The 142,485-nt window shown below is 40.5% G+C and overlaps 5 protein-coding genes and 1 long non-coding RNA gene across 14 annotated transcripts in view; 4 read left to right on the forward strand and 2 right to left on the reverse strand.

Moving 5' to 3' along the window:
* The window catches only part of LOC104633038 (carbonyl reductase [NADPH] 1), an 8,202-nt gene extending 6,067 nt beyond the window's left edge, over window positions 1-2,135 (forward strand). For both annotated transcript variants that reach the window (XM_075771605.1, XM_075771594.1), the window contains exon 4: window positions 870-2,135. In XM_075771605.1, the coding sequence (XP_075627720.1) occupies window positions 870-1,306 (437 nt within the window). In that variant the 3' untranslated portion in view covers window positions 1,307-2,135. The remainder of the gene's footprint in view (window positions 1-869) is intronic.
* A 6,289-nt stretch (window positions 2,136-8,424) lies between these two features.
* On the forward strand, window positions 8,425-57,037 carry DOP1B (DOP1 leucine zipper like protein B). 6 transcript variants are annotated; one of them, XM_075771617.1, is made up of 37 exons: window positions 8,425-8,749; window positions 11,637-11,811; window positions 21,655-21,836; window positions 21,946-22,116; window positions 24,564-24,753; window positions 25,599-25,697; window positions 26,397-26,520; window positions 27,226-27,326; window positions 27,761-27,875; window positions 30,408-30,528; window positions 31,038-31,157; window positions 31,759-31,864; window positions 32,445-32,636; window positions 33,470-34,163; window positions 35,714-35,985; window positions 36,783-36,935; window positions 37,968-38,068; window positions 38,752-38,942; window positions 40,697-42,311; window positions 42,886-42,997; window positions 43,615-43,803; window positions 44,467-44,592; window positions 45,208-45,342; window positions 46,011-46,066; window positions 46,909-47,013; window positions 47,100-47,166; window positions 48,528-48,669; window positions 49,070-49,152; window positions 49,383-49,492; window positions 51,409-51,555; window positions 51,978-52,039; window positions 52,975-53,103; window positions 53,622-53,758; window positions 54,106-54,161; window positions 54,663-54,812; window positions 55,298-55,427; window positions 56,103-57,037. In XM_075771617.1, exons 2-37 carry the CDS (start codon window positions 11,674-11,676, stop codon window positions 56,358-56,360), a joined length of 6,879 nt encoding a protein of 2,292 aa, XP_075627732.1. In that variant the 5' UTR covers window positions 8,425-8,749; window positions 11,637-11,673; the 3' UTR covers window positions 56,361-57,037. The 6 variants fall into 6 exon arrangements, with proteins under 6 accessions (XP_075627732.1, XP_075627750.1, XP_075627740.1 ...); XM_075771635.1 differs by having other exon boundaries at window positions 40,700-42,311; XM_075771625.1 differs by having other exon boundaries at window positions 35,717-35,985.
* On the reverse strand, window positions 56,443-61,507 carry LOC142604552 (uncharacterized). Its single transcript, XR_012838419.1, has 4 exons — window positions 61,383-61,507; window positions 58,728-58,798; window positions 56,950-57,004; window positions 56,443-56,545 (listed from the first exon to the last, which is right to left on the reverse strand). It is a non-coding gene; the product is annotated as an uncharacterized LOC142604552 (long non-coding RNA).
* A 268-nt stretch (window positions 61,508-61,775) lies between these two features.
* On the forward strand, window positions 61,776-88,418 carry MORC3 (MORC family CW-type zinc finger 3). Its single transcript, XM_075771664.1, has 17 exons — window positions 61,776-61,908; window positions 66,654-66,726; window positions 70,369-70,501; window positions 71,604-71,818; window positions 72,106-72,253; window positions 73,800-73,947; window positions 75,190-75,321; window positions 75,601-75,720; window positions 76,155-76,252; window positions 80,014-80,118; window positions 80,229-80,351; window positions 80,468-80,542; window positions 81,376-81,415; window positions 82,705-82,892; window positions 83,454-84,285; window positions 84,768-84,931; window positions 88,121-88,418. Exons 1-17 carry the CDS (start codon window positions 61,870-61,872, stop codon window positions 88,272-88,274), a joined length of 2,787 nt encoding a protein of 928 aa, XP_075627779.1. The 5' UTR covers window positions 61,776-61,869; the 3' UTR covers window positions 88,275-88,418.
* A 3,165-nt stretch (window positions 88,419-91,583) lies between these two features.
* CHAF1B (chromatin assembly factor 1 subunit B) lies at window positions 91,584-111,895 on the forward strand. 3 transcript variants are annotated; one of them, XM_075771681.1, is made up of 14 exons: window positions 91,584-91,669; window positions 92,523-92,653; window positions 96,996-97,128; window positions 97,875-97,992; window positions 99,577-99,680; window positions 101,895-101,991; window positions 103,651-103,735; window positions 104,754-104,847; window positions 105,473-105,542; window positions 105,639-105,730; window positions 107,223-107,385; window positions 108,534-108,956; window positions 110,723-110,814; window positions 111,325-111,895. In XM_075771681.1, the coding sequence occupies exons 2-14, from the start codon at window positions 92,528-92,530 to the stop codon at window positions 111,444-111,446; spliced, it is 1,719 nt and encodes a 572-aa protein (XP_075627796.1). In that variant the 5' UTR covers window positions 91,584-91,669; window positions 92,523-92,527; the 3' UTR covers window positions 111,447-111,895. The 3 variants fall into 3 exon arrangements, with proteins under 3 accessions (XP_075627796.1, XP_075627813.1, XP_075627805.1); XM_075771698.1 differs by having other exon boundaries at window positions 110,726-110,814; window positions 111,325-111,562; XM_075771690.1 differs by having other exon boundaries at window positions 91,660-91,787.
* Window positions 111,896-136,733: 24,838 nt separating this feature from the next.
* CLDN14 (claudin 14) lies at window positions 136,734-141,029 on the reverse strand. Its single transcript, XM_075742924.1, has 2 exons — window positions 139,756-141,029; window positions 136,734-137,895 (listed from the first exon to the last, which is right to left on the reverse strand). Exon 1 carries the CDS (start codon window positions 140,958-140,960, stop codon window positions 140,250-140,252), a length of 711 nt encoding a protein of 236 aa, XP_075599039.1. The 5' UTR covers window positions 140,961-141,029; the 3' UTR covers window positions 136,734-137,895; window positions 139,756-140,249.
* Between the last annotated feature and the right edge of the window lie 1,456 nt (window positions 141,030-142,485).

A 142,485-nucleotide genomic window follows, 5' to 3' on the forward strand; every position in this document is an offset into this window, starting at 1 on the left:
AGAGGAAAGAAGTCAAGTAGATGAGAGAGAAGTTGGGAACTGTTAGTCCTTAGGGAGGAAGGAAAGGCCAGAGTAAATGAATTTTAGGGGCCGGTAGGGGAGAGAATAGACAGTGCCAAAATTGCAATTTAGCCCTTTTGTACTAAGGGTGAAGGACAAGTGTGTTAAGTCATTAACAGAAAAGATGGCTTTTAAGATCTAAATTCTCATGTTCCTTCCCTAGTTCACTGCCTGAATGGCTGTGAACTAGCAAGTGAGACAGAAAGTGTAATATAATTTTGGGGAAGATAAGTGAATTACTGATTCAGCTGACTCATTCCTCTGTACTGAAGAGCTCGGAGATAAATAACATGCTGCAGTTCTGCATGCTGGGATTTGTAAATCTCCAGGTACTCTGTAAACAAGCTCGCAGTCTCGCTGCATTAAGAACTAGATTGCTTTTGTTGAATTCTGTATTATTCTGGCTTTTGAGGTACATTCTTGTGGCACTTTACTCGAGCTGTTGCAGGAGTGAGAATGTTTTCCACCAGAACCTCGAGTATATTTAAAGTCTGGCTGCCATTACTGAGAAAAACACTTCCTACCATAAATATGCCTACAGATTATAACAGGCTGTCTCCTGGAAGCATACCTGAAGTTCAACAGAGAGCTTTTGCAGGTTCACACCTTAAATTGCCCTCTGTAAAGGAATTCACTGGAAACACTTGACATGAACTGATCTTCTAGAAGCTCTGCAAAATAGCCCACACAAAATATTTTACAGATGTTCACCTAAGTACTAAATACATAACTGTAGAGCAAACCCACTTCAGTATCTAGCCTTCTGTAGTGTGTGTAAAAAGTAATTGGTCTTTCTTCTCTTTTACCAGGTAGAGTGGTGAATGTCTCTAGTATGGCAAGTAGCTCAGCTCTAGGAGGCTGCAGCCAAGAGCTACAGCAAAAGTTTCGGAGCGACACAATCACTGAGGATGAGTTGGTGGAACTCATGACCAAATTTGTGGAAGATACCAAGAAAAGCATGCATGAGAAAGAGGGTTGGCCAAATACTGCCTATGGAGTATCCAAAATTGGTGTCACGGTCTTGTCCAAGATCCAAGCGCGGATGTTAAATGAGACGAGAAAAGGTGACCACATCCTTCTCAATGCCTGCTGTCCTGGATGGGTGAGAACAGACATGGCAGGTCCTAAAGCCACTAAATCGCCAGATGAAGGGGCTGAGACCCCAGTTTATTTGGCCCTTTTGCCTTCTGATGCTGATGGTCCTCATGGCCAGTTTCTTAGTAACAAAACTGTTCGAACCTGGTGAGTTTATGTACGTGGGCCCATGCAAGTGGTAGTGTGACCGTTGGATTAGCCTGTGCCCTGGTAGGGGGCATTTTCCCAGAGCAGTCTCCTCTTGTCCACAGCAGCAGCAGGGTGCTTTATCTTTACAATGAGGGTTACAGTTACGGTACTCCTCTGGGATTAAGCCTACACTAGGGTACACTTCCCAGCTGCCTCCATTAGCCTGCTCACAGCACTGACTCTATAGCCTGAAATCTGATTTGGGGGTGTTCCAGCCCAGATGATACAGAGGAATTTGGTGTTGCCCTAATGCAGAGGTGCCTGACCTAGTTTACCTGAATTTACCCCTAATTAAATCATTGCCAGCCATTCTCACACTTTTCTTCCTCCCCCCCCCACCCCGTGACAGATCTCTGATGTGGAGTTGGGATGAGGAAGCAGATGCCTTATGCTAGATTTTTTTTCTAGAGACCATAGTTGCTTCTTGAGGTTGTACAGGTTTTCTTATAAGGGGGAGGAGGTTGTTCTGAGACCTATAGTCTGATCAGTTGGAGGGGAAGCCAGCTAATAAGATATCTCTATACAGCAGTGATTCTGTTCTGGTCTTACTATCGGTACAAAATGGAATTAGGTGCAAATCAGAAAACTTAATCAGTTGATTTAATTGATATATATGTCAATAAATGATTACTTAGGAATTTGTATTCATCCAACTGGCTTATTCTGATACTAAAAAAATTACAATGTTTGAAAATACACTTTCATTTTCTGCAGTTAAGTTTGTAGCTATAATGTATGTTGTTCAGATTATATAAAGATAAAATAAACTACAGAACTGATATAACAAACTATTCCTCAGGACTTCCAGTGCATTTGTTGCATACCTAGAAGTTTCCTTATTAAAAACCTGGATTAAGTGCTTTCCATGTAATAGAGAAAAGGAACTGTAAATGTGACAATACTATTGCAGGATAGGACTGAAATACATAATTATCATGGTAACTGAAACAAGTCATCCAAGCAAAATCACAAGTAGAGGAAGCAGTGGTGTTTTCCCATTATTTTTTTTTAAACGCTGGTTATTACATTTCAAATGCTCAATCTGGAAATGTTGGCACAGTGCTTCAAGCTGTGTGGTGGCAGAGCACAGGGCAGGGCACGCGGGGCAGCCCCAGACTGTGAGGCAGGAGCTAGGTGGAGTTTGGCCGCCCCCAGGCTATAACCCTGCAGCTCTTTCTCCCCCACGTCCTGCCAGCTGCCCCAAAACCCATGGCAGCAGGGGTGCCAGTGCCCTGCCCCAGCTGTCCTGCGGGGCAAGGTGCACACAGGGCAGCAGCCTCTCCCACAGAGCACGGCAGCCTTGTGCTGTGAGAAGCCCACAGAGCTGGAAACAATTGCTTGTAAACCTGTCATCAGTAGTGACAAATCAGTAATGGGCATGGTAATTATTCATCGGGAGTCAGCAGGACAATACCAGAGTGGCTTGGCTGGCTGAGTTTTACATTGGCTTCCCCTGGTACAGTTTGTGTTCAGGGAAGTCTTGGATCAAAAGATGTTGGACATAAATAATATGCGTGGGTTTAGTAATCGCTTATCAGCACAGAACAAAGGTGTGATAATTAGCTAGTCTTTTAAGGATACAGTAGCTATTGTTTTTATGAAGATGGAAGTGTTGCCAAATGAGTCATGCCCCAGAGCTCACTGAAGAGCAGGATGAGTGCTGCCACAAAAGTTCTCATGGTAATCTATTCTCTACGAAGAACAAAATCTGAGGCCTTTAGTTTAAGAGCTACAAAACCCCTGTATAAAGTTTTTAATGGATTTTATGTACTGCCCACAGATTGCCTTTAGTGTGATTGCTCCAGAAGCCATCCAGTTACTATGTTAACTTGACTAACATTCTGATGTGCAACAGAAAGAACAATTGTGTATGGTCCTCTAGTTTCATTAATGGTCTGTCAGCAAAATAACACATGGCTGTTCTGATTTAGTAATAGCTTGTGCACAAGTTTAAGAGATGTAATCCAACAGTGGAGAGTCATACCTAGTACTTGTACTTGAAATGCTGTTCGAGTCATTAAGTTTCAAATGTTGTGTGCCCTTCCGGCTGGCATGTACAAACTTTCCGAACAAACCTTGACCCAGCTTTCATAGGGTTTGTGCAAAGACAGAACTGTAAGAGTCCTCAGTAAGCTGGGTAGTATCCATTGTTAAATACAAATTAGTTTCTAAATATCCCCTGTGCTCTATAAAGCTCCTTCTTAAGTCTAACTTGGGATCTGGGGTTTTTTTACATTCAAGTCAAGCAAATTATAAGTTTGAAAGTTTTGTAAAAGATGTATTTCAAATTCTCATATTAAGCCCTTTCGCAGTGCTTGCTCTTTATTAAACTTACCCTGTTTCAGGGCAAGGAAGCAAAGTGGAAGATGGTAGCCAAGTAGTCATCTTCAGAAATGTCTTTTCTCATGGTGAAATTGATTAGAATATAGTTTTTGCTGACATGAACAGAAAGAAAAACAGAGGACAGATCCTTTCACAATGATTGCAGCTGTGGCAGGGTAGTGGAGGAAGGAGAATCAGCTGTGTGGATGGATACAACCTCAGCTGTAGGAGGCGGGAACAAGAGGCAGAACACACTGGCTGTTCACAGGACCAGCTGGAGTCAGGAAGGGGCTTATGCAGGAGAAGCACATCGCCCTGTGAGAGTGGCAGGAGGAGCGTGTCCTGGGAACAGAACTGGGACTGTGCCGGGCAGGCTGCCAGGGAAGGCTGAGAGCAGAATCAGAGGACAGGCTGTACAGCGTGTGTGGCAGGCTGGATCTTTGGACAGGACTTCCACTGTTCAACCAAAATTTCTTTCTTTTCTTTTTTTTTTTTTTCCCTCCTTAAGCTGCCTCCCACCTTTTCTCCCATGTCCCCCATGCCTGAAGCGTTTTGTTGCTTTCAGATTCTGGCACACTTGCCGAGCGGTTATTGTGTAAAGTTTAAGGGTTAGGAGAGGGATGAAATAGTAATGATCTGTTCTACTGTATAAAACTTATGCATGATTTACTATTTTTCTTTTTACAGTGTGTCACTACCATTTTTACTTTGGAATTTATTAGCCAAAGGAAATGTCTGGCAATGCAGTAGCCGTGGTGACATGTGACAGTAAAGAAATTGGATTCACAATTGTCAGAGCTCAGTGGAGGCAGTTTCTTGGGGATGCAGTAGCTCGCACAGGATGCGGTCAGGCAGCAGTGGCAAAGCTTTGGGAGTGTTAAGCTGTAGCTGCTGCCGCATCAGCTGGATGTAAATGGTGTGCTGGGCCTCTGGGACTTTCTGAAGGAGAAGTTGCAGACACCCCAGCGTGCTGGTTAACAATGCAGCTGTCATTTTCAAAGGCTGTAGTAGGCCAGCTGTTTGTCAGAGCTTTGCTTTGGAAAGCCAGTGATCTAAAGATATGGGGGCAATCAGTAAGGAGACTGGTCTGCTCTAAACCTTTTTGACTTTAAAGGGGATTACAAGCAGGTAATTTCTATCTGGATCCCCTGCAATGCTGATAACTATAGCGTGGACCAGACCTTTGTCCCTGTTACAGTTCCGATGCAGAATAGTGCAGTGTATTTGATTTCCAAAACTGCATCGTAGACATGCCTACAGAGTTTGAGGTCACTTTACCTAAAAAAATGAAGAGAATATACCTAGCTTAACATGTTGTTTCCTTAAATTTTCCATTTAAGTGTTTTCCTATATAAATAATGAAGATGACAAGAACTCATGGGATTCATCTATGTTCTTAGATAATTTTAATTGAACCCATCTCTTACAGTAGTAAAACCCAACATGTAGGCAGTGTCCTGACTTTGAATGCTGTGGCGTTCCTCTCAGTCTAAAATTCTGTCAAGAAAACTTAGATTATATATGCCACCCAGCACTACTTAAAACAAACGCAGAATATAATTCAAACTCCAGTCTCACATTAGTATAGGCATGTTTTTAGCTTTTTAATATCAAATAATGAAAAAAGAGAAGGAACAATAATGATGTTTTACAATGGAAATTCTTCAGGGTTTGTTTTTGTTCTGCAAAGACTTCATTTTGGAGCTGACAATAAAGGAAATTGACAGCTGGACAAAACTCTGGTCTTGGAGGCCAGTTTTCATCGTCTGCAGATCACTTCACCGGGTTAGCTGTTCATAGCACATCTGAATAAACAATTCCCAACTTCACATTTCCCAGTTTGGATTGTTGTCTTATCTTTGGACCCTGGTCACTAGAGTTGTGGTTACTCAGCACTGTAAAAATCTTACCCTGTCCCTGTCTGTCTTCAGGTACCACATACTCAGACATGCTGAGCCGATGGGTATTGCCTGTTTTGTTTGATTGGGGTGATGCAGTATTTAGAGGATATATGGCAGTAGTGGCTCTGCTGGTGTTGTATTTGTGAATGAATTGTTTTAGACTCTGCTAGGGAGATAAAATACTGAAAGTAAGCAACTTGTTAAACTTCCCTCAGTAAATAATAGAAATGCTAGATAATTTCATGGTAGAAATTTCATATTTTAAATTGCAGTGGATATTAAAAAATAAAAAAGAAATCTGATGAGTCTATCTATGATTGCAGTAGACTTTTCCAGTACGAACCAAACAGTTTTATGTTAATGTGAACATTCATTAGATTGAAATGCAGCCTGGCTGTCTCCAGAAGTGGTTACATCACTGTATCTACTACTTAATCCAATCCCAGGGGCCAGCATTTAAATGTGAGTGGTGCTGCTATGGTGCAGACAACAAACTGAGGAAAAGCTGAGAGAGCTGGGTCTGTTTAGCCTGGAGAAGAGAAGACTGAGAGGGGATCTCATCAATGCTTATAAATATCTAAAGGGCGGGTGTCAAGAGGATGGGGCCAGACTCTTCTCTATGGCGCCCAGCGACAGGACAAGGGGCAACAGGCACAAGCTGGAACACAGGAAGTTCCATCTCAACATGAGGAAAAACTTCTTCACTGTGAGGGTGACCGAGCACTGGGACAGGCTGCCCAGAGAGGTTGTGGAGTCTCCTTCTCTGGAGAGATTCAGAACCCTCCCGGGCGCCATCCTGTGCGACTTGCTCTAGGTGATCCTGCTCTAGCAGGGGGGTTGGGCTAGATGATCTCCAGAGGTCCCTTCCAACCCCTACTGTTCTGTGTGATTCTGTAAACTGATACATAGCCTTTCCTGAAAAGAAGTTATGAATAGTTAGTATGAGGGGCGTGCTTTGAATTAGCATAACCTCTAATACAAAAAACCAGCATTTGGAGTTATTTTTCAAATGATTTGCCAACCAGCAGATTTGTAAGCACAAGAGCAGAGGAAGTGGATTGGTCTGGAGGTTGGTTGGGTTTGGTGCATGTTCTGAGCAAAGCTTCCCAGCAGACTGAGCACTTCTGTGGCCTCTCCCCGGAGATGCTCTGGTGCCTGATGACAGCTGACCTGCATGGCGGGAGCCCAGGAGGATCTCTCTCCTCCACCTGACTGCCTGTTTCTTTGAAATTCTAGAAGACCTCTGCCTTGTGGTAGAAATCGTTCAAAATTTAGGTGGAAATTAGAATGAAATTAATATAGTTAGGCACCTGCATACAACTGATGCAGGCAAAGAACACAAATTTGAGAGAAAAAGAACTTCTAAAAAGATAGCAAACCCTCAGAAACTAATTTTAAAATATCCTAAGTAACATGCTCTATTTTAGGACATAAATGTCATGTGTTACGGACATCATAAAAAATACAAGTTCTTGCTCAGGCAGGCACATATTCAGAAGCACTGACCTTCATTTCCAAGAACTAAGCTACAGTACCTTTGAAAGTTACAAAAACCTAAAATTTTGAAATTGAAACTTAAATTGATGGCATTGTAGTTTAGAAAGGTAAGACACGTTGATGTCCTTGGTATGAATGTTATATTCAAATGGTCAAGTCAGTTTATCGTATTAGGAGGGAGCCCCATCTGAATTTGGAACCTGATTGCACGTATGCTCTAATACCACCTCACTTCTGAATATTTGTCTTCTAAAATGATGACAGATCATTAATAAAGCTGTAAATCACTGCAAAATGTTTTAGTGTTTTGTAACACGAATTTCCCACATGTTACGCATTTCTCTGAGGTTACCCAGCCTTTCAGGCATCCACGCTGACCTCAGTGCTGCGGGTGGTTGGAATGTGCGAGAGCCACGTGGGCTGTATGAAGCTTGTGAGCAATTTATATTACTAAAATCTAGCTAGGAAGAGGAAAGGCAGGTGGTCTCAAGGAAATAAAAAGAGGATATGAATGTAAAACTTACTGGAGATCATTGCTGAAACAGTATCCATGATAATCTTAAAAGCCACAGGTTCTATTCTCTCATCTTGAATAACAGAACAGGTTATTTTTCCTTGACCTTTACAGCTACTTTGAACGATCTGCCTGCATATATTAAAAAAAAAAAAAGGGGGGGGGGGGAAGCGCTGAGGTTAAATATGTTTCCACAGTGTATAAATCCTTGTCTGGCAAGATCATGAGATGTATTTTACTTTCCGTGGGTGTTTTGCTAGTTTCTTTTTTTGCCTTAAGCGTACTAAAAATCTAGCGCATGAAGTTTCTTTCAAGCCTTTTGCAAAGAACAGAGGACTTCTTGTATGGAGCTTCAGCCTACTATAAATGTGACAATCGAATCCCCGTGAAAGCTGCCTCTTCAAAATTTGTCAAAAGTCCTTCGTGCCTAAAACCAGCTGGAACAGAAGCAAAAATGTTACACGTGCCTTTCCTGGCTCCGGTGTAATAGAGATGCTGGAACTTACTTTGCTGGAGGAGCAGGTAGCAGCCCTCGTTGTCCAGCTGTGCGCAGGGACACGCATACTTGCATTGCGACGCCCCAGCGTGGGAGTGGGGGGGGGGGAAACACGCGAGGTTGCGGGTCCGCGCAGCCGCCGCCTTGTTTCCAGAGCAGCCGGGGCTGATGCACCAAGCGGAGGGAGCGGCCCGGGTACGACCCGGCGCTTCCCCGGCGGCCCCGCGGCCGCTCCCCGCCGGCAGCACGCTCGGCTGTGGGGCTCGCTACTCCGTGCCGCCAGGGGGCGCTCGGCGCCCGGGCCCGGCCGCCGGGGTGTACCATTTCTCCGCGGGGGGGGTGTCGTAGATGACCTGCTCCGGTAGCGCTTACCGGACACTGGCAGCCTCCCATCGCGGCTCGGCAGCCGGTAAAGACGAGAGCGGCCGCCGCTGGGTGGAGATACCTGGAGTCCTCCTGCCCCGGTGTACGAGCTTCCCCCTGCCCCGCGCTGTATTCAGTGGTGCCGCCCCAGCTGCCGGCTGCGGCGCGGCCCTCGCGGAGCGGGAGGGGTGTGGGTTTTTTTGCTCCCTCCTGTTGCCATAGAGACTGCGGGGTGTCGCCCCACCCTCCCGCGCCGGGCTGGGACACGTCGCCGCCACCTCCGGACCGGGAGGTCTGCGGGGCCTTTCCCAGGTACGGGGGTGGCGGGGAGGAGGGTGCCGCCGCGCCCGGGCTCGGCGGGCGGGCGGGCGTTTGGGGAGGGGCGAGGGGGGAAACGCGCGGGCATCTGGGGTGACCCGCCCGAGGGCCGCTAAGCGCCGGGGACTGCTGGTGGCGCGGCCGAGGGGGGCACCGCAGCTGGCCGCCGGCGGGGAAGCCCGCCCTGTCATCGCCGCTGCCGCAGCCGGCACGGCCTCGGCCGTCCCTGCCCAGCGGGTGAGGCTGCGGCGGAGCCTCGCCGCGGGGCTGCCCGTCCGGGGAGGACGGGGGTCTGTGGGGACCCCGTCCCGTCCCCGCAGGGCGAGCCCTCAGAGGGGCCCCGCTCCCGACGCGGCCGGGCCTGGCGCGGGGCTGCGTGTCCCCCCGCCGCCGGGGCCCTGCCAAGCCGCAGCCGGGCTCTGGAGCGATCAGCAGCCGGCGGCGGGGCGCGGGGTGGGGGTTGCCCGCAGAGGCCCCGCAGGCCGGGGGGGGCAGCGCCCGGTGCCTCGGGATCAGTGGCGAAGCGCCCGCCTCGCTGACCTGTCTGAGCGCAATGCTGGAAGCTGGGGAGTGACTGCTGACGTCTCCACTGACCAAGGAAGTTTGTGACCTGGGGTTTGGGAGACGTGCCTGAAGGTCGCTGGCAAGTGGCTTTAGGTTTGGTTTGTTTTTTTAATCTTCCTGCCTTTGTATAAAAGGACAAATACGATCCTTTGGCCGTATTTAGATTATTGGGTTTTTTTCAGACCTTGCTGACATCTAGCGACATAGGTACATGAACATCAACGCGTGCTAGATCATTAAGTCCATCGCTGCTTTTCTGTGTGGGAATACACTGTTCACCTGTATTTTCACAGCAAAGTCTAAAGTACCTTAAGAACAGAATAAGACAATTTTTCCTCTGGTTCAAGTTTTATTAGTTTTGTGAGTTTTTTCTTGAGTAGTACGTGCTATTTTACCCTTGGAACCTAATTAGATTTTACTTAAATAGACCAAGTTTTAATACTATGAGAATGCTTTAAGTCATGATTTTCATAGAATATTTAGAACATCTTTAAGTGCTATTGGTAAGTTGATTGACTTCTGTTAGATTTTAAGTGGATTCATGTGGGTATACTGCATTTACAAATGAAGAAATTTGATGTGTTCTGTCAGCAAAACGGCTGCCCGATTCTAAATGATCCAGACAAATCTCTTATTTATGAAAGCGGCAGCGCTTTTGACTTGGCAGAGAGCTGCTAGGATGCTTCCCAGCTCGTGTGTTGTCCTAGGGAATGTGAATACAGTCCAGTAATCCAATGATTAAGGTACTTACATGCAATGAGGGAAAATTTCTTGCCTTGCTTGTTTTGGGGCAGTGTCTGTATCAGATTACTCCTAATTTTTACTGACAGTATACTGCAAGTTTGCTACTTGGTTAGGTTTTGTGGGAGGGTTGACATTATTTTTCAGTCCTTGTTGGAGCAAGGATAGCTGTATCCCAGATGAATGTTATACCCTGTAAAGCAGTGGGTTTTTTTTTTTTACTCTTTCTGCTGTGAGAAGCACTGAATACATCCTGGTGAAACCAGAAAATTAAACTTTTACTGTAGCAAAACAAACAAACAAAACCAACCAACCAAACATGACCCTGATGACATTGTGTGAGAATAATTTTATTTTTTTTTAAAATATAGAGGTGGATCTAGGTTGGATGACATAGAGTGGTTGTATCAGGAATGGCTGAATCCTACTATTAGGGAGTGCAAAAGTGGCTTAAACTTGTCTTTAAAATCATTTCTCCTTTGTGGGTGCATCCAGCATTTTTCTGTTTCTGAGTGTTTGCTACCAAAATCTTGATGTAGTTATTGTTGTTTATTAAAGTTAATGGACGATACGCAGTTGTTCCGTTGATTTTTATTTTTTTTTTTTTAAGTGCTGGGATGAGCTACTTTAAAAGAATATAGAAGACTACTTATATTTATTTTTGTGTCCTAACAGTAGGAAAACGAAAGCAGATGTCTTTTAAGAAACACTATAAAATGTTTTGTTACAGGACTGTGCTTTCTTTCTGTCTCAGTGATATAGCACAGATTGACCTAAACTTGGCATTCCTAAACCTAAGCATCTCTCTAGAAGAATGTTTTGATATTAGCTAACAGAACTACTGTCATAGCTAGCATAGGAGCAAAGGTATGATTTTTCAGTGTGTAAAATCCAGTCACACCCATTTCCCATTGTTCTAAAACAGGTGCATTTTGCTTTTTTAATCTAAATGTGTTGCAGACTATGAGAAAATCAGGTCTGAATAACTTATTTTCCTCTGTAAAAAGAGATGTATACTTTTCGGTGATATGAAAGAAGATTTGAATGTATTGACACTTTGGCACAGCAGCTTAGCCTCTGCTTCTGCTGCTCACAAGTTGATGTACAGAGTTCTGAGGGCTCCTTCTGCTGAGGGCTGAGAGGCCCTTTAATGGGATTCCTCTGGAAGGTTGAATTTTGATATGAAATGTTTCACATTCCATGGCTACAGGTAACCTTTCAAAACACTGCAAAGGTGATAAGTTATGAAAACTATTTACTTCTCCCTAACTCTGTCCTTGTTTATAATGGGACTTTATATTCCTTTCTTTTGTTATTGTGTAAAAGATCCACATGCTTGGAAGGAAAAAACATGTTTCATAAATAGGAAAATGTGACTGTAAAACTTCTAAAACAGGCAGTGGAGAGTTGCAGTCATGCCTGTTAAATTATTTTTAACTTTGTGTTGAAACTTGATCAGATGACCTGTTTATTATGATCCGTCAGTGCTTCTGCATATTTATTGTTATCTTATAGTACTTTAGATTTGCCAGAAGTTAAATGCGGGTTATTTTTTTGTAATGTGTGCATGTTTTAGTTTACCAGGAAATTTCACCTTGCTATGAGAACCAAAGATGGATCCAGAAGAGCAGGAGTTATTTGGTGATTACAGATACAGAAATTATTCTTCAGCGATTGAGAAAGCTTTGAGAAACTTTGAATCATCAAGTGAATGGGCGGATCTTATATCTTCCCTTGGCAAACTCAATAAGGTAATGTCACAGGAATATTTTTTCTGTTTGTTTATTATCTTTGTATTGTTACTGACTTTTCTGCAACTTACAATATTTAACAAAATTGAAAATTCACTCAAGCAAAATATTACTTCATAAAGGAGGGGTAATGGAAGCAGCTAATTCAGTATCTTTTATATAAATGTGAGAAATTCTGGTAAAACCAACAGAGGTTTCCTTCAAATGGTATTTATGTCCTTTATACAGCTAAGTTAATTTTGGTTTTGCATCGAAGAAACCCTCAGGATGCTGGTTACTCACTCTAGAGCAGCTAGAAAAAGTCTTTATATAGAACAGGAGGTCACAAGTTTTAGTATAAATTCTGAGTCAAAATTTATATTTAAAGATCAAATTTACTTGACCATGCCCTTCCCTTGTATTTGGGGAAATGATTGATTTGCTGTGGTGGTGTCTTTTGGAATGGCTGAGTATATGAAGAAAGAAAAGGACTTTTATGGGAAAACACCTAGGAAGTGTGCCTTCTCCTCCTGCCCAAGAAACAAGGTGTGTGTTGTTTGCGTCCCACTTGGTCTCTTTTAACGTAAAGCTCTTCCTGAGTATACATGGGGCAAGAGTAGTTACAATCGTTAAGGAAACAGGGGTGGGAGACAACTCCTGCAAAATTCATAAGGAAACATCTGTTGTTATCCAATAGATGCCTCACATGCCTTTGCTGTTGTTGCTAAGCCTTAGTTCTACAGAGTTTTCAAAGGGGAGGAGAATCCATAGAATCATAGAATATCTCAAGTTGGAAGGGACCCATAAGGATCATCAAGTCCAACTCCCTGCTCCTCTCAGGACTACTTAAAAATAAACCATATGACTAAGAGTATTGTCCAGACAGTCCTTGAACAGGCTTGGTGCCATGACCACTTCCCAGGGGAACCTGTTCCAGTGACTGACCACCCTCTCAGTGAAGAACCTTTTCCTAATGTCCAATCTGAACTTCCCCTGACGCAACTTCATTCTATTTCCTCATGTCCTATCACTGGTCACCAGAGAGAGATCAGCACCACCCCGTCTGCTTCCCCCCTTGAGGAAATTGTAGACTGTGATGAGGTGACCCCTCAGCCTTCTGTTCTCCAAGCTGAGCAAACCAAGTGACCTCAGCAGTTCCTCGCAAGTCTTGCCCTCAAGACTTTTCACTGTCTTGGTCATCCTCCTCTGGACACGCTCTAATAGCTTGATGTCCTTCTTACCTTGAGATGCCAAAACTGCATACAGTGCTTGAGGTGGGGCTGCACCAGTGTGGTGTAGAGTGAGACAATCACCTCCCTCGACCAGCTAGCTATGCTGTGCTTGATGCACCCTAGGACATGGTTGGCCCTTTTGGCTGCCAGGGCACACTGTTGACTCATATTCAACTTGCCATCAACTGAAACCCCCAGATCTCTTTCCGTGGGGCTGCTTTCCAGCCTCTCACCCTCCAATTTGTGTGTATAATGAGGATTACCCTGTCCCAGGTGGAGAATCTGGCACTTGCTCTTGTTAAATTTCATACAGTTGGTGACTGCCCAGCTCTCTAGTCTATCCAGATCTCTATAAGGCCTCTCTACCCTTGAGGGAGTCCACAGTTCCTCCTAGTTTAGTATCATCAGCAAACTTACTTAATGTACATTCGATTTCTGCATCCAGATAATTTATTAAAATATTAAAGAGCACTGGCCCTAAAATTGGAGGGGGAACCCCACTGGTGACTGGCCACCAGCCTGATGTAACCCCATTTACTATAACCCTTTGAGCCTGACCCATAAGCCAGTTGCTCACCCAACATATTATGGTTTTGTCTAGCTGTGTGCTGGACAGTTTATCCAGAAGGATACCATGAGAGACGGTATCAAAAGCTTTGCTAAAGTTCAGAAAAAACACATCTGCTGGCTTTCCTTGGTCAACAAGATGGGTGACCTTGACATAAAACGAAATTAAATTGATTATGCAGGACTTTTCTCTCGTGAACCCATGCTGACTATGACCAATGACTGTGTTGTCTCTCAAGTGTTTTTTCAATAACCTCCAGAATAACCTGCGCCATAATTTTACCAGGCAATGAAGTGAGACTGACAGGTTGTAATTACTAAGGTCTTCCTTCTTACCCTTCTTGAAAATTGGGACAACATTTGCCAAATTGAGAGGATTTTTAAGGGCAGCCATGTCCTTTCCTCTTCCAAGGAAAGGAAGCTGGATGTTACTCTGGCAAGAAGAGTTACACATTTCTGCCTTTGCTGTTTCATCGTGATTCCTGTTAAGTCAATAAGGAAAGCTAGAGGCTTTCAGAATGCTTCCCTCAAAAGGGAAAATAAGAAATAATTAGGGTGAGAGATTTCTTACCTGTGGCAAGAGGTAGGCTTTGAACTTTTATCTTGACCTAGATGAACACATGGAACTGATTAACACCTATCTGAATCTCTTATTCAGGTACAGAATTGCCAAAATATGTAGCAGCGTAGTAGAAACCAAGCAAAAAAGCTTTTAGCTTTTACATCAGTCCATCTGCTGTGGTATTTTATGGACTTAATCGTTTTAGGAGCTTAAGAATTGGTACAGCAAATCATCCCCAGTGTTCATCTGCTTCTGTCTGTTATATGAAGATAAGGATGCTATGTTAGGGGAATGTGCTGACAAAAGGAAAGTTGTGAAATAAGATGTCAATAGCTATTCTCTTAATTCCTATGATTACTTGGTCTCTTACATCCTAAAACGTAAATATTGTTGTTGAGTGCTGTTAGTGTTGGGGGGGAGGAGAGGGGTTTCTAACGTAAGAACCTAATTTCTTCTGCAGTCAGTTCTGAGGGTGAATGAATGAGCAGGGAGAGATTGGGTAGGAGGGAGGAGATCAACAGTATCTCAGTGGTGAAAATGTTTTTAAACACTGCACATGGTTTATCCTGGATGTCAATAACTGGTGTGCAGTGATGCCTATTATTAAGCAAAAGGGAAAATGCTGAGAAAGAGGTTAAGTTGAGGAGTTTCAGAAGTACTATTCATGCTTCTAGAGTAGCATGGAAGATCTCTCTTAAGCATGTGTTTCTTGAGGATTTTTATATTGTTGACTTTAATTGTGGGTGTTCTTGCTTATACAGGTGTAATATTTTCTGAGGCTTTTTCCCCTATAGTCAGGCTTCAACAATACTTTGCACTATCGAGTCTCACAAGTTAACACACACGTGCTCTTATTTCAATGGAAGCTCAATGGCGTTACCCTTTCAGTACAAGGTCTGGAGGAAGCAGCACAGGCTCTTCCTACTTATATGTCAGGGGAAAAGGATGGAGGGAGCTGATCCAGATCCATTTGGCCTTGATTGAAACAAGTGATCTTGGAGCTCTTGCTGCTGTTACCCCTGGTGAAAAGAGACAGTTCTGCTACTTCTTTCTTATTACTTAGCTACCAAGGTTAAACTGAAGGTTGTTTTTCAGTGTCTCTGTTGCTTCTGTGGTTCTAACTCATCCCAGTGACTTGTAGAACCAGGGAAGCAACAAAGAAACCAGTTGACTTTAATCTGAATGGTCAGCCAAACGGGTCAGTTTGTAGATCTGGAAAGATTATTTTTTATCACTTAAGGGAGATGAGCCTTATCTAACTTCAGATTAGTTCAGTGTGGACAGCTTCATCTTGAATCACTTTTAGGCAGAGGAATAAGGGGTTTTATTTTTGTTGTTGCTGTTGTTGTGACTCATCTCTTGTTATTTAAAGTAGGCCAGATGAACGCTGTCCTAAAATTGTGTGTGTCCCTCACTGGTTTTATAGGGAGCCTGAGGTGAGTTACTGCAGTTTTGCCTGTGTTTTTTAGCTGACCCAGGCTTCTAAGGTTAGGTAAGGTGATTCTCCCCTGCAGTGTTCTGAACAGAACTGCAGGTGCCAAGTGTGAGCATGAGCGAAGGATGGAGAGAAACTGTTTTCTAGAGTTGGCAGAATTTGCTAACTTATGCTACACCCCAAGTTTGTAAGGGAAAGATTTGAGGGGTTTTAATTTGAATAGTGCAGGTGTTAAGCATCATCATGGTGAAGGAGAAACAGTGGAAAGTAACATTTATAAAAACTTATGTAAGAATATGAATGGTCAGATGCAAACAGGTGGGTAAAACAGGCAGTACATATAGATGTTAATGTTTTAAGGGGGGGCTTCAGCTTTGCCTTGAAACTTACTCGTATTTCACTTGTAAATATCTTTCTGTGCTTTTTCTTCTGTTCAAACTCTAGTTACTGTAAGCTGGTCATTTAGTAGCTGCAGCCTAGACTGCTCCATGCTTCAAGAAATAGGATTATTCTCTTCTCAGTACTGTTCTTGGATGTAGCTTCGAACCATGGTTTTTTGGGGTGTTTTTGCAAATCTGCATATGTTCACTGTTTGGAAAGCGCTGGTTTGTGACTAAGTTTTTCAGATGTTCAGTACAGATTGCTGCATCTAGAATACAGTAATCCTTCCCAATTGTCCTAGTGCTAAAATGTGATTGTGCTATTGCAGATTTTGCCAGATTGTTCCAATGTTGTAAGTGGATACAACTCTGCGAAATCACTTTGATAGAAAAAAATGCTGGAGGGGAGGAGTGTTGTCTCTTTAAACTGAAAAATAGGTGATGTTTCAGCATATGCGGGCTTGTCAGTGAAAAAGGTGCTTTTAACATCATTTTCATATCCAAAATGCTTGTAACTGTCTATACAGAGTACAAACAAGGTATGTATATTATATAAAATACATATAAAAGTATTCATCTAGGGGGAACTTCAGGCAACTAAGAGGCTAAAAATATTATGAAGTTAGGAAAATTCAAGTTGCATAGTTTGCATAAGGGTTTTTAATCCAGAGTATAGGCATATATTTTCTAGAAGTTTTAACTCTGGGTGCAGGTGAACAGTAGATAAGTGACACAGTTTGCAAAATTAAGAACTGAGCAGTAGTAAATATTGGATTCCACAGCCTGCTTTTGTAAGGAAACTATGAACAGAGGTTTTCAGAAAAGTCTCTGAAATTTACTGATTCACAGAAGAGCACCAAATCTCACTAGGTTTTTGGCAAGTGAATATTTAAAGTCCCCTGTTTGTTCATTTAATCCATATATATTAAAACCAACAACAACCAAAACCCAAACAAATACAACAACCAACCTACTAAAAAAACCCCAAAACAGCCTACATCTGTCTGACAAGAATAATGGACAGGACTTTGCCATGCATATTGGCAGAAATACCTCTGTCAACAATTTGTCAGCAGTTTTTGGTTATCGGTGATATGGAACTTGCACAGAAGCTTTGCTAGTGACTGTTGCCACTGAGCCTGGCTGGCATGCCTTTCTGAGCAAGATGTTCATTTATAGTTATTGTTCACCATGAAAACAAAATATTATAACCTTTGAAAAATCAGTTGTTCTAGAGGGATTTATTTTATGCTTACAGCATGGTTGGCTTGCTCAGTGTTGATAGCAATGTTTGCTCTTAAAAAGGGCTTTCAAACAGCTTTTTATCCTTGGACGTCACACAAGTGTGTAAATGCACAGATTATAACTTCTTACAATACTAAGTTTTTGTCTTTAGCCTGCAATTTCAAAGCTGTTGTTGTTTGGTTTGGTTTGTTTTTTTAATTTGACTTTCAATAGCAAATAAGTATGTTACTTCTTGTTTCTCTAGGCTTTTCTTGCTTCAAGAACTTGAAGGTGAATGTGATCTCAGCCAAACAGTCTGTTTGGAGGGGAAGGGGAAAGAGCATAAAACTAATTACAGCTCCACAACTATTGTTTGGTTCAGTAGTAACACTTAATGTTACAGTATGTCTGTTCTTGAGGGGAGAGAAAAGAAGGATCCTTCTGAAATATGGATTTAATGAGCATAGCCATTAATTACACCAGTTGCTTCATATGAGAACTCCGACTGCTACAGCTTTATAACAACTGTTGGCTGAATTACAAACACAACCACCACTTGCCTTCTGTTGAAGGCAAGCCTTGTATCTTTGAGATGAAGGGAAGCTTTGCCTGATAATTGCTTTATGGAACTTCACCACGCCCGATGCACAAATGCAATTTGCAGGACTAGGGATATTTTATACATTTTTTTCTTCCCCTTTTTTAATATAACTCCAGCTCCTAGTTTACAGTTTCCTCACAACCATCTTTGAACTTCATGCTGCCATTTTTATGGAAGCAGGAGTTTTGTTTAGAATGTTATTTACTTATGTGGAAAATGATTCACTGGAAAATGGAATCACAGGCTCTCCTTCTCCCCCTGTTCCTCCCAACCCCTGTTGTCTAAAACAAGAATTATAGTATCTCCTAGTTGAAGATTATCTTATAAATTGATGTACATGCTGCCTTTTTCTGGAATTCTAGTTATGTAAATAAAAATATTTACTTGATTTGCTTGGGTTTTTTATGTCTAGGCAAATTGATCTAACTGATCTCTAGTGGTGCTATAAAGCAGTGCAGAATGACTTAAAGCAGTAACTGTGGAAATGCAAATATTCCTCTGTGTATGTGTGTCTGTTTTGATTTAAGGCACATTTGTACACTGCTGAAAAGAATAGATAGCTTTCCCTTTCTGTCCTTTATAGCTCACATGCAAAGAAACTCTGAGCATGCTTATGCATTAGAAAATGTTTAGTGTGCATAATGTATTCTCTAGTAAGTCATAAAGAAAAAGAATCTGTAAAAAGTTGAAAATGGGACGTGCACGTGGACGCAAGTCATTCCTTTGCATGTTTCATTTTTTCCTGACTTCTAATTAAAGTCTTTATTTTAAAAGCCAGTGGTAGGTCAAACACTTCTTGGTGTTCTGGGATTGTTGATTTCTCATTGATCTGTGAAAACCAAATCCTGGGATGATATGTTAAGCATGGAGTGCTTTCTGGCAGTTCCAGTGACATTTAACACTTCTGCCACTGTAACTGCTCATGAGGAAAGCAGTTGGAGACAAGGAGGAAAAGTAGATCATGGATGGCCTTCAGCCCATATGTAACTAAAGACTGTCAAACTAAGCTCACAAGAATCAAAAGAGTGGATGAATAATAGTGGTCAAAACCTGTGAGCAGAGTTGTCCATCCGCAGTCATTAGTGTTGGATTCTGAATGTGGAAACAATGGTTTGGGATGAGATCTTCATCTGCATAGAGTGCCAATGACACCAGGCATGCTACCACAACATTTAACCACCTGTAAAGCTGAAATTATAACGGCATTTCACTGGTCCTAGATCTCACAGTCAACTGATTCTTTTTTTCAGTTGTAGGAGCTCAGGTTATTTAAAAATCAAGCTTCTTAGCTTTGCCTGTCGGATCACATATTTCCAAATGCTAATTAGTTTCTGTATATTATCATGTCACTCTTATTTCAATGAACAGTTTTAGATCCATCTGCTAATTAATGTCTTTCAACCCTTTTAAAATTCTTTGAGCCCTGCAATTCTGGGGAAGCTGTTAAGAATCTGAACCTTTCAGCAAAGTAGCAGCCAGCCCACCACTCTGCTGGAACGGCTCTTGGTGCAACCACAGTCTTCTAATACGTTGCAGCGTGGTTTAAAATCCCTTGCATCTGCTGGAAGATCGGAGACAACTGTTTATCAGGAACACCCACTCTTGAGAAGAATTGTAGCTTGTGTCCAACTGTGTTTTTCTTCAGCCCAAGTCAAAAAAAAGATTACATGCTTTTGAGAAGGGAGTTTCATCTCAGAATTGTTCTGATGTGATGGGCAGAAACTCTCCTCAGCTGATGTATAAGCATCATCATAAATGTCTTCAAATCTTGCTTCCTGTACAGAGATGTCTTCTGATTCTTTAAGTGAAGCAGTACAGTTGGCACATGTACATGAAGTTAGTCTCACGTGCTGGAATTTGGACATAGGAAGGTTTCAGAGTTACCCAAGAAAAATACTTAAAACTGAATTATCCCCACATATGCGCTATTCAACTCCTAATATGCCTGGAGTATTTTTTCCTCTTCTGACTAAATGTTTTGCTTAGCTATCCCTGATGTTTGGTGAAGGAGCGTCCTTATTTGCTGGTGGAGATCTACTTCACATACTTAGCAAATTAAATAAGCCAAACAAGAAATTTTTATGAAATGGCATTATTTCGGTAATGGAGCAGATTCTCTGTGTAATAAACAATGAATGTTTTCATCTTCTACCTAGTTGATATTTAAATTTTAACTGATAGAATATTAACATGGTATTTGTTCAATCTTAAGATTGAGAGGAAAAATATTTACCACTGGCATATTTTTTGTAATTACCTTCTTTTATATACACAGAGGGTGTGGGCAAATACATACCAACCAATATATACAGAATGTTTCAAAGTCCAGCTTTCCGGCAGTCTTCAAAGTTGTTACAAGTATTAAGGGTTTTAATCTTTAATATTGAAATAATATTACTCATATGTTACATGAGTAAATCTCTCAAAAGTAAAAGGTATAAAAGATAACTTCACAATACAACCTGGTTTGATTTCATATGTAAATATTGCTGTATTCTTGGATTCTAGTTTTTAGTACCTATTAAAATGCAGATCTCGTGTTCATAGTGAGGGAGGGAAGGAAATTAATTAGCTCTAAATGGCATCTGTACTGTATGTGATTCAGAATGGTGTGACGTTTCTATTTACTTGTTACAAGCTCTCAGACCTTTTCTTCTTGAGTAAATTTTATTTACTAGAAGCTCTGTAGTAACAGCTGGTGTCTCAGTTTAGGCAGGGCAGCAAATGGGAGAAATAACGCAGCAGTACTCTCACAGATTCTACCTTCTCATGCCCACTAACTGCAAAGGCTTACACGATAAGTTGCACGCACCTTTGAAAGATGATGAGTTTTATCTCTTCCTCTAACTGCTGATGAGAGTATTCAGCATTCAAGTGAATGCCGAGGTCGTTTCTGAACTGTTTGGGTATGTTTCTTAGAAATGAGCAAGGAAGGGTTAGTTCACTTGTCTGCTGCTTTTTCAAAACCTTTTTTCAGGCCGGATAGAAGGACTTCAAGTTGAAAATAATTACGTAGAATAATACCATGACTTAACCTTTGGGAGAGTCAGGAATTTGCCTAATCCTGAAAACATCCCAAATGTCAATCTGCAGTGAAACATCTGTTTGCCTCAGTAGACAGTGATCAATGGCTAAAGTGCCATTTACTTGCAACGTTTTTTTTTCAATTATCTCTGAACTGAAGAGGTGTACCTATTTATCCTACTGAAATGCATGCATGGTTCAAGGAAAAGAGTAATCTTTCCAAAGAAGCTGCTAGAGTTTGTATTTTCCAGAGACTTGGCCTGTCTGCAATACCTAGTTAACTATTTCCTGTCCTCAAGATCTTTTACTTATACGTCAATACAGTGGGTAAGTTAATAAAGGTTACTGAATGTAGCCACACAGAATTATAAATAACTTCTAAGATTTTTGTTGTCCCATTTAATCAGGCTTGCTTTGGTCAGTAGGTTTTTTGTTTAAATTTCAGCTATACATTAAATGAAAGTTTACAAGGAAAGATAGTTATTTAATTCTTACTTTATTCCCTGTCCTTAAAGCTGAGATGCTGCTCTTGTCACTTCCCTACTTCCCCTGGAGACAGGATAAGGGTACCCTGTCCTTATCCTTGTCCTGTCCTTTGACTTTCCTTTCCAGCCTCTAAGCAAAGACCAAACTTTTCTAGATTGTTCATGACTGATTCCATATGAAAACTCAATTGCAGAGTTCTGCTGTTTCAGTGTAACAAAATGCATTTATGAGAGAAAACTCTTGAATGCATTTAGTTCTTCTCACTGTGCTAATAGGAAACCTTTGACATGCAGTCATCGTTTACATCATCTTTTACATTATATCTATTTATTCTCATCTCCTTTCTTCCACAGGCTCTTCAGAGTAACCTGAAGTATTCTCTATTGCCAAGACGGCTGATCATTAGTAAAAGATTATCTCAGTGTTTGCATCCAGCCCTACCTAGTGGAGTGCATTTAAAGGCACTAGAAACCTATGAAATAATCTTTAAAATTATTGGGACAAAATGGCTTGCCAAGGATTTATTCTTGTACAGGTAAACTTCTCTTTAAAGGCGCATGCATTTCAAAGTCTATTTTAATTATCTGATTTTTTTTTCTTATCTTTTTTATTTCTTTTCTCTTTTCTTTTTTCTTTTTTTAAAGCTCTGGTTTGTTTCCTTTGCTGGCAAATGCAGCAATGTCAGTAAGGCCTGTTCTCCTTGGTTTGTACGAGAAATACTTTCTTCCTCTCCAAAAGTCCCTCCTGCCTGGTCTTCAAGCCTTTGTAATTGGACTGCTGCCTGGATTGGAAGAAGGATCAGAAATTTATGACAGGTGAGAACTAATATTGGTTTAAAAGGAATATACAGTGTGTTGCTTTCCTAGGGAATTCTCCAGAAATTTCTGTCAGCTGTCTGTGTAGAAGGCTTGATAAAAAACCTTCTAAGGGTGGAAGAATGATGAGTCCCTGAAAGGTGCAACCAATAGTGCTAAAGTAGTAAAACCCTTTCCCCTTCTATTTTCATCTCAGGAGGAAAAGAGGAGAGAAGAGGAAAAGGAGGGTTAAAAATAGATGTGCTGAGAGAAAGGAATAAAAATTATTTCTTAAAGCTCCTCTGAACTCCTAAATAATTAACCTGACTCCCCAAACCACTGCTCTGTCGATAATTTCTATTTAAATACTGTAACACGAGAGAGAAGCTGAATTCTTTCCGGTTTTTCTATACCAGATACTTACCCTCAGGTTCTGAAAACACAAGCACGAGACAACTCTTATAAAATCAATTGTAGAAAAAAGTATCTCTGTCACTCTTGGGTGCCCCTGGCAATAATGACAATGGCATTCAGTACAGTGGCATTCAGGATCAGGAAGTGTGCTGAGAAGAGCAGCTCAGCACCCATTTGTGTAGTGGTTTTACTTCAGTTACCACAACTGTTTTGTAAGATCTTACAAGAACTCAACCACTGTAGGTTTCATCCGAATGCTTCTTTGCTTAAGGAGTCACTGAATGTTTCATTGGTAATGTACTTCCTTCTGTATTACCAGTCTGGACGTGTTGGCTGTTTTCTCTGCCCTTTTTGAATCTTAAATAGCTGTGTGTACACTTAAAAAAAAAAAAAAAAAAAGAGTGAGATATGCTAAGCTGCACTGATTACAGTTGATAAGCAAAATACTTCTACATCTAATGCTTCTTTTTAAAAACAAGTATTAAATTGAAGGCTCATTTCAATTGCTGGAGCGGCTAAGAGTAGATTGCATGTGTTCCCAGCTTGGTCAGTAGCATTCAGTTGCCAATTCCAGAGCATCAGATCTATGGACAAGTATATGCCTCTCATACATCTGCTGTAGAAACATGGATTTTAGTATGTGCTTTTTGTCAGGCAGGCTTTTAAGTGTTGGTGTATAGTTTTTTCTTTCTTACAGCACTAGTTGCTGGGGACTTGGGGGGAGAAAGGGGTTCCCTCGGAACTGAATCTCCTGTCTATCTGAAGGCTTTTTAGGGAGACCGAACTTATTTTGAAACTGACTTAATGTGAAGCAGTGAGTTAATGCAGCAGATTAACTTCTAAGATCCAACTACTGGTTTTATTATACCTCATTTCCCTATTCTTGATGACATCATTGTTTTCCTCTTTGCTTTGAACAAACAGGATCACAGACAGGAACTGACTGTATATTTCACTGTGAAAGATTTATGCTAAAACTAATTTAATTTTATATTTTGTGAAATATAAAAATTACCTGAGAAAGTCTTTTTTTAGTTTACTCATTGTAAGGAAGAAAGATGACGAAGATATCTTGTTGGAAGATGTGTTAGATAAATTTTAAATTCAGCTTCATGAGAGACTCGCCACTGAATATTTTCAGAATCTTGAACATTGAGGATTAACACTAATATATCCCCTGCTGTTCCTGAAAGTGGCAGAAGTACTAGCTCAGGTCATGCTTCAGCCTAGACACTATTTTCTTCTTAAGCACACATATATGCGTGAGTTTGCACACACAAAATGGGAAAGAAAAAATGGCTTGAGGGCTACTTTATAAAGAAATGGAAAAGAATATCAGATTTTTGAGGGGAGGGTGTTCCCTCTTCTGTGCTGGACTTCCTCCTCTTTTCTCACTTCTACATTCCTCACATGAGGTTTTAATTCCTACATTATATTAAAATACCAGAGTACTGACAGAGTTGCCAAAGCAGAGAATGTACCTTCAGTCATGGGACCTCCAGTGTGATTGCATTTAAACTAATTTCAGTGTACGGGTCATGTGTGCAATAACTGACAGTGTGTCATTTTATCTCATGTTTTTCTTTGTTCGGTGACTTACAAATTGAGCCCATTGATTTGTAAATACAGATACATAGGATATCTTCCACTTCCCAGACTGAGTAAAATAGGCTTCCAGAGCCTAGCATCATCTTAAATTATTTCCAATTCAGCATTGCACACCTCTCACCATAAATATTTTGCAATCAGAGGTACTCAGGTAATTTGGTCAAATGTTTGCAGGCGATTACTGGAGAAGTTTCCAAAGTATGCATAGAAACTTTGTTTCAGTGAGTGTGCACAGTGACAAAGGATTGAGTGTTTTTGGATTGTTTTTGTACAATCAGATGCTGGCCATCTTCACATGAAAAGGGCAATACTGGCAATACAAAGATGAGGAAATCAAATAAATTATGCCAACTACAATACGAATTCTGTGTATAATTGTCTTTTTATGGTATAAAAACTGAACTAACAAAAATCTGTTTTATTATGGCAAATATATTTCCATACAGAACAGATGCTCTGCTTGTGAAGCTGTCCTTATTGATGGGCCAAGAAGTGTTCTATGGAGCACTCTGGGGCAGTGTCCTGGTCAGCCCATCCATCAGGTTGCCTGCTTCTCTTTTTGTTGTCAGTCATATCAACAGAGAGCTGTCTGGAAAACAGCAGAAGTACATGCTCGGCACTGATTATAAGCTCACAGTAAGTTTATTACACTTCCCATAGAACAGTCTTATCTAGCATAATACCAGCATACTAGCAGATTGTGCCTTCTCTGCATTAAATTAGAATGACATGCTTTAAAAATATTTTGGAGAGAGAGATGGAATTGCTTAATACAGTTGTTTAATGGGAGCATCTTACCTGAAATATAGCAGAGAATCTTCCATACTGGTTTTGGTTAGCCTGCAGAATGCAAGTCTTCTGAAGCTTCTGCAGTTTTTGGTAATTGGTACTGCATACAGCCTTAAAAGACTGACTGGTTCAAATCAGAAGATAAACCTGACATCTTTTCTCTCTGTTCTGAATTTGCATTTGAGGTTGAAGACCAGCTTTTTCTATAATGCAGTATATACAATGTTTAATGTGGATTTATCAAAGTATTTGCAGTCCTGTCTGGAAGACAATTCTGAAATTTAGCATCTCTTTATTTTTTCAGTAAACTGAAAATCTTCAGTAGGTAGTAATTTATGTTAAACTTGCATGATGGAATAACTGTAATGCTAGTTAGAGTACTTTAATATCTGCATTTTGTGAGGCTTCACAATCTGTCTGATAGCTGGTGATGTCACACTGTGGCATTCTGTATTGTTACAAAACCAAGTATTTCATAATTATTAATGATTCTTTTAACAGTATTCCACAAAACTTTTTAAAACTCATTTTGGAGGCAGGAGTTTAATGGCTGAGTAATTCTCCTCTTATTTAAAAATATAGTGTTCACATGTAACCAAGCTTACTTTCTTTCCTTCTTGTGGTTATTAAAAGTGATTGTAGTTTAAATGTTATGAAGTAAAACACTGTTGTGCTTTCTTTTCATTTTGCAGATAAAGTCTTTGTGTGTATCAGTATTGGATTCAAATGTCCTTGTGCAAAGAAACACTCTGGAAGTGATTCTCTTCTTCTTTCCTTTTTATACAGCTTTGGTAAGAGGACTATTTTGGTATTGTCGCATGCGCGCTTTGTGCAGGAAGATGTCTTCCGTGAAACCAGTCCAACTCCTACCTCTGTTATTGCCAAATGTCTGAATTTTGTACCTTCAAAATCAATGAACGCATTTTGCAGTTTTTTGTTCTCCCATCCATCAATTTTAATACTAGAGGAGACTCTTCTGCTTCTCAGACTCCTTACAGCTTCAAATGAAGATGTGCTTTCACAGTGAATACTGTGTGGCATTTGGAATGTGCTTGAAGTAGTCAGGCCTGAGAAACTGCATACGGAAAAAATACCGAGCTCCTCTTCCAAGTAGGATTTCAGCATTTGGAATTTTCTCTTCTAAACTAAGATACTTCTGTTAAAGACTAGGAAAGAAAATATTTCTTGAAACAAGAGCTGTTCCCCATCATTTCCTAACTTACCTAGTAGTATAGTCAGTATTTTGAAAGTAGCAAGTAATTTTAAGGCATAACATAATGAAGTCTTTAGTATTTGTAGCTCAACTGTAGCTCTGTACCTTAAATATGAAAGTGATCACAATTGTGCCAGATTCCCTTTCTTGGGATTTTTAGTATACAAAATATTTTGTTGTTGATGGTTTATTGCCTTTTTTTTTTTTCCCCAAAACATAAACTTATTACCAATTTGACTGGTTTCAGTGTTCATAAACACTGTGTTTTTCATCCTAGGACTGCAACGAAAGCACTATTCTATTGCACAGGACTGATTTAGTCCATATTCTGTCAGCAGCTACACAGACATTGTTGAGGAGAGACATGTCACTCAATAGAAGATTATACGCATGGTTGCTAGGTACTGTACAACATACAGTGATATTCAATATTCTGAATACCTAAAAAAAAAAAAATCAGTGCTTAAAAATGTAATACACTTTTTCAGCAGTTAATGAATGATGATAAAATAGTGTTCTTTAGTTGCCATTTATTAAGTACCTGTTTAACAAAATAAAGCATTCATTTGGGAAAAAAGTCTTCTCTTCAGAGTTGAATTCATTTCACTGTCCTGAATCACAGGGTATCTGGTCCCATCCTCAGCTTATTCTGAAGTGGTTCAGTGGACTGAAAGGAGTGTGGTGCTATTTTAGCCTTGCTCTTCTGGAGGTAATAGTCTGTTAATTCCCATGTGGGCTTAGTTGTCAAGGATGGGCTGTAAGAGAGCTATAGCTTCTCCCCGTCTGCCTCCTTTTAACAGCGTAAGAGGCAACTAAAAGTGACAGGGCAAGAGCTGAAGCCATGTAGTTGCATGAGGGCTGCCCTTCCTGACCCCGTGTCTGGATCTGGGCTTGGTTTTGATTTATGTTCAGTGTAGCACATCTGGATGCCTCAAACTGTGATGTGTGGGCTGTCCTTGGGCAGTATGTGAGCTAGTTTCAAGCAAAGTGATGAAATGACAAAGATTAAAAACACAATGTAATGTTAATATTTGTATAAATGACGTGTGTAATGCTCTGTACTGCAGTGTTTCTCTGTACTCCTGATGTCTCTGTTTATCTTGTAGGCTCTGATATTAAAGGTGGTACTTTTGCTGCAGACTCAACAACTTCTGAAGACCATGCTGTTTATTTCTTTGGAAAATATTCTAAAGATCTTTTGGTTGAGGTTGGTGTTCATTGTATACAGATGATCCTTCTAAATGTTAGTGCAAACTGTGCCTGGAATTCCTCTGGACTTGGTTTGTCCTTTGCTTTCTGTCCCTAAAGATAACATCCTTTTGGTGGTTATATTTTCATCCATCTGAATGCCTGCTGTGCTGTATTTATCCCAATATTGTGTGTGCTTGCAATGCAAATGGAATCTAATGAAACCAAAACGTAGCATCTTTGATGAACTACCTGAATTATTTAAAAATGCTTCTCTGAATAAGATCAGCTCTTGACTACAGATGAGAAGATATCATTGCTTTGTCTACCCTGTATGGAAAATTGAAGTTCAATTGTACTCAGTACTAAACAAAATCAAATTTAGAATTTAGGTCTTAATAAAATGGCAGTCTCTTTTCTACATATAACATGTTGATGTTTTCTTTTTACTAGAGTTTGATTGAAATTTTACATCAGAAATTCCCAGAGTCTGATACAGAGGAACAGCATCAAGCTTATTTGAAACCCTTCCGCATCCTAATCAGTCTCCTTGACAAACCTGAAATAGGTAATGTTGCTTGTCACTTCTGTTACGGCTGCTAACAACTGTTACACCTTGGTGTTCTTCACCTTTGACAGTAGCACTCAAGACAACATCCTGCACAATTCTTCCTAATTCTGGACATGCATGTGTTGCATATTGGTCTGCAGGGGGCTGTGTTCCTTGCCTTGGACCTGGTTCAGAATGGAGCTCTGGAGCAAGCACCCTCTCCAGGTTATGGCTGGCTCTTCCTTGGGCACTCCACTGTGTAGCATGGACGTCTCCTAGGGACGATAACGCTCTTCCATGCCCAGAACTGTGATCTGAGGGGCTGGTTAAAAAGAACCGCTTCTGCCCTAGTCTCAATATGCTGCTCAATTTGTTCCTTGGAGCTTATTCTCTAAAATACTGTCAGGCCTCCTTTTTATTCTGTTTTACAAAGTGGCTTCTATCTGGAAAACCACCGGGACTAGTCTTGCCTGGGTTTCTTTCCAGTGCTTGGTGGTGGTTGTGGACTTTCCGATAGGCTTTCATCGGACTCTCATGACCATGTTGCTTTTCCAGACACTGGCGTCCTGCAGGCAGCTAACCTATGGTGATACTGCTGCCAAAATGGGCAGCACCCCTTACCTGCAGGTGCTCCAGCTACACCTAACCTCTCATGGGTGTGGGGAGGTGGAGGTGCCTCTGTTGGCGCTGCTGGCTTGTGCTGGCCTGATGCTGCCATGGGAGCAATAGTTTGAGACTTCATAACTGAGCTGTGAAGAATTTCCTCCTCTTCCCTGACTGTCACATGTCTCTTCTGTTGTGTACATGACATTGCCAACACCAGAAGGGTGAGGCTCTGCCAGCCCTTATTTTAAAGGGCAAGTTCTCCTTTCTGCATCACAAAATTAAGCTAAAGTAACTTGACAGATTTTTAGGATTTAATAAGATTCTGTAATAACCATGTACAGATAAATCTTTGAAATTATATTCTGTTAATCTGACAGCTACAAGAAGCCTATGGACTGATTAACTGGTATTTGTTAGAAGCTAATAGAGTGACTGACTGTATCCCAAAGTGTTGTTCTAGCTATTATCCTGGGTGGGGCAGTGATGTTATCATTGACCAAGCCTGTGGCCTTAGAATAGAACTCATGTACTGAGACTAAGCAGTCGGTTTTGCAGGCTCTTGTGTTCTGGTAAGCTTATCTTCTTTCATGGATCAGGAAGGTCCTGTTAAGCACATTTCCTCTTAAAGAATTATCAAAGCATGGCCAGGGAAAATGAGGATCCTGTATTGCTTGTCTAACACAAGAATGTTACCTTAGTAGAAGCAGTTGTTAGTCTGTTTATAAGGTAGTGGTGCTAACGTTTCCTTCCACTGGTTTTAGCTGAGTTTTAGCTGATTTTAAAAAAATCTATTGTGATTAAAGCCTCTTATATAACACATTTTTATTTCTTGACAAAAATGCTGCAGAACAGACAGCTGACTAGGGTTGTTACATTATCAATTTCTTGATTAATCTAATTTAGAAAGTAGATGACAGATACTACCCTATTGTATGTTTTATTTGGTTGACAATCAGTGTTAATCTGAACTACAGTAAGGGTTATTTAGCTGAACTGCGTTATTCAGTTCTGGGCAGCTCACAAAATATAACTTCTTGAGCCTTAAGCCAATATGAATTTTACTTCCTTTGAAATGGATTTAGCAATGCAACTTTTTTTTTTTTTAAAGATAGCACACTAAAACATAACAAGAATCTCCAACATTTTCTGCTGCTCTTAGTCACTTTAACTTTTTTTTTCTTTTTAGAATCACTCATTGTAATGCTTTATACACTTTTTTTTTAATAGTTCCATGTATAGGGTGTTGTATTTACTATTTGTTCACCTTCTCTATAGACAGTTTAAGACAAGACAAAGTGCTGACCCTTGAAAATTGGGTGCAGTTGTCAGTACACATCTAAGATAAAATTTCTTCTTAAAACTGTTTATAAATACGCATTTTTAGTATATACGTAGGCATTTCAACTTTTCAATTTGCTGATTTTTCCAGCTTCTGTCCCTCAAAATTTAATCAAGGTTACTATGGTAAACGTGCGTAGGGAAATCTGCTTGTTTTCCTTATGGGTACAGACATGGTGATTATTTTCGGCACATGAACTGCGGGTTTATGGTTATGATTATGTCCGCTTCTAAATGGATAAACTGTAGGTGCCTTACAGAAGTGACTTAAGCGTAGCATAGAACCAGTGCTATGGCTTTCCAAGTATTACTTTAAAACATTCTTAGAATGGACAACAGGTAGTATTTTACTAGAATTAAAAAAAACCAAAACAAAACAAACATCAACGCAAAACAAAAAAAACCCAAACATCCTACATGCTTAATTTTATTTTAACTGGAAAATCTGACATTTTAAAAAGCCACGTAAGCATTTTATTCCTACTTGAGTGCTCATCGTTTTTTTTAGTCTAGCTACCCCTAATTTAAGTCTATACAAGTTTGTAACTGAGCTGCCTAGCAGTCACTTTGGTGCAACTACTGGATTCTTTCTTCCTTCAATTGTAGGGCCGCAGGTTGTTGGGGATCTGTTCCTTGAAGTTACTAGAGCCTTTTATTCCTACTGCAAAGATGCACTTGGTTCCGATCTCAAGCTTAGCTACAATCAAAGTGGCAACATACTTGCAAGGTATAACTACAGGTTTTCAACTATGAACTGAAACTGTATAATTTATTTAAGCTAACTTATTAAGATCTGAACAAGTTAAGGAAGGTTAGATTTTTAACAAAGTGACCTTTCACATAGAAGATGAGTTTTTTCTATGACTTCCCTTTTTCCCCACACAGACTTGATTTCTCTTTGATTAGCAGAGAAGAAAATGAAGTACACTGCATATGAGAGGTGATGATTAAATCCAGCTATATTGGCCAAGAATCAGTCTGGTGACAGAACTCTTAGCCATTTGCTTTTCAAAGTTGAAGGCTCAATTTCTTTCAACTTGAAGAAAGATGCTCAAACTCTCGCTATTCCAGAATGACTTACTCCTTGATTTAAAACAATCAGTGTCTTTTAGCTTGTAGAGAAAATGGGGGGAAAGATTTCAGAACACATCAGCTAATATTGTGATGTGCATGCTCTTAGAATCTTCACTGACATGTTTCTTTTTTTTTCTTTTTTTTTTTTTCCCTTTCTCACAGTGCAATCAAAGAGAACAAAAATGCTTCAGAAATTGTCAAAACAGTCAATTTGTTGATCACATCCTTAAGCACGGATTTTCTTTGGGATTACATGACCAAATGTTTTGAAGATTGTTTCAGGTGTTTATGTTGTCAAACAATAGTGCTGCTTTTAATAATACCTCTTAAAAGCTGTCTATGTAAGATAATAAAGTTTACTGAAGCATTTAAATTCTGGAAGGAACATAATAGATGTTAGAATCAGACAGATGTGTAAGTTGCATCCTAAAATAATTCAAGAATGCAAACAGGTAAACAATTAGATGGAAACTAGCAACCTGAGAACAAAAGAAATTACTTTCAAAATGACAGCTGGAGAAGGAAAAGGTTTGGGAGGGGAGGTGGAGAGGTCTTCCTTGGAAGAACAAGTGTTTTTTCAAGAAAAATAAAGATCCCTGTCTTTTTATCTCTTTCTAAATATAAGAGAGAAGATTGAACTTTGAGCAGTAAGATAATGTATAGAGATTCAATCTGAAAATTAGAAGCACTTTAGCATCCCACATGCTACAGTTTAGGTGGTTTTGACAGAATGTTTTATCCTGCTGTATTAGAAGTCCCATTTTACTTTGCTTCAGAAAGCCTAGCAGTTCAGTATTTTGTACTGGTTTTGATGAAGCTTTTTTATTGTAACAAGAATTTTGGCAGGAAAAAAGCTTACAAAATAATGTTTCTCTCAATCCAGAAACAAATCCACACAGATGAGATATCCTCTTGAGAATATTAGCACTCCTCCTACAATTTCAGAGCTCTGCACACTATTGGTGTTTCTTCTTGACGTGATTCCTTTGGTAAGGCAACCTGAAGTTAACTGCTTCAAAGTCTTAAGAAACTTAAAATCAAATAAGTCATATTGTGATTATCTAAAAATAAAATAGGCAAATTGACTTATGTGTGCGTATCCATGCTACTGCCTGCAAAGCAGAGTTTTATGTGCTGATTTAGATATGGCTACCTGTGCTATTGCCTAGCAAAATAATTTTTTTTTTGTTTTTGCATTTTAAAATATGGTGATTCTATCAAAGGAATGAAAAAGTGTACCTTTTTGCTTCTCGGGTAAATAATTTCCTGGGACTTTTTGGTCTGTTAGCTGGCTGATATGTCGTAAGATTTTTAGGGTGTGATTGATAGAATCATAGAATTGTTTTGGCTGGAAAAGACATTTAAGATCATCAAGTCCAACCATTGACCTAGCACTGCCAAGTCCAATTCACTGTTCATCACGTAGAATGAAGAAAAAACAAATAATACTGAAGAAGTTTGTACAGTTCAACCATTCATGAACTGACTTTATCAGTCATTGATCAGTGTTGCTAGACAGCTGAGTAATATTATGTGATAACTATTTTAAACAATGCTTATTTATTTTAGGAACTCTACTCTGAAGTGCAGACTCAGTATCTTCCACAGATGCTCAGTTATATGGTGCAGTCTCTCCTGGAAAATATGGAAGCATTAGGTTTACCAGAACTCACTCATGCCTTAAAGACCTGTTTTAAGGTGCTTAGCAAAGTGCAAATGCCCCCTTCCTATTTGGACATTGAGACAGGAAGTGGAAATGGGGTAGGTGTTTTTCAACTACTCATAGATGTTTAAAATTCTTGGTGACATAACATTTTAAAATGCTATTTCTCGTAACTTAAACCTAGTTGATAACTGCAGCAATAAAGATTTTTGAAACTTACCTTCTCTGGCCCCTTCTAGATTCCTACCCAATGCCTTGTTATTCTTACTGAGTATTCAGTTCTGACTTGTTTGAATTATTTGTGACAGTGAATGAGTATAGTCTTGTCTGAAACTGGGGCTGTAATCCTGTGATCTTAATGGCTTTGAAAAGGCACTCGGGATCATGCAGTTGCTAAAGATTTGAGTTGCCAAATCAAGCCCAGCTTTACAGCTGGTTAGGTCTGCAAGGCTTTCAATTAATATTTTAGTTTAACACAATGTGGTATTATTTGTGTGCAAGAGACCATGATAGGGAATGAGGAATAGATGGCATAAAGCAGTCACACAAGCGCAGCCTGCCAAACTTTTGCAGTAGAACAAATACATGCATTTGACTAGAAATAATCCAACAGAAGTAATACCATTATAGTGATGAATTGATTTTAAAGAAACATTTCCATTTGCAAAGTATCTGTAGCTATGGATCTGTTGTTGTTTGAGTCAAGGTGTGAGGATTATACAAATGTTCGTTACGTTTTAAATGCAATTGAATTGACTGTTTACAGATAACTATGTCTCATGATTTTGTAAAAGTAATCTGTATCTCAATATTGCAAATACTAGGGGTTTTTTTTTCTGTCATTGCTGTTCCGCAGTGCCTGCCACAGTTCTACGCAGTTTAAAATGATCTACGCAGTGCCACTCTAACCACATTAATGTTTCTGTTTTAGAGCCCAGTGAAAAAGGAAAATGTGGACATAACCTTGGAGACTAAGTCTGTGCTGCAGGAGGAGGATGAGACTCCATTCCCTCCCCTGAAGTCAGAAGACAGTGGCATTGGTCTAAGCGCTTCCTCTCCAGAGCTCTCTCAGCACTTGGGGGTGCCAGCTGTGACCCTTGAGAGAGATGATGTCTGGAAGAAAGGGGGGAGCATTCAGAAGACTTTGTATTGCATCCAAGAGCTGGTTGCCAAGTTCTCCAGTAAATACATTTTTGGGGTGCAATTTCAAGAAACAAGTAATGAAAGCATCTCAGCAATGAATCTGAGTGGAAAAGAGAAAAAAGAGAATGGCTACAGGTTACCTGAAAGTGCTAGCAAGAAAAAGAGCCCATGGGATGCAAAGCAAATCACTGTACCTCAGTTTAAACAAATGCTTTCAGACTTGTTCTCAGTTCGAGGGTCACCGTTCAAGAACAAGAGTTCTAATCCTCTTCCTTCTGACCGCAACTCTGGTAATAAAAAGGAAAAGGAGGAAGAGGAGTGGGACTTCGAACAAGTGATGCTTGTCCTGGGACCCCTTAGAGTTGACTGCAAGGAAGCTTTTGCTGCGGCTTGTCACCTTTTGTTGGATTGTACCACATTCCCAGTCTATCTGTCAGAGGAGGAGATGGAACAGTTGTATCTCTCTCTCTTTCAGGTTCCTGGTAAGAAAAGATTCCTTTACTGGGCAACTTCAGCATTTGAGGATGCAAATAGCAGTGTGAGCTTGGCTATTTGCAAGACAAGTGACCAGGGCCAGTAGTAATGCCTTTTGACAGGGCTGAAGACAAGCTGCATGCAAGTTAAAGACATACCCACATCAGTATGTGTTTTGTGTCTTGCAGTTGAGGGACGATTTTTACCAAGCTTTTTAAATCCACAGTCTTTTGAAAGCTTTCACTACAAATCTTGTAGCTGAAGGGATGAAAAGACCCTTTGACCTAGAGAGCCTTGTGGCATGGTTCAGAATTTTCAGGAAATCCGTCCCCCCCACCCCTTGCCATCCATGTGTGTGTGTCCGTCCTCACCCCTGAAAAAAGGATGTGTTAGAGGAGGATGGGTGTAGATGGAAAACTGGCGCTCTAAACAATAACAGAATCAAAACCAGCTCTTTCTCTAACCCTCAGAAGTCAAAGGAGTCCAATGTAAGCTAACATTTAAAAATAATCTTGTATAAGTGGAGGGCCTGTTTGTTCTGGTATTCAAATTCATTAGCTTTAGCAGGAGTAGTTATTGACCTGAAGGCTAGTTGACAATATATGTTTGTAGTGAATGGAGAGGTGGGAAACTTGGAAAATTGGGTTTTCTCCTCACCTCACTACAAATTTCTGCTGTCTTCCTCAGCAAAGGGATGATATGCCCACCATCTACATGGGTGAGCTGTCTGCCTGACGTGGACGCTTTTGCATATTTGCCGTGCCTTCCATGTGGTCAGCAATGTGGCTGAACTTAGAAGGCTTGTTTTCATAGTAGTGTTTCTTTGGAATATCATCCTAGGATTATAGAAGTTTATTTTCAAAATTCTTTTCAACTGCACACCCTGGAGAATACAGTAAGGTTTAAAGCCAAAAGGAGAGAACCTCTGATAATGAAGGTCTGGGTTGAATGTGATAAAGAAGTTTTCTGATGTGGAGAAGGAAGAGTGGTCATTTTGTTGTGGTAGTAAAGCAGTAAAAACATTTGGGTTTGAAGCCAGAGTTGTGAACTCATACTTCAGACTGTCTCCAGTCAAGTCTTAACAAAACTTTATCTGGTTATTCACTCAGGAGAGGCAAAGATGGCTTGACTTGATGTTAGCCATACCAGTTCCTTGTGTGCTTCATGGTTTCTGAAATGATATGCCTCATGGTACCCAAAAGAGCATCCTTGGATCACCAGACCTCTGTTGTTGTTTTTTTACAATGACAGCTGGAAAACAGCAGCTGTAAAAACTAGTTGTGAATAAACATAAACTGGAAAGCAGAAATCCACTAGTTACTGGGTTACTGGATTACTGAAGTCATGCAAGAGCTTTCTGCTGGGAGAAGTAGGGAAAAGAATGTAACTTGCTTTGAAGCAAGTCCCTTCTGAAGTACCAGATTTGATGATAACATGACAGTTGGATTTGGGCAGTCATTTTTGTTTCTTGGTCCTGTGAGCTTGATTGAAGAATTATTGAAAATATGTCCATAACCTTGAGATTATTCAAAAACTTTTTTCTCACTTATATTCTGAGGAGGTTGTGATGCCAGCTTCCCTCTGTGGCTGAAGTCCTTAATGACAATATGCTGTTGTGTGAATGACTGCTATGTTCAGAATGTGTCCATCTTCACACTGCTGGAGGTGATCAACCATTCCCAGTCACTGGCACTTGTGATAGAAGACAGAATGATGCGGTACAAAGTGTCTGGCCACAACCCCTTCTTTGGAAAGCTACAGATGGTTACCCTTCCTCCCATTGCTCCTGGAGTTCTAAAGATCATCTCAGATAAAACAGATTTCTACCAGGTGTCAATTTTCTTCTTCTTTTTTACTTCCCAACTACACTCTAAGGATGGGGTGGGAAAGCAAATGTTGTTGGCATGGATGTTTGCGGGAAGCATGTTTGTGTTGCAATGACACGTAGCAGTTTTTTGCTTCCACAGGCATTTAAAAGCCATTGCATTCTTCTTTGTGTGCTTCCCAACAGGATGTTCAGAAGTGGCAGGTTATTTTCAAATTGCTAGTTGTTTTTGTGCCCAAATTCTTGGGGGGCAGGTATAGTTGATTTCTGACTTAAAAGGTTTGGTTTCATTAGCTTGAAAGCTACACTTCAGAGAATTTTGATATCACTCTAAGTTTTCAGATAAGAGAAAATGTGAATAATAATGAGAACATCCTGTCCTCCTTGTTTTGACTATACATATTTCAAAGATGCTTTCCTTCTCCTGACCATTTATTGATAGTAGTGTTGGTATGAGGGTTGGTTCCAAGATTTTTTTCTTAATTATTGTTTCCAATGCCTGACACATGTACAGTCTGTTAAGTTTTGACCCAGAAAATAGAAGCAGAAATGCTTTTCTTAACTTCTGGTGCACGTACATTAGAACTACCTGTCCTACTAAGGTAGGAAAGTTGCATTCCTTTAGGTCTGAGTGTATGACCTGAATTCTTGCTCTTTGCTAAACTAAGACAATTTGGAAATCCTTTTTTGGTAATAGAGGGCATTTATGCAATGGAAAGCTTTTAAGTCAGGGAAGAAATGGCTGCTGTTATTATTATTATTATTGTTGTTATTATTATTATTTGTTGATATTTTCCCCTAGAGAGTAGCCTGTGTGCTCTGGAATCAGCTGAACAAAGAGACACGGGAGCATCATATTGCCTGTGTGGAACTGTTCTACAGGCTGCACTGCTTGGCACCATCAGCAAACATCTGTGAAGACATTATCTGTCATGCACTTTTGGATCGTGATAAAGTAAGTTCTGTATACACTGAAGCCCCTTCATCGCTGTAGAGTTGTTCCAGTGCTTCCCAGACTGCTTCCAGTTCCCTTCCACCACACGTCTTCATTCCCATGGTCCCTCTGTCTTCCAAGAGTCTGACAGATGCTGTCCGCGCCTTTACAATTCTCTGGGATTTATTTAGCATAGAACTACTACTAAACTTAATCCCTGTATACAAGCTCTATTAGTCAGTGCTGGAGCTTTTTTAGTTTCAGCCCAAATCATGTAGTATCTAAAAACTTGCAGTTTTTGTCAGTATTTCCAAACTGACCCAGCTACACCAATAACTCTAAAACCACTTTATTTTGTGTTGATTTTGTAAATTTTGAATTCTAACAACAGACTTTATTACCTTGTAATTGTATGTCAACATAATCTTGACCCTGTGTCCACCTTAGTATTTAGTTCTCATAATAAGTAAGTTGTGTTTTAAGGGAGCCAGTTATTAATTATTTTACTTGCCTAGTTTAATGACAGAACAGTTCTTTAATGACTTACAGTATAGTTGTTGGAAGTGCTTTGCACAATAAAACTTAAAACAGCCACCTTCAGTCTTAGGTGTTGTTTTCATATCTTTACTTTTGCAATTTTGAAACTTAAAAGTTTGGAATCTTTTAAAAGCTTTCAAACAAAATTACCAATAATAAACACTACATAATATACCAATGTCTTCCCATTTGTCATCCAACTTTTAAACTCCCTAAAGCCAAGGCAAGACTAAGATGTTTGTACACGAGAGTCCTGAAATACATTTTTGGTATATTGGCATGACTTTTTTTTGCTCCTACAACACTGTGGCTGTTAAGTTTTGTTTGTGCATTCATGGATACGTGGCATTTTGGTTTGGTCTACTGCAAAACAGAAAAATGCTCTAAGACTACCTGAGGAGGCTAGCAGTCATCTAAACAATGACTGTTGTTCTGCTGGAGGTTTAAAAATCACTAAAACTTTACTGGGCAATAAATGCTGCAAAATATATGTATCTGTCTTGTTTCCTTGCAAAGGGGACAAGGCTGGAAGCACTCTTCAGATTCTCTGTGATGTGGCATCTGACCAGAGAGATCCAAGGCAGCAGAGTGACTTCTCACAATCGGTCCTTTGATAGGTATTTTCCACTTCCACTGGTTTAGAGTTACATTTATATATTTAACTATATTGTGCTTTGTTCTGTTCTTTTTTTTCTGAGGTGGGAAAAAGTTCTCTGTAGTGAGAACAAAAAATGAGCAAAAGGAAGATCTACAACTTTCTTGCACGATTACCTTTGCAAAGCACTCTGTGTGCATGGCGTGCTTTCTGGTGTGAAGGAAGTTTCTGTAAAAATAGAAAGAGCTTCATATATGAAGAGTAGCTTGCAGACAAGTTTCTGCATAGCAGACTTTTTTTTTAATCTTGGAGTGGGTTAGATTTTTTTTTTCCGAAAGAAAATAGAACCAGCTACTTGTGAAAAAAAATTAAAAAATTTAGGTTTACTTCCTATTTATGAGATCGTAACCTTTGTATAAAATGAGATAAAACCATTAAGTCTTTCTAAATAAATATGTGAAATAACTTTAAAGTACACTGCTCTTCTAGAGTGTGAGTATCTGTATGGCCTTGCTTCTACAAATGCATGTGTACTTGACCTCAACTCAGGAAAATGTGCATGATCAAGCTATTGTTAGCAGACATGAGCCACTGGGGTGCTTACTTGAACATGCACTGTGTCTGTTCCCTGCCACTATTTTGTTGTTTGCATTAACTTTTTTAGGCATTTCAATTGTACTTCTTCGTTCTGATTTCTCCACTCAGGTCTCTGTTTGTGGTACTGGACAGTCTCAATTGTTCAGATGGCGCAATTGGTGCTGCAGCACAGGGCTGGCTGATCCGTGCTCTTTCACTTAATGATGTTGCACGGATTCTTGAACCAGTCCTGCTGCTGCTGCTTCATCCAAAGACACAGCGCACGTCCATCCACTACATCAAACAGAAAAATTCAGCAGGTAAAACTGTGCTTGGACTGAAACTGTAAGTGCTAACATAGCATTGCATACTCCTGAACACCTACTGAAGGTAGTCTTTGAAGTGCCACGGCATCATAGTACCCTGAGTTGTCTTTTATGAGTTCCATAGATTCCTCTTCATCCAAGTACCTCGAGTGATGCCTAAAACAGAGTTCAGGAGTAAGTCATGCTAGTTGAAGGCCTAATGATCATTTCTATTACGGTGGCTGCACCTACACTGTTGGTTTGGATTGCTCCCTGCTTTGCTCTGGGATCTTGTCCCACACTTCTCATTGCCATTCCCAGACGATCTACACTGCATGTGTGTGCACTGTTCACAGGATCCCTTCTCGAGCAAAACTAGGTCTGCAACCAAATGAAATCCAGGAGCAGTTTGGTGACTATGTCAGTCCAGGAACTGTTCCAGCAGGCAGGATGGACAGGCAAATCTCACTCTCTCCACCCAGTCTTGCCCCAGCACACCATGCACCCTCATACCACGTTTCTTTATTCAGAATACTTTTTGTTAATGATTCCCTCAGCATCATGTTAAAATAATGAAGCAGGTTGTGAGGAACATCTTAGTGTTTAGGGCACACCACACACAAAAAAAATCCCCACCCTAATTCTACTAACTTCTAAAAATTAAAATGTCTTTGTCCAAAGATCCATCTTGATTCAAGAGGACAGCTGAGCCCTTGAGGCATATGTCTTGAGGTATCCCAGAGCTAGGACATAGAAGCAAAGAGAGATGTTTGGAATTGAAGATGACCCCTAGCCACCCACATTTAGGAATGTGGCAGGGTGTCTTTACCTTGACAGGCTAAATTTGACAGCTGGAAGATGTCCCTTTTAAGACCTGTAATGAGAACCACTGTGAACCATGTACAATCTGTATGTCAAATGTAGAACAGACAAGTGTGACAAAGACCTGTGGGGAGCAGCTGAGGAAGACTGAAACAGGTATGGAGCCAGGGTTCGCTCCAAGTGCAGAGTCCTGTGAAGGCTGGGAAGTCTGTTCAGGTTTGGGATTGCTGGGAGTGGTATGGATATGAGACACTCTGCACTATTTGGCCCAAGTAGCCAAGGTGGTTTCCTGGAGCAGAGCAGGAAAACACTGGAGAAGTGTCGAGTAGTTTTGTGTAAAGAAACTTCCGTGTCACCCGTCTGTCTCATTACTGTTAACCTAGCTGTTGGCTTGCCTAATTGTTTTTCTGTCTTGATTGGCACATAGTTAGGTAGCATCCAAAGAGACATGTTAATTAGATGCTATACAGACACAGAGCTAATATATTGCTTCTTTGTTCCACAACATGTAATCAAGGAAAACATCATTAGCTCATAAACTGAAAAAAAAAACCAAAACCAACCACCACAGAATTCCTCTGTTGCAATCCTTCCCATTTTCCTCCTGATCTCAGCAAACGTTTTATGCTCAGGAAGCATAAATAAAAGTTGTCACATCTAGGGAGTCATAGCATAAGAGAAACAGCATGTGCGTTATGTTTTGACCCTATTCTCTTGAGCTTACAGTAGGTTAGGACTGCTCTACCACTTCAAAAAAAAAAAGATAATTCTTGCCTTAACCCAGTTTTTTGTTTAGCTCCACTTGTTACAATTAATAATAGACTAGAGCAGAGTAGCTTTTTAACCTTTTTTCCTCTTATAATGATTTATTCAATATAAAGCATATTGTGTGAAATACACAATTATATGCTCTTTTTGAAAAGAAAAAAAAATAATTTTTTTTTCAGAAGATATACGCGATTGGCTTTGCAAGAAAAAGGCCTCTTTGAAAGAGTCTGGCATCTCTGAGAGCAATTTTGAGGAAAACCTCCCGTTCAGCCAGTTTACTACCGTGGACAGAGAAGCAATTTGGGCAGAAGTGGAAAAAGATCCAGAGAAGGCAGAGTTAAAAACTGAACAGTCTGAAAACGATGGCTTTTGTAATCCAGTAACTTCACGTGAAGCAGATGGTGACCAAGACAACAGTGAGCACACAGAATCAGCAGACACCAGCACAGGCCATGACAGTGAAAATACGTCCTCTTTTTCTCCTTCTCTGGACCTGCAAGAAATAAGCAATGAGGACAATGACAGTGGTGCAACTGATGGCAAAGAGACCACAAACCATGTGACTTCTCTCAATGCATTCCTTCCTGAAAGCTCCAAATCCAATGTAGCGCTAAACCTTGTGCGTGCTGACTCTGAGAGGACTCAAGCATCAGAGTCTCTGTCAAGCGATGAAGAGGTGGACTTGGAGCTCCAGGAAATTACCCATTCTAGGTTGCTCAAGCAGCAGAAGGAAAAACAGGAGATGATTGAGGCTCTGTTCAAACACATGCTGTTATATTTGCAGCCTTATGATTCTAAGAGGGTATTGTATGCTTTTTCTGTTCTGGAGGCAGTGCTTAAAACAAACCCTAAAGAATTTATTGAAGCTGTAGCTAGTACAAGTATGGATACCAGCTCCACAGCACATTTAAATCTTATTTACAATCTCTTAGCTCGCCATCAGGAGGCTCTTGTAGGGCAGAGTTTTTATGGCAAGCTTCAGACTCAGTCCCCAACCATGTGTCCCCATTCTCTTCTAATAGAATTGCTCACTTACCTCTGTCTCAGTTTTCTGCGCTCATATTATCCATGCTACTTGAAGGTCACACACAGAGATGTGCTTGGCAACAGAGATGTTCAGGTAAAAAGCGTGGAAGTCCTGATTAGAATGATGACCCAGCTAGCTACCATGGCTAAGGCAGCAGAGAATAAGAACGTGGAGTTCATACGCAGTTTGCTAGGAAGATGCAAAATTCAGGAGTTTGTTCTTCTTTCTTTGTCTGCGTCTATGTATACAAGTCAGAAACGGTATGAACTGCTTATGGCAGGTGGGGTTAATAATGTTCCTGAAGAAGAACTCTTTGAAGAGAGCCTAATCAATTTTGGGCATGATCAGATATGGAGCGAACACCCACTCCAGATTGAGTTGCTGAAGCTCTTGCAGGTATTGATTGTCTTGGAGCACCATCTTGGACAGACTCATGAGGAGCAGGAGAATCAGCCAGACCTCTCTAAGGAATGGCAGCAGGCTCTTAATTTCCAGCAGGCTATTGGTGCAATGCAATATGTCTATCCACACCCAATAACTTCACAGGGATTATTCGTCTCTGCCGTGGTTAGAGGTTTGCAACCAGAGTATGGCTATGGGATGCATCCCACTTGGGTAGGCTTAGTCACATGTTCCCTGCCCTATTTTGGGAAGTCTTTAGGCTGGACTGTGGCACCGTTTGTTGTACAGATATGTAAAAACCTGGATGAGCTTGTCAAACAGTATGAAAATGAAGCTGTGAAGACATCTGCAAAAACATCTGCAAGGTAAGAGTCTGCAGTGTGGGATTTGTTATGCTGAAAAGTTCCCCTTACTACAGAGTAGTGCATAGTAACTTACTGGTTTAGTGTTGTAGCTCCCAGAGTTTGATCCTCAAACCCTGCTGCACATGCAGCCATGTGTCCCCTGAGCCCAGGTGAGGTGGAGGCAGTATCATTGCAGCAGGGCTCCGTGAGGTTGGAGGAAGAGAGGAAAAGGGACCAGCAGCATGAATGACCAGCAGCTGGGATACTCCATGTCCCCCTCTGCCTGCCATCCAAGTAAAAAAGCAGTTCCCAGTTTTGACGTGACTGAGGATTTTGGAGAACTAATTGAAGAGAGACACCCTGGAGAAGAAAAATGCAGTGAGCTTGTTCAGAGCAGGCAGTAAGTGAAAGGAGTAGGGGAAAAATAACTGAACACTAGAAATTTATGGTCAGGTGGGGAATAATATTCTAAAAGATCTAGACAAGGAAACGGGGTTGTCCAAGCATAATTTCTGCTGGAACTTTTAGTCAAGGATAAACTACATGGCCTGTTAAGCTTTTTTTTTGGTTTTTTTTTTTATTCCCACCCCCAAAGCTTTACTTCTAAAAGAGAAAATGTTACGCCTGATTACCCACTAACCCTTTTGGAAGGTCTGACAACGATTGGTCACTTCTGCCTTCTGGATCACCCTAATCAGACTAAAAAGGTAAATGTTTAATGCCTACCACTCACTCAATGTCTCAGCATCAGTTCATCAAAGTATGCATCCTTTTTTCATTCCGAGGTGAATATAAGTAGTAAAGCAGTGCTTGTATGAGAAGATAACTTTAAAGAAGCCTCATAGCACACCAAAAGCAGTGAATTAAGTAAAAGTGTGAGGGAGGGGGAGTGAACTTGATTTTTTTATTTGAAGACAGGAAAGTTAATATTAAGCAGATGTTCATGGTGATCTTAGTCAAACAAATATTAGTCCTGTGTAGCTTGTCTACAGTTGCTCTGTCGTTAACGAGGTCTTCTATTTCTCTTGAGTTGATAACATGCTCATGTGTTCTCTACAATTTTTATTCCTGTAACGTTTGTCAGAAGAAGATGTTATCCTAGTAATTTCCTAGATAAATCAATTCTCGCTGTGCCAAAATAGTGAACAGCAAATTGAGTAGACTCTAATAGCAGCAGTATATTTCAGAAATAGAATGGTGGAATTATTTTTAAAGTAGTTATTACAAAAGTTGACTATAATTCTCCTAATTATAGAATAAGAACAGTCATTCTGTGGTGCATAATATAATATATTTTAATATCAATATTTTGGGGTTTTTTTAGTCATCATGTTTAGCTGAACCTACAAACCTGAGAAACGCTAGGAATGCCATTTTGGAAGAATTGCCTCGCATTATTAATACCATGTCTCTTCTTTGGAGTGTTATAAAAAGGGAAGACTCTCAGAAAAGACCACCTGACTTCTTTGGAACAACCAAAGGCTCCTCTTCGGTCTACTTTAAAGCAACCAAAGTAGGAGTTCATTTAAACTGCTGTGTATCTCATCATCCCTATCATCCCCTCCCTCACCAGTGCATTTTACGTAGAGTTCATAGGAATAATTTTGCCATTGGGCCACATGAATGATATTGGGCCACGAAGAATTTTTTAAGAACTCTCATGAGCTACAGATTTGCACAGTACCGACCTACAGAATTAGATTTTTCCCTGTTCTTTTTGCCCATCTGCACCTTTACCTGATCTGTTTAATGTTTTGCTTTTTCTGTGAGCTTCTATTAATAGCTGCTGTAGAGCCAACCACCTCTGAATTGTCTGCACCTTCCGCAGGCCGTGGAACATACACCTGAAGGAATAAAAATACTAGGCTTTTCCCTTCTTCTGTGGATATTGGTAAATCATAGTAGTGAAAATATCTGTAGGAGAAGAGAGAATATAACGTAAAAAGTTATTTTTTCTATTTTGCAATCTGTTTTCCAACAAATGTGCCTTCCATCTGTAAGAAGGATACACTAACTCATAAATAGTCAAAACTAGCCTGACTGCCAAGTACATAAAGAGATTCTTTTGTTGTTGTGTATTTTCTGATAGTCTTGGGAAAAGGAAGAATGTTTTACAGACTATGAGATAGCCTTTGTCTTACAAAGTTTAGCACTGTTATTTTTTTCCCTTCTATAGACATTAAGAACTAAAATACTGGACTTCATGAATCCATTGACAGCACAACTTGGAATCCAGCTGATGGCAGCAATTGCAGCAGTGTGGAATAGCAAGAAACCTCATAGGAATCAAAGTAAAATCAAGGTGAAACTAAAGAAAGGCACCCTTAGTTTTCCAGTGTAAAGGCAAATGTTACATTTATATGATTGGTTTGAAACTATGGGCTTGTCTATAGATTCTTTGGAGTTTTTTACATGTGACAACGCAAGCCACTGAAAAATCTGAAACGCTCTTATTTATACATAATTCCACAAAGCATCAGGACTACGATTAAACATAAATAAGCAGTCAAATAAAAAGGACAATGTGGCAGTTTAAGTCTGATAGTAGTAGCCATTTTTTTTGTTCAATACTGGATTGTAATCTTAGGGTTGCAACTTGCCAATTATATTTTAAAGACCTTGAATCAGTTCCATTTCCAGAAAAAGGTTAGAGTTGTAGTATTCTCTGGAACAAAACATTTATTTGGAGTAGAACACCTCTTTCTTTTCTGCTTTCATTTGAACATAATGAAGTTGTTTCCATGAAGGCATTGGGAGAAGATCTGTATGTAGCAAATTGTTGCATGCTTGATCTAACTTGTCTAATTTAAGTTTTGTATAAATATTGATGTTTGAGTAGTCACACAAAAAGCTGTTTTTTCAACTTCATGTTTTGCATGGTACAGTGATCTGAGGGTTGTGGTTTTCGTTTTGTCAGATTCTTCCAGTGGCTACTGCATCTCAGCTTATTCTTGTGGACTTAATATGTGCACTTAACACATTGAAAATCGACACTATATTACATCTAGTGAAAGAGGTAGTCAAGAAACCATCACAAATCAAGGGTGAAGAGGTAATCATGAAGATAATTCCATTTTCTTAATATATTCTCCTCTGGATCTATTCCAATGTGTCTTCTAAATATTGTTAGAAGGGAAGTTTAGGGTTGTTTTTTTTTAAATGTATGGTTCCCTTTTGCTCCTGAATAAGTTATGTTTTCCAGAATGTAGGTTTCTGTGTCTTGATCTGTCAATGTAAGAGATTCTTCAGAATATTTTGCTAGAGAAGTTGCTGATAATGAAAAGGTGTGGGGTCCTCCAGTACCAAAGGTGCTGACAATATTCATAAAGCTGCTGCAGATATTCAACTCAGTGACGTGGGTTTTTTTCTACCCTTATCTGAAAAGTTAGAAATACTTCCCATTGAGTCTGCTATCTTCCAATTGGCTTTTGAGGAAAAGAGTTTTGCCAGTATGCACACTACTGTAGGAGCTCCTACGGGTCTGAATAAACTGTAGCAGATATTCCAAAGTAATGTGACTGCTTCTGAGCTAGGATCCTCTATTAAGCTCTGAATTCCCACATACTGCTGTGTAGATAGTTTTATCATAGTTGGTCACCTGTTGGAGTACCAATGGCTTTTAAGAAGGGTGTATTAATCATTGCACAGAAGTATTTAAGAGCTTGGACCTTCTTTTTTTTTCTGATGGCAAATAATTGCGGGTTTGCTTTTATTTTTCAGAAATCTTCTCTTGTAGATATTCCAGTGCTGCAGTTCAGTTATGCTTTCATTCAAAGGTAATCCAGTCATTATAAAAGAGAATTTTCAGTTTGACTCCAGTTAGGATAACAGCCAGCATCATTATTTCTGCTTTACTTTGATCTTCATGTCACAATGTCACAGAACACCTTTATGTAGGAAATGGTTATTGCCGCTTCATTGTTAAGTAACAGGTAGAAACAAAATAACTGGGCCATGACATTATGTTCCATTGATCTGTTGATAACACCAGTCTGAAAGCCTCACTTCGTACTAATAGAGCAACATACTTCAGGCATCTCATTAGCAAGATACTTGTGTAATTTCTTATGATCTTTCTCTTTATCTCTTCTATGTTGCCAGATGAGTGGATAGGGAGCTTCTAAATTCAACAAAACTGCTATGGCTGCAGTCTGGGCTGGACATGTAGTGGATCAGGCAGTTGATTGGAAGTCCTCCTTTTAATCAAAACTGTTCTTCACATACTTGGCTTTTCTTATATGGAAGCCTTGGGATATATCAGACTGTACAATATGCTGTATGCAATAAGCTATGGAGATAAAGTAAGCTGGCATGCAATGGAGCGGTTAGCTAAACTTTATTCCTTTTCTTCCCCCTGAAGACCCAGCCCTCTTGCAGTGCTGGCTGGCATACTGCATGTGCTGCTAGCATTTACTGATGTCTGCATATTGCCTGTGTTGCTGGGTATTTATACCATGTTATTGGATCAGTTGGGAAGGGGCAGGATCTAAGGGACTGATCTTGATGAAAGCTTTTAGGCCATCAAGGTAGACCATGTATGTTGTTCTTTTTTTTCCTTAACTCTAACTTCAGACTTGGGTGTGTTTTAGTATTGTTGGTTGGTTTTTTTTTTTGGCAGACTGCCTGTCTCAGCCTTGCAGGAGAACTTCCAGTCCTTATTAGGACTTCTCAAAGAGTCTGTGCAGTTGAACTTGGCTCCTCCTGGACACTTTCTTCTTCTCAGGTACTGCGTAAGAGAGAAGAAGGTTTATAGATGCATTGAGTAGACCTGTCCAGTTACTAACTCAGAGTGAATTGATTTTCCCACAGTACTCTGAATGACTTTGTGACTAGGACACCTACTCTAGAAAACAAAAAAGACCAAAAAGACTTGCAGGTACCGCGTATGCATGTATACCTTTTAGTTCATAAATCTGGCACTGTACATCTAAGTAAAAGTGGAGATGGCCTGATCTGTACTTTGCATCTGAATTCACCTGTGCTTTTAGAATGTGTGAATGTGCATCCACACAATTTGGCTTAGGCTTGGTAAATATGGAAGACTCAAATATGAGAGACATGATGCACAGAAAGTTGCTAACAAAATTTTGTCAAAAATGCGTGAAATTGCAGTGGTAACTATAGACTTTTCAAAGCTGTTTTTCTTGAGTAATTTTATGATTTTTCTCAGAATTTAAATCATAACATAAGTGTGATATCATGAGTTCATGTCATATATGTAAGTATTGAAATCTCAAAACTCTCTAGGAAAATTAGTAGCGTAATTATCCTTGAAGCTCATAGCTATGTTTGGCAATGTAAATGACCATCAGCTCGCCTTTTTTGTAAAGAAGGGGTTGAGTAGAGCAGGATTCTCTTCCTATCCTGGTTGTGATTTCAGCAGAACAGTTTAAGCACTACCTATGTGAGTGCAGTTTTGGCTCTGAGCCAACATACTGCCACATTTGAGGTGAGACAGTGTTATAGTTATAGTACTTTTGTGTACCAACAGAGAAAGTGAGTCTCCACTTCTGCTTCAGAGACTTGCCAGCAAAATGACAATGATGATAAAAAGACGGTTTTGCCACCTTACTATCTTATAGCCTCTTCACAAGTGACCTCTGCTTTGCTTTGGATACTTGGGATTTGGTTTCATTAGAGTGACCAGCTTTTCAGTTCACTGGGAATTAAATATGCTGAAGTGTGACTATGCACATAGTTTCTTGCTACGTCTTGTTAACCCTAATAGAAAGACCTAAATATGAACAGATGGATTGCCATGAAAAAAACACCCTGTCTCATTTAATGCTCTGCCTCACTTAATGTTCTCCAAATGTAAAAGGAATAAAAAGGAACATTGTTCAAAACAAGAAAGGCATTGGTATACCATTTCTGAGGGGCTGAACAATTCAGATCATGTCTTTGACAGATGATAGATAATGTGTAAAGTGTGGCAGGACTGATGCCACACTGATACTATGTTAATAGTAATGGTTGCGTGGAAAATCATGACTAAAACCTCCTAAGCTGACTTAAATTTTTTCCTCCTTCTCATTTTCTTGCCTGTTCTTATTTGAAGTGAGCAGTAGTTAGTTCTCTTGAGAGCACAGATAGTTAAATCAGAGAAGTATTTATGTTTTTAAGATAAAAGTATTTACTTCTGATCCTCCTGACACGTTCCATATAAAAAGGACTTTGCTGGATTGGCCAAGTGACGATAGCTTTCATCTGATGCCACATTATCTGGTTATGTTATAGGAAGTGACCCAAAAAATCTTGGAGGCTGTAGGGACTGTTGCTGGTTCTTCTCTGGAACAGACTAGCTGGCTGAGCCGTAACTTAGAAGTGAAAGCTCAGCCTCAGATTTTACCAGATGACTTCAACATTGAAGACGTGAATGGTAATGTGGTTTTGTCTGACTTTCTGCTGCTTTCTCTCTTCTGCTTAAGTTAGTGAAGAGTACAAGGTGTTCAATAGTGTGTAGTTTGCATGAGATAGGAGTAATACAGACAAAAATAACCCCCCAAAAATGCATTCTTCTCTAATAACAATGTCAGCCTAAGAGGGTTTAGTAAATACCTGCAGATTGTGTGTAATACAGAGGAAAACTCACTGCAGGTGCATGCAATACATGGGACAGAACAGCATGGGGCATGAGGTATGGCGTTGTGGCAATATGCCCAGAAGCATTTCACTGTAATACCAACATGTAAATAACAGTTCTGTTTGGGAAGAAAATTAGGAAACAGCAAAATTTAAACATGTCTGAAGGGAAAACTAAATTATGTTGCCTCTTTTAGATACATCAGTGGTACCATCATCAATGGTTTCTGCCTCTGCTCCTTCAATATACAGCGTCCAAGCTCTTTCTCTCCTTGCAGAAGTAAGTAGGAACCAGTTTTGTAGTTGCTGCTCTTATCTGTGGGGTGGTTGTTTATTGATATTATTGAGCAGAGGAATACATTAGGTTTTTCTGCTAGATTAAATGGGAACTTAAATCTTTATTGAGGCATCCCATGTGCACACACATTCCAGCCTGAAATATGGCATGCTTTCCCCTTTTGTCAGGAATACTAACGAGAAGTTTAAAGAGACGTTCTTTTCATTTTTAAGGTTCTCGCTTCTCTTTTGGACATGGTTTACCGCAGCGACGAGAAGGAGAAAGCTGTGCCATTGATTTCACGTTTGCTTTATTATGTATTTCCTTATCTACGCAACCACAGGTGACTTCTCTTTCTGCACGTGTGATTTTTCTGAAGTCTTATTTTTTTGACCACACTGTAAGGCTTTTGCTTTTTCTTCTGTTTGTCCTCTCCCCTGTTTCCATTCTAATAAGGTAGGAGCTGTATTTCTCCCAGGAACTGAAACCTTTTATTATTTGAGCAAGGTAGGAGCTGTATTTCCCCCAGAAACGGAAACCTTTTATTGTTTGAGCAAGGTAGAAGCTGTATTTCCCCCAGGAACTGAAACCTTTTATTGTTTGAGCTTTGTGACAGCTGTTTCTGTTTGGCTGTAGGTGTTCCTCCCATGTCAGTTTTTGGCCTTTACTTAAAGCTTCCCTTACTGTGTATGGCAGGGAATGGAGAGAGGCTGTGGGATGGGGCAGCAGAGCACTGGGCAGATCACAGGACCCATCGTGGAGCAGGAAGAGTGCAGTATCTCCCTATACTCCGCCTAGTTTTTCAGCAAAAAAGCATAGGTGTAGGAGAGATGGATAATACGCTCTGTCAGCTGAACAGGGATGGGAGGAGGGAGAGGAGAACATTTCCTTGCTGAGGGAATTTCCTTTCCATCTTCCAGAGCCTTATCAGTTGGTCCTGGGTCCTCAGCCTTCCTCACGCCTCTCTCCCCACCTTTCTCCCAGTGCTATTCACAGATCTCTTAGAAAGCAAATCCTCCATTTTTTTTTAGCAGTGCTCTGCCAAGTGGCAGGAAGCAACCCTCCCCTTCTCTGCTCACCCCAGTTCCATTTTTCTGAGTTGCAGCTGCTCCTGCTGTAGCTGTCATCAAGCTTCCCCTCCTCCTGACTACTACCTTTTGGCTACTACGTTTTTCTGAGCGGAACAATCTATACTGAGGTGTGGGAGAGCATCGACCACAGCTCATGGCTTTTTGGGGGGAGTGGGGATTGTCTCAAGTGTTAATTAGATGACAGTCAAAACCACCAGCCAAGAGCAAAAAAGGGTATAGAGGGTCAGGGAAGATATAACCAGGCATGCCTAAAAGGGATGATGGGTTGAGTGTCACTGGGAAGCAAGCATTATAGCCAGCAAGCCCCAGGGTGCAGCAGGGTTTGAAGACATTTCCATGCTCCCTCTCAAGGGGAGTGGATTAAAAATGATGCAGAGAAATTTTGGGAAGCTATTCTTTTCTATTCATTATGTTAGTGCATTTCCCATTGTATCTATTACAGTGTTTTCTGCCTACTTCACCCCTAACCAAGTCAGTCAGATTCTTGATGTATGGAGTGTGTGTTACTCTTGTTGACCGGGGCATATACCATCATGCACATGCATCCGGTGCCCTCACCATGTGCAGCAGAGATGGAAAACCCTGCATACAGCCACCACTGAAACTGTTCCTGGGAATGCTAGCATCATGCTGCTGTGCTTCACCTGCTGCGAGCCAGCAGCTGCACGATGAAACACTCGTTCCATCTCTGCCCCATGTGTGGAAACAGCACAGTTAAAATTGACTTGGACACCACTGCTGCCAGGATGTCCTTGTGAACTGGCACAGGGAATAGATCTTCTCAATGTAAATGAAGGTCTGAACACCAGCAGTCAGCCAGCTTTTTTTTCTTGTAAGGAAGATACTACCATGCCCTTTGATCTGAGACTTGTTCAAAAGACATGAGTATCAGAGTCCCAAGTGGAACCACACCTGTAGTGGAGACAGGCAGTACTGCGCTGTGATATGTCTAATCTGAAAATACCTCCCTAAACCAGGTACACCGGAAATGCGAAGACCTTCAGCACAAACTATTTTGATCTGCTGCTCTGAGTTATGAGCTAATGTAGACATAGCCTATTACTGAGAGAATTTGGTTAGAAGTTCTGGGGAACTCCAGAGTTTATTTTCTGGTTACATAAACTTAACTTTTTTATATATATTTATCGTTTTTGTTCTCTTCCCCCAGTGCCTACAACATTCCTAGTTTTCGTGCTGGTGCTCAGTTGCTCAGCTCATTGAGTGGATACGCCTATACCAAGCGAGCCTGGAAAAAAGAAGTTCTTGAGTTGTATATGGATCCAGCTTTTTTCCAGATGGACACTTCATGCACTCAGTAAGACATGAGATCGTAGCAGTCCAAGATTCTATTCTGAATTTGCAAAGAGAGGTTTTAAAGGAGAATGGCTAATATTAGAAATAAAATTCTGTTTGATACTTTCTTATGGAAAGTAATAATGTTAAAAATGGGTATCAATCACTAATTCTACTAAATACATTATAAGCACTTAAGTTTTCATTATTGTGCATAAGAATAAACTTGTCTTATGCTGATAGTCCCCTTAGTGATTAGGTAGCTGCACACACTAGAGCTGGAGGACCTAGAATGCAATATGTGTTAAACTAGAAAAGAGTCTGCACATTGAATACTGTTTGGAAACTGTTTCCTTGTATGAAATGTTTGACAAAAATCTTTTCTAAGGTGAATCTATACCAAAGTTCTATCTGGTTATCTAATTCCTTCTATATCTTATTCAGTTGGAGATCCATTATTGATCATCTTCTAACACATGAGAAAACTATGTTTAAAGATTTGATGAGTAAGTATCAGCTACTGATAACTTATTTCTACATTAATTTGAAATTTATTTGCATTTGAGCTTTTGGGTGCATTTTTAATATACTAATGTAGCAATAAAATGCAGACTATGCTGTGTCTGCATAATTGACTATATTGCCAACTTTATTCACAGTTAAAAGCTGTGCTAAGTTAATTCCGTATTTTGGTCATGTCTAAAACACTCCATAAGTATTTATTTTAGTTCTAGGAATGCTAATGTTGGACTCCTGCATTCACATTTTGCCATCATTTTAAGTTGCTGAATTGTGACCTTTTGCAGCTGTCCCCTGTTAGAAAGCAAGGCGAGTTTGGCTAACTTTGCAGGGGTCTGTATACTGCCATGGAGCTGTGGGAATGTGGTGCACCAGTAGAGTAAACCTTTGAGCAATATGCTCTGACCTCTAATTCAGGCTTGAGGAGAGTGTAAAAGAAAGTGGGAGAAGGGATGGGATAGAACCCCTTAAATTTGCATGGAACTTCAAAAGAAAAAGCAGCTTTAGTCTCTTTTTCAGATCTTTGAAAAGAATATTTGAAGGGTTACAGCGCGAGACTAATTCGTAATGTACATTTTTTTAACAATATATATATATTTTAAACTTATCTCCTCTTTTTTCTCAGTAAGTCTTAAAGCTTTGAGATCACTCTTCTGTGGATAAGAGGGGAAAATTCATGCACAGAAACAAAGGGAAGAGACAGGGCTTTAAAATAGTGGACAGCCTCATTGGAGCTGCCTTGCTTGTTTCATATAATTTTCCTGCTAGCCTGAGAAGATCTGGATCAACACCAATTTATTATTCCAATTACTAGACCTAAAGAGAGGTTTTTTTCTTTTTAAGATTTCAGGACATAGGAATTATCTTCAGCCCAAAACACAAGAAGTCTTTAAATGGTAGATAATTCTTATCTCTGTTACAGATATGCAGAGCAGCGCCTTAAAACTGTACCCAAGTTTTGAGCAAAAAGCAATGTTGTTGAAGCGGCAAGCTTTCGCTGTCTTTAGTGGAGAGATTGACCAGTATCATCTCTATCTTCCCTTAATACAAGGTAAGATTGGTGATTTCACCTGTTTTTTTTTTTTCAGCTGTAACACATTTGTAAATTGTGTAAGAAAGGAATGTTACCTATTTTTGAACATGTACTTCCATTTTTCAAAAGTTCTTAATAAAATTGATGATGCTGTGAATCTCTGAATTCATACAAATAATCAATCTCATTAAGAGGGAGACAGGAATCTGGGTTCCAAAGCCTTTGGTCTTGAAATAAAACTGGAAACATGATTATTATGTGGCAATCTTCCAGCCACTCTCGGGCTGTTGTTGTTCTCCTTAAATGTCAGGTTTGACAAAATTTTGTCCAATATAAAACCACCATGTCTTCACACTTTTTCTGAATCACAATTTTGTTAATAGAGTGCAAGGAACTCAACCCAAAACTGATGATAGAGTGCAAATTTTGTTTTGCCACCTTCAATACTTTTTACTTCCCTGAACAACACATGTTCAGGAAAATACAACTCTCTTTTTCTATTTGTTTGCTTGTTTACTTTGTGATATTTATTTCAGAACGACTGACTGAGAACCTCCGTATTGGGCAGACTTCTATAGTTGCCGCACAGATGTTTCTCTTCTTCAGAGTTCTTCTGTTAAGGATTTCTCCTCAGCATCTAACTTCATTGTGGCCAATTATGGTAACTGAATTGGTAAGGAATAAGTAGTAATTTGAAACTAATTAGTGTGTGTTTTTTCCCATTCCACCTTTTTCTTCCTCCCAAATACACCCCCCCTGTTTGAAAACAGAAATGTTTTCATAGTTTTACATTAGTCTGATAATTTGGGAAAAGAATTGACATTGTCATTAGGAAATACTTTTTCGATTAATCCTGTTGTTGTTGCTAATATAATCTCTTGCGTGATTTGTTAATTTGCGGCAAGTCATGAGAGTAAACTAAGAGTCTGTGGTTGCTTCTACTATGTGAAGCATCTCTTCTTTTGTGATTGAGTTGTATGAACGTTTCAGCACCCTCATAAATAATTTCTTTCATTAAAGATTCAGACATTTTTGCAGCTGGAAGAAGATTTAGCTGAGGACGATGAACCATCAAAGTAAGAATTACCATTTGTCTCACTGAGGACTTGTAAAAGGTGGTAACAATTGTGCTTGTTCTGTATCTGCAAATTTGCAATTATTTAATTAATTAATTCTCTGGGATAGGGAGGAGACAACAGGATTTTTTTGTTATTGCACTTGTGTATTTCTGGTAGTGATGAATCAGTTTGGGATTTTTTTTCAGCAGCTAAAGTAGTGATATGTTCAGAAAACACAAGTACTACTTATTAGTTGCATTCAAAAATAGAAGAGATTCTAAGTCAGCATTTGAGTATTTTAGCATGTTGATGTTTTTTCTGAATATTTTAGATTACCTTTTTTTTCTTCTAACAGCCTTTTATATTAATCACAGTGCTCATGCAGAATAAAAATAGGTTTTGTTGTGCACAGGTGCAAGTGCTCATTTGTGTAAATGTATATGTTTCCCTTTTGCTGAATGAAAAACATTTAGTGGATTTATGTTTTAATGGTACATTTCTTAATTGTAACTAACATAGGAGCAACAGCAAAATAAGCAAACAGAAAGTCTCAGGTGATGGCAGTGGAACTGACATACAGCAGAATGAGCTGTCCTTGTACTTATCAGCTTGTAAGTTTTTGGACACAGCACTTTCATTTCCGCCTGACAGGATGCAGTTGTTTCAAATGTAAGTCCTCTAATTACTCACCCGTTCTCCAGGTTGTTATCGTTCTTATCCTTTAAAGTAATTCCACATATATTTTCTTCTAGACTTGTTTGCCATCTGTTCTCTTTACAAGTGCAGATGTTGATACTCGAACAAATGTAATTTGGAGTATTTGGAAAAACAAGCTGGTCTTGTCAGTGTAGGAGGATTTCACCATCTTCATTAGGAGGTTCTCTAACTTAGAAAAACTGGGAGAAGAGAAAGATGGAGCCTGTTCTTTGTTTCCCCTGCGCACACACTGGGGAATTTTTTGGAACCAGTTGCATTTAAATACTGACGTGATAGTAATGTCCTTGTCCATTAAGTTTGGTTCTGGTAACAGCATAAAATTATAGTCACAACACCTCTTTCTGTAAACAAACCAGTGCCCTACTAAACTAGGTATGATCCAAACAAGGATTTTTTTTTTCTGCCTGTCTTCTTATCAAGTAATCCATTTGTTTCAGGTACAAATGGGCATTTGTCCCAGAGGTGGACACAGAGTCACCTACCGTGACCTCTCATCTGGTAGAAAATCATCAGGAATGCAGACCACACATTATAAGAATCATGGATCTGCTGAAGATGAAATATGGGGTAAAGAAAGAATGCTTCACTTGAATATTTTTCTTTTTTTTTTTTAACCCATTAACTTACTAAACTTCTAAACAAGTGACAAGATTTTAAGTTAGACAAGGTTTCTAGATATTCTAATAAAATTAATGAGGCTTTTAAAATTCTCTGCCTACTTTCACATATATATCTTGAAGATGTCAGATTCCTTTTGAGTGTGAAGGAACAATACGCAGTTTTCCTATTGTTCCCTTAAATCTGCCCACAATGAAAACAATTTGTCTCAGACAGGTCTGGTATTTATAAAAAAGAGCATGCTGTACTTTGTCAAACAAGTTTACTGTAACAGCATTTTAAGTTACCATTGAGGTTTAATATTAATTCTTCCAGAAAAGGAAACGGGCATTAGTACTTCTCATAGAGATTTCTCTGTGTTCTGTAGTTGTTTGATACCTGATTCTGAAGGCTAGTCCAAATTTGCAGTCTGCTGGACTTGTGAGACTTTCATTTACCGGAACCTCAAATCCAAATATAGAAGTAAATTTATATACCATCTATACAATTTTATATTGTGATACAGCTGTAGACGGTGGATCTCTTAGTATGAAAACAAGTGTATAGTACAGGGTTCAGACAAGCCATAACAACACTGTGTCTTAATGCAAAACCGTTAGTAAATCTCAGTTTGTTTGCTTACAGGAAACAAACAACACTGAGGGAATTTCCAAGAAGCACAAATTTCCTCTTTTGAACTTACGCTCTATATCTAGCATCACCCAGCTTATGCCCTTCTTCAAGACTCTGTGTTGCGCATTTACAACAAACGGGAGTGAGTTCCAGAATTCACATCCTTCTGCATCTCTCTCTGTGGACTATGTTGGCAGTAATGGCATAAAGACCTTGCAACAGCTTGAAGACAGTGTGGAATGTGACTTCCTTGAAAACATGGAAAGTTAAGCCACACGTCGGACGCTTGGCTCGTAGTGAAGAAATAACAAAAAAGGGAAAACTTTACTGTAATTCTTCTCTTCTTTTTTCCCTAGTTTGGAAAATACATTTTGAGTTATCTTCCTGCTGTTGTGGAGCACTCTTCGATACTCCAGGCTTCTGAGCTGGTGTTAAAAAGCAGGATTCTTCAGTTCCTGTGGAAGAGAAGGAAAAAAAAAAAAAAGTTTAGTGGTAATTTATCATAGTTACTGTATTCCTTTACTTGTTTTCAATGTGAAGGATTAAAGAGATTTTGTAAATAAAGGAAGAATATTTTTGACTTGGTGAAAGTAGCAACTGTACCATTTATCCAATAACTTCTCAAGTAAGTATTTTAAACTGCTTTTTGACATTCTGAAAGTAAATTTAAGAAAAAGCTAATATTGCATGTCAGTGTACAATCAGTTTGCAGATAAGCCATTTCCTGAGGTTAAAGCCCGCTTCTACTTCTCCTTTCTTTAACTTCTCCTAAAACTTACCAACTTCTAAACAAATCACCTAAATTTCAAACAGATGTATTTTATAAGTCTTAATATTGTGCAAATAACTGCAGACTTACCATGTTTGTAATTTCCACTCTGTACTATACTAGCATTCTTCAGGATTAGTGATTCCTAAATAAAAGACAAACATGCATAAAAGACAAACCTATGCAGTAACATTTGTAATTTACATTACTTGAGGGGGCTTTGTTTTAATTAATTGACTAAAAATATTCTAATTCAGTTTTGTAAATTAAAAAACTCTGTTCTTTCAGTGACTAAGGTCACTTTGCAACTTCTGAAATGCAACTAAATGAAGATAATTCTGTAAAAATATAAATTGCTGTACACCTACAACCTAACGAAAATGAAAAAGTTTTGGATTTGTTTTAAAGAACACTTTTTATACAAAAGCATGTATTTGGCTGGTCCTAGGTGTTGAAAGAGGTAGGGAGATCATCACAGTGCTGTGACTACAGTAATGTTCAAGGTGCAGCTTGTTTTGGAACTGCAGTGCTACCACTGCCTAGGACTCTGGAGAGAGGGATTAGTTCTACCACCAAACAGCACAACTGCACGTCTGAAGGACACTTCTGACGGCCAGCGGATAAGCACCATTGTATCAACACATACAACAAAAGGCTTAGTTAGAACATTTTTTAAATGAGGAGGTGGACTCCATTGAATTTGCATATTTAGTGGATTATCTGACTGAATTTGCAATGCTGATTTGTCTGGAAAGGGAAGTTTATCATATTTTCATGCTGAAAAGCTTTGTCTCTCTTTTTCTTTTCTAAACACCTTTGCCTCCAGAGAAATTGGGTTTGTAAGATATACCTGTAGACTGGTACATGCTACTTGAGTTATTTGGAACATTGCAACTGATGTAAATGTGCTGCGTACTGGAATTCACCACTCTTGGTTTTGCTAACTGAAAAAGGACATACAAACTCTATGGTTTAATGTCACCAGGTTGTGAGGTCAGGGATTTATTTTTTTCAAAACTCACACAACAAACGTGGAAGGCTACTCTGCAATGTGTTTTACCTACAGATATATAAAGTTTTCATCTTTGGATTATAAACTAAAATAATGAAACACTGAATGACATGCTTTACTATGATAATACTGAACTGGTCTATGAAGATAGTACTATAATAGGCTTATGCTAAACTTAAATAGCTTATTTGCATTTTTACAGTTAAGGAAAGCGATATACTGAAGTGTAATACTGTGTAGTCACTAAGAATGTGATTATTTGTATTACTATAATTTATTAATGATCTCTAATACTACTGGAATGAGCACAAGTGAAAGTTATTTTTAAAGCATTACTTGAAAATTGGAGCAGGATGTTTATGTTCATTACTTACATATCTTCAATAATTTTTAAAGAGAATATTACTAATACTCAGGATGATTTGGTAGTTTTACTTTCAGCTTTTTGGTGAATGCATTCCATACTTGGGTATTTCCCTTAAAATCCTGATGAGGCACTGTCAAATGGACTACTAAAATCTAGGACAACTTTTTGCCATCAAACATTTTGTTTTACATTCTCCCATAAGCTATAAACTTGTCTTCACAGTTTCCTCGCTAACTGGAGGTGGTGAACCAGTTACTTAGATTGAGGGGTTTGTCATCCTTCCCCTCGAAAGGGAACGTCCCATTCTGACTGCCTGTACTTCAGGTGTGCAGCGGATCAGACATCAGTTGCTTCCCACCCCACCCCAGCTGTGGTGGTGAACTTTAAAACCAGAATCTGTGACTTCGGTCTATATAACTCTCTAAGATGATTGTACCTTCTACAAAAATACCACTTGCTTCTAACTCCTGCCTTCATACATACATTTACCTTTGTCCTGTGGTTCTGCAGATGGCTGCTTTAAATGGCCTCAGATATTTGTAACTTGCAGAATCCTTTTGCTGCAGCAGCAGAATCTAATACTTAAGAAGAAAGAGTTATTTAAAATTTAGTATATAAGCAGATCTTATATCTTTATAAATAGCATGTGAATAAGGAGGAAAGGGCTCTAACTAAAAAAAAAGTCCTACTTTGGTGATGGAGGAGCACAGTTACATAGGCCTAAAGGTATCTCTACCTGTGTAACTTTATTCCTTTTCTGTATGGGAGTAACTGTAGTCATTTTACTTCCTATGCTACTTCTGTTAAAGCCACATGAAGGCGGAGGGTCGTACTGCTCTAACGCTGGTACTACCAGAGCAGTGCAACTTAACTGTGGATGAATCCGAAAAACTTTAGCCTAGAACTCAGTATCTAGACCAGGAGAGAAAATGCTTTTGCTTTGCTGTGTAGTTCTTTGCTTGTTTTCAGAATAACCAAGCTTAGCTTTCTCTTTTGGATACTTCGGCTTTGAGATAGCATAGCCACAGTGCGTGTTACACAGAGGGAGAAGTATGTAAATATTCAAAAGGATTTCATTTTCCAGATGGAAAAAACCAGCAGGTGCAACCAAGGTAACTGCCAAAGAACAGCAGAACTTGATATATGGAGCATTAAGTAATGGTTAAGTGTATTCAATACTATATTTGAATGTAATTCTTCTAATAACATTAAATGTTATTTTGAAATACCTTTTCAAATGCAATTCTCATTTTTCAGACTACTGCTCACTCACCAACTTAACTTGGATCTGATTCTATAAAAGCTCTCAAATTCAATTTCAATGGATGAGGGCTGTGTACAGAACTCTTTAGACCTCAGTTTGTATGCCAGCAGCAGTATCTCAGTGCTAGCCTGTGCCAGCCCCTACACTTGCCTAGGGAAATACTGCCCCGCTGCCTCCCTAATCCTCTTGTCATAAGCCCCTACTCGTCCAGCTTTACATCTCCATCTTCTGCATTCCTGAACTTTCCACTCTGCGATCCCAGTCCTGCAGTCTTGGGACAAGTTTTCTGGGTTTGTGTGCCTGGAAGAACTGTGTGGAAGCAGATGGAGGAAACTGCTGCTGCTGCAGCATCAGGAGATCACAGACTGATCCCCCCCACCATGCGGAGGGAGCACCTCTCCCCAGGAAATCAGGGACTGCTGTTGCATAATGCTTTACCTGTGTGCCAGAGCTTTCCAAACTTCTGTCTGTATATTTTTATATGTTCTGGGCAAATGACCTGAAAGTACCGCCTTTTGTTTGGAAGGATGAAAACTGTTCTGTACAACTGAGCTTGAACATCCAAGGCCAGAGGAGTATGGTTTCAATGACATTGTGAAAGCTGCTTTTCAGATTTTATCCTTTCTCTGTAGTCCGTACATCTTTTGTAATGTTCTGTGATGTACCTTGCACCTCAGAAGCTGCTAATGTTTGATTGCGCTGCATGCGTTGACAATCATTGATACCTGCTGCATATGTGCTGGGAAATACTGTAACATAGCAGCTAGTAATACTAAAACACTGAATGTCTCTTGAGTATCTGCTTAAAGAGCAGCAGGGTTGGCCATTTAGGTTTGGCAGCAACAGAAAACCTCCATCTTTTGCAATTACTGTCCCAATGCAGCTGCTCTACTTAAATGCTGTTTGTCTCCTGGTGATGAGTTCCCAGAACTTCAGGTGAGGCCAAGGGCAGTGGTGGTTGCTCAGCAGATTGGGTTGCGAGATCCCATTTCTGCACACAGACTAAAGGAGTGGAAGGAGCCGGGAGATGAGGAAAAAACAATTGGTCAAAGCTGATGACACTTCCAGATAGAGGCTGACGTATGTTTTCCATGATAATTCCCTGAGCAGAAGCATCCATCTAGGCACAATGCATTCCTTGCAACCCCAATACTGCCATTAGTCTCATTTATGTTGGTGGGCAGGGTTGTGAGGCCCACCTCAAGGGGAAAGGGGGATAGAAAAAAAAAAGGGCTTTTGTTGAAGATAGCAGGGGAAAGCATATCCCTCAAGGTCTGTTGAAGGCTGTGTGGTTTGGGCTGGTTTGTTTTTTTCTATCTGTCCACCACCAAAATCACAGCTCCCCTCCAGCTGTATAAACTTGTAATTTCATTACAGAATGAAAAATTGGGAGGACAGCAAAAGGAGCTGGAGAGTAACACAAACCTAGCTTGTAAGACACCAGGGAGCTTCCCTGCTATAAATGCAGGTGTAAAGCAGTTGGGTTTTTGAAGTCCTCCGGGAAGAAAACTGATAATCTGAATTTAAGGTAAGTCATAATGCACAGCTCAAGATATGTGCCAATAGCCGAATCATCGTAGTTTTGTAAAACACCCGAGGAATTTAGTTCTGCAATTAAACAGCATGTGAAACACGAGTTCTGGCCTCTACTCCCCTTGCAGAAGCAGGAACACGCGTTACTCGTACGCGGCTCTGCAGAGTACAGGTAGCGCTAAACCTTCCCGTTAAGGCTCCTGGTCCTTGTACCAGCTCGGCTCCTTCTCGCGTTCAGGCGCTCCGACCTGACCTCACGCTGCCTCTGAGGAGCCCAGCAGAGCCCAGGGGCGAAGGGCGGCCGGCGGCCCGGCTGAGGGGGGCGAGGGCAGCCGGAGCCCCCTGACCCAACTCTCGGTCCTCACCTCCCGTTCCGGGGAGAGCCGCCGAGCTCGCTGTGCCAGCCTTAGGCAGGTATCGGCACTCTTCCACGTTACTCCGTGGAATTATTAGTTTAAATAACACTGCTGCCCGAGAACCGGCATTACAGCTGCGACCCTGTCAGCAGAGCGGCAGCCCCGGCCGCTGCTGACGGGAGCTCTGCCACACAGGGGGGGCGGCCGCAGCGTTTACCCGCCGCCGAGCTACACCACTCTCCAGCAGCGGGGCCACGGGAGGTTGCACCAACAAAGGTCATCGCCGGGATGGCTTCACGTAAGAGCTGCCGCCTTCCCGTCACAGCTCGCCCTTCCCTACGAGGGGGCGTGACCTGGGCGGCAAGGCCCGCCTCTCCCGGGGGCGTGCGAGTAGGGGGCGAGGCGGAAGTGCTGGCCTTGGGCGCTCCAGGCGCCTCCTCCGCCACTTCCCGCCCCGGCTCTCGCTGCGGCACAAAAGATGGCGGCGAAAACACAGGGCGGCATCCGCCTCAGTGCGGTGAGTGGCGCGGGTTCCCGCGGGGCGAGCGGGGCTGTCTGAGGGGAGGTATCTCTTCTCCCTCGGTGGTCCCCGCTATGAGGGGCGGCGCGGGGGCGGTGCTGTCTGCAGCCGGGGGGAGCGGGAGGGCCGGGGGGAGGCCCGCGGCGGCTGAGGGGTAGGGCGCCCTGGGGAGGAGGGAGCTGCCGTGCCGCTGTGGCCGCCGCCGCTTGTACAGCTCGTTGCTTTCCCTCAGTGAAAGCGGGGAGCGGAGCCTGCCCGGGCTGGGGGAGACGCTTCGCCTCTCCGGGCTTAAAAAGTTATCGGCCAAGTGTTGGGAAGGGCGGGCTCCGGAGCCCTCCGCCTAAAATAAACCACCGCCCCCGTCCTTGCCTCAGGCTTTTCTCTCGTGTTAGGGTGTCCCCGGTCGTGTCCTTACCTGGCCCCTGGCGCGCCTGACGAGACAAGCCGCGGGTACCGGTACCAGCACCTGCGGCCGTGCTGGGCGATGCCGGGGAGCGGGAGCCCCCGGGGGGCCGCGGTCACCAGCTCCAGGGCGGGGGGTGCACGGCAGGCCGCGGGGGCTCGCCATCGGTCTCGGCACAGAAGCAGCTAGGCTAGCTCAGGCTGTGCGGGAGGGGAAGTTGCAGTCTGTGGGTGGGTGGGTTGGTTATTGGGAGGCTGGGGGGATTTCACAGTCTGTTGCAGTGATATGGTTGGTTATGGACGTCGTGAGCTTTAATTGGAAGCTTGTAACTTAAAATCTAAACTCGTTTTTGCAGGAGGCCTAATTACATTTTAACAAGGGTGATGAATGTGTGTGCAGTTAAATCCAATACTGCATTGTGCTTTTCAGTCACAGTATTGCTGGTTGCTGTCCTTTAGCGGCAACCAGTCATTTCCTTATTTGTGCTAATACAAATTACATTAAGGCTACTTTTTCTGTTGTTTGATACATCTTTGATGAAACAGGATTTTTTAAAAATCCTTTCTGACTTCACCTGTCTATGCCTGTAAGTCACACTTATAGTTACAAACACCTGGTTCATAACCTTACTTATAGAATAGTGGAAAGAATGTGGATCATTACAACAAGTAACTTGTCAAACATTTGAGTGAAAAACATACATTAGTATATTCTCAGCACTGTTTAAATTATCCTAATATAAATTGCCATGGTTGTAGAAATTAGCTATAAATATAATCTGCTTGAAATTCAAGAATTACACTTTAATTTCAGGTCTTTAATTCTTGTAAGTGTTTGAAATCCACAGATTGTCTGATATGTTTTATTAGAGAAGTGTTCTTCTTTAGATAACAACGTTTAAATGAATAAAAAAAGAGGACAGAGGTCTCCCTTTGTTTTTCATGCATTGTTAGTCGTCTTGGTGGAAAAATACATCATCATTAATAATAATCAGCTTTTGCAAAAAATCTACATATCACTAGTCAGGCTGCAGAGTTTAATTGTTGTCAAGTTGAAATCACTTTGGCAAGCTGAACTCTAACAGATACAGATGAGAAATCTAAGCTAAAGTTGGTAAAATCAGCAACGTTCTGAATTACTTTCAGGATGCTGTTTGGTTTTGTTTGTCAGTAGTCATAACTGAAAGTTCACCTTCAGTCTATTTCAGGTGAAAGCTGTAATTTTCATAGGTTTTCACTAAAGAAGTGAAGCAGCTGATACAGTTTTTTTAACAGGTTGTGTCCTGCAATATAAAAAGCTTCTGTATTCTGGAGAACAATAGAGAGCTGATGGTCACGGTCTCTTCTGTTAGTAGTTGTTCTCTGGAAATGTGTTGGGTTTCACCAAAATATTTCTGTTAGATTCAGAAGCGTATCTGAACAACACAGGCAGTGTGAGCAGGCCTGGTAACTCATTCCCACATTGACATTTATCTCTTTCTGTTGCTCTGGTAAATTTTTTGCTCAGTTGCATGATGAGACAGATCAGGGAAGTGATCCAGGTTAAAAATAAGATTTAAAATTTATTTTTGTTTTGGATCAGCTCTCTGATGCGGTTCATTACACAGTTGTGTAAGTAGACTACTGTAACTGGGAGAGAGGAAGAAAGGAGAAAGTATCAGGAAAGAAACAAGCAGCCGGGTGGGATAAAAGCAAGAGGGGGAAAATGACAGTGGTGGTGTTCCCCAAAAAATTGCAAAATACTTTTATAATTCAACACATTGTTCAGTGGTAATTTGATTTTTGCATGGCTTATGCCTTGCAAGGGACAGAAGAGTTCCAGTTTTCTTGGAAAATTAAAATTCCCAAAGCTGTCTGTAATTTTTGAGAGAAAAGCTGCTTTATTCTTAAATATTTGCCGGTCATAATTGTAGTGCAGCTGAGTCATTTTATAATACGCAGTTCAAAGGAGGGAGCGGTTTTGTTGTATCTCCAAAAAGGATTTGGCTGCACTTGGTCTCAGGAGGAAAAGTGAAACTAAACAAAATCCACTTAATAACAAAATGTATCAGGCCCCGTGAACAAAGCAACTGAATGGTCTCAGCTACAGTCGTGCTAACATAGCCAAAAGGGAGTGTTCACCAGGGAACTAACTCTTTCCTACTGTACTTACTGAACTTCAGTTATTCATGAGCTAATTAAAGTGGTGGTTTGATGGAATGAAGTGTTAGGGGACAAAATGGCCTTAAATATTTCCTGATGAACTCATCAGGAAATGAGTTGTTGCTGACAGCCGAGTATGCTGTGAAGCAAACTACAAAGGTGCTGGCCTTGAACCACTATTCCCCCTTTTTTAATCTGGTTTCGTTGAGTGCCCTTGTTTCAGTGCCTTACATGAGTGAATGGTGATACCTGCTCTGAGGTAGATTCCTGTGAACTACCCTGTGGGGTACTCGCTTGCCTTTTGCTGGAGGAGGTATCAGAGCCAAGAATCAATTTCTTACGGTTCCTGTGTTCCAACTTGTATCTAGTCATTTCATATAAATGGTTCACAAGTTCCCGGTTCTGCGTACCACCTTCCAGCCCTTCTCAAAACCTTGCCACTTGGAACAGCGATCCAGAGAAGATCAACATAATTCTTGTGTTTGTTTACAGAAGATGCTGTTTCTTTAAAAGGCAATTCTTTTTAAAGTTAATTGCTAGTATGCAGCAGTGCAATGAGGGATGGAGAAGCATTGTGTTACACAGGCAATGTGTGAAGAGATTTTCTTTCCGTGCACATGTACACTTACCTGTGATTATGTCAGTGTTGGTGACGCTGAGGTTGGTTCCTTCATCAGCATTGTCTGGTGACCGGGGGTGGGGTGAGGGGGTTCACAACTGTGAATTCATGCCTTTATCAAAAATAGTTAGGACCTTGCACCAAGTGCATATTGCTGAGTTTACAAAGCCAGTAGTGACTAACTCCAGAGGTCCCAGTCTACCTGGGTTGTATGGTTGGAATGTTTCCCTAGCTAGCAGCAGAGAAATATTTTAGCAGTGAGTTGAGCTAAGCAGACGCTGAATGCTTGAATGTCCATCTGTGTGGTGGCTTTTTTTGAATGTTAGTGTTTATGTTTTGACAAGGAGGGATTTCGGGGGGGGGAACCCCAGTTGTTTCTTGTGTATTTTGATTATGAAGCTTAGAAAACAAAGGAACAAATGCTGCCAGCACTGTGAATGGTTGAAGTGAAGAGAATGATACAGAGATCTTAAGGTCCATTGAGTTACTGCGCTACTATATAAAAGTGCTTGTCAGTGTAGTATTTCTGTAAAACTTATGAAGTATGGATATGTACCCACTATTTTTAAACATTTTTCTGCTTTTAAGTATATTATCATGTGGATTATATTATGGTTTTTTATGTAACTACACTGTACAAGGACTATTTGAGCGTTACGTATTAGTAGATACTGCTTTTTATGCCATCAACATAACTATGCCAGTGAGGCTTAAGCACGTATGCGTAGTGGGTTTGTGTTAAAGGCCTTGTAAAAGTATAATTACACGTATTCTCTGTGGTAGTGCGCATGCAACCATATCAGTTTCAGCAGTTAAATTTCTCCAATCAGTGCATTGACAAATCCTTAAGTTATATGGCTATTTAGTTCTGGTTTTCCTGGTCTTTTGATCTAGGTGAGTGTATATGAACCCAGGCTTTCATAAGTTACTTGAGAGTACTTTTGTCACTGACATCTATAAGATACATCTCATAAATATGTACTTTATTTGCATATTCTCATCTAATCCTAGTAGTGGCTACATTCCTCTGGTTATATCTTCTTATAAGTGAGGATAAAATGTTAAAAGCACAAACCACTAGTTGAGAGAATCTGGCAGGTGATTTTGATCAATATGGGCAAAAGGAGCAATGACATCAGCCGGTAAGGTGCTCAGTGTATTTGGTGCTGTTCACTTTTTGGCATTAAGTTTAATACTCATGGTGTAAGATGTATGTTTTTAATGTTTGAGAGGCTGTACTTGTGTTACATCCTAAGGCTTTGATGTTTTCTATAACCTCTGGCAACAATTCCTTATATTTTTATAAAGAGACTTTGATAGGGTGACAATATAATGCATACTCAGAATATAGTATAATACTGTGTCGAATTCTGTATTACCCTTTTGTCTTTAATAGCTGTATTAACGTTCCCTTTAAAAGGTGTTAGTATGCCAATATCTAAAAGTAAATTAAATGTCAGCCTTTTGGTAGCGATGCATAAAACAGCTTCATTTAATATTACTTTATTTAATGTACTGTTTTCTGGCTTGGTATCATTGAAAAGCCCAAACTAATGCCATTGTTTGTGGTTTATTTCAGCTTTGTCCAAAGTTTTTGCATACCAACTCTACCAGTCACACCTGGCCTTTCAGTGCAATTGCAGAACTTATAGGTATGTGAATCAATAGTTTGCCTGAGTACTTGATGGTAATACTGTTTTCTTGTTGTAAAACTTTCCTTCAAGTAGAGGACAGAGTTGATCCTGTTGTTACCATTCAGAATCTTAAAACTTTTTTTTGTTACAGTCAGATTGACTTTTTTTCTTAATAGCACATGTTATACCTGACATCAGTTGCAGGAGCCTTGTAGGATTTGCTGTTTTCTTTTTTACTGAATTTGTTAAGGATTGCCAAAAATATAAGACTGTGGGACCAAGTGAATTCCTTCTAGTCTACCAAATGCAAGCCTACTGCTTTTTGCTGTTCCCAGGCCCAGAGACTAGTAAGGCTGAGTGCACATTCCAAAGATGTGCGTGCATGCTTGCATCCTGTACAGACACAGCTGGCCAGGGACAGATTAGCAGAGACAGGAGGACAGTAACTTTGCAAGAACCCACGTAAACACAAGCAGTGTTCGAAACATGAACAGCACAAATGGCCTTATCCTAATCCTGCTTCCTGGCTAACCAGGTTTAAAGTTCATTAGCGGCGCGTACGTGTACTTTCACTCACTTATCACTCGTGCTTACCCACGTTTCTGGGTGTTTCGCCAAGACCAGGGAGTCCTTCCAGCACCTGCATCCTGGACTTTTTACCAGTCTCTGGCTTAGACTTTGGATCTCCATGGCTGCTGGCGTTTCCAACTTGTTGGCTTGTCCAACTTGAAGTTTGCTAGCAGAACAAATGCGTACTAGAGAGCACAGTCACGCAGGACATCGTTAGAAATAGCGTTTAAGCACAGGATCCAATTGTACAAGCCTGCTGACCAGCAGCCAGCTTGCACACAATCAGCCTGTGTTATTCGTGATTCCCCCCACTCCATTATACTACTTTTCTCCCATCCACTTTGACCTTTCCCTTTTCTTTGATGCTTCCTCAAAACATCTAATAGTAATTTTTGCACATTGTCACAAACATCCTAATTTTCTTCTTTTGGGTTACCAAGTTTCTGTCTGAACATCTTCAGGGTTATACTTGAGTGGTTTCTTTTAATGATCCATCCATGTCCTAAGAGTTCTCTTTGTTATTGTCTCTGTCATCTGCTGTTAGCTAGAGCTTGTGTATCTGTTTAATTTATTAGCTCCTGTTGAACGTCTTGCCTTTGATTTTTGAATAGCTGTTAACTGGGTGTCTTCAGAGTTGCTTGTTTCAGAGTTAGGGAATGATTAGCAGACTTTCTTTTACTAGTTCCTCAAAATAAGGGTGTGGTTTGTAAAGTCTTGCTAAGCTTATCTGGTGGTTTGCTGCTGCCAAAGGGAGCAACTCTTCTGGTCACACATTCCTTGGCTTCCTGTGCATGAGTTTTGTTGTTGCTTAATCCAGAAAATTAACCTAACAAAAGAAAGCAGAAAATTTTCAGCTAGATAAGGCCAGAGCTGTCACAAAGGAGGAAACCAGAACCACATGGCTTGCAGGAAGGGCTGGCTGTTTTGGGACTAACAAAATATTAAGTCATTTCAGCTGTTTTATCACTCGGTGCCATACCTGGCTGGAATGATTGTAGATGTGCTGTACGAGGCGTGCAAACTTGTCTTCCTTTGCCTCTGGTTTGTCGTACGTGTTGCTTTAACAAAGCTTCAAAAGCATTGTAGAAACATATTTGTTGTAAAGGCTTCTAGTTAGTCATGTTGATTTAAATAAGTTTTGTATTCTGTCTTTTGCATGCTATATAAGGCTATAATGTATGTGAAATATCAAATAATATAAATATGGTTACATTATGGAAGCCTGAATTTTAGTTTATGTGAACTTCCCTTAAATGGTAATGGTCTGTATGCTAAAATTTGCCTTTTAAGCTCTAGTTCGTCCAGTTAACTTTTTGCTGGTTGTATTGCTGGCTTCTCCCATTAGTCCTCAGTCATTAAATTTAGGTGAACTAACGGTGATACTCGGAAGTGGGTAAAAGACATCTAGAGAGAGGTTGTGAGCTAGCAAATCAGAAAACTTGTACAAAGTATGGTCTTGGAAGAATACTTGCAAGCTTTCAGTTGTATTTGAAATGTCGTCTTTTGTTGATGCTGAAATATATTTTATGATTTTTTTTTCATTGTGGATGCAATTTGTACTTTACGCTTATAGAAATCAAGCTACCAAGCCATGATTCCTTTTTATAGGCTGAAGTGTTGACTTGAGCTGTTTATTTATGGTCCGCAGCTGAACCTGCAAAACAGGCAGCAAGGCAGGGGCACTGCTTCCTGCTGTGCCATCACATCCCACCCCTCCTCCTCCGTATTCCCACCCCCCCACCCCAAATTCCATGAATGCTGAGGAAAGGAGGAAAAGATGTGAGAAAATGGTGTTAGGGCAGATGAGATTTAAACTGTCTTTGCTGTCAAGAAATGTTTGTGGAGCCATGGGTTTCGTTTCACTTGTGGTAGCTCTTTCAAATCCTGTAAACAGAAAGTTTGGTTTAAAGCATTTTGTACTTCCTTTCTGTGAAAGTCATACCTTCCTTAGATTTGAACAACTTGCACTAGCACAATACATATTTGTGACACTAAGCTCTGTTAATATGGAAATAATGTTGTAGCAGAGCAACAATATTTTTTTCACCTAAATCTTCTGTACCTCCGGAGTCAAAATTCTAGATTTCACAGAACTATCTAGGATACAGGGAGTTGGACTTCAGGTTTTTTGCTTGCTTTTCTGTAGTCTCTCAAATTTGATTATCTGAAGTTGTGATAGTATTTCAAATCTGATTTTCTAATTAAAAAGCCCACAGCAGCTGTCATTGCAACCGTGTATATTGGTGATGTGCCATTGTCTGCATTGTGGGCAATAACCTTGCCTCCGGAGAGCCACCCGGAAGAGATGTTTGCGTGGTTAGGAGAAAGCAAATATTGCAACAGGCGCTTGGGAGACAGGAAACGAAAGTAGAAACTTCTCTTGGTTTCGTTTTCTACTCTCGTGTTTGAGCCACTCATCTCCATCTGAATTTTTGCCTATGTATTAGAGTCTTCTGTAATAGCTGGGAAATTGGATGTTGTTTCCAGGTTTTGATGCAGCTGTTTCATTGTTTGATTTAGTGTTGTCATCTATAAAGAAGATAGCGTTTTAGGAGACTTAGGTTTTAACACAACATTTACTTTATTAAAAACTATGGCTTTTTGCTTCTGTGCAAAAGGTGACTAATATTCAGTGACTTAGCTGAGAAATTTGTATCTGTGCCAGCACAAAATTTCTGCAACTATATTACATACCTACCTGCAGAGCTGAAAAATGACTGCAAATTTAGACCTCCATTAGTTTAGCGTGTGACTCTTCAGGGTTCATAGGCCCACGATTGGGGAACTACGTTAAGCTGCCATATTCACCAAATAAACATATGTGCAAGCATAGGACCCTAATAAAGTTAGGGACAACTATTCCACATAGCTGTTTGGCAGTGTTGCAAGACTAACATTCAGCAGATTGATTATACATGTATTCCTGCTACATAGGGCTCTGTTGTGTACAACGTACAGATTTAAGTAACTTTGGAAGAGTTGCTATCTGACATCTTCACTGGAATTAAACACTTAAGTATGAACATATTTTAAAACTGTTTAATTTTTGCTTTTTAGTATCCCACCCTTGTTTGCTTTCTTTCTCTTCAGATAACGCTTATGATCCAGATGTGAGCGCTAAACAGATATGGATAGACAAAACGGTGATAAATGACAACATATGCTTGACGTTCACTGATAATGGAAATGGCATGAACTCAGAGAAGCTGCACAAAATGCTAAGGTGGATAACCTCTTTTGCAACTTTTTTTGTTGTAAAAATTCCAGCTTCCAGTTCTGTTATTGCTCAGCTTATTCCTTTTTCTCATATGTATGAATTTTAATCATAAACTTAAAGTTTCTGAAGGTGAGACTCTAGAATAGACATGCTAGCAAAACTTTCACACAACTTTATCAGTGTATTTTTATCTCGTAATTTCCTCTTATCCTGTCTGTCAACCTTCCCATTTAACTTACCATGCAGTGGTTGTGCTGTGTAAACTCTCTGTACTGCCCTTTAGTGGAGCTAAGGAGAATTTAATTTTTTTTTTATTCAAGATTTCTTTAGTTTAAGTTAGCAAGCAAGAGGAAAAAAAGGAGATTCAGTTCAAGCCCTGTGGAGTATTGAAAATAGAAGCTGTTGTGGAAAACTTTAGGGAAAGATAGCTATATTGATGTGGTTTGTCTACTTATTTTTAAATATTCTATAGGGTTTGAACTGATCTTTCTGCAAGTTTTGTTTCTACAGTTAGCAAAGAGGTTACTGTTCAGTTGCTCTTTTAGTCTGAAAGATTGTTCTGCCTGCAAATAAATCTCTGGGTTTAAACTTGAGCAAGCTTAAATTAAAAATATTATTTTTCTTTTTTTCTGTTAGATACCATAATTAATAGCTTTTTGCTAAGTTCCAGGTACCTGTTTTACTTTAAATGTAATGTATAGTTACTAATGGAAAATTTGTAGATCAAACATTTTCAAGCAAGTGGAGGAGAAAAAAAAAAAAGCTTTAGGAGCTTTTCTTAATATTTGTTGTGAAGCCACGGGATAACTATTAGAATCCCGTAGGAATGTTTATTGCAGAATTCCAGACATATGATATTTCTGTTCCATACTTAAAGATGAAAGTAAATTTCCCTGAATCTTGCAGTGTGGTTTTAGCAATGTTATATGGGTAATTTTCAGCATTTGCTTAACTGTGCATTGTTTAATTGTACAGTAGTCCCTGATCTCTAAAACAAGCAATTAACTCATTGTGTTTAAGTCTAATTTGGTAAGTCTTGCATGCATCTTTTGGGTGTTCAAGTTTTATAGGGCTTTTTACACTCTTCTAATGTTTTCATATGTTTCAGCTTCGGCTTCAGTGAGAAATCTGTGATGAATGGCCGTGTTCCGGTGGGACTATATGGAAATGGGTTTAAATCAGGTTCTATGCGCCTGGGAAAAGATGCAATAGTCTTCACCAAGAACGGAGAAACCATGAGTGTGGGCCTGTTATCTCAGACTTTCCTTGAAGTCACAAAAGCAGAACACGTCATGGTTCCTATAGTGACATTCAACAACCAACATATCCTTTCAGCAATTTCTGAATGAAAACTTGGGGGTACATGCAATATTTGGATGATAATATCAGTAAAGGAAATCTCCAAATCTCCCTGTCTAGTCTTGTGAATACCCTAAATAAATTGTAAAATGCAAGGAATGCTATAACTTGTTTAGAACCTTTATATGTGTTGGAGCTCTGAAACGTGGAATGAGAACCTGTGAGGTCAGTACAGGATACTGTTGCAGAAGTTTCCTCATCTTCTGAAAGCTTACTTCATTCAAAGTTACTCTCCTTAACATAACGCTTACGACAGATAAGTGATCCAACAGAATCCAAAAACAGCCTGAAGGCCATCTTAACACATTCTTTATTTTCTACTGAGGAGAAATTACTGGCAGAGCTAGATGCTATAATAGGGAAAAAAGGAACAAGAATTATAATTTGGAATCTTAGAAGGTAAGATGAAGTCCAGTCTCTTAGATGTCTCAGTTCATGTTATCTTTCAGTGTATGCAAACATACAAAGGGTTCTTTTTGTAGAAGAATTCCGAAAGACTGTGGGCAGTTAGCTGTAACTGGGAAACTAGACTCAAGCTCGCATGATTGAAGGGCTGTATTGTTGCGTGAGAACTGTTGCTAATATCTCAAGTAACAAAGCAGAAGGAAGGAGAATGTAAAGGACTTCATATTTTCCTTTGAGGTACTGCTTTTGCCAGAAAGAAAATTGAAATAAACTATAATTCTGTTTTTTCAGACGTGTGAAATTCTCAGTGTGAAAATTCAAACAAAAATATTTGTATGGATGGACAAGTACTACTAGCTTTTAAAGCTTGGAGTCAGCAGCATCCTTTTAGAGGGATCTAGACCTTTCTTAGCTGTTTATCACAAAATAAATAGAAATCAAACTAAACAAATACACTTGTATGTATCTCTTCTACTTGCCTCTGTGGGATTGTACTATGTTCTTAAGTGTTTAGCTTACTGTAGTTTTAAATATCTGAAATAACAAGGTATCTATAGGAAGCAATTTTGAGCTGGTTCAGTCCTGTGAATTTGGTGAGAAACTAGCTTCTTTTCAGTTTCGTATCTGTATTGTTGCATATGAGAAAAAGGGTGGGGAGGGGGGCAGGAAACTACACCTCAATGAGTATACATTAAATGTTACAGCACAAAAAATATCTCTGTCAATTATAGCAGGTGAAAAGTTTGGAGATTGATTTTTTTTTTCATTCGTTTCTTGCGAGTATGAGAGCTCTGAATCACTTCTAGCTTAGGAGATTTTAACACAAGAAGGCTGGAGGTAACAAATATGTTGCTAACTCTGGTTTTCCCCTTGCCACCTGCTCCATAAGGAAAAACTTCACCTCCTTTACACTTCAGAAACTAATTTGCGTTGGCCATGTAGACTTTCATTTATTTTTAGGTATGAACAGGTGTATCACTTTGTTGCTTAGGCAAATGAAAATACTGTGAACTCAGGTGACTGGGCAGAGTAACTTTCATGTTCTGAATTTTGGAGTGTATTCATGGGAAGTTGTGGGAAAGAACACTTTGGGGGGGGGTCATGTTATTTCTAATATGTTATAATCAAATCTATTTAAAAAAAACCCAAACAAAACACAGAGCTGTTTCAGTATTTAAAAAAATTATTTCTAGAATATTTGTGCCAACTATGATATGTCTCAATGCTGTGCAAAGGTACTGCCAGTATACTGCAGCATATAGATCTGCAACTAAATATAGTGTATACATATTGTGTTAAGTATTGAGTTGGAAAGCTGTGGTGAGTGTCACTTTTGCAGCATTAAAAAAATCTTAGGCAATTTGTAGTGTTCAGAAATTTTGCATTTAGAAGGAATGCGTGTGTCTTGGTCCATCTAGAATTTAAAGCTGATACTGACTGCATCTTTGTGATACCTACTGGGTCCACCACAATATCTTATCTTGTGTTGGCTTTTTTTTTTCCAAAAAAAATTAGTATATTTTTTAATCTTATTTCTTAGAGATAAAAATGAAAAAACAGAGTTTGATTTTGACAAGGATAAATACGACATCAGAATTCCGGAGGACTTAGATGAAACTGGCAAAAAAGGGTATAAAAAACAAGAGAGACTGGACCAGATTGTTCCAGAAAGTGACTATTCTCTGAGAGTATGTATAACATTTTTTAAAATTTATTTGTTTATTTTTGGAAGCTGGAGGGGGTGTGGTTTTGTTTTAATATAATGTACTGTACTATACAGAAGTGTTGATTGTAGGGGGAAGACAAATGTCAGTATTGAAATATTGGGGCAACATGTAAGCATTAACTTTGAAAATTGAAGGTGGAATATGTTTCTGAACTTATGTAAACATTTGCTGTTAGTTTAGAAGGAAATGACTATGTTTTCTGTAGTCCTGCTTTTTTCTGTAGTCCTACTTTTGCTGAAACATAGCCATCATTATCCACTAAGGAGCAAGAAGGAAATACAATTAGTAGCTTCAGAAATTAAATAGGAGTATGTGTGGTTGTCAGCAGAGTAGGCATTTAATTGTAGTGCAGGTATACATGTATGTAGTACTGATGCTATCCCCACGTGGATCTTTTAGAACAGGTGCATTTTGGTGTCAAAGTATCATTTCTAGGTTTCAGAAAGAGGTAAAGGAATTGGGAAACAGCTCCGTTGTTTGAATACATGCATGCAGACAGAAACAAGGTTTTTCTTTAGGCTGATACAACCATTGTCACCACTATTGATTCATAAGCTTTGAAGGCTTCATTTTGTAAGAAAGTGCATCTGGAATTACTAGGTGTTCTGTGCTTTTCTTGTGGATAATATTCAGAAGTATTATTCCAGTTGAACTAAAACCTTCAGTTATTCAAAGACTCGCTCAAGTCCTATATCCACTTCAATATTAGAAGTTATAAATATAATGATAAATGAAATGGAAATTAAAATTCATAGATACACACGTTTATAACAAGATTGCATAGCTATTGTCAAGCTATGATAATATGCAGTCATTTGGAACAAAGTTAACACACTTGCTCTTGTTTGTTATTTTGAAGTTTGTAGTAGAATTTTTAAGCTCTCAGTAGGGGATAAGAAAAGAAAGGGTTGTGTGTTTAAGTGCTCTTTTAGTGGTAAACTGCATCTGCTGTCACCTGATTAACTTGTCATATTCATAAAAGTTGTCCTTCAATTGCTATTCATTTAATTTGTGATATATCTATGCTTATTATACACATTTGCTTTTCTTATTTTTCTGGATTCAAGTTGGGGAAAAAAACCACATTTCAAAATTTAATTAAAACTTGAGTTTGTCTTCCTAAACATAATGTATATTGTGAAATATTCACATCTTCAGGGGGTTTGGGTTTTTTAATAACAGGAGTTACTGTATATTTTGTAGGCTTATTGCAGTATTTTATATCTGAAGCCAACAATGCAGATCATTCTGAGAGGACAAAAAGTGAAAACACAGCTGGTTTCCAAAAGCCTTGCCTTCATTGAAAGCGATATATATAGGCCAAAATTTTTGAACGTATCCTTTGCTAATATTTATATCATTGCACGTTGAATTTAGTTATTTGACTTTTTATGTAAGCGGTCTGGATTCTGCTGGGTATGTTGCAGTTACGTGGTTGGCTGGGGGGGGTGGTGTGTGTGTTTGTTTTGGTTTTTTGTAAAGACATACTGAAGGAATTGTCTCAATATAAAAAAAAAAAAGTTCCAGGACCCAGTTTAGAATGAACACTCAGAGTAACTATATTTTTTTTGTTACATGAGATTAAGCAGATTTTTCCTTAATATCTGGTAAAAGGCTAAAACAGTAAGAATTACTTTTGGATTTAACTGCAGAAACAAAGATCACTATGGAATAATGATGTACCATAAAAACAGACTCATCAAAGCTTATGAAAGAGTTGGCTGTCAGTTGAAGGTAAGAAGTTAAAGCTCAAAAATATTTTAAAATCTTTAGAAATCATTTTCACTCAGATGCTGATTTTAAAAAAGAATATGGGTGGAAACTGAGATATTGATGCATCCTTTATAAAAACCACCTTTTTTAGTTTGTGCAGCAATTAAAAATTTTATTAAATTGTATGCAGTTATTTTAATGTTTGTTTTTGAAGCTAAGCTTGATACATAAAACATGAGCCTGAGCATATCTTTCAGGACAAAAAGAGGGGTGAAACAGAGGATTTTTTGAGGGGGGTTGTGCCGAGAGTTTTTGGGGGTTTTTTTGGAGAGGAGTCGTAAGCCAGAAAATTGTTTTTACCTGGTATATATAGCTTATAATTACCTCTGACAAACTCTTGCAGTATTACCAGGAAACACAACATATATTCTATGCTAGATCTTGATTTCTTACAGGCAAACAACATGGGTGTTGGTGTAGTTGGGATTATTGAATGCAACTTCCTAAAGCCAACTCATAACAAACAAGATTTTGACTACACAAATGAATACAGGTAAATATATGTTTTTATGTAGACTTTCTATTGAGTAGTGTCATGCACTGTGAAATACTTGATGATAAAGGCTGCTTCTTTTCTGAGTAGTAAGAATAAAAGCTTATGTTCCATCATTAAACCACGACTGTTCTGAACAGTAGGAGTTATACTGCGTTCATTGTGTAGTCAGTGAAGTCTGAAGTATCATACGTATCATTTTAAAGCAAGTGCCCTGACAGTGATTGGCTGCAATTCTGCCCCTCACTGATTGTAAAATGAGCACAGAATAACTTGCTGAGATGTGGATACATGTATGGCACGTGACTAAAATTGTGATACGTGACTCCTATGCTGTTAACATTTTTCATGACAATTTTTGTTTGGTCTTTTCCAAACAAGCTTTGTTGGACATTTTGAGCCCTTTTCAATTTATTTCCTAAGCATGGACTTGAATGCCCTCAAATCCTCTGCTACTTGATAGAGCATTTGAAATATTTGACATACTGGAGGCAGCGGTTATTTGGGACATTCCTTTGTTTCAGTTTTTAATTCTAGCTCCAGCTGCCAGTGCTGAGCCTGTTGTCCGAAAAGCGAATTTGTTGCCCGGTGTGCAGTAAGGCAATTCTCACACACACAGGAGAGATACTGCTTTTATTCAGGCCTGGGTGCTCAGTGGATTTCCACAAATCAAGCATACCTAATGCCAGCTTTTTTGTCATATACGCAAATGTTACAAGGTAGCAAACTCCCAGTTACAATGATTGGTTTAGATTTCTTCGTCTAGTATGCAAACTAGAATGCATGCTCAGTTCTTTTCTCTACCTTTATCTTTCAAGTAGGTGGTATAACTTGGGTAGGTGGTCCATGGGTCGGTGGTCGCAATTCCCCCTGCCGGAATTACCTTTCCCCTAGTTTCCCCAGTACTTTGGCAATTCCAAATGGTTCTTCAGGGTCTGCTGGTTAAACTAACAATTTATCAGTAACGCTTCTACCTCTTGACAATCACATCTTAATTAGTATGTTTTTTGGATAAACATTAACTAACACAGGGGTACGACTAGTCGTCCTTAGCAGTACCTAGCAACTATCTGTAACATCCTTATCTGTGGAAAACTGCAGTCATGATTAACTTTAAATTCCATGAAAGGTATCAAGCCCCTCACTCGTGCTGGCCCATCCCAGGAGCTGGTTTTCAGGGGGGCATACTGTTCCTGCCTCAGTGGGTGGCTGCTGAGACCCAACTTTATTCAGTAGCTGACACCACACAACCCTGTCTTGACTCCAGGAGCTGGCACCAAATCCACTCACACGCACAGAGCTCTCACTGGTAGCTGGCACTTAGTCCTTGCCGTACACATATGCATGGGATAGAAAATGAAGTTATGTAGAGAGTTAAGAAAATATTTAATAAGACAATAGGACAAACTGCGGTCATCAGGCACAGGGTTCAGTCAGACAACTGTACTGACCGAACCTGTTTTACGTGCAACCAGCTCCTTTAATATCCTTGTCTATTTACCCCCTCTTTATTCCTCCCTGCTCCCCCTTCCCCATGCACATTGCCTCATCAGTTGGCATAGCTCCACTGACCCCCTCCAGACATCCTAGACCCTCAGGTTTGCATCTTTGTCAGCTGCAAAATCCTAGTTTGCTTGCAGCTTCTTGATGGTCCATCAATTAGTGTGACTGACTGGGTTTGTTTCTAGTTATTGTCTTTGTAAATGCTAGTTGGTCAGGTTTTATTACTCTCTGTGTTTGTCTCTTTCCCTTTCCTTGTCCTCCCAATAGAAAAAAAAAAAAAAAAACAAACCACATTCTCACGCTCCACATGTCCTTACCAGTTAGTGTGACTGACCGGGTTTGTTCTTATCACTACCTCCCTTGTCAGTCAGGTTTGTCTCTGTATGTTCTTGTTTGCGGCTCCTTTGACCGTAGGCCCTTAAAGGAGCAGGCACTTTCCTTCTACATGCCCTAACACTTCCTTTCAACGTGGACTTACAAAGTCAAGGTATTGATTTGCAAACATAGGAGAAGCCATTACCTTTTTCAAGCTGTATGTTTTGCTCTTCGGCCAGTTGTGATTCAGCTTCCACGGGCAGCCTGAACTGTCCACACCACCTTTCCTGAACTGATGATTTATATGCAGCTTGCATATAAAGATAACCCAGAAACCACACCAGAGTGCTGCAATAAACAGAGCTGTTAATTGGAGCAGATGTGGGGCTATAGCAAGATAAATCTGGTCATTCCTGCTGGTCAAACAGCAGCTCTCTGGAGGAGGAGCAAGCCTGATAGCTGCTGCAGCCACTACAGTTCAATCTGCTGTATCTTTAAATGGTACCCACAGTTTGTGCTGCTCTTTGCAGTGATATTGCCAGCTTTAAGCAGTTCTCCTGTTTCTACCGCCATTGTGCTAGCAGAGCCGTTAAGGAGAACACATGGGAAAACAGATCAGGGAACCGATCAAGCTGAAAAATAACTCTAGTGTTAGTTTGGTGTTGGTTTTTTTTCGATACAGATGTTCCCTGAACCATTTCCTGTGCGGTGGCACTAACAGTTCCCTCGGCAGAGGGGGAGGAATTAGGAACGCTGTAGGAAAGTCATTTGTGTTGACCAGGTTTTGCACTATGTTCCCGCAGGCTGGTACAGTGAGCACAGAATGCTTTTTACTTGTTTCTTTTTAAAAACGCTTGTAATGTGGGCATAGAGATACTACACTTGAAAGATCTTTTATAAAGATTTTTCTGCAAAGAGTGCTACAGGTTTTCAAAAGGTAACTTTCCAGCCCAAACCAGAAATACAAGACTGATGCTGTAATTTCATGATCAGTGTAAGCTGACCTGCCCTCCTTCTCTGTCCAGAAGAGAGATGTGATCCCATCCATGCATTGCTGCTCATTCCTGCCCTTGTGGTACTTCCTTTTTTTGGCACAGAAATTCATGGCTTGGATTCAGAGGTGATCTAGATCAAAACTCTCTAGGTCAGACCAGTTCACTGCACAAACATTTGTGTTAGTTCAGGTGACAGGGTGGTATGGTTGTTGGAATAAGCCAGGCAGGGAGGGACTGACTTTCGGGCTCTGGTTACCCAGCCAATTTACTCTGACATAAATTCACCATGCTGACAAGAGGCGGTCTTAATCTCTGCCTCACCTGCGGGGCTTGTTGTCATTCATCTGCACCACTCCCTCTTGTGTGTGCCAGCTCTAGTAGTCATGGAGCTGCACAATGAGCCCTGATCAGGAAGCTAATCCAGCTAAAAATTGACCTAGGGTAAGACTGGCCTGCTCCTTTTAGCAGCATATAGACTTTATACTACATTAAAGTGTTCATACGTTTGCAGTCTCAGTGTAGTATTGTACGTCAGCTTAGAGTAGTCATGAACCTGCAGCTAATGGATGTGCAGAAACATCACCCAAATATGCAGCTGGGTACTGGATCAGCAGAGGTGGTTTTGTACTTGTTTCTTCTATGACTGAGGTTGAACTGGTGAGGTTGGCTTCAGGGTTTGCGCTGTACATTCACAGCACTTCTGAATTGAGCACTCTCTTTCAGTCTTTGTCTGTGCTCAAACTCATATTTCCAGTAATTTCTTTGCTGACAAACATGACTACACAATTCCCGATTTCTAGGGTTTTCTAAAAGCAAAATGCTTACTGTTGTGCAAATAGAAATATTTGAGTGGTTTATACATTTACTCTTTCACTGTAGTTTATAAACGTTCTTTCTGTGCTGGGATTTGATTACTTAAGGTGACCTTTTAAAAACTTTTCTTTTTAGACTTACAATAGCAGCATTAGGAGAAAAGCTTAATGATTACTGGAATGAAATGAAAACAAAGAAAAATGAAGAATATCCATTAGCGTTGCCAGTTGAGGAGATACAGTGAGTATCATTTCTAAATAGAAGAATTTTACATACTGTTCTTACTGTTTTACAGTCAGTCATGAAAATGAACTTTTTGTGTGAAAGTTGTGGTATTTTTTCTGTTACAGAAAACAGCCTGATCAGACGTGGGTACAATGTGATGCATGTCTGAAATGGCGGAAGCTGCCAGATGGAATAGAGCAATTGCCAGAAAAGTGGTACTGCTCGCTGAACCCTGACCCACAATTCCGGTAAAATTAGATTTTTGATCAGTATCTAAATACTGCTTTTAGTTCTTATTTTATTACCTGTTATAAGCATGGATGTTAAGCTCATTCTGTTGAACACTTTTTTCGCCCTAACTCAGGAATTGCAACGTGCCAGAAGAACCAGAAGATGACGACTTAATACATCCTACATATGAGAAAACTTACAAGAAAAAGTGAGTACTAGAGACTTTCTTACAAGTGTCTCAGCTCTAGAAAAGGAATGTGAAAATTAAATGCCCTTTTCTCTTACCTATGGTATAATTGCAACTCTTCTGGGAATATATCCAGCCAGAAAATAGTGCCCTGAAATCAAGGCTGGATTGTAGCAGTGAATAGATGGATAGCACTGTTCTTTTCTCTGTTATTAGTACATTGGCATTACATTCAAATGTATCTCTTTGACCTGCTTGCCCTCCTAAATCAGAATTATGAAAGTCATAATGAAAGGGGCCTCTCTCATTTAATAACTACTAAGGAGAGCAATGCAGTAATTTGTGTTCAAGAGGGGCAATGTTTCATAGTAGCAAGTGGTATGGGGATAGTTTGGGATGTTAGACAAGCAAGCTACTACGGCTGTTAGGAGACCATGTCTAGGTAACTTATTTTCAAAGTCCATGTTGAAGCAGCTGAATACCTCAATACATTTATTAAGAAAAAGAAGATTCTTAGCTAAGGTGTATGGAAAAAAACTGACTTCGGTAATTTTAACTAATGCTGGCTAGCATTCTAAAAGTGGGAGTTTTGGGATGTTTTTTCAGTTTTTTAAAATCTCAATCTGAGAGAGAACTTGTTTGAAGTTAAGCTACCTTTAAAATATACTAGTTTCTAAGTTCATGCAGAAAATTTTCATTCAATAAACCACAATATGTTCATCAGAACTTTATTGTATCTAGCTGAGATAAGGAGTATTATGTTTGCTTTTAGATTTTGAGGATGGTTTGGTTTTATAATGAATTAACATTTTGAATCTAAGCTCTTTTTTCTTTTTTTCCTTGCTGCTGTGCAGAGACAAGGAAAAACTGAAGAAGCGACTAGAGTACCACCAGGTAACTCTTGAAGTTGATGGGAAACTGGTAGCAGAGTTGTTCTTGCTGGCAACAATACTATGCAATTTGATCAAATAGGTCAGAGTTTGCTGTAGCTAGCAGCCAACTGACTGGTTCAACATCCTGTCTTGTTTTGATGGCTGTGTGGGTTATGCTCATTATTAGTAAACCAAAAATCCCCTGTCTTTGCAGTCCGATGATGGAAAATTCACAGTTGCTTTCTGTGTAGTATTTAAGAAAGTGTTTGAGACAGACAAAGCTCTCTCACAAAATAGTACTGGAAGAGATGTCAGTCACACCTGTTTTTATGGCATGACATCTAGTTATTGAAAGTGGATTTGTTGTAGAGAGGTGTGATAAGGATATGAAAGTAAAGAGACCCTTAAAACTGCAGTGGGGGCTGGGGATGGACAGACTTAAAGTAGCTGTGTTTTTGCAAGGAAGCACTCAAATTCATATTAAATGCAGATGCAAATCAACATGGTTGAGTGATGAGAATGTGTAGATCGTAACTCAGAATCAAATTTCCTGAGTGTGATTTAGTTTAAGTTGCTTTCAAAGTAAAGCGCTAACTTAAGATCACTCCATTTCTGGAGAAGATATTTTGCACGTGCTGTTTTAACCTACATACTTCATTGTATTAATTTTTCTGCCATTACTTTTACACAAGTGCAAAAGTAATTTCTAAAAGTAAAGTAGTGTTTATTTTAGACAAACTGAATTAATCATGACAGCTTTAACAAAGATTACTGTCCCATACTTCGTGTATGATGGTCAGACTTCAGACAGAGATACAGCTTGGGAAAAGCTCTTGCCTGAGACTCTACATGGTACTTTAAAATAGCTGTTTCTGGAGAAGGGCTTGTAAGGGTCAGAAAGCTGCTTTCTGACAGCAATAAATTGTGCACGGAGAAGAGTGTGCAGCTGGTGAACAGCATTCAAAGTCCTCTAAGAATTCTGCCAGAAGCCTGTAATTATGAACTTGCTTTCTAGTATGTTGTATGTCTTAAACCAATGTAAGGAAATACTTCACACGCATCAGTAGAGTTTGGGGGGAGGGGTTGTGCGATCATTAAGTTAAGAAAACTGGGGTTTGCAATGTGGAGTCTAGTTAGCCTTTCTTGTTGCAAAATACTGAGCCTGGGTTCAGGGAAATCCTTGTAGTATACATAAGAAATGGTGGTCAGAATTTTAGGTGTTGGCAGGTAGTTAGGAGAACTGCTTACGCCTATTCTGAAGAATCTACTAATGTCTGTTTCTTTTCATTCTTAACTAATATTATCTTATAGATCAATAATGAAATGTTTTTAAAAACACCTGTGTCTTCAAGTAAAGACTTCAAAACATTCTCAGCTGTGAGTGGAAGGGAAGCTGTTCCACGATCTCTTTTACCAGAAACATCAAATGCTTCTGTCAAAAGACCTCTGCTTATTTTAAATAGATCAGTATCTTCACCACATTCTGATTCTGATAACAGGTTAGTGAACCTGTACAAAAAACATTCCTATTTATTTCTAAAATTAATAACTTAATGAAAATGATGATGTTGAATGTAGTCCTGTCTTCAGGTGATATATTAATTTTGGCAGCTGTCATTTTTGAGAGTATAGGAAGCAGCAGTTTGATTAAAGGTACCTAAAACCTTGTGAAATACAGAAGGGGGAACAGCAAAAAATGCTGTGCACTAGCAAGGAAAATTGCTTAGTAGTTTGTCTGTTTAGGAAAAGACTGTGATGTGTTAACCACACTCTGCAGTATGTTTTCCTTAACCTTTGTTGATTTAAGGAACAGGTGCAGGGGGGTGTTCCATAAATACTGAGTCTGTTTCCAAATCATGTGTGAAGGTAATAATTTTAGTGTGTGGATGTCAGCCACTAGTTCTGGCTACACATCTTAAAATACTGTGCAGGGAGATCTCTCTTTCCAGTTAGAGTGGTAGTTTTTAATAGTGCTTATAGAAACACTAAACATTGTTTGAAACAAATGACTTTGCGGTATTTGAGCAATACAATAATCAGTTTAATATTTTGCTTCTCAGTCTTAAACGGAAGACACCTAGTTGTGTGACACCTGTGTCGTTAAAGAAACCTCGATTAAAGGACAAAACATTCAACAACCATGATGATGATGATGATGAAGATGTCATTATTTTAGAGGAGAGCAGTACTCCAAAGCCTTCGGCAGATTCTGATGTTCCTGTAGTAAAAACTGAATTTATTCATTTGGATCAAGAGGAGAAGCAGAAAGAAAACTGTGATGTCAGAGAACCCTGCAGCGCAGCTACTTCAGAATCAAAAAGTGAACAGTTGACCTCAGCAACACAGACAGAGGTCCCAAACTTAGTTGTTAAAAAGGAAGAGATGGAGGATGACACCGATACTCAAGTTCCTAGGGCAGAGATGGAAACTAAACAGTACCACGCTAATGGTGTTGCTGAGACATCTGTAGATCTTGGAAACGAACTGCAAAAACAGCTGCAATTATTAAACAAAGAAAAAGAAATGTACCAAAACAAATGTGAAGTATTAACTAAACAAGTAGAAACACTGGAACAGAGGATTTTAGAAATGAATAATAAGTATGTAAAAAAAGAAATGTGCCATCAGTCAACTGAGACAGTTTCTTCATTTGAAGAAGAAAATGTTCATGAAAGAAGTTTAGCAGAAGTGTCCATTCTCTATGAACAGGCCTTAGAAGAAATAGCAAAACTAAAGGAACGATGCAGTACCCTGCAGAACTTAAAAACTGAATGCAGCAAATGTGCTGATAGTGAAAATAAGAGCGAAGTAGATGAAATTGCTGTGCAACTGGATGATGTTTTCAGGCAACTGGACAAGTGCAGCATTGAGAGAGACAGATATAAAAGTGAGGTATGTTTGTTAAAACAGTGGTATACTTCAAATTAACAATTAAATTATTTTTATTTTTTAATGGGTATTTCATAGCAGTTCTAGTACACAATGTGTCTTATAGTTCAGGTCACTAACTAATCAAGCCATCTAAAAGGGAAGAAATACTAAATTAGCCTAGGAGTTTCTGGTTTTTTGCTTCCATAGATAGTTATTTCTATCTATGGAAGAGATACTTGAGAGAAGACTGTGAAGCTCTGAGTGGCTCTGACTGCAAGACAAGAGGGACTGAGCAGGCTTAGAGGGAGTACACATACAGTGGTTCAGCTGACAGCTGGCTATTTTAAAGCAGGTTGTCTAGATTGTTGATTGCTTTTTATTAACTTTTCAGTGAGATTTTAAGATATGACAAAGTTAAATGATTTAAATTTGTATAAGTTGTCTTTCTTTTAATCCACTACAATTTTATTTGATATTTAAAATTATTTTTATTTACTTGCCAGACTGAACTACTAGAAGTGGAAAAAAATCAAATTGCCTGTCAGTGTGAAGAACTCAAAGCAGAAATCGCACAGTTAAAAGCTTCAATTCCACAAGCAGTAGCACATGCAAATGATTCTACCACCAGTAATGTAGAAGACTCTGTAAATTTTTCTGATGGAGAAAGGTATCAATTTTGTTCTTTCTAGACTATATTTCAAGCAAGGTTGTGGCTGATTGTATCTGAAACATCTTGATGAAGGTTATGTCTGATAATTGTGTAATAAAATGTGATGCTTGGAATTCTTTTCTGCTGTCTCTTGTGACTCCTAACTCAGTAACATTTTTTTATCAAGTGATTTATTTAATATTTTTATGATTTAGGTATTTCTGTGAGCAGACTTGGCCATTGCACAGTAGAATGCCGTACTGACACTTCTTTAAAATATCAAAAAATGTTATATAATTTCTAGACATTACTTGTAGAACAAGGAGAAAGAGAGAAAGGAGGCAGGAAAGAGGGTGTTCATTAGCTTATGCTGTGTGTAGATGAACTTCACTTTTATGTTCTATTTTTCTTTCTTGGATCCATAGTACTCTACTGAAAAGAGTTTGGATTTGGTTTTGAAACTTAACTTTCCTGTAAGAATTTATTGCTGCAGACCAATCCTATGGAACTAGGTTGTATCCAGAGTATATCTTTGAACTAAAAGGGTTTAAACTAACAAATAGAGAGCTTGCAGTTCTTGGTTAATAGAAATAGCAAACACACAAAAGTAGTACACGTACCACCAGATGGAAGCAGGGATGAGCAGTCCAGCAGGAATATAGGCACACTGCCTGGGCATGTAGGATGGAATTGAAAGCCAGAGCTCAACTGGAGTTAAAGCTGGCAAGGCCTGTAAAGGGCAATCAGAAGGGCTTTCTGTAAGTGCAGTGGGAGCAACAGGGGAAGTAAGAAAAATATGGGCCTGCTGCTCAGTGGGGCAGGTGCTCAGTAGCAAAGGACATGAGGTGCATGAAGCACAAATTACTGAGGTACCCAGTATCCTCTTTACCTTGGTAAGGTCTTCACTGGTAAGGTCTGCCCTCTGGCCACCCAAGTGGTAGTCTTAGGGAGTGAAGCATTACCTGTAATAAAGGTGACTGAATTAAGGGACCATTTAAGCAAATTTGACATATACAAGTCCATGAGACCAAATGAGATGCATCAGAGGGAGCTGGCCAATTGATAGAGAGTTGACCTTGCAAAGATACCTCCAAAAGGTTGTGGAAGTTATGATCCTGATGCCTGGAAAAATGCAGTCATCATGCCCAGCTTTAGGATAGGCAGAAAATGTAGTCTGGGAAGAGCATCAGGCAAATCTATCTGGAAGCTACCTGCAGCCCCATGATAGTCAAGGTGATTAGGAACAACCAGCATGGATTTACAGAGGGCAAATCCTGCCTTTGCAACCTCATTGCCTTTTACAGTGAGACAACCAGCTCTGTGAACCTTCATTTTAGCAAAGCTTCCAGTGTGGGCTGCCATAATATCATCATAGCAAAGGTTGTGAGGTATGGTTTGGATAGGTAGTCTAGGAGATGGGTCATAAAATTGGCCAGACTGCTGAGCTCATGGATCAGTATCGAGATCAGTAATGGTTAATGCCTTCACTAATGGCCTAGATGATGGAGCAAAATTAATTCAGTAAATTCACGATGACATCAAATTGGAGGGAACCATTGATACTCTGGAGGGTAGGACTGCTGTTAAGGAACATTGACCTATTGGAAAAATGGACTGAAAGAAGCCTGAAATTCAACAAAGACAACTGCAGAGTTCTGCACCTGTTTTGGAAATACCCATGCAGTTGAACAAGCTGGAGACTACTCATAGGAAAGCAGCCTGGAAGAAGCAGCTTGGAAACCTGTGATGCTGGTGGACTAAAAGTTGAATGTGAGTCAGCAGTGCACTCTTGTGGTGGGAGAACCCAGTGCCTACTGGGCTATATTGGCAAGAGTTCAGATAGTTTGAGGGAAGAGATTCTTCCCTACTATTGGCATTGTGAGACCAAAGATGGAGGATTGTGTCCAGTTTTGGGCTCCCTGCTATATGGATGACCTTGGCATATTGGAGCAATTCTACTAAAGGGTCACCAAGATGGGTAGGGGCCTGGAGCATCTGATATAGAAGGGGAAGCTGAGGGAAATAGCCTTACAAAGAACAGGTTACCTTGAAATCATACTGCTCTCTTCTGCTGCCTAGTGAGAGGGTGCAGAAAATATGAAGTCAGCCTCTGCTCATGAGCACAACGATAGGATGAGAGGCAACGGACACAAGCTGTAACAAGGGAAAAGTCTGTTTGAACTTTTTTTTTTCCCCTCTCTATTTACAGTGAGGGTAGTCAACCCCTGAAAAAGGGACCCAGGGAGGCTGTGGAATCTCCATCCTTGGAGATTTTCAAAACACAAGAAGGTCCTAAGCAGGGCTAACTCAGATCAGGCTGCTTTGAAGAAGGGGGGAGGGAAGGGAAGGGGACTGGATGATTTCCAGAGACCCCTTTCAGTTTACTTTTTTTTCTGTGGTTAAATCTCCCCTTTATCTGCCAGCAGTTCATCATCATCTTAGAGTATCTGACTTGTGCTTCCTCAAAGAATTAGCAAATATATGCAGGACTTGTAAGTAACTTCCACCACAAGTCCTATTGGGACATGATGGCACTGTGAAGACTGGCTACAGATGATAAAGGAACCGGTGGTAGAAGGGAATGCTCAAGAGAAGAGATGGGGGATTTGGAAGGAATTTCATCAGAAAGAGGACAGAGCAAGGGAATCCAGGAAAGAAAAGAGGAGGCATAGCATTTTCCCTGTACTTTGACTCTTACCTTATTTCCTCTTTATATTTTAAAGCCTTTGGACAAACTACTCTTTCTTCATCTTGTCTCTTTTTCTTCGTCTTTCATTTCATCTCCATAGGTTATAGTAGTTAGTACTTGTATAAAAATACTGGGGTTTAATATTGTTTGAGAAATAATAAAGTGTTGTGGGATAAAGAATTGTGACAGTGTTTATTTGCTAACTTACATAAAAGCATTTGTAAATATTTCTGATCTGTTTTGGGAACAGCAGATTCCAGTTTAGCCCTTAGTATTTGTTTGAAACTAAGGGTGTATACACCTTCAAAATTAAAACTTGAGAGGCTCAGCTTTGAAAAAACTGGTAGATTTTGAAATGATGCAGCTTTAACTGTATCAGGTTTTTTGTTGGTTTATGGAAGTCATGCACGGAGCCTTTCTGGTACAGAGCATTAGTCCAGCTTTGTTAAATAAAGTACTGTGTATTTGAATGTAAAACTTCATCTACATCTAATCATTATCTCATTATTTCTTCACAGCCTGAAACTACGCTCTCTTCGAGTGAATGTTGGACAACTGCTGGCTACAATCATGCCTGATCTAGACTTGCAGCAAGTAAATTATGATATTGATGTAGTAGATGAAATTCTGGGACAAGTTGTAGAACAAATGCATGAAATAAGTAGTACTTAATATCTTAAGATTTCAGCAGACTCTTACTTGATCTTCCATTATAACCTTTGTGTAGGTTCAAAACTGTATATACTGCTTCTTCACTTTATATATTTGACATAGTTTGATCAATAAGTGTATATACTCTATGCGTTTAGATGTTCCCACAGATGCAGTGAGTGTTATCTTCACTTCCTCTTAAAGGAACACTGTCAATATTGACCAACACTGATGTACTTAATTAAGGATTTTGCTTTTAAAATGTATTTGTAATTTGCAAATATTTTTATTATTAGGAATCTTAATACTTTTCTACAAAAGCTTTTTCGTTGACTTTTGATCTTATATAAGCATTAATACTTGCAATTATTTCCTCTTCTGAAAACTAAGTAGTAGAATGTATTAAAAATGCAAAAAAGAACTTTCCTTGATTTCCTGCTCAGAACAAACCTTAGTAGTGTTGTCATATACTACAGTATTTTTTCATTGCTGTCAGCGATGTTATATGTTGCATTAATGGGATAGAAACTAGTAGGTGAAAATTTTGGCCATATGGGTAATATCTGTGTTTTACTACAAAAGACGAAAACATCTTTAAGGGTTTTATCCTGAAAACTGATGGTCTTCGACTCCCTTTTGGATTTTTTTGATGTCACTAAAGAACATTATATGTACATAGTTCTGCAGCATAAACAATTCCATGAGCTATGGCTAGGATATTTCAGCCTTTTCAGTGATGGAAGCCACATGCCTGTTTGTGTCCCGCCCTTGCTACTTGATTGTTGTTTCTTACGTCCAAGAACCCGTCTGTATTTGAGCACAGAGGGATCTTCGGTTCTGCCCTGTAGTTCCCATTTGAACACAGCAATGCTGGTTCACAAGTCCAGGTATCTACCAGTACATGGCTTCAGTGGTCAGATTTCGCACACAGCTCTTGCCTATTTTTTTTTTTCCAAGTCCAACGCAGCCGGTGGAATGGGAAGCATCTTGGTGGACCATTGGAGAGAACAAGCTGGGGTGGCATATCCAAAGCTAGGTAGGATCCCTGGGCAACCTCTGCACTGCATCAAACACCACCTCTTGAGACCTGAAGGCTTTTTTTTTTTTCAGGGAAGCCCAGTGCTGAACAGGATTGACATAGAGGTTCTGTGATGTATACAAACGCTTATATATAATCTCAAAAAACCCCAACTCGTTGCAGTATTAAACATGCAATCTGTCTTGGAGTCTTTCAGGCTGACGTGAGGGTGCTGAGATTCGTCTCCAAAACTTACCTTCCTGTCAGAATGTGCCATGCTGAGTACGAACAAGTCGGACTACTAAATCCTTGATTAACTAGTTGAATGGAAGTACTTTGAAAAGGAGGCATGTTTCCTTATCTGTGGTGTTAACTACTACAAAGTGAGCTAAAGCTGAAAATGTTCAAATACAACTTGTTTATGCTATCTTAAAGTTTAGACATCTTTTATTATAAGCAAAATAGGGGAGTCCCTCTTTCTCTCCCTTTTTTTTTTTTTTGTGTAAATGTTTTATGACTCTTAAGTTACAGGTTCTATGCTCTAATGCTCATGCGAAAACTTCGTGGAAGAAATGGTACCAAGAGAAATCGCTGTTACAGTGGTGACAGTATTCTCAGCCAATTGCATGTTTTTCTATTGAAGTCATTCAGGAATGAGAAGAGAGGCAGCAAAGATACCAAATCTACCTTTTACTCTGTGGTGGTATTTATCATCCAAACAGAGATCAAGAAAAATGGTTCTTGCTTTTAAAAAATTCTAAAAAAAAATACATTTTTTTAAAAAATCATGAAACAGCATTCAATACGGTCATTCCTAGGAAGTGTCTTTTTTTATTAAGCCAATATTTTTGGCTTTTGCACTGCTACTGTCCTGATTTAATTAGATTATGTTCCTTTTAGTTATATTCAGTCAGTTTCTTTCGATGGGACAGTATTTCAATTTTAAGATACTGTCTGTTCTAATATGCCAATAAGGATAATGCAGTACTGTTGTACTTTATAATGGATAAATTGAATGTTTGATTTTTTGAAGAGGTGGCTGTAATATAACTGTTTGTATGACTTTTAAAAAGTTTATATTTTTCCATTTATTGGTGTGTGGTTTTCCATTTCTTAATCATTATTTATTATGTTTCATCAGACTCTCTAGTTGAATTTCTTATAGACAACTGGCAAAATATAGCATAGGTCTTTATTAAAAATGGCAAATTTACACTATGGAGAACAGTGGACTAATGGAAAAGTTTTTTATTTACTTGCTAAAATGTATTTTTTGTAAAAAATAAAAAACAATATATAAATCTGAGTTTGCTGGATCAAAACTTGTATGTGATCAAATGCAATGTTTTTGTTTATAAATAAATACTATGCAGAATGGTTGATGTTTCTGACTTACTTTAAGTATTTGGTGTTAGGAGAAAGCTGTCCTGGTCTGGTTTTGAGCGGATGACTTGGGCAGACCCAGCGCGCCCTCAGCCCCGGTGGGCACCCTCGCTGAGCCCCAGACCAGCTGGCCGCGCTTCCCTAGACGGGAGGTTTTGCACGGGGGATGCAGTTACCCAGTTACAAGTCTGTTACTGTGATGGGATTTGGGACGAAACTGGTGTTCAAGGCCTCGTGGGAGAGCTGCTGTCTTTGGGGCGCTACGGCAGACGGGAAGGCAAGGGTGAGTTGGGGAGTTGGGTCGGAGTCATGGCCGCTCTTTGGGTGAGGGTCAGCTCTCCTTCTCCAGTCTTACCCCTAGCCAGTTGCTCGGCTCCCCAGCATGACACTCGAGTTCTTTCAGCTATTTTTGTGACACTTTTTGAGGCTGAGGTAGACCATTCTTCCCTGACCAGGACTTGGTTGTCTAGTACAGATGACTGACAAGAGATGGCGGTGTGCAGGGTGGTGGTGTGGAAAAGGTTCTCACCTGTTGTGTTAGGCAGTGTAGTAACTGGTGAGCTCTTCACGAGTACAAGTCTTGGCTTTAAGGACATGGCCAGTGGTTCTTTTTCCCGTTGGCATTGGGAAGGTGGCGAGGAGCGGCAAAGCCGTAGGTGGTGGTGGGAAGGAGGGAAAATAGAAGCCGGTTTCTAAGGATGTAAATTTTTATCACTATTGTTTCAAAGGGCAAAGTTTGCAGTTGAAAGAAGGGGAAGTGGGGGGATTGGTCGCCCTTTGACCAGTCTAAATGTAAAACCATCTCAGATACAGCACTGCCTTTTCCCCCAGCGACCCCGCTGCCCGCGGTCCCACCGCGCTGCCCGAGGGCGCCTCGTCGCCGCTCCCGCCTCCGGCAGGGGGCGCTGTCGCAACGCCGGGGGCTCCCCGGCGGCGCGCAGGCGCGGGGCGGGGCGGGCTGGGGCGGGAAAGGCGCGCCCGCGCGGGAGCCCGGCAAGGCCGCGCGGCGCCGCAGGTAGGGGCTGGGGGCGCGCCCGCCCCCCGCGCGAGGCCCCCCCGGCCGTTAGTGGGGGCGGGCGGGGCCGCCGGCGCCCCGTTGTGCTGTGGGGAGAGGAGCCGCGGCGGCAGCCGGGGTAGGGAGCGGTGGGGACTCGGCCTCGGTGCTTGCGGGGCTGTCGCCAGCGAGCGCGTTGGGTTTCGTGTGGCTGATCGCCTCCAGGCGTCGGGCATCGCCGGTCCCCGGGGGCGGCGGTTTTCGAGGCCCTGGGGGCTGTGGGGAGCGGTCCCCGCTAGCGGTGCCGCCCAGGGAGCTGCTGCCCGGCCGAGGGGCGGCTGTGGCCCGGAGCGCCTCTGCCTTCCTCCTGCCCCCGCCGGGGCCTTCGTGCCTTGCTTTTGTTTTGGCTTCTCGGTGCTTCGCTGGTGCTGCAGGAGCCGTTATCCCGGGGCTGGCCGGGGGCGCGCTGTGCCAGCCGGGCGCCCCGGGGCGAGGAGCTGGGCCAGGGCAGGACCGGGGCAGCCGAGGGGGTGCAGGTGCACCGGTGTGCTCCCGGAGAACGAAAGGGAAAAGCTGCGGTGTCTGTCCCCGGGGTTACTGCTGGTTGTAGCCCTGTGCTGCGCTTCTGTCACAACATTTAATTCAACTGAGAGAGGTGGGTTTATTACCCTTCTCATGCAGGGCCCAGGCAGTAACTTTAGCCATAATAAATTATAGCATTTAAAGATGGTCTTCCTTAAACCATTCTTCTGTCAGCTTCTGCGGTGAAATTGTTACGGGATCTATCTGTGATGCTTGCAAGGTCTGCATTAACTTTGATTGCCTTAGTCGTAAGAAACAATAATTTGTCTGCTATTTGCTCTGTTTTCTTCAGTAAACATGAAGGTCATCACTTGTGAAATAGCATGGCATAATAAGGAGCCTGTTTACAGTTTAGACTTCCAGCGTGGACCTGATGGGAAGATCAATCGACTGGCCTCAGCTGGAGTGGACACAGCTGTTCGGGTAGGTTTCTGACCTGTTTGTTTTGGTTTTGTAGCATGTGCAGAGTGTGAAATGGCCTGTTGTCCCAGGTATGAGATTATCAGCTGGTACGTGACACCAGTGGCGGATGGTTTTGGGAAAGAGCATGAAGATTGTACAGCTGTATACAGAATGACTGTTCCCCTCGCAAACTGTCCTCGACTGCTGCTGACTGTTGAACTTTTATTTTTGGAAAATTACCTGCATTGACTGCTGGGTGATAATCCTGAGTAGTAAGTGCTAATTTAGAGCACAGTCTTGTGGGTTAGTGAGAAACAACTGATTTAATTTCTTTATGTTCATCAAAGTTGAACTTTATCTGCTGTTTTACATGTAGTCACTTGGCAGTATGAGATCTTTTTACAGACCTTTTCTGCTCAGCTTCAGGTGCAGCTCTCCTAAGTAATTTTGTGTTGGTGTTAGGAACCTTTGGTCATCAGTTGCTCATTCTTTTGAGACTCACTTATGAAAATGTTGAATAGCACAAGCCCCAAAAGGTGTGGCTGTAAGATTTACCTTTGTAAAATCAGGCACTTGTTTACTGTCTTCCAGATCTTCAATGCATGTGAGGACTGTCCCCATCATTCTCTTGGTTTCTCTAAAAGCCTCAGCCCTCATTGGAAACCTTGGGGAAACTGAGGGCACTGGGTGAACCACATTCTTTTTATCTGCATGTTAGTCAACTCCTTAAAATCGATGGACAAGTGAGGCACAATTTCCTTTGCAGAGAAATACATTGACTCAATTTTTTAATTTATTTTTCTTTTAACAGCTTCTCTGTATAGAAGGTAGACATAGTGGTCGGAGTCTTTTGGGTCACCATTAGAGCACTTGTGAAAAAAATGACACATTTGCATCCTCTGTTTTTTGGAGCTGAGAATGAAACAGAGCAGGTCACCCGTCACTGCTGGGCTGTTCATTTCATGTTTGAGTTCCTGTAGGTTGCCTCCGTCTCAGGGTCTGGTGATTTCCTCTGAAAAATTGGTTTTGTCTGTTTACTAAAATCTCTACTGCTAACCTTTCAGTTTGAGACAGTTCCCCAAACTCATCCTGCAGTAAAGAAGGGTTCCAACGTGGGACCCTCCCTGTGCTCCTTAGTAATGAGCTCCAGGGCAAAGAATTCATGTAGGTTTTTTGCTATGCATGTAATTGTCTGTCTTTGCATTGTAATTTTGCATTTTAATTATCTTTTGGGCCTGCTTATGTTCTGTCAGGCTTCCATCCTGTGATATATTTGCAAAATAATAAAAAATGTTGTCGTAAGGTCTCACTACATGTGGAATAGACGCAGGCAGAGAACAAGGTTTTCTTTTTTATTACTGCCACATTTTCTTGTGAATAGGGAAATGCTCTGTTTTAGAAGAGAATTTGAGTTGTAAGGTCAGATCTGTACTTACAATCTGGAATGCCTGGATTGGATCCAGATTTGTTCCTCAGGATCCTCGGTGCAGTATTTTGTGAAATATGTCGATATTTATTAATGTATTTATTAGCAAATTATTATGAATGGCAACTGCTGCAATATGTGCATGATTGGAATGTCTCTTTCTTTTGGAGATGATAAGTGTCATTAAAAATGAGGGGTTTACTCCAGTAACTGCAGCCTAAACTTTCCCATTCATTACTGGCAAATTGACTTCTTACCTGACAGTGTATGCATTTCAGGGATTTTGGCTGTATGTATAGGTTACTCAATGTATGTTTAAGTCATATTTATAAATATACATGTTTTAAGGACAGAAATTTTTTTGTGTTCTTTGACATAAAGTTACTGCTGCTACATCTTCTTTTGGAGGACATAAGGAGGGAAAGCTGGCAAAATTACAGAGGTCTTTATTCAGGGTGCTTGCTTCATTGTTTGGTATATTCCTATCAAGGCCTGGTTGTTGGGGTTTTTTGGTTTGTTTTTTTGGTGTTGGGTTTTTTCTGAACTGAATTGCATCCAAGAGCAGATTATTTGAAACACCTAATGGGATTTAACTATCTGTGGCCTTAGTCCAACGATACAGGGACAGAACAGTGGGGACGTAAGTGTTGCTTTCGTGGCTGAACTGGTTCATAAGTAGGAGTAGCATCGTTATGTCCTGCAAAATGGAAAACAAGTGGGATCGGGAATTCCTTAAGCCAGCATTGCTGGATAAGTGTCCATATCATGCAACTGTATTAGTGCTTTGGTTGTGATCAGTGGGGAACTGGAATTGTATTTCTTGCTCATATAATCTGTTTGAAGCCAGTAAATCCATTGACCTTTGGGGTATACTGCAAAACTCTTCGATGTCTTCAGGCTTCTGAAGAGAGCTAATATGTTTTATTTTTTCCTGTAGTAATTGGGTTTTTTTCAGACTGTTAGTATTTGTGGTTGATGGATTTGTTAACAAGATACTGTAATTCCATACTTTTGAATTATTGTATTTAAAAACTTGCAAATCCCATTGAAGCTGGAGGTTGTCAATGAATGGAAGAGAGAATGATGCGATGTGTTTGTTGGGTTTTTTTAATTTATTAGAAATACTCAGTAATATATTTCATCAGACTAAAAGAAATACTGCAGTATAATTGCAGCTTGTGCTGGGTTAACTTTGTATAGCCACTAGGTGCCCACCAAGCCACTCTATCACTCCCCCTCCTCAACAGGACAGGGAGAAGATGTGTTGGAAAAGCTCATGGGTCAAGATGAGGACAGGGAGATCACTTACTAATTACTATCATGGCAAACAGACTCAACTTAGGGAAATTAATTTAATTTATTACCAATTAATAACAGAGTAGGATAGTGAGAAAAGAACAAAGCTACCCCACACCCCTCCCTCCCAGGCTCAACTTCACTCCTGACTCTTCTACTTCCTACCCCCAAGTGGTGCAGGGGGATGGGGGATTGTGGTCAGTTCATCACATGTTGTCTCTGCCACTCCTTATTCATCACACTCTTCCCTTGCTCCAGCATGGGGTCCCCCCTACAGGAGACAGTCCTCCACGAACATTCTCCAACATGAATCCTTCCCATGGGCCACAGTTCTTCATGAACCGCTCCAGTGTGGGTCCCTTCCACAGGGTGCAGTCCTTCAGGAACAGACTGCTCCAGCATAGGTCCCCGACAAGGTCACAGGTCCTACTAGCAAACCTGCTCCAGCATAGACTCCTCTTCACAGGCCACAGCTCCTTCCAGAAGCCTGTTCCAGCATGGGCTTTCCACAGGCTGCAGCTTCCTTCAGGGCACATCCACCTGCTGTGGTGTGGGGTCCTCCACGAGCTGCAGGTGGACAACCTGTGTCACCATGATCTTCTCCACAAGCTGCAGGGGAATGTCTGCTCCAGCACCTGAAGCACCTCCTCCCCTCCTTTTTCACTGACCTTTGTGACTGCAGGGGTGTTACTCTGGCATTTTTCTTTCTGTTCTCTCACAGCTGCTGCGCAGTGTTTTTTTTACCGTTTCTTAAATATGTTGTCACAGAGGCACCACCAGTGTCATTGATGGGCTGAGCTTTGGCCAGTGGTAGGATAGTCTTGGAGCTGGCTGGAACTGCCTCTGTCCAACACAGAATCCTAGAGTGGTTTCGGTTGGAAGGGACCTCAAAGATCATCCGTTTCTAACCCCCCTGCCATGGGCAGGGACACCCTCCACTAGACCAGCTAGCCCAAAGCTTCATCCAGCCTGGCCTTAAACACTTCCAGGAAGGGGGCAGCCACAACCTCTCTGGGCAACCTGTTCCAGTGCCTCACCACCTTCGCAGTAAAGAATTTCTTCCTAATACCTAATCTAAACCTACCCTCCTTCAGCTTAAACCCATTACCCCTTGTCCTGTCACTCCATGCCCTCGTAAACAGTCCCTCTCCAGCTTTTCTGTAGGCCCACTTTAGGTACTAGAAGGCTGTTACAAGGTCTCCCTGGAGCTTCTCTTCTCCAGGCTGAACAACCCTAACTCTCTCAGCTTGTCCTCACAGGAGAGGTGCTCCAGCCCTCTCGTCATCTTCATGGCGCTCCTCTGGACTCGCTCCAACAGCTCAATGTCCTTCTTACGTTGGGGACCCCAGAACTGGACACAGTACTCCAGGTGGGGTCTCATGAGAGCAGAGTAGAGGAGGAGAATCACCTCCCTTGAAGCTTCTTTTGATGCAGCCCAGGACACGGTTGGCTTTCTGGGCTGCAGGCACACGCTACCAACTCATGTTGAGCTTTTCGTCCACTGACACCCCCAGGTCTTTCTCCTCAGGGCTGCTTTCAATCCATTCTCCGCCCAGCCTATAGTTGTGCTTGGGATTGTTGAACTGAACTTGCGCTTGGCGTTGTTGAACTGAAAACTGTCTGTAATGCTTTTGTAACTAGATATGGAAAGTGGAAAAAGGACCAGATGGAAAAGCAATTGTGGAATTCTTGTCCAACCTCACCCGCCATACCAAAGCAGTAAATGTTGTGCGCTTCTCTCCAAGTGGTGAGATCCTAGCATCTGGTGGAGATGGTGAGTAATGAAGCTAATATTAAAAAAAACTATGTTTATGCATATGGTGAGTGAAGGGGTAAAAAAACCCAAACTCAACATAGGAACTTGTTCATACCCCTCTAACACTTCCAGCTTTAGACTCACATATGCCTTGCCATTATAATTAGTAAATGCATGTGAGGAAGTTCCTAAGTTACTGCTTCTCACTGGCTGGGTGTCTGAAAGGCTCTGTTTTCCAGAGGTAAAGTAATTGCTATCCCCATTTCCCAGATGGGGAGGTTGAATGGGTTACCTAGCATCATACTGGAAGGCTGTGGCAGAATTTGTAAATTTAGGCCTGTCTGTCCAGGGCCATGTGGGTTTTTCAGTCACAGTAAGGACAGCATTAGACAGGCGTGTGCTCTGTGAGACAGAACGAAGTGTTACCTTAGTGGAAGATTTTTAAAAAGCCCAAAGCGCAGAACCATAGCCAGCTCTAATCAAAAGCAGATTGAAAGTTAAGTACTTAACTCTCATCTAACACCTGGAAATCTTAATCTTTTTTTTTTTTTTTAAATAATTAAATAATAATAATAAAAAAAGACATTGATTAAAATCAGTAGCTCACACTGGAAGCTAAAGCAGTCTAGCACCTACTCCTCCCCACCACAACATAAGAACTGCTTTTCATGTGTCTTATGCGAGATAATTGTAGTGTTGAACTGAATGCAATGCATTAACAAAACAGTGAGTGGGGAAGAAACTTTATACTATTTCTCCTACAGATGCTGTTATTTTATTGTGGAAGCTGAATGATAGCAAAGAATCAGAACCATTAGTTTTTCAGGATGAAGATGAAGCTCAGCTCAACAAGGAGAACTGGACAGTTGTTAAAACTTTAAGGTAGCTTAATATTTTATGAGTTTGTTTTCTGTCCAGTGTTTTTAATTCCCCAGTGACTTTTATCATTTGGTACAGTCTTCTGTTCAGTGTAACTTGAACGTCCATGCTCTCTAAAATTTGCTTGCTCTAATATTCATCCTTTTATTGTCTTTAATGTTTTGTTGGTGGGGTTGTTTTTTTTTTTAATACAGTGCCAACCTACATCTTCTGTTAAGGCAGAAGATTTAGCATTTATGTGGCATAACTGATGTACTCTGAAATTGGTTCCTGAGATTTGCAGTCACTTAAAGCTTAGCATAGAGATACATAAAGTCAATGTGAAGTTTTATTTACTACCTTTATAGTGGAAATTTTGATCATTGTTAAAGCAGAAAAGCGTCAGTAGATTAAACAATTCGTGCGGTTTTGCCCAATGATAGCTATGAGGCTCAACCAATCTTTTTCAACTAGTTCACTTCAGTAGTTGAAAATCTACTGTATTACACAGCTTTTGTTTCAAGTGTACAATGACTAATAAAATATATGCTGTGCCTGCTAAGACTAAGTAACTATTAGCTGACAGTGGCTAAGGTATCAAACCACTGCTGGCAGTTGGAATAAAACATTGTTCTGTTCTCGCTCTCAGTTCAAGTCTGAAAGAAATTAGTGGTTCTGGACTCTGAAATGCATTTTGGACGATCAATATATGTAACTCTGCCTTACTTTCTGTGTAGTGTCTGCTAAAAGTTTTAGTCTTTGTGTGTCTATACTAATAAAATCATTAAGAATTTACATTTGTTTACAAAAACTAAATAACTGCTATCCTTAACTGATACATTCCTTGCAACTGCCGAGGTTTATGTGAGAACAGTTTCAAAACTGCTAATGGGATTGCATGAAGAACCAGTGTGATTCTTTAGGAACATTAGAGTTAATCTCTTAAAGCAAACAAACAAACTTAATCCCCCTTCCCTAAACTTGGTGTTGCAAATATTTATTATTAAATTTACGATACTATATGATAAGTCTTCAAACAACAAGCACTACAAATTGTTTTTGATGGAGCCCTTCTAGGTGGTTATAAGTATCTTGCAATGTTTGTTCTACTGTATGTAAATCAACCTTAATTTTCTGTGTTTCATGTGGTTCTGCTGAGTGTGCATGTTTGTTTACTGCTTTTATGAAACCCATAAATATGCAAAAAAGTTTTCTTGAATAGCAACATTTCCTAATTACTTTGGTGTAGTGTTTTACTTTCTGTTAGTACAAATCCTAGAAATGTTCATTTGCAGATCTCTAGGTACAAATTCATAAGTTACTTCAAACACTGGGTTGGCATTGTCTGTGAAAAAAGACCTGTTGAAAAGGCAGGCTTATTTTGAGTTAGAAGTAGGATGTGCTTTTTTAAAACGTTCTACTACCTTCTGAATATGGAAGTTTTTTTAAAAGCTGAAACTCATGCTGTTCATTTTACTTCAGTGATACTTTATTTGCCTTTGAGTATTTTAAATTTTTTTTTTTAACCTAAAAATGCACGAAACTCATGTTTACAAGTAGCTTTTAATTTTTAAATTACTAATTGATTTCCTCTCTTCTGGCTTCTAGAGGTCACTTAGAAGATGTGTATGATATTTGTTGGACCTCAGATGGAAATTACATGGCATCTGCTTCTGTAGATAACACAGCTATAATGTGGGATGTCAGTAAAGGTAAATGTTATGTTTATCAACTGCGGCTTCAGTCCTGATGGAAGTGTCTTATGGTATTTACCAGAAGAGTTGAAAGCATCTTTTTTTTGTGAGAGAACAGTCCACTTAATTGCTAGACTTCTGGGATAGTGAGGCCCAGCATATAAAGATAACCCTCAGGCCAGCAAAATTTACACTTTAGTCTCTTGACCTCGGAGTATTCAGGCAGTAAACTTCGCGTAATTTTTTTCCCCCAAACTCCTACATAAGCATCTTGTATATTACTTATTCCACGTCATGCCCCAACAAACAAAACTTGACTGGTATCAGATAAGTAACTACCTAGGTCAAAAACAAGAAGTGAGTGTAGCATGCAGGCTCTGTTTTGCAAGACATGACGCTTTTTTTAGGCTCCATTCAGCAAAACACTTCCATTCATGTTCATCTCACTGCAGTGGGATTGCTTGTATTCGCCAAGAAAGGCCCATCTGTAGAAGTTCTGGCAGTACCCAGCTAGGTTAGGTTGCTTTACAATGGCTTGAATTTTTTTTTGTTAGCAGTGTAATCATTACTTTCACTTACAATTTAATGTGGAAGTACTTAACTTTCTCTAAAGTTAACCCATTATCTCACATTTCTAATATTTAGTGTCTAATTAAGAGTCCAGGTTAATTTTTCAGTGCGTGCACATATGAAAATGCAAATGTTCTGTTGCTGACTTTTTTTGTGTTCTTGGTTTGGGTCTCTCTCGTCCAAACTGTCACATATACTCCTTTCCGAAAGTCTTTACCATAAATGCATGAATGTTCAATTAAGAATGTGTGTACTCAGAGCATAAATATGTGTAGGGGGCATTGTGACCAAACATCTCCTGCATCTCAGGCTGCTTCTAATAACTTTAAAGGGAGTTATCTATTAGAATTATTACTAAGAAAAGCCAGATGGCCTCTTAAGCTGGTATGTTACTTATATGTAATGTCTTCCATTCTCACTGCTTTCTTTTAGCATGCATTTAATACTGTGGAGGACATTTGGTCTCTAGGGAGAGAGACAACTAGTAAGTTGGAAGTAAGAAGCCATTACTGGGAAATGTCGGTTTTGTGATTAAAGTTGTAGATACATTGAAGGAAGGAGTTTCAGGGATAGCTTCCAGTAATACCCAGCTTAAAAGCTTGCATGGTTTAAAAAAATAAATGGTGGGAAGAAAATTAATAGTAAAAATCCATAGGGCTTTTTACTACAAAGAGTGCATCACAATAGGGAGTCCTTGAGGTACAAACTGTTGGCAGCTTATAGGGTATCCTGTAGAAATACCATTACGTGTTTGGTCTGTTGGTATACTCTGGCATCTGTTGTTGGGCACTGAGACCGAACATTGCAACAGAAGGACTTTTGGTATTATGCAACATGGCCTCAACCCTGTTCGTGTAATCTTTTTGAAGAGCCATTGTCTTTGAAACTTGTCAGCTTATAGTATTTCTTTGCAATAAACCAACCCTATACTAAAAGAAAAAAAAAGCACCCTGTCCCTAGTATTCAAAACAAAGTATTTAATGAGATTATCTGTAACTTTACCTCATCATGATGCTTTGGACCTGAGACATTCGGTTGTGGAACATCAGTGGGGTCAGAGAGCTGATGCCTTTGGGAGATCTTTGTGTCAGAGTAAGTTGTTGAAGAACATGAGTTAGCACTGCTGTAGAATTGTTTCTGAAAGCTGCCCATGTGTAAGTGTCAGTCAGCATGTGTGCAGTATATTTTTTTTCACTGTCTGCTCAGCAGAGTAGGTGAGTTTATACAGCCCTAGATAAGAGAGCCTGACTATCTGGCCCCAGCTGAAAGTTATGTTTTAACACTGGAATTTCTGGCTCAGTATTCAGCCAAATTTAGTTAGCTGTTGAACAGCTAGACTTGCCTGCAAAAAATTTTCTAAGTCACAAAGGTTTTGAAATACTTCTGGTTTTGGAATACACTCATCTTGCATGTTTAATGCCTAAGCCAAGCTCCTTATCTGAGTTAGTTTGTAGGGAACAAGCCCTAAGTTGGCATGTCAGAATTTACTGCACTTGTGAAGACTTTAGAAACAAAGCAACGATTTCTGATATTCTTATCAAGTTAACAGTTTGTGTGTTTAAAAAAATATTTTGAAACATTTTGTCTTGTTCTATTTCTGAAATGAGGAAATGTTTTAAAACACATTTGAATTTAGAATCTTGAAACTGTTTGTAATTTCAGGACAGAAGGTTTCAATATTAAATGAACATAAGAGTTACGTCCAAGGAATAACCTGGGATCCTCTAGGCCAGTACATTGCCACTCTGAGTTGTGATAGGTGAGCTGTTGGTCTAAGTGTTTTGCCTTAATGTTCTTTCTTACTTGAGGATGAATTAAAAGCAAGTATATGGGATAAACATGACTTTTCTTTTAATTTTATGCTTTAATTAATCTTTTGCTTGTGGTAAATGACTCCTGAAGTCTATGAGTATCCTCTCCAAGCAGCAAATAAGGTTTCATAAAATTGTGTAGAAATTTTTCTTCAGGAAATAAGTTTTCATGGTATTGGTTATTAGAGATACTAAGTACATCTTAGGAGAGCACTGCATTCTCTGATTGTTAATGAGCTAGTAAGTTCATCCTTGTCGTTTGACAGAAAAGCATGAACAGATGAAGAAATCAGTTAAAAAGTTTTTCCACTGATATCTTTCTTTTGCCCTCTTGCTCCCTCCCTCGCCAACAGTTTTGTAAGTGATGTCATTGGGAAAATAAAACACACACTTCATAAACTTGGCCCTTGTCAGAACTTTGAGTTGAGCTTAAACTGTTTAGGGCATGTGTGCTGCTCTGAAGGGTTTTGCAGTTGGCTAATAAATGCATGTCATCTGGCACCCGCTGCAAAGAAAATTGCTGTAATAGTGGAAAAGTAGTTTTGATTTAAGATTTGTAGCAGGCTCAGAAAAATGACAAGTTAATGGTGACTAGATCATTATGAGCCTCTGTCTTCTGATAATCAGTTATGTGAGATTTTTCTGCCTTTAAAATGAACAGCAGTGAAACAGAAGTAATGGAATGATGCACAAGTTTATCTCAGAGTGAAGTCGCAAGCAAGGCCATGAGCTAACCTGAAGAGGGGAGATCTCCCACCCCCTCAGGTTTCAGACACTTTTCTGAATAGCATCAGCTCAGCGGGGGTCTAACAGGAGCCAGGCCAGTTGCCACTGGCAACTCAACTGAGCACTCGTCAGCCCGGGGTGGGGAGACCCCTTCCCCCTTTTGGCAGAGCAGCTTAGCTGTGTGACACCCAGAGCCAGTAGTTCTGTAACTGTCTCAAGCTGTCTGCCACAGCCTCGCCTTCTATGTTCTCTTGCTAGCTCTGTCCAGGACTCTTTGTGGAGCTGTTTCAGCACATTAAATTAGCAGAAAGCTGTCTGGGTTTTTTTATGTTAGGTTGGTTTTCTGCCAGCCTAACGAACCAACATAACTCAGTGAAGGTCAGAACTGGCAGAAAGGAGAGGGTGGTGGGACGAGCAGTTGGATTTGCTTAGGCTAGTTTTAGTGAGATGAAGTCAGGGGAGTTCAAACGTTCTGTACAGAGACGTACTCCAGTTTTCATTTATTCCAAAGGAAACTGAAGCATAGAGGTGTAGCTAATTGTCTTTGAGTTGAGCTCCCACTCCACGGGAACATAATGGCTACTACAGCAAAGGTAGGAATGGCATGGCCATTCACTGTCCACTCATTCCATCATTCCTCCACGAATGCTTATTCTGATACTTCACAAACCTTACCGAGTCAAATAGTTGCCAATGATGCATTGGTTATTTAGCCATCAAAACATGTGCAACTGGTGGTCTCTCATGAACAGAGTTATAATTCACGTGTGATTGTCATTTATATTTGGCAGTCCTGACTGGGAAGTGAGGTGCTGTAGCACTGTGTGAAACTTGGGGTGAAAGGAAGCTGTTCATAGCTAACTGTGCTCCCCACCATGTAGGGTCCTGCGGGTATACAACACACAAACCAAGCGTGTAGCATTCAATGTTACCAAGATGCCATCCGGATCAGGAGCTGAAGGAGAGGTACGTTGTTCTGTTACTAATGATACTGGAGAATGTGCTGGGTGCTATTTTATATGAGTTGTTCTATGCTATTCTGTGCAACCAAAAGGGTAAGTATTTTCCATCGAAGTAATCCATATATCAAGTATTTTTGTCTCTCTCTTACCTTTGCATTTTGTAAATAGAGACTGCTTCAGGTTTCCTCAAACATTACAGAAATTACTAAGAAAGAACACTTGCAAGTTCAGCTGATTAAAGTAGTAACACCATGTCTTTGGTTGTAAATGTTAAAAATAGTGTGGAAAAATTAGTATGCATAGTGAATTCTTAATAGGAAAAACTTCAAATGTGACTGTCGGTAGCTCTAAGTTTATTAGTGGGTATGATATAGCAATAATATTTTAAAGTCAACAGCCTGAAATTTTCAAAAAGGTAATTGATTTTTAGGAAAAATATGTATTCGTGAAAATTTAGGAAAATCTCTCTAACCCTAAGAGGGGAAAACAAAGAGCTTTTTCCCCCAAAACAGTTCTAAGTGATAGTAAAATAACACCTCCAAGCTGGCTATAACCTTTTTAATTCCTTCTATTAATTTTCTTTTTTTGTGAAAACATTCATAACAGTTTTATAGACACTAAAGAACAGGCTTGGGAGAGGATGTTTTGCCATTATAGAAGTTCTCTTTAAACCTCTAATACTAGAGTTAAAATTAAATGCCTAAGGAACAGGCTTTTACGTTGACTGTTAAATAATGTTGTTCTCCAGGTTATGACTATTTTTTTTGATTACTGGTCTAATGTGACTGCTCTTAGAGAATTTTGATTAGTAGCTGAAGAGGGATCAAGGACTATTTTTCTTAGCTGTGAAGAATTTATAGCACGGGAGAAAGTGAGTTTGAAGGAGCCGTGGTTTTTAAAACATTTATCTTTTATTTTAAAAATTCCATCAGGTTGGATTGTACAACTGAATGGTTTTTCTCACTTGAAGGCCAGCTGACGTGTTCTTGGCACTTTATACAATCATATTTTCAATGTTACAGGCTAGGAGCTATCGGATGTTTCATGATGACAGCATGAAGTCATTTTTCCGCAGGCTCAGTTTTACTCCTGATGGCTCCTATTTACTCACTCCAGGTATGTGAGAACATGTACTGTAACTTCCATTGTATTTATAATGCTGTAGTTTGAATGTGCATCAAGATTGCCTTCAGACTGCTAGGGGATGCTTATTTATCTTAATTATGCCATTCCGCATTGTTCCTGTTGAAGAAAATAGAGACTCCACAATACTCTTCCGTTAGCAGTCCAGAACATCAACTTTATCCTGTGATAAAAATAATATCTATGGCATTTTTCTGAACCGAAGCATGTAAACTGCAACAATACAGCTCTGTTAAAATAAAAATGAAGACTAATAAGTGGTTCTTTTGACTGGTCACTCTTTGTTTGTATCCTTTCTTAAGAACGTTCTGCAGTTATAGTAAAAAAAACATTGCAAGGAGGGGATCAGTTTGCCCATATAAGCACTGCTTTTATAGATGTCTGGCAACATCAAAAAGGAGCTTTTAGGGGAAGTGTATAAAGGAAACAAAACCAGCACTAAATAAATATTTGGGATGCCTTTTAAAGTTGTGTTCAGGTTGCACAGCTCTTGCCCAACTGACAAGCCTAATTCCCAAGCAGAATGTTTATGGACATAAAGTGTGTACTCAGTACCTTTTTGAGCTGATGAGTAATGTTTTAACCTTTATTTTTGCAGCTGGCTGTGTTGAATCAGGAGAAAATGTAACAAACACCACGTATGTTTTCTCCAGAAACAATCTTAAAAGGTAAGGTTTAATAAGATCAAAATATCTTTTTATTAAAAAAAAAAAACCAAACAAACGTGAAATGCTGTTTTCTGTAATACTGATTCTTTATAAAAGGCCCGTGGGTCACCTGCCATGTCCTGGAAAGGCAACTCTTGCTGTTCGCTGCTGCCCAGTCTACTTTGAGTTGAGACGAGCATTTAATAAAGGTACTGTAAATCCTTCAGGGAGTATGATTTTACAGCAAATATGTGAAAAGGCCAGTGTGGCTGTTTACTGTTTTATGCCTCAGCCTTTTAACATTCTGTTAAGATAGTTTTGTACCACATCTTAGAAGCTGTTTCCTGATTCTAAGACCATGAATTCACCTTAAGTACCTTGTGAGTAGCTTTTGATATAGTGGATAAATGTTCTTACTTGGGTTCTTAGACTACAGAAACACGGTTTAATATTTTTCTTTAACTTTTCACCATTTTGTGTGAGTGAAAGTCAATAACTTGGCTTAGCACTGAAGGAGCGACCGAATGAAATATTTTCTGTTAATCTCAACTACCCACATCACAGAAGCACCAGAGAGTTGGTGTAGTTTGCAACAACCATTTATGTTTATTCAAGAAAGCCAAACCTGAAGCAGTGCTGGTGTTACTGGCCAGAACAGGAGTTCTGAGTTGAAGAAAGGATTGTATGAAGTTGCATGAGAACTTACCTGGAGATTGAAATCCAGCTTTATTGTGAGCCCAGTGGGTCCAGGAGTGTTTATATTTTAAGAAGAGCAGTCTTACTCTGGTGAAAAGGCAGAGCTTTGCTCCATTTTCAGAGGGTCAGTTTGTAGTATTGCTTACAGGATTTAGAGATTACCTGTTGTTGTGTTCTGTATTTTCATCATAATCTTTAAATCCCTTGAAATGATGTGTTGCAAAGTAAGGAGATGAGTGTCTGCTCTTGGTCTTCGTAGCTCCTCTAAACAGAGTGTTCAGTTTCTGCAACATACACCCAGAAAAGTGAAAATCTATGGTAGTCTAGAAATCTGTAGATGTGAGTACCTTACATTATGTTAATGTTAACAGCCTGTTTCAGTGCATAGCTTCCATAAGCATCATAGAGAATGGGAGCTCTATATACTAGGAATTTCTGAAAGCAGCTAGCTAGCACTCAGCTTCCAGTGGAAGTTGGAATAATTTGGCCTTACAGAGAACTAATGTTGCGTGGAAAAGACTGGCTTGGAGCTGAACCCAAGATAACACAAATAGAGCTAAATCCGTTGTTTTGACTGAGTCATACAGAATATAACTCTGAATATACAAATAGGCAGAAATTTATCATGACCTTGATTTACATTATACCCTAAGGTGTGTGTGTTTGGACCTTTATACTAAAGCGCATATAAATATGCGGAAAAATTTCAATTGGAAAAAGTATGACAAACTTTACAAAGCAAAATAATAGCGATCCAGATGGACGAAACTTCTGCCAATATCTTTGTCTTAAGCTAAGACAATAGAGGACAAACTTCAGGCGACAGAAATGTTAGTGCTTGACATTAAACTTTACATTTTTTAGAATTGCTATCTTCTCAGCTGTTATCTTGATACTGATTAAAAATGAAATCTTTATTTAGATTCACAACTAAGCTAGTGCAGTTGCTATCTTGTAATGAATACAAGAGAGAATTCTCAATGTGTTAATTTCTTTGCATTCTAGATGAAATCAGTCAGAAATCAGCTCCTGCTCTCTTTAATATGCCCTATCGATTGGTGTTTGCTGTTGCTTCAGAAGATTCTGTGCTTTTTTATGATACTGAGCAGTCCTTCCCCTTTGGTTACGTGTCTAACATACATTATCACACCCTGAGTGACATTTCGTGGTAGGTAATTATTATATTGTTAAGATTTGTTGTGATGGAAATGTCCTTTTTATATGTTGAAGTTCTGCACGTCTTGTGTCTTGCTTTATTTTTATGTTTTGTTCATGACACATGCGGTCACTGTCATTGCAGTGTCTGAACAGCAAGCAGCCTCTATTTTGCCCTGTAAACGGGAGAATTATGGTTCTTTTACTGGTTGGGAACCAAGGTGCAAGCACCTTGAGGACAAGCAGATGGATATTTTTATGAAAGCTAATGTCCTGGGTGCCCATGAAAAGTATTCATTGTTCAGGCAGTATAACTAGTAATAATGAAGTTATTTGGAAGCTTTGGAAGTCATCTCTCTGAGTTCAGGTGTCTGTATCCTGGCCAAATTCTGCTTTATCTGTGCAATTCTGCTTAGTGGTTCTTCATGTATGGGACTAAGTAATTTATCTGACTTGATGTGGGGAGTCAGAACTGGAGCTGCAAACTGAACCCAAGTCTTGAAGTCAGGACAGACCGCTCTGCTGGACAGGGCTTCTTCTCTCGTGCCTTTCTAGCCAGTATACCTAGGCTGAGGACTACATGGAGGCATCTTTTTCAGAACTGTTAATTGATGCTCAGACACTGTGAAAACCATTGTGTGCCAGGAGGAAAAGAGTGGAAAAGAGTAGAAAATCAAGTGGTTTTAATCAGTGATAGATATTACTTGGTGAAATGAGCATGGAGGGCCCATTCAGGTGAGCACCACAGTGATTCTGAGCATTTCCTCTACTTAACACAAGGAGTGCAGCCAAAGAGCTTGAACTGCTCTGCTGGTCTGAATGAGAAGAGTTCAGCAATGTTTCAGAAACTGTAGCTGAAGATTTGTGTACCTGCAATTGAACCATACTTTGTGCCAGCTCAAACATATGCAGGTGCTGGCAGCAGCATATTACAGGTGATCACAGACACTACCAGAAAGATTAAATCAGATGCCAGAATTGAAGATCTTTTGTTCATTTGAATTGGATGTCTTTCACTTGACTGCAGTTTTATTTAAATGTATACATGTACTTGGGGAAGGGAGGGGAAAAAGACAAGTACAGCATGCGTTATGGATGGGGGAGAGACGGTTGAAAAGTTCTAAACTTTACTCTTATTGGAAAAAAAATAATCACAAATAGGTCCAGCGATGGAGCCTTTCTTGCTATTTCTTCCATGGATGGATACTGTTCGTTTGTTACCTTTGAGAAGGATGAACTGGGGATACCACTGAAGGAGAAGCCACAGATAAGTGTCAGGACTTCAGGTGCAACAGAGAAGAAAGTGAAAAAAAGCCAGTCACACAAAGTCATTTCCCCAGGCTCTCGGCTGACAGAGGGGACTCCTCCCGGCAGGGTCACTGATCCCAGCACTCCAGCCCTGCAGCCTAGAACACCCACAGCTGCCAGTAAGGACTTGCCTTCCACACCTGTTGGCATAAAAAATGTTCCAGTCTCATCCTCAGATGAGAGGAAAATCAGCCAGCCAGCCAGCCAGAGCACTAAAGTAAGCCAGCCCAGGAGGATTACTCTCAACACTTTACAAGCATGGAGCAAGACGCCAAGGTGAGATTTATATTGCCGTTTCCAGTCATAAATATGAAGGCCAAGACAAGCTGTGCTTGTGCTACATTTAAAGGGTTGAGGTTTAGACGTAAATTCCCAGCCTTGTGTCTTGGTGGTAGCTGCCTTGACATGGAACTTTTTGTTCCAGGTGTACTGCAAGTGAAAGGTCAAAGTGTCTCCTGAATTCTAAATGTACAGCTTTTGTATTTCTGTCTGAAATGTGAGACAGTAGCAAAGTTAACCTGACCTTGTCCATATGGCAGCAACAGGTGTCTGTCTTCAAGTCTCATTTTCTGTACAAGGATGGATGGTACCCGAAGCTTTCAGCGGACAAGAACTACTTAAAGATTCTTGTGACAAGAAGTATTTTAAGAAAAATGCAAGTCTAGGTAGACCCTCAGTGTGCATAGTTGTGGGTGTGGGACTTAATGTGTTGATTGAGGTTTTTTCCTAAGGTGAAGATCTGGGTTTTTAGAAATTGCCTGTAATCCATGTATTGATTGTCATATTGTGTCAAACGGCCTGCAATATAAGAGCCTGAGCTGTTGTGCAATGGGAAGGAGACAGCCATGCAATTATGAGATCTAGACCTTGTCAGCAAAACAAGGCTATTGTAGAATTAAAGGAGATTATTATAACTTCTCATAGGAGTATTTTAATTAGTAGGTAGCTAGGGAGGAAGTGGGGAACGAGAAAGCAAGATAGTGGATTTCATCAACAACCACAAAGAAAAATCTTGGAGGTGATGGCTTTCTATGCACCGATCTTCATATGTACTGGAACTAACAAGTGAAAGGGTTGTAGGTATTTGCGGCTTACCAGTATCTGAAGGGGACCTACAGGAAAGCTGGAGAGGGACTGTTTATCAGGGAGTGTAGTGACAGGACAAGGGGTAATGGGTTTAAGCTGAAGGAAGGTCAATTTAGATTAGGTGTTAGAAAGAAATTCTTTACTGTGAGGGTGGTGAGGCACTGGAACAGGTTGCCCAGAGAGGTTGTGAAGGCCCCATCCCTGGCAGTGTTCAAGGCCAGGCTGGATGGGGCTTTGGGCAACCTGGTCTAGTGGAGGGTGTCCCTGCCCATGGCAGGGGGATTGGGACTAGATGATCTTTGAGGTCCCTTCCAACCCAAACCATTCTGTGATTCTGTGATTCTATTTGAAAGTGACTTTTGCCTGGAGGGTGCGGTGACTGATGGAGCTAATTAATCCTTTTATTTTTGAGAGAGACTATATTTAATTATATCAACTGATTATGCCATGACTGTCATCTTGTAATAGCATGCATGGTGCTACTTGTAAGACTTTTTTTTTTTTTTAAATGGTTCAGTCCTCTGCTGCTTTAGTGCTTAATTTTTAAGTACCACCCAGAAGAAATTTAGCAGAAGAAAATAGATTTACAGTAATTGTTAGTGGACCTCAGCAGGCTAAAGACTTCCCTAGATTTTTATGAATCTAAAGTGTTAACATGGACAGGGCTAGGGAATAGTAAGTGCAGCCAGTCTTAATTTTAAAATATTTGACTACGCTCTGAAGGTGAATATGAAGCATTGTGACACATAAAACGTATGTAAAAGTACTTACTAGTGGGATTTAAAGTACTGCTAAAAAATGCTCTATTCAACGTGTAACAAGAAGGAAAAATGCATAATAAAATATGTCTAAACTACATTTAAATATAACTGATTCTATCTGAAGTAAATCTTTAACTAAAGTTTTTGTGGAATTGATGGGTTTAAAGCAATTGAACTGTTTCTGGTCTTTTAAAGGAGAATAAACTTGATTCCACGGAAGCCAGATACGCCAACCTCTGCATATACAGATACGGTTCCTATATCTCCTTCCTCAGAACAGGAACATGGTAAGCTTTTGTGGTTATTAATATCCTGCAAAGTCTTTTGCCAGTCAGCTCGTTCCATTAGAGACTTCTGTTGTAAGCTATAAACTTATAATACAAGCACAAACCTAAACCTAGTTGCAGATTCTAAAGCTTCATTGTCTTGGTGTGTTTGAAAGGTGCTTTTGACAATATGAAATGTATTCTCACTGCAGTTGCTCTTGGGCAGCTGCTTATGTGGCAATGTATCACTACAGTTTTTATAATAATGGGTGCATTAGCTTAGCTGACACTGAAACCAAGAAGAGTAAATTCACTTGAATGTAATGTTCTCCAGGTCCTACAGGTGAGTTTTAAAGACCCTTGCACTTTCAGCACGTTGTTCTTTGAAATGCTGGACTCTCTCAAACCAGGGTTGGTTGGTTGGGGGTTTTTTTGGTGAGTGCTGCATTGGTTGTGAATTCAGCAAAGTAATTTATTTTTCTTAATCTGGATTTACTTATCTTAAATGTTTTTCCTCTCTGCCTGTTTCAGAGAGGCCATTACCATCTGATGACAGTCTTCAAAATCCCCCAGCTTCGAAACGTCCTAGAACTGAGGAAGTGCCTCTTTCCACATCTGCTGAAGATCAGACCGGCTGTGATTCAAACAAATAAAGGCTGAGCTTTTAGTAGACTCTTCACAGTCTGAAGGCGATGCAGCCATATCTGAGAGTGCATTTCTTTTTGCAAATGTTAAATCCTCAATTCCTGATTAAAGTACCGTGTGCATATTTGATGTAGTGCTGTGAAGAAAGAAACTGGCGGTAGAAGACACAGGTTTCAGGAACATAGCTTTGCAAAAGAGAAAATAGTTGGGAAGTGACTTCTAAGTGTGTTTCTACTTCTTGAAGACAGCATTCTTCAAGAAAAGCCAAGCTTAAGGAAATTGGGGAAATCTGGGTACTGAAAAGCCATACAGTAACCTAAGAGTCTCCACTGAAGTCCCTAAGGTGATGTTTATAAAGTATTATGTCTTCCAGTAACCTGTCTGGCAAAAGAGTAGAATTTCTGTGGACTTAAATGCATTCATAATGATTAGATGTGGTTTAAGCCCTGCCTCCCCCCCCCCCCCCCCCCCCCCCCAAAAAAGAAACAGTTTCAATCAAGCATCTGGGCTTACATGTTTAGCAATGGGCAAAATAATTCATGCTCTCCAGTCCATGTGTAATGGAAACTGATATTCCAATGCTCTGAATGCAGCAGCATACACTATGATTCATATGATTGAAACACAAAGCAGAACTTGTAACTGCAAGAAACAAGAAAGCAAAAGGAAGAAACCCTCTGAAGACCTGTTATAAGCATTAAACAGTGGAAGAAAGTTCGTAATTGTTTACTTTCTGTATTGGAAGAAAAAAATGTAGACATGAGATTTAAGCATATGCAGTAGGATTTGAGCGTATACATAAGAAGTTTCCTCCCTTTTTTTTTTCCCAAATCTTAACTCTCTTAGCCAATAATATAAATCCAGTGTATATTAAACTTCTAAAAGTTCATTTTTTCTTAGCATTTAATACTTGCACTAAGCATTTAGCATTTAATAATTGAATTAAGATGTGCAGTTTGAAAACAATAAGACCAAAACATTTGAAAATCACTACACTAGATTTGCTATGGTGTGCAGACTTAGCCTCCAGAAGTAGAATGCTTTACAATATTCTGAGCTCGTCCACTTCATTTTGTTTAACATCATAGACTTGATTTTAAAAAGTAAGATAATTCTTAAAATGTGTTCTAGGTGATGATAGCTTGTAGAAGTTTTAAATAGAATTTTCCTTCATGATTTAGGCTATTCTATCATTTGAAGTTCCACAACACACAGGAGGGGAAAGCTGCAATTCATATTAAAACTCTTTGACTATTTTCTTCCCTGGATTTGGTTGTTTTTAAGGTGTCTAATAATTGGTTTCTCTCAGTTTCTAAGAAAGTGGACTAATGCTGCAGAAAAGCAGAAATACAAATGTTTCAGAAGTGATTCATAAAAATTTCATAGGAAATATTAACAAATACCTATGTCAGTGTTTCAGGCAAATGAAGTATGTTGCCTACAATTAAATTTCAACAGAAATGAATAAGCAAAGACTTGTAGGAAAATAACTATCTTTGCTTTCAACCACTGCGATGAGGATGGAGCTTCATTAGACTTACCCAAACCTGGGTTTTCTTCTAGTGAGGAATATAAAGACTTAATTACCAAGCAAAGCCACACCTAAACCTGATTTTTTTCCCAAAAAGTTTGTAGGGATACCCGAATTGATAGCTGAAGCAGATATTTGTAACTAACATGCACTGCTGGACTTGCTATTTTCTGTTTTGTCCAGTTTGAGCTGTAAGAATACTGGTATTTCATCTTTCTGTGGGACAGTGACCCACTTAATACAGTACTGCAGTGTTTTGTGCACTGCAAAGGATCCTTGGCATTCAAACTTAAAACTTTTAAATGCTAATTGTAAAGCTATCCTGATAGGTATTTTTAAATCTTTCCTTTTTTGTTGGTGTTTTGGTTTGGGATTTTTTTGTATTTCAATGTAAACTACTACTCTCTCTCTTGAAAACTAGTAGGTTGGGTATATTATTTTAGTGTTCTTGGCATACCTGGTCTCTCTGGTCTTCAGCTGCAGTTAATTGCCAGAGTATTCATCTTTATTTCATACCATAACCATTCAGGTGACATCCACATTTGTTTGTATGGTTGCTCAGCTTATTTTCACGCTGCCTTACAATCTAATTGGAGCTGTGAAGTTAATGTGGCTTTCACTGCTGCCATTTGGAGACTATTTTCACATCATGATCTCTGTCAGATTGCTCTATGATTGTATCTATGATCCTTTGATTTCCTACTTCTCTATTGATTCTGTTACACCCTACTTTGTCAAATTTATAGGGCACTTGGTTTTTAACCTTTTTCTATAAATGGATCATTCGTGTAATCAATTACTGTATTTAACACTGTGCCAGTCAGAACCGTAGACTCCTGGGTTTTGTGATCTCTGTTTCAGTCTCCAAGGGGCCATCCCCACATAACATTCAGACTTAGGACACTGAAAACTATTCTCACACTGCTTATAGAAAGTGGGTTGATGTTTTGTTCTCAGTCATGCACTAGACTCTGCTTCAAGACAGAACGTGCCTAGTGCTATTTCTTTCTTGATTGCTTCATAAGATGATGTATTGTATAGATGTAATTCTTTCAAGGGTGCTTTTTAGTCCATTCACATAAATGTTATTTTTAATTGCCCAGCTGAATTCTTTGTACTTCAAATGGACCCTGAGTTCATATTCCAGCTGTGAATGTGGTGTAGGTGTCATCTTCTTGGGTCACATTTTGCTTAGTGCCTTCTGTAAGGATCTTATCCACGCTTAAGGACTACTGCCCTGCTTGTACTATCTTGATGAGATGGCATTATGGAAAAATGCTCTATCTACATCTTTCAAGCTTGCAGCAGTAAGAAGAGAGAGCTGAGCTCATAGAAGTAACTTCTGTAAGAGGCAGTGAATTACTGTTAAACTCAGGGAACCATGGAATTCTCCATTTGGGGTGTCCAAGCCCTGCTCCTATCTGCACATCTGGTACCAATGTACGGCCAGTCCCTGAAAAACCAGAAAAAGGGCAGAGTTGCACCAAGCAAGTCAATTCCCCAGGCTCTAGGCTGACAGAGGGGACTGCTTGAGCAGGGGGTTGGACCAGATGATCTCCCAAGGTCCCGTCCAACCTCACTCAATCTGTGATTCTGTGAATGCTCCCGCTTCTAGTTTGGCAAAGTTTGAAGAAGCAAGCAATTTAACACAGAATGGACAAGTAACTTGCCAGTCATGGGAGTCCATTGAGCTATGTGGTCTTCATGTGCCATTTATTCCCATCTTCCTTAGAATGACATAGATTTTGCACAGGGGCATGAAGTGTAATGAAGGGTGGGGAGTGAATCCATCCATTACGGCTACTGCATAGATAAGTCTTCTGCATTGTCTGATAGTGTAAATATTAATGTGGACTGTATTATCTTGTAGAGTTCAAGTTACAGGCAAGTGATACTTTCACCTTTTCAGATGGGTTTTCTTGCATGTCTTACATGCACTTCTCTGGCTTGATAGTAGATCTTTTAAAAGGTCACCTTTATATCCCGATTCTGCATACTTTTGTATTTAAATATTGTGCCTGCGTGTATGTGTAATCATTTTTCCATGTCAGAAACACGGTTTGTTCGTTACCTTAAACCATGTGCCTTTTTTCATGAGTTCAGTGAAGGGGCTGCAGAGGCCCCAGGCGTGAGGCTTCTGTGTAGCTTTTTACCAGTTAGAAGCCAGAGCGACCACTGGATGTCACCCTTCTAACGGGATTCCTCCTCCCAGGGCCATGGGGAAAAAATGCCACCAGCAGCAGGAAGGGGAAAGAAAACATGGGTTTCTTTTTAAAAACAAGTTGTAGGTAAATCTATATAGCAAATGTACGTTATTGCCAAATAAGTTGTTTCTGTTGTTTCTATTGTTTCTACAAACTTCCTTCTAAGATGACGGGGTTTGCTTTCTTATAAATTACATTTTATAATTGACTAAGGAAAGCAAGTCCATAGCACAAAAACCTCTCTTGGGAGATGTAAAATGATAAAACTGAAATGCTATGTGCAGCCTGAAGCTTTCCAAGAATGTCTTGAGCATTGTTTCTGTTGAAAAGCTCTTTGAAGAGGTAATGGGAGGGATCTGGAAGGCATGCGGACCATCTGGATAAATACACTCCAGCTTCAGCCAGCTTTCGATTCTCTTGCCGTGAGTTCCTAAGTTATGACACACAGATTGCGTACGACAGGTACACAAAGCATTTCAACATCCAGGAACTGCTGCTGCCACCACCAGTGCTACCACTTACCGCTGTGGGTGGGAGCTGGCAAAAAAAGAAGAGAAAAATGTTTGCATGCCCAACCCGTAAGTCAAAAACCAGCTAATGATGTGTGTCCATACAACAATGCCATCTTATCTGTCCTATTTTAAAAGGTTGCACTGCCCTGTTGTTTGCCTTCCAGCCCCCTAAAAGGAAATGAAAAAAGATGAGGGCAGAGTCACGCAAAGCTGCTGGAGAAGGAGCGTGGCCATAGAGGGTGACTGGTGTAAGGGCAATATGCAAGTTGTCCTCATACGTGAAGTCTGTTCTGTGTGCAAGAGCAAAAGGACATACAACTCCTTACTTATTGTCATTTTTTACTCCCGTCTGGAAAAGTACTTCTTCCTGCTTCCACTGTGTGTCAGGCTGGTGCTGCTCAATGATCTGTCTTTTCCATTCTTGAGTTATTGCTAGTTAAAATCATGAGGATCGCTTGCTCCTCAACAAAAACACATGCAGACATACCGCCTTAAAACCCAAAATACTTCTGTGAGCCACTGAGGTAGTGAGGCCTTGTTTCATACGGATATAAAGCTAATTGCACTAGTCATTTCAAATAGATTTTGCAACTTTTTAGCAACTGTCTTGCTCCTAGAAAGACTTTCTGATGTGTAATAATGTTTAATTTTTAGACAGCTAGACATCATTCTGCCTGTCTATTGATGTTTTAATTTTTCTGCTATCCAGCTACTTATATTAATACATGTTGTAAATATTTAACCACTGCCTTTTTGTCAAAACTTGGTTGGTATTTGCCCATGGATTCAAAATGGCATCTCTGTATTTTGTACTCACATGCTGTATGTTTACATAAACTTCATTTCTTGTAAAGAAAAACAAGCTTAACAAGGTACCTATATTGTATGTGTGCTTTCTGCTAGAGCAGTTGCAGGATCATGAAGAAGAGGCAGACTGGAGTTACATGATAACGCATGTTATCATATGTTACCTGACAACAGGATCTGCTACATGAAACCTATCTACTTTTCACACTTCTCTCCTTCACGCTACAATAAACGATTTTTCTGTTGCAGTTCAAAGGCTGTAGATCATTGCTACACGGCAATAGCAAATTTCATTGTGGAATTTATGTAGACAAATCAGTATTACAAATGCATGTGAAACTGGAGAGCGGTCATCCTCAAACATCAAGGGCCAGATTGTCAGAAGTATTAAGAGCTCATGGGTGGTGTTGGACTAGATGGTCTTTAAAGGTCCCTCCCAACCCAAACCATTCTATGGTTCTATAAGTAGAGTCTGAGGACTGATGTGTGAGCACTGTTTTATCAGTGTCCAAAAGCTCCTATGAACAGAAGATACAGCTCTTTAATGTGAAGAATTATATGGAAACTGGTTGTTTTACCAGTCTGCTTCTAACTCACCATGTAGATCAATGACTATCTCACACAAACAGTATCTCCCTTCTGCTTCTGACCATATCATAATTTTTACTGACATACAAGTATGTCTGGGTAAATATAGGAGATGTGCTACTTGAAATCTCGTTTGACAGACAAGGAACACCATCAAGTACCTTCTAACTTTAAGCTCCTGTTTGGACAAAGTGTAAATGCCCATAGGGTGTTGAGGCTACCAGCTGGGCTCTCACGCCTCTGCAGTTGCCTGGGACAAGAACAAAGCTCTTAGAGGAATAAGCAGAAAGATTTTTTGCAGCAGCCTGAAATCTCAAAATCTCTTAAGTGCTCTCTGTGTACTCTGAGTCCAAAAAGGAAATTGCCGTCAGGCAGATGTGAGACAGTGCTCCTACCCTGTGGTATCTCTGGATTTTCTTTGCCTCATGAGGGGTGGGAAAGGGCCTAAAAGAGAGAAGGGTGTAGGTAGAAATAGAGGTAGCAAGGAAAGGAAAAGTCCCAGGTATGGATTAAGTTTTTTGAGCTGGGATGTAGAAAGATATGTGAGGGTTGGTTACTGAAAGGAGAAGAAGCTGGCATTTGGGAAAAGGAAGTGGCTGGGAAGCCGAGAGCACAGAAAGCCCCGTCAGTGGTCGGTAGCAGGGAGGGAGTTCAGTATCGTTGGAAGTTCCTGTGCAGGACTCTCAGCCCAGTGACAATCCTCCTTACCCAAGAGCACCTGGTTTACCAGGTTAGGCTATAGTTGTATTATAGTTGGGTTGGGTTTTTTTTCCCCTGGAATGGGACGGCTCTTTTCTTGCCACAAAAGTCTTAGTTTTGCATTCTCCTGCCAGCAGGTGACAGCATTTGGGGAATGCTTCAAACTAAGCAGAAACTCGCCTCTACTCCAGACTTATGTCTACTTGAAGACATTTCTCATTATCTTTATATATTTTGATTGTTGATTTTTTTCTAAAAAGTGATTATTTTTGGTCCCTTTCCACCTGGTGAACAAGTAAACTTGCGAATAGGCTTCTACAGGAAAGAGTTCTTTCAGGAGGAAAATACAACAGGCTGACTTCAATCGAGAGGTCTCTTCCATGCTTCCAGCTATGAAGCAGAGCACAGCCTCTCCTACTCCACTCAGCAGCAGCACGCCAGGTAACTCTGAAGGCTTTTCTGCCAGGACCTGGCACTGCAGGCTCTCCAAGCAATTGACCTTTGGTTAGCCAGCATCCTGGCTTTGAGGTGGCACATACCGCCGGGTTGCAGGAGCATGAACGGCTTGTTGCGTGCACAGCAAGCAGAACCACCTCTGGCTGTGGGAGCAACCAGCTAAATAAAGGTACTGGCAGTCTTAACAGAGAGACTGATGTGAATTTTGGTATTGAGAAAAGTCTACCAGGCAAAGAGCATTCAAGGTGCAAGACGGTACTACATCACCAGGTATTTTTTTGCCTGCTCCCCACCTTGTTCCAGACAAGCCTGCTCAGGAGGTCTCTCAGGCCTTCCTTGGCAGCACTTACACTCCCATTAAGCTCTGAAGCAAAATCCCCACATTTGGTACCAATTATCATTCTCCCTGGCTAGCCCAGAGCCCCACACAGCAGGTCTGTTCTTCCTCACGTGTTGGGTTTTGGGGCACTGCCATTTTCTCAATGCTGTTTCTTCAGGGAGTTGGCAGAGCTGCTTGTTGCAGAGAGACGGCTTGTAGGTGCTATGGTTTTCCCTGACTCAGCTGCTCAGGCCTTTACCGAGTGGCTTTTTCTCTTCCACTGCTCCTTCTGCCCTCCTTCCTCCCTTCTTCCATGCATGAGAAGGTCTTCCATGCCATCTAATAATCTTTCTGCGACCCATTGAGCCACCCGCCAGCATGGCCACCCCTGCCTGCCCCGCTGTCCGAGCGCTCCGGTGCCCGGGCTGCAGGTGCTCAAACACCAGCAAAAGAGCTGGAATGTGCAAACGGGGAGCAGTTAAGTTTTTTCCCCTGACGGTTCCCTTTCATGTCTGCCAAACCAGCGTACGCTGCTGTTTTTCTTGAGCCTGACAGCCGCTTTCAGCCAAGTGATATTGCTGAGAATCCGGCTGCTTATTCCCTCAACTGCAAAGCCCAGAAAGCCATGGCCCTGAGGCCTCTTGGCCTGCAACCCGAGAGGGTTTGCCTCTTAGAGCATGAATAATTAAAAAGGTTCACACATTTCTTTCTGTCTGGAAACTGGTCATAAATCGGGGCTTGTCCAGGGACTGTAAAAACCTGATCCTGGTGCTCCTGAAAGGAGAAGAGCCTCTTTTTGCCTTTTAACAGGGGAGCTGTTCGTATCTTTTCTGTATGGACTGACTGGTGTTTGTCTTAACTCCCCAAAGTCCTCCTGTTTGGAGTTTGTCTGTGCCCCAATTATTTAAAACCGGCTGTCTGCAGCGACCTTAGGTTCATTCTATGCATCAGGTACACATATGCATGCACACACACTCTTGCTTATACGGGTGTCCTTCTTTAATATTTTCCATTTAAAATGTTTTTCTTGCTATGAGTTACATTAACGAGGAAAGCCTAATTTTGAAAGGCCTTATTTCACTGACATTCTTTTCTAGGTTCTTCCATCTCATGATGTGATTCTCAGCCACAACAATGACGACGATAAATAATGTCAGCTTTTGTCTCAGTATAAACTTCTCCTGTGTATTTAGCCAGCAAAAGTAAATAAATAAGCTGGGTAGGCATTTTTGTTTTGATTTCAGCAAAGCTGAAATAAGGAATTCTTAAATGTTGTTTGCTAAGGGAAATGGAAATAGGCCAGATTGAAATGGGAATGGCTATGGCTATCTGTGTGATCTTCGCCTGTTTAATTGAACTAGTTTAAAATGGTAGTTGGAGGTAAATCACTGAGTGCTGCCTCCTGCATACCAGGAGCTGCAGGAGCCTTGTGGATGTTTTTGTTTTCCCTTTTCCTGGCACCAGTTGGGGTTGCACCAGCTGGATATACTTACAAATAAATAGCGGGGCAGAGAAGAATGTATGTATTTACTCTGCAAGTGGAAGAGAGATAATATGTTGGTTGTGTGCTCCAGAATTCTACATTTGAGCTTTGACCCCATGAAAATACTGCATCTCTGCCGTATGATTGATTATTACAAGAAGGCAACGTCTGGAGCCAGCAACAAGCTGAATCAGTGTTTCTTGCTTGCATATGCAGTAATAACACAAAACAGTCCTCTGCTGCAATGTTTTGCCTAGGTACATTGTGTGTAATTTAGAGCAGACAGTAAAGTAACAGAGATGAGTTATTGGTCATGGCAATTTATCTCTTGGAATGGTGAATCCTCTGTAGTGGGAAAGTGTGTGTATGAAACAGCACACAACTACCTAGATAGTGTTCTTCAAGCAAGAAAATTGGAGTACCTTGCAAATGCCTGGCATCTGTTAGTTGCTGGAGTAGGTGCTGGTAGTATAAATGCACGTTGTTTCTATTATTTCACTCATCAGTTTCCCAGAAATAGGGAAGCAATTTTCAAAATGGCATTGGAAGTTTGCAGCAACCTAGGAGTACTGTCGAGTGTGGTCACGCTTTCTATTTCTACAAAACTTGCGAATCTAAGTCATGTTGTTTGTATTAATTCCTGCCAGGGGCTGAGACATCTTATCATGTAACAGGATTTGACCTCAGTTTTGGTAGATTTAATATAAAGAATGTTCTTTTTCTAACTAGCCAACAAAGCAAAATCCAACTCTTCTGACATAAGCTGTGGAAGTTCCTTTCCTTGTACTTTTTTTAGTCAGTGTAGAAGAGCTTGTCGTGATACTGCAGAGAATGGAGTGGGAGGGGGGCAAGAGAGAGAAAATGTAATAAAATTACTGAAAATAACAAATTGCTATTGCAGTCGTATGATAAAGTAAGTCAGGGATTTGAACATTACAATGTTACTGACAAGCCTTTTCAAACGTGAAGGGCATCTAAACTGACTGCTTGTCCTTTTCTCTTCCTTCTTGCGTTCTGCAGTAAGAGGTGATTTTTCACTTACATAGTTTCTAGTTGGGTAACTCAAGATTAATTTTGGACTGAATTTTTAAATATGAGCTATAAATCCATGAGGATAAGGATCACAGTGGAAGGGGTAGTATAACTTTATCTATTGTACACACATTCTTGCTATATAAATCATTGCTGTAACGAAGGGATAATTATATTCTATAACAGTAACAAACAACTTTAAATATTGCCTCTTAGTTTTAACAGCAGAATTCAGACACAATCTGCTTTCTGGTGCTTAATAAATTCAGGATCGTGCCTGAGCATTTACTCAAAGTATCCACATGATGGCAATATTGCTAATCTTTAACTTTATTAATTTAACCAGCTTGCTAGCTCTGTTTTTGATTCAGAATAAGGTATGTAATTCTACTGGAATACTGAAGTTCTCTGGGTTTTAGAGGAAATCTTCCTTGCATGATTTGACTTTATATACATGATACCTGTTGTATATATGGCCCATGTTTACATCCCTGACTTCAGGGGGAAAAAATGAACAGCGATACCGCTGGATGTGTGACACCACGTAGTCGTAAATGTGCCGTGCCATGCGTGTGGGTGATGCTGAGGCTTTGGAAACCTGCATTAGCCATACAACGGGAGAGTAACAAAAAGAAGAAAGGAAGTATGAAACAAAGATGTTTTCTCTGTAACTGAGGACACAGAATTTTTTACAGTCCATGGTTTCTGCAAAGCCCCATGGAGCAATTGCTTTATGAAATGTGTCACAAAGGTGACGTGCAAAGCTCGGTACGTACCCCTTACACTGCCTGGCGGGGGGAGACCTCTGCAACCCCGCAGAGCCCACCGCAGGGCCAGGGCCAGCTTCAGACCATCCACCAAACGACTGCCAACCACAAGTGCCTTTAGAGTCCCCAGCATGAGTGAGGGCAATGTGGAAAGGCTCATGGCAGGGTCTTCAGAGGAGGGTTGGGAAAAAAAGCAGAAGACACTTGTGGCCCGGGAAAGAGAGGTTCTTGCATGAATGGAGACGTGCCCGAGAGCATCCCAGCACAAAGTGCTGGTTACTGAAGAAGGGGGGATAGAGAAAGGCACACTGAGACAGAAGTGGTAACGGTGGGGGTGCAGCAGCAGGGATGCGTGGAGGTAAACTTGGTTCTGCCCGGAAAACCGTGACACTGAAATCAAACCGCTTTATGAGTCGCTCTGTGGGTCTCAGCTCAACACATGCAGGTTTTTAACAGGCAGAAGGAGAAAACGCTACTTTCCCCTTTTTTTCTTTTTTTCTTTGTGAGGTTTTTTTTTTGTTTTTCCCTTTTATGAGCTGCAGTGGAACCTGTAAAAGGATGGTCCCTAGTGAGAACCAAGCAATTTCTGAAATGGTACAGCTATAAAACAGGAGAACAGGATCTGGCACCAGTGAAGGAGCTCAGCCGAGTTCAAGCGAGATCTTCATTAATGTCCTTAGATTCTTGATGTGATAAATACGGGCGAGTTTTGGTGGAGACTGGAGGAAAAATGTGTTCTTTTAGCCAAAGTAACTATCATCTTGACAAACATTTTGCTGGATTGTTATTTGAATGAATATTTAATGTAAAACATGCAACCTGCTCTAATAAGAGCACATTCATAATTTCTAGCATGCTAGTCCTGTCCAAAATTCACTTGGCTTTGCTCTGGGTAAGGGATACCTAAGAAGGAAATGTTGGACTGCAGCTACACTTGGCTGAAGCACACAGTACAACATGAACAGCTGTGGAAGCCAGATTTACTGCAATAAGTGAGGCTGCTAAAATCCTGACATTACTTTGATTTTTTTTTTTAATGAAAAAGTCCAATATAGAGTTTATGACTTTTCATACAGTTATTTATTTTAGGAATAAGAGATCTGCCAAACACAGCAGGTAGTTAATACCCAATTCAGACTGCATTTAAATAGGAAAGGAGCTATTGGCTGCATCCTTTGGGATTCAGTGATTAACCTACAGGGAGCTGTCGGTGGCTTTTTCCACATGCGTTCAGATGAAACATGAGTTGGAGTTGGTTGCCATTGAATATCTTGAAGTTTAAATCAGATGTAGCAGATAATCAGCTCATCCTCGGCCGCAATATTCCTTTCCTTTAGACATGGAAGACAGGCCCTCTGGAGATGGCATGGAGCTGGGATACAGATTCAATCCCTGCCACTGTCCCGGACATAGATGTGTGGGAGACATTGGTTAGTGCTGAAACTTCTCCAGTGAACTTGCCAGTTAGCTTTCATCTATCTCTCCCCTTTGCTTAGTACTCATCATGAAAAAGCAGGGATAACAATCCTTGCACCCCTCCTGAGGGTGCTCTGAGGCTAGATCTGTCAAGTGCTAGTGAGACTGCCAGCGATGCGGGCCACATAAATATCCCAGTAGGTACCACAGGGCAGGATAATACCTTCCATAATGCAAGTATCTCATTGGATTTCCTGGGGGTAAGGAGTTAAAGGCTGATAGCGCAGACATTGCGTACAAATGTAGCAGCCATTAGGCATTTATTAATATAATGCAATAGACATCAGGGCTTAGATGCTGAACCTCTTGTTGGGTAGGACTCTGGAGCTATTTGCTACTGATGTGACAACCCATTCAAACGGGCTTCTTGGGATCTTTTCTAATCTGACTGTTCCGTTCTCATCACAGGGGCTCATTACATTGTCTCTACTCTATCCGACCCAATCAGCAAGATTTTCATTTCCTTATCTATCCATTATAATAGTAGTTATAACAGTCAGAGAGATGGGCTGACCAAGTTTGGCAAAGTTTTAGGTCTCTTGATGCACAGAAGTGTTTCAAAGCCCACACGCAACTCCACATATAAGGGTGTGGTAACAGTAAAGTTAAGACATATTATCGAGAAGTTTAAGCTATATGTTCTCTATTTTGCAGATTTTTATTTACAGAGAGAGAGAGAGAGAGAGAGTGAGCTACCCATGGTGTAAAAAAAGTCATGATTATTAACTTGGCTGTCTTTGATGTCTTGAACCATCAGAAGAGAGGATATTTGTAAAGAGCACGTTAAGGAACTTTTTATCCAGGCTTCCTTCAGAAATGTCATATCTGCTTATGCTGAGTTTTGTTCTTAAAGAAAAGCTAAAATCTGTCCAGTTCACTCTTCAGCAACTGAATTAAATCTTCACTGGCAGTTTGCACTCTGTTAAAATGCAGCACTGATTAATCCATCTTTTTTTGAATAGTGTTTTCTGCCCAAAAGCACCATCAGTATCTGACTTGAAATGTTACTTCTTTCAAGCTTCTTTTTATCCACCCTGCACTGCAAAATGCTTCCCTGCCACTGATGACAGGAAAAGGAAAGTTACAGTGTTTAGCATGGGGATGTAGAACGGGTGTTTCACTGGTGAGGCATAAAGTATCAATTCACAAAGCCAATAAATCCATATGGTTTTGTCTTTAAAGAATTTATTATCTACTTACTGATGCAGTAATGATAATGAGTCATTGCATGGGAAGACAAGTACACATTCTCGAGGGAATAGAAGAATCAAGATACAGAATGAAGGTGGAGCTTCATAGTATATTTTTCTTAGAATTGTCTGTTATTTGATAATATTTTTAAATGCAGTAGCTGCTTCCTGCAAGCAGGGAGTCAACCACATGACTTCATCTAGGTCTTACATTTTCAACATTTACAGTTTGATATATTGGTGTCAACCATAAATAAAGGAACAAATACTAGTATTAATCCTGGTGATGTCTGATTCCTAAACATGGATCAAAAATAATAATAGTTAGTACATGAAATGAGTTTGCAGCCAGAATGCTAAAAAGCTGTGCAAACAGCACCGATCTTTTTTAAATGAGCAGTTATACCGAGCCTGTCAACTCAGTGAAAGAGTGTGCAGAGGAGCTAGAGAAGTCAGGAGGAAACCAGTTGCAAAACTGATTTTAAAAATCTATTTTCTTCTGCTTGTCTTTGGTGACCCATGTTTGGCATTTCCCTTGCATTACCTGATTATAAGTTTGCATGGTAAAATTAATAGGGCTTTTTTTTGGTGCTCTGTTTAGTAGCTAGTGATACCATCAGTTAGTGTCTGAAAGATGGAGAAACATAAGCTCCGTTCTTCATCTCTGAACAATGTGTGAGATGACCCTGTAATATCCCAGAGACTTTAAAGGTTAAAATTTAGTTACTTGTTTAGGCAGAGTGAGTGGTTTATTCCAGATGCAGTCTAGGCTTAAAGGTTTGGGAAATCTGGCTGTACAATGTGTAGGCTGATAATCAGTATTGTGCTGGTTTTGGCTGGGGTAGTGTTAATGTTCTTCATAGTAGCTGGTACGGGGCTGTGTTTGGATTTGTGCTGAAAACAGTGTTGTATATAGTACAGAGATGGTTTTGTTGTTGCTGAGCAGTGCTTACACAGAGCCAAGGCCTTTTCTGTTCCTCACCCCACCCCACCAGCGAGGAGGCTGGGGGTGCACAAGGAGGTGGGAGGGGACACAGCTGGGACAGCTGACCCCAACTGACCAAAGGGATATCCCAAACCACCCGATGTCATGCTCAGCATATAAGGTGCTGGGGGAAGAAGAAGGAAGAGGGGGATGTTCGGAGTGATGGTGTTTGTCTTCCCAAGTCACCGTTACACGTGATGGAGCCCTGCTTTCCTGGGCATGGCTGAACACCCGCCTGCCCATGGGAAATGGTGAATGAATTCCTTGTCTTGCTTTGCTTGCACACACAGCTTTGGTTTTACTTATTAAACTGTCTGTATGTCAACCCATGGGTTTCCTCACTTTTACTCTTCCAGTTCTCTCCCCCATCCTGCTGTGGGGCTTAGCTGCTAGCCGGGATTAAACCACGAGAAGTTTTTATAATAATATACTTGTTACTATGAATATATCTGTATCATGAACCTCATCAATGCATATTCATCTTGCTTACAAAGCAGCCAACAGACCAGAAGTGGTCGGAGAATGGTTAACTATAACAACTGAACTTTGACAAACAGCTTGCCGAGATGTTGCCTGAGGCTAAAAGGGACAGGGGGTTTTCCCTTCCTCAGGAAATGACGAAGCTCACTAAGCAGAAAACAAAGACCACAGGTGGCCAAAAGACATCTTCAAAATGTCTTGCGGAAGGAATAGAGGAAACTTTAGACAGGACTAGGGAAAGAGAAGCAGACCTTGCAGCAGATTGGGTCAACAGATGTTGCTATAGGACTGGCCATGTTGAGAGAAAGCCTGAGCTGTATGCCTAGAGACCTCCAGGGGAAGAGAGGGCTAATGTGAAACGCCTTGTGTCCATGAAGTGTGAGCTTCTCTAATGGCCAATAGTCTTCTGTTTCGGCCTTCGAAGCAATGAGATACTCAAAAGTTCTGTTCAAAGCCCATTTCTGGTTTTATGGGTCAGCTTGCTTGTGTCTGCCATGTAACTTCTGCGATGAGGTAGCAAACTCAAAGCTAGAAGACTCCTAATTTAGGTGTTCAAAAAACGTGTAGACATGGCACTTTGGGACATAGTCTAGTAGACGTGGTGGTGTTGGGCTGACGGTCGGACTTGATGATCATAGAGGTCTTTTTTCCAACCTTAAAGATTCTGTGATTCTATGATTTCAATTGCTTTGACATTCTGGGATAGGATGAGTTTAAGCTGTGGGAGGAACCTGAGGTGTCACCACTGGAGTCCAGAGACTGGTGGTTGCATTGTGTACTCCAGCGCTCCGGGTATGCTACTGCACACAGGATCCACATCGCAGTGACGTGCGAGACATCCCAAAAGAGGGTGTGTGGCTGGATGCTGCCCAGCACAGTGTTTGTTACGTGTTTAAGTCACTAAATGAACACTTTTGTATTGCTGGGGATGGGAATACCTTTTCTTCACTCCGACCTTTCTGCTGCTGGCAACTTGTATAACTATATCTGCAAAGTGATGATTTTCCCTCATTGTAGAGGAAGCAAATACCAATTCCATAAAACAATAGGAAACACTAACAATTGTAAAGCTGACTCACTGAGCTGACAGTGCTCAGTGAAAGGAAAATATTTTACTAAACTGTCCCAGTTTCTAGGTTCTTCCTTTTCAACTTCCTTCCAAGAGTGACAGGAGTTAAGATGATGTAACTTTGCATACATGATGTAACCCAAATCTGATATAACTTTATCTGAGTTTTACAGTATAACTGATTCTGTAAAAAATAATATTGAAATAAGGGTATTCTCTGTGTTCTGTTTAAAAATACATATTAAAGATAGGAAGCTGACAGTGTTAAAATAAACCTCAACTGTTAAAATAAAACTTTCAAACAATCTGAATAAACTTAAGCAACTTTAAAAAATGTTCTTGATTAATGGCCAATATAAGGGAGAGCTCTTACTTGTCTTGGAGATTGCTTCTGTGTTGGCAATATTACCTTTGAGTAATGCATCTACAAAGAGAATGGGAAGGTATTTATGCAATTAGAGGTTTACATGAATCATTACAGTACTTCCCTTCTATCCATGACTGTAATGACAGTGTTCTTTAAACTTCTCAGAGAAAACCAACTGTTCAAATTATCTGTATACGAAGAACATTGTAAAGTTGTCTTTTTTGTGAAATAGCCTTTACTGCAGCGAGGCAAAGAAAGGTGAGGCTCCTTTCACAAACACAGATTGGGTGTAAGAACTTAAATTTTACATCACACAAGTTTAAAGAAAGGAAAGGAACTTGAGGTTATGTTCTAACAACTGTTTTTTGGTGTCTTCTTTCTTTCTGTACTCAAGTTCTTTGTATTTGATTTCAGCCATGCTGGCTAAATAAGTGGAAGTTTCCATAACCTTTCTGAATATTTCTTGCAGCCTTCATTCTTGTGTCTTGTTCTTTTTCTGTTATTAACTAGATCAGAACAAATCCTCAGCAAAATGGTGGCAACATCTTTGAGCAATAACCTGCCAAATACCCCTCAACTTCCTTCTATGCAGTTTATTTTGTTGAATTTCTTACTGTGCAAATGTATGCTGTGTCTGTGTCCAGTCCTATCCATGCTCAGTAAGCATTTCAGCTTACTTACGGTAGTAAGATGCAAATGTGATGCCAAGAGTCAGTGGCGGTTACAAGAAAATATCTGAGCTGGTCTGCTCAGATTAGAACTAGAGGACTGGATAGTTTGTATGTCATCATGATGCTACATCTTTATAAAGGATATTTAGAATTATTTCTCTGACCAGTTCTTTCAGGTTTTTAAATTTTATTTTCCCAGTTTTAAGCAGTTGACAAAGATATTGTTGCATTCTGTTTCTCTAGCTTGTCAGTGTTATCTTAGAAACTTGGTGAAATTTTTTTGCCACTGTAGTGGGTTGACCCTGGCTGGAGGCCAGGTACCCCCCAAAGCCGCTCTGTCGCTGCCCTCCTCAGCTGGCCCGGGGGAGAGAAAAAACAACGAAAGGCTCCTGGGTCGAGATAAGGACAGGGAGAGATCATTCACTAATCACCCTCATGGACAAAATGGACGTGACTTGGGAAATTAATTTAATTTATTGCAAGTCAAATCAGAGTAGGAGACATGATAAATAAAACCAAGTCTTAAAACACCTCCCCCCACCCATCCCTTCTTCCTGGGCTCAACTTCACTCCCGATTTCTCTACCTCCTTCCCCCCAGCGGCTCAGGGGGACGGGAATGGGGGTTGTGGTCCATTCATTACACGTTGTCTCTGCCGCTCCTTCCTCCTCAGGGGGAGGACTCCTCATTCTCCAGCGTGGGGTCCCTCCCACGGGAGGCAGTCCTCCACCAACTTCTCCAACATGAGTCCTTCCCACGGACTATAGTTCTTCACCAACTGCTCCAGCGTGGGTCCCCTACGGGGTCACAAGTCCTGCCAGCAAACCTGCTCCAGCCTGGGCTCCTCTCTCCACGGGTCCACAGGTCCTGCTAGGAGCCTGCTCCAGCGTGGGCTTCCCGCTGGCTGCAGGGGGACAACCTGCCTCGCCATGGTCTTCTCCAGGGGGATCTCTGCTCCGGTACCTGAAGCACCTCCTGCCCCTCCTTCTGCACTGACCTGGGTGTCTGCAGAGTTGTTCCTCTTACATCTTCTCATTCCTTTTTCTGGCCACAACTGCTCCTGGTGGGTTGGTGTTCTGTTTTTTTTTTTTTTTCCCTTCTTAACTCTGTTATCCCAGAGGCGCTGCCACCATCGCTGATTGGTTTGGCCTTGGCCAGCAGCGGGTCCGTCTTGGAGCCAGCTGGCATTGGCTCTATCAGACACAAGAGAAGCTTCTAGCAGCTTCTCACAGAAGCCACCCCTGTAGCCCCAGCTGTGTCCCATCCCGTCCGTCCCGTTCCCGCCCCCAGCTACCAAAACCTTGCCATGAAAACCCAATACAGCCACTTTCTTTTCAGATGTATATTGGTAGCATTCAGTAGCAGCTGGGAGTGGGGCTCTCTGGTTAGATAGATTTTGGTAAGCTTAAAAAGCTATTTTGGAACACTTTTTAAGTGTTTTCTTTGATTTTTTTTTTTATTCTTTGAGTTTTTCTTTGATCGTTTTTTTCTTCCTCCATCTTTCATTTCCACTAGGCATAGTGTGTGATGAACAAAAATTGTATACTAACTGGCAGCTTTCATATTTGTTGCAATTAAAATAAGAAGGAACATCTAGTGAACTCTGTGCTGTGGTGTGCGGAAACAAGCCTAGCCAGGACTTCCTAAAATTATTCTTCTGTGCTCAGCCCACCTTTGGTTTTTGGCAGACAAGTTTCCATCTACAGGTCCTAATCCCTGTTGCTCATTTAGTGATTCCTCTCACTAGCCGTGCCTTTCTGTCAAATCACTCCTGACATTATTCATTCCCTAAGAAAGACTAAGACCTTTTCCTCCCTATTTGAAAAGACTTTTTTATACTCCCTGAAGTTTTGTATTTAAAACTTTAATTGTCAGATAAGAAAATGGGAAGAACTCTTCTGGTTTATTGAGTCCAGCTCCCTTTGTCCAAGGGAGCAATGTCCCATTATGACTTTCATTAAGTGACCATGCTCCATTTTAATGTCCATTTGATTGCTTGCCCTTACTAGTCTTATTAGAATACTAGTTCAGATATTCATTATCTATTAGCACCAAACATTTTAATTTTAACTAAGATCTCTTTCTGGCTAGCTTTTTCTTTTGCAAACATTATCTCTCTATATCCTTGTAAGGAAAGCCTCACCTTACTTTATTACTCTTGATCTTCCTTTATTAAAAAACAAACAAACAAACAAAAAACCAAAAAAAACCCAAAAAAACCCCCCACCTTTCAAATAGTTGCTATTTTTGTGCAAATAATTGAGAATGATACAAACATTAAAAATTTTAGAAAAAAAAATTAAATCCATGATCTTCCACCAGAAACCCATTTAATTATAAGAACTGTGCACCAAATCACTTTTACATTGGTTGTGATACTGAGGCACAAGGTTTCTAAAGAAGATCCTGAAGATTTTACAACCAGGGTACAAAGTGACCCATTACATCTCCTTTCACACATGAAGGACTTGTGAGAAAGTACAGCAAAAAAGATAATATCCAACTTATAGGTGCCCAGAAAACCTGCTGTTATAAATGCACATTAAAAAGCAATCATTTAAATCCAAAGGAATACACATTACAAAACCTAGTGCACCACATCACTGACAATTACTGTAAGGAAAATACAAAGCACCATACATACATTGCCAGAAACATACTGAGCTTTTATTTTTCATTTAGAATGATTCCTTTTAAGACCCCAGCAAGCCTAAACAACAGGCTCATTGTCTTTGGGTTTCATTACTGAGGCAAGGACCGAGGAGATGACTCTGGCTTGCGTGGCACCAGTCCCACTGCAGCCAGCAGCCGGTACCTTTCCCTTGTGCTGCCGAGACCCTCCAAGAACATGCCGTAGTTTGCAGGCATAATGGTGAAGAAAGCGTTTGTTTAGGAAGAGGCTTTTCCAATATGCTCAGGACTGGCCTCATTCTTGACATTTTGCCACGTTTGGCTTTCACATAGGGTGGAAGCTGGCCAATATGTGGAGCATCTCACCCAGTCAGTTCCTTGATGTTTCTACAAGACACGAGCATCCGTCATTGACCACGCGTTGGGGCTGATGTCCCTACCTCATCACTCCTTTGTCGGAGCCCTGCGCAAGGAAAGGGCCGCTGGCTTCAGGCGGCCGCCGTCGCCATACGGCACCCGTCTGCCTGCGGCCGGAGGAGGTGCGGGGGGGGGGCCGCTGTGTCTAGCCGGGGGCATTGCAGGCAGGATGGGGCGTCCTCTGACTCTCAATGGGAGCGGATTTCCCTCTGTACCGACCGACGGCTGCTGTTCAAATGTTAGCTAATTTGGTCACCTATCATGAATCGTCTCTCACTTCTTCCCTGCTCCGGATCGTGCTGTTCTTACTGTAAAGCAGAGTTTTTACAAGTGGATGGCATTTTCAGTGCCACTCCTAATTTCAGAAGGATTTCACCAGGTACATGTGTGTATATTTATTATGCTAATAAACAGTCGTAGTTAAGTTTAAATTGTACATTACTGGTCTTAGTGTTTCTGGCATGTGGCCCATAGACATCAGTGATCATGTTACTGGAGTTAGTTATGAATTTTGCCTTTGCTTTGTTGTATTGAAATAGCTGTGTAATGTAACTTTCAAAACTCAAACATACTCAAAACAAGTGTGGGTGAACAAAATCTGGGCTGGGGTGGGTGCAGCATCTGGGTTTGCATTTTCTGCGTGTAAACATCTAAAGAGGCCTGTCTTTAGTAACCTGTAACACAAAAATAATTTGTAGTCCATACCCATAGCATATACATTTCATAAACTGGTATATAAGAGTACATAGCAATCAATTTAAGGAAATTTTTTAAAGCATTCATAGGCATAATAGGGCTTCAGTGATTTCAAATGTGAAAACTAAAGCTGGTAAAATACATACATACAAATAAATGCATATATAAATATGTATATAAAAGAACTTTAATTAAAACCATAAAACAGCTTTGGAGAATTTTTTGAATGTTTGTGGGTGCTCTTTTTTAGTTAAGTGTTCGATGTGAAAAGAATACTGAAAAACACTGGGTTACTGACAGTTAAAACAAGAATAAAAAGCAGATGAAAACATCAGATTCATATGTCAGGCAATTAAAAAACCAGAACAACTGGGCGTAAAAAGCAAAATTTAATATTTTTGGTATTTTCCATTTGGCTCTGGCCAAAATTCTGTCGGCCATAACGTTGCAGAATTTGGCCTTAAATGCTTGCCAGATTACCAGGCTGGCTGAGTAAGAACACCACAGTTAAAATGTATAAACAGCACTGTTCTTGTCTTCTTAAAAAATGCTATACAAGGTGGCTCTAATAAAATGACTTGTGGAAGAGGAATACAAGTGAGCGCTAGCTGTATCAGATAAATCTATTACCTTGTGTAGAGATCAGATAATGTTTTATTAAAAGAAAACAGTAAGGAACCATAGAGCACTTCTAGGTGGCCTCTCTCTCAGCACTTTTACTATCTGATAGTCTTCCTGTACCAATAATTGTATGTCTTTGTAGGAGCATTGGATTTTTTTTCAGCCCAGTTAAACTAAAGTCTCAGACTGAAGCCCACATCCTTCTTTTTCCCTGCCTGTCTTGGATGGTTTCAGTTTTCTTCGCTATAAATTGAGTCGTGTGCACTGCCCTCAGCAAGTTTAAAACTAGAAGGGAAGTAAACTCAAGCTAAGCAACCTGGAGAGTCTGGAGCAGAGGAGACCGGGAACAAGAGAGAGGCCTGTCATGGCTAGGAAATGAAAAACTTAAGAAATCAATGAAAAACAGAAAGACAGAGGCAAGAAACCACTCCTGGTACTGGAGTGAGTTTATTTTCATATTGTCTTTTTAATGCTCTCCTACTATAGTCCTGTCCGACAGGGCACGGGGCACAGCTCTGCAGGTAAATACAGCGACGCTGCAGAGCTATGGAGATGAGGTGCTGCCACTTACCTCTTCCAGGAGACAGGATTACAGGTGTGATGTTGAGGACAGTGCTTTCTCCAAAGCCCCTAGCTAGCAGCAGAAAGACAACATCAGTTTGGCTGAATCCCGCAGATTACTCCAGCCCACGGCTGGAGCACAGGTCCCTCCAGACAGGCTGTGCTGTCACTTAGGCAGAGCCACTGGCTCCAAAGAATCAAGGCACCCAAAATCTGCTGGGTGCACTTTGCCTGCCCTCCCCCAAATATCATGCAGATATTTGATTAACAGCATCCACCGCTTGCAATAACAAAATTAGAAAGAAACAAAAATAAAATCCAACCTTAGTCTGCCTCTTATGGTCAGGTGCAGGTCTGATTCCCAAGATATACATTGGGGTTTGGATCTGACAATCCTGCCATGAGTCCACTCCACCTTCCAAGCGTTATCCTGACATCTTTCTTCCTTCAGCAAACCTAACCCTTAGCCAGGAGGTGGGAAGGTGGCCAGGCACATATAGCCCAACTATGAAGGGGGCACCGTGCTCTTAGGGAGCTCCACTGGAGGTCTTTTCCCCCACTTCTCTCGTACCTGCATTTTTCTTCCTCTGGTATTTAGTTTCAGACCTAGATGCAAAGGCCCAAGAGCTTCTGTCTGCAGCCAGGCACTTTGGTGCTCACAGGTGATTTCTTTGTTTCAGCTCGCAGCTTCTCTGCTGTGGGAAATGGGAGCTACACACGTACTTCTTTCACAGACTGGAGATCTTTGGAGTTCAATAGCTACTTCCTTTCTGCTGGCTTGCTGCCATCCCTCTCTTCCCCCCCATCTCCCAATTTATTAACATTTGTTAACATTAATGTTAAGTATTGTGGAAGAAACCATAACCCTACGATCCCCAGATCATTACCTGCTTCCTTTAGAGGTTGCTTCTGCCACGTTATCATCAGCCAACCAATGAATGAACAGGTTGGTTTCCATAGGATGTAGCTGTTAGAAGACACATTGTTCCACCCAGTTTTTACTGCGGTTTCCATGAACCAAATGCTACTCAGCACCCTCATCAGCTACAAAATCCACCTTCTTTTCAAAGTTACTGAAAACACCAGCAATTCTTTGCACAAGCAATTGACTTCTAACTCTGTTTTCCAAGGCTTATTAATACTCCTTGACTTTTGCTCTCCTGTGTTTTCCATATAACAAGCGCTTAGCCCTGTAAAATGTGAACAAATAAAACAAGTAGGCAGCCCACTGCAAAGTGGAAGTGTGGGATTACTCTGTCAGCTTGCCCTTTTCTCACACTGCGGGCCTGAGAGCAATTAAATGAAGCTGACATGCATTAGCAAGGCAGCCTAATTGAGCCTGAGTTGCTAGGGAAGTGGCGATAGCTCAAGCCAGTATGGATTCGAGAGCACCCCCATTAGGGAGCGTTGATCAATACCAGTGATTATGACATTTTAAAAATAAAATTGATTGTCCTTGACTGGAGTGGAAGGGAGGACTCGCTCGTACATGCCACCAGACACAACTGCTCTGTTCAATATGAAACACTTTGTGAAATGGCCATTACAAGTCTTTCCTTGTCGTCTCTCTTACAGGGGCAAAACTCCCATGACTTTGAGTCTCTTTGCTCTGGAGGCCTTTTAGTTAAAAGCTCTATAATAGACTTGGAAGTATTGACAATAATAATAAGCTTATGGGTGAAATTCTGACCTCACTAAAGTCAATGGGGCCAGAATTTCACCATTTTGTATATCCACACACTTATATGAAGTATATACATATGCTCTTAATAGATCAAATCTGCACATTGATTCACTCTTTTTATTCACTCTACTTTCCAAAAGTTTGCTTACCAAAGACAGTTTAGGTGTGAGCTAATGAAATTAATGGATTTTCCTCATGTTTAAAGCATAAAATAAAATTAACAACCTTTTTTTCCCCAGAAAGCCTTCTTCAAAGGAAAAAAGATGGAGGTCAGTATATCTTGTCTTTCTTCTCTGTGGAGCATTTTAAGCCCATTAAGATGTTTGAGTTTACAGAAAACTGTCTTACAAACTGGCAGATCTCTCAGTGAAGGGGGACACCTCATCTAGATCTGCTGCCTGGGAAGGAGAGGAGGAGAAAGAGGGGTAACATGACTTCAGCTGAGCTTTGATGATTTATGCTTGGTCAGGACCAAGCCTCACTAGGTTCAGAATGTTTTCTGATGTTATGGGCAGAAGAAAAGGAAAGGATATGAATTAACCTAGGAATCAACATGACCAGGTGCCCATTTAGTGGTATGACTAGGAAATGTGGATAATCAGAACACGTGGGCTAATTTTTCAAGAATTTTATTTATTAAATAATAATTAAAATAATAAATAAATAATACCTTTTTATTTCTAGAAAAGAACATCTCTTTCTTTTATGCTGTACAGGACAGCAGGGCATACAAGGAAGAGATAATATCTTTTAATAGATCATGGAAGGAAGATAAGGGTAAGCTTTCAGCTCTTCTTTAGGCTGTTCCTAGACCTCATGGAACACCTTACCTTTGCCTATCTTTCTTACATACACAAACCATCTTGTGGGATATACAGCAAAGTAAACAGTAAATTAGCAGTAGATGTTTACAAGTGGACATAGACTTTCCATTAATCTTTATACACTGATGAGAAAAACCTTAATTACTAGCTAATTGTGGGAATGGTCTGATAACTTTTGTCTTAGATCACCAGAACTTCTAATTACTAAATTTAGTTCATTTCCTCATCTTATTAGTTAATTCAGACACATTTCTTGAAGAAATGAGTTAAGTTTTGCTATGGTTTATCAGTTGCCTCATGCCAGTACTTGTACTAGGCATTGTGGAAAAAAATAGAACAAAAATACCAACCAGTTCATGACCCAGAGAGCACTGGTTTGCCCAGTCGCTCTGCTTGGTTCTGTGGCAGTGAAGAGCATGGTGCACCTCAGGAGCTTTTTTTCGGGGCAGCTGTGCCCTTCTGTTGACCGACCGACTCCCTGCTCCCAAAAGGGGAAATCCTTGCTCACTTACTCCAATCCTTACTCCTCCTTTCCCACTGCTCCTGCCCTCCCAGCCATCCCTTTTGTGGCTCTCCTCACACTTTTCTGCTAGCTAGGTTAGCTAACTTCAGTGCCAGAAAATGATCCCATGCTTTGATGTAGTTGTTTTCTGCCTTCTCAAGGAGTTAAACTGGTCCACAGATTGGACCAAAGTGCAAAGTGGTGGCTGAGAGCTGGGGCAGCAAGGGGGGGATAGGAATTGGGATCTCACCGCTTCAGTAGCAGTGAATTGCTACATCAACTCATGGATGGTGATGGAAGCTCAGCATAAGCCATGGTTGATGGCTACGTATTCCTCCAGCACCACAGTAGTTTGACTTCTATGCAGAACGGCAGACTTGAACATAATAGTTTCTTTGGGGCCTAAAATCGATGTATTCCTGTACTTCAAGCCAAAAGGTAGATAACTTTTTCTACCCACCTGCCTTGCACCTGAGGAAGGCCTTGGTCTACCTCTGAGCCCACCTCCAACCTAGCCTTCATGTCATTAGCCCACTCCTCTCACATCCTGTTGGTCAGGTTCCTTCCCTGCAGATGAAGTTGATGGGATACTGTTTTGCAAGGGAGCTCATTATTTTAATCCCACAGGCTCAGAAATAACAGAATGGCAGATTTGTTTCCTTTGGTTTATTAGACACTTTCTAGCAGCAGTATTAGAGGTAACTAAAATGTTTTCTCCTCTTAATTTCTTTTGATTTTTATTTGGTTGTTTGTGATGCTCTGAGTCAGTTACACATTTGGCATATTCTGTGAGATAATATCAAGGCCTGCCGTATTTTATATGGCAAAATGCAAGGTGACTGGAGAACGGATAGCCCACCAGCCCTGAGGGAGGGTGTCAAGGCGGGAAGCAGCATTCTTGATCTTGTCGCATCCCCACATGATGGTCCTGACTAAATGCATCATTGAAAGAGCTCCTTGCAGCCTCAGAAGCTGCCAGCCTTTATGAGCCCAGCCTCCATCCCTACCCCAAATGCCTCCACCTCTACCTGATCCTGCAGCAGTCCCCACTCTCTCCCTGATGTTGCAGAGCTAACCACAATATCCTCTTGCTGCCAAATCCCATCCTCCATCTATGCCTCCCTGCCAAGTCTCCCACCTTTGCTCCTCCAGGAACATCACACTAAAGTTAATTAAAACGCAGTGTAACCACAATTACACACATGAACGATGCCTGCACTGCTAAAAGGAATTTCTATCCACCTTGGATCCCCTTCTCGCCTCCCGTCATCTGTCGGTGCTCCTCATCAGAGTCCCCTGCAGTGCCTCCAACCGGGAGGGCAGGATAGCATTTCAGCTCTAGTGAGCTGGAGACAAAAAGCAGGCTGTACTTATCTAAAAAAATAAAAACTAAAAAAAAAAAAAAAAAAAAAAAAAATCTGCCTCCACAGGACTCTGAAAAAACCCAGCGGATGCACACAGGCAGAATCAGGCATGTGGCAGCCCTAGTCCATTGCCCTGCCCTGTTCCCTGCTGCTGAGTTATCGCTGCCCAAAGAGCACATTCCCACAAACAGCACCGCGGTGGTCCAGGAAACTCATCCCATTTCCTTGACACTCTGTCACTTATCGATGCCACTGATGACCAAGGGATTACTCAGCAAAGCAGGAGCAGTGGGGATTCACTCCTTGGCTGAGGTCTCAGAGCAATGCCTCATTGCACGGGGTGTGCATGACTGCCAGGGCGTGCTCCACGCAAGCGGAGAGCGAGGTCTGGCCACCCGTCTGTGTGGCAGCAGGGGAGCAGAGGAGGAGCTCAGGTTATCATCACGTACGTCAGCCTGGGATAGTGGCAGCCAGACTTCTAATGCTGCTAGAATGGATATGACTTTTTGTTTCAAATGGCAGCTTTAAAAAAAAAAAAAAGCAGAAATTTATGTCAGTTTTAGCATGGAACGAGATCCGCTGGTTCACAGCCCGCTGTGAAAGAAACCATTTCACTCTCTTTATTGACATCAGAGCACTTCCAGGTATTTTTGCCAGGACTTTATAAACCGTTCTTACTACTGTCACGTATCCTACTTGGCTGGGAATTTGTGCAGTAAGAATAGCACTACACATAAATATTCCCACCGCACACACATCTTGGCAAGTAAATTAATTTATCAGTGTATAGCAAACATACTACCTAATGAGACACAAGCCCATTTCCTGCACTTGGACTTGTGTTCCAGTATTCAAAGTTGATATTGTAATCACTTGGCTAAATCTATTGTAATGTAAATACAGAGAAAACCCTGCGTAATCGACCACCTTCCTTAGGCTACCCTTTGTCCTAAAAAGGCATCCCAGAAAATCCATAGTGAACTATGAGCAATTTGACTCCATCTTCTCTAAGAAGCCATTGTCAAAGCACTTTCTGTCCATTCCTTGCATTTCAGACTCTGTTATTAAGATGTTTGCAGCGTCAATGAGGTTTCTATGCAAATTTTTTTTCCACATCATATGTAATGGCTACAGCTAATAAAACATGAGCTTATAATCAGTTTTTACCAATCATTTACCAAAGCCTGGTCGTAGATCCTTTTTATTATTTTTGGTCTCAGCAAATTGCTTAGAAATGCCATTTTGGTTTTTAAAAACAATGATGATGATGATGATAACTTGGATCAATGCTGAAAAATACTCAGTCACCATTCAAATCAACATGAAAAAGTGTCCAGCTGATCAGCAACGGAAAGGAAGGTTCAGAGTGAAACCAGGGGAAATGTTGAAAGGGTCCCAGCTTTGGAGGCACTACCAGGTGATAACATAGTTGAGACAGGCTTTTTGCCAAATGAAGTATACCAAATATGGTTGCCTCACAGTTCTTGGAAGTATTTTTTTTTAACCCTATTAAATGTTAGTGTGTTGGTCCATATATTGCTCTGGCGAGACCTATAGCTTTATGGGGTTAACAGGAATCTAATGCTTTTATTTTCTGTGATGGTTTTATACCACAGTCTGTGTTGCACTTGGCTTCACTACAACATGAAATGGAGAGGGCTGGCATTCTTTGTTCATTAGTTTGCTTTTTAATTGTTTGAAAACACTGTGGAATGATTGCATTTTGCAAGGATTTTAGAAGTAAATATCTTGATTTTATATATGTATGACAGGCAATGGTTATGGTCCGTGAGTGTAACCTTTGCTGGCACAGAGGCTGCCTTGTGCGCTGAAGCCTGGCTGAATGGAAGTTCCCCAAATGCCACATGGAGTAGATGGAAATATTCTTATTAACTCTAATGCAACTTCAATCAGGACCACGAGCAAAAAACACTGGGACTGAGCCTAAGAAATGAGTACTTATCATATGGTATTTAGGGATAGAATCAGAAATTGTTTTTCTGACCTATATAATGCATGGATTGTACAGAATCCTAACTCTGCTAAAGAGCTAAATGCCCATTCTGTGACAAATTCTGATACTTAATTTTATTTCATTTTTAAATAAAAATTTAACATCAACTGTCTAGGCTTTTTCTCTTACCGACATTTCTAAAATCCCAATTCTTATCCACTGAAATGGTTTGTTTCCATTATGATGCATCATTTTGTTTCAAAAATGTGCTAAAATTTTATTTTTACAATGTCAAAACATTGTAATATAATTTAAAATATTGGCAATAACATACTGTCAAATATGTCTGTCATAATGCTATTGAAATTCATATTTCAAGGGACTATAAAAAAAACAAACAAAAATTTAAGTAAAAGCAAAGCTAATACCTTTGTCATAACAAAACATTCAAGCGTTATGGAAAAGAGAAACTTATCGGGCAAGCACTGCTGAAAATCACTGTCTCTCACCATGAAGTTCTCAGTTTTAGGCAAAACATTGTCTTTTCTTGGAACGCTGTTCAAATAACAAGTTGTGGCCAGTTCCGCTTTAGTGCTCGTCGTGGGGCAGAAACTGCAAACCAAACCATTACTTTTAGGAAAACTGCCCTTGGACTGCCTGCCTGCAAAGCTCTAACTGAAGGTAGGCAGATATGTGCCGTCTCTGGAATACCACAGCCTCCTTTGTATTTATTTTCCATGTTTTGCAGCAAGCAGTTTTGTGTTCGCATTCTTTCTTTCTCCGGAAAGAAAGGAAAGGAAGAAAGGAACAATGGTAAACTTTGTATCGTAACCCTTATAAATTAAAAGTCATCTTAGCTTTGTTTTATGCCATGCACAGAAATTATAAAGCAGCTGTGTCCCGCAGGCAAATCTTAGGGAACTCACACATAGTCATTTAATCTGTAGCCGCTATGGGAAGCAGATGTCAGGGAAGAAGCATGGTTTCCCTTGTAGACAGTTGGTGGTCTACAGGAGGGAGCAGTCCTTCTTACGCTGCTGGGCTGCGTCTGGTAAGGTGTCTCGTTCCCGCGACACTGGCTTGATGTGCACAGCAGAGCGCCGCCAAGGATCGTCAAAGATGCGGAGACGAAGCCAAGGTAAAGAGCTTGACCTATCTCGTACTTCATCCCGCTGGGAAGCATGGGGTTGTAGAAATCTGTAACTACATCGTTAGTGGTCCAAGAAACGGGTACCAGGCAAGCAAGACCAGCCAGGATGAAAACGATCCCCCCGGAGACCGCGATGGAGGCTTTGGCAGAAGTCCCCTTGGCACACCGCGTGCACTTCATACCGATGACAGTGATCACGCATGCCAGCGCAGAAAGGACGCAGGAAATTACCATCATGGCACGGGCAGCTTGGAGGTCACGGGGCAGCGCCAGCTGGGAGCGGTGGACTTGGCACTGGTAGATGCCGGTGCTGTGCCAGACGCACTCCATCCAAAGCCCTTTCATATAGGCCACAGCTGTTATAATATTGGTGCCTACATGTGCCGTTCGCCACCAGTGTGGCAGAATAGTAGCAATTAATGTCCCAATTAGGCCGAGCAGGCTTAGGGAGAAGCCAAGTAGCTGAACAGCCGAGCTTGCCATGTTAATGTTTGTCCTGCCTAGTTCTCTTAATAAAGCACCTCCGCTTGAATTCCTTCGGAAAACATGGGCTTTTCTTGGAAGATATGCAGCTGTTTTACTTTGACACCTCCTGCTCTCCTAATAAAAGGTAATTGAGGAAAAAAGGAGTTAATTATTACCCAAATGCATTACCTCTCCAGCCAGTAAGGTGCATTCCAAGTGCAGTTAGTGCAATAATTAGCATAGTTATCGCTGTTAATCGTACTTTTGTGGAAGTAAGGGAAAAGTAAGCTTCCCTCTTCACTTATATAAACAGTCTTCTGTTGCCCACTGGGAAGAAAACTCAAGACAATTTATGAAATGGAAAAAAATATTTTAAATGCAAATATTCTTCTTCCCAGCAGACTCTTCAAAAAAACAAACATGATTTCCTTTCTAAAGCAAAGAATTAGCTAGTGTTAACACTTGGAATGAATGAGATTTATAAAGTAGGGAACTGCACGTTGCTTTACACGATGAAAACATTCCCAGAAGGTCATAGCAGGACTAGGAAAACAATAAGGGTGTATTTGCTCAAAGTAGGGAGCAAAGAGAGTGATTTAAAACCTGTGGAAGAGGATAACAAGTATTGGATTAAAGACGCTTTCCTGACTTGCCAGTATTTCTTGAGGTTGCATTTTAATAAAGCAACTCAAAGGGGAATAATTTTCATTAGCCTCTGTGGAGTTTCAGCTTATGATTTTAGGTTGTAGGCAAAATGACAGTATGTGAAACCAGATGTACATCATGGAGCTTCTGAGGAGCAACACCTTCGCAGTTTGGTTGCGTATAAATTCTAGCTGAAAAACAAGGAATAGTAACTCTTCCTTCTATATAAATTGCAGATTAAATGGTCTTTTCCAATGGCTGCCTTGCAAGGTCTGTTATACATCATGCATTATGTGTGTGGGCAGAAACCTGATATTTTAATATATAAAATAACTGTTGCATCAAAATCCAACTTGGAATTCAGAAACAGAAACAAATTTAGGCTCCAATTCTGCAAAGACCCATGCATGTGCTGAACGCATGTTCATAGAAGAAAGCATAAGTGTTTGCAGGACCGGGCCTTAGCAGGCAAAGGAAGGAAAACCATCTGGCCAAAGTAATGAAGACCATTAGAACAACAAAATAACACAGAGGGAGAAAAGTGAAAGCTGGTTTACATTCCCCTTATCTCACTAACGAGGCAGGAGTGCTTGAGGTGAGCATCAGTGATGATATTTGCCTCCAGACCACGTTGCAGCATGCACTGATCTCTGCATAAAAGCAAGATGGGGCGTCTCTGCCCAAAACAACCAGAATCTGCCTCAGACGTTGTGCCAAAAGAAAGGAAAAAAATTGAAAAGCACAGGGATTATATGGGCTAGGCAAGTCAACAATGCAGGCTCAGAGTCTTGTACTTACACATGTTCCTTTTCTTTTGTTCGGAGCGTGTCTGCTCTGCGCAAACGTAGGATGGGGAGAAATGCGATGTTGGACAGGATCTGTGGAGAAGAACCCAGCC

The sequence above is a fragment of the Balearica regulorum genome, chromosome 1 (genome assembly GCF_011004875.1).
Source record: "Balearica regulorum gibbericeps isolate bBalReg1 chromosome 1, bBalReg1.pri, whole genome shotgun sequence".
NCBI classification, from domain to species: Eukaryota; Metazoa; Chordata; class Aves; order Gruiformes; family Gruidae; genus Balearica; species Balearica regulorum.

Excerpts from the sequence above, each read along its gene's own strand:
- CHAF1B (XM_075771681.1), top strand. The coding sequence starts at position 92,528 with ATGAAGGTCATCACTTGTGAAATAGCATGGCATAATAAGGAGCCTGTT. Across the intron at positions 99,681-101,894 it reads AATGTGGGATGTCAGTAAAG|GACAGAAGGTTTCAATATTA; the intron begins GTAAATGTTATG and ends TTGTAATTTCAG. Across the intron at positions 101,992-103,650 it reads GCCACTCTGAGTTGTGATAG|GGTCCTGCGGGTATACAACA; the intron begins GTGAGCTGTTGG and ends CCCACCATGTAG.
- DOP1B (XM_075771617.1), top strand. The coding sequence starts at position 11,674 with ATGGATCCAGAAGAGCAGGAGTTATTTGGTGATTACAGATACAGAAAT. Across the intron at positions 49,153-49,382 it reads CTCTTTCTCTCCTTGCAGAA|GTTCTCGCTTCTCTTTTGGA; the intron begins GTAAGTAGGAAC and ends TTCATTTTTAAG. Across the intron at positions 54,162-54,662 it reads GAGGACGATGAACCATCAAA|GAGCAACAGCAAAATAAGCA; the intron begins GTAAGAATTACC and ends TAACTAACATAG.
- CLDN14 (XM_075742924.1), bottom strand. The coding sequence starts at position 140,960 with ATGGCAAGCTCGGCTGTTCAGCTACTTGGCTTCTCCCTAAGCCTGCTC.
- MORC3 (XM_075771664.1), top strand. The coding sequence starts at position 61,870 with ATGGCGGCGAAAACACAGGGCGGCATCCGCCTCAGTGCG. Across the intron at positions 61,909-66,653 it reads GCGGCATCCGCCTCAGTGCG|CTTTGTCCAAAGTTTTTGCA; the intron begins GTGAGTGGCGCG and ends GGTTTATTTCAG. Across the intron at positions 76,253-80,013 it reads GACTACACAAATGAATACAG|ACTTACAATAGCAGCATTAG; the intron begins GTAAATATATGT and ends TTTTCTTTTTAG.